At 41.5% G+C, this 144,179-nt stretch overlaps 1 protein-coding gene across 5 annotated transcripts; it reads left to right on the forward strand.

The window, feature by feature from the left end:
* The first annotated feature begins 44,287 nt into the window (after positions 1-44,287).
* On the forward strand, positions 44,288-105,780 carry AMOT (angiomotin). Of its 5 annotated transcripts, XM_065915887.1 has the most exons (15): positions 44,288-44,693; positions 45,286-45,353; positions 52,401-52,475; positions 59,637-59,785; positions 61,412-62,345; positions 69,029-69,524; positions 74,528-74,672; positions 75,584-75,676; positions 78,342-78,487; positions 92,040-92,189; positions 92,946-93,136; positions 100,606-100,728; positions 101,634-101,866; positions 102,991-103,692; positions 104,284-105,780. In XM_065915887.1, exons 5-15 carry the CDS (start codon positions 61,474-61,476, stop codon positions 104,379-104,381), a joined length of 3,249 nt encoding a protein of 1,082 aa, XP_065771959.1. In that variant the 5' UTR covers positions 44,288-44,693; positions 45,286-45,353; positions 52,401-52,475; positions 59,637-59,785; positions 61,412-61,473; the 3' UTR covers positions 104,382-105,780. The 5 variants fall into 5 exon arrangements, with proteins under 5 accessions (XP_065771959.1, XP_065771958.1, XP_065771962.1 ...); XM_065915886.1 differs by lacking the exon at positions 45,286-45,353; XM_065915890.1 differs by lacking the exons at positions 45,286-45,353; positions 104,284-105,780 and adding an exon at positions 104,110-104,182.
* Positions 105,781-144,179: the final 38,399 nt, after the last annotated feature.

Here is a 144,179-nt window from a genome sequence, read left to right on the forward strand (position 1 = left end):
TCATCTTTCAGGATTTGAAATAGCTCAACTGGAATGCCATCACCTCCACTAGCTTTGTTCGTAGTGATTCTTCTCAAGGCCCACTTGACTTCACATTCCAGGATGTCTGGCTCTAGGTGAGTGATCACACCATCGTGATTATCTGGTGTGTGAAGATCTTTTTTGTACAGTTCTTCTGTGTATTTTTGCCACCTCTTCTTAATATCTTCTGCTTCTGTTAGGTCCATACCATTTCTGTCCTTTATTGAGCCCATCTTTGCATGAAATGTTCCCTTGGTATCTCTAATTTTCTTGAAGAGATCTCTAGTGTTTCTCATTCTATTGTTTTCCTCTATTTCTTTGCACTGATCACTGAGAAAGCTTTCTTCTCTCTCCTTGCTATTCTTTGGAACTCTGCATTCAAATGGGTATATCTTTCCTTTTCTCCTTTGCTCTTCGTTTCTCTTTTCACAGCTATTTGTAAGGCCTCCTCTGACAGCCATTTTGCTTTTTTGCATTTCTTTTTCTTGGGGATGGTCTTGATCCCTGTCTCCTTTACAGTATCACGAACCTCTGTCCATAGTTCAGAAACCTCTTAGGAAGTATGAAAACATTCATACCCTTAGAAGTGTTGGTTATAGGAGGTGATAACAAATTTCCTAAGGTGTCCTCCAGAAAACTGGAAGGTTACAGGAAATCTACGCTATAGAGACCATTTTTATGTATTTACTTATGACTCACCTCCTTCTGCCAAGGATATGAAGTCATAAGCAAGTATACAAGAAGGAGAAAAAAACACAGAAAGTTTAAAGAAACAAGGAAAATTGAAGGGCCACCAGAAACATAGACCTATGGCCGTATGAAGTTACTGAAAATGAGTTTCAGGTTTAGTTTTAAGTTACCTACTGGCTAAAGTAAAGAAGGAAACTTGGTCAGTTATAAAACTCACAGGATATAACTATCAGATTGCAGTCTTTGCATCTATGTGACTGAAAGTTAAAATTGTATCTTTACACAAATAAAATGTGGTAGCATCCAAGCCTCAGAAATTCATACCCAAAGGGTTACAAAATAATGTCCATCCTAAATGTACTAAAAACAAAGGACAAGTATGTTAAAAAGTAACTTAAAATCCATGAAAAATAAGCTTGATAGCTGATGAATGAATATTCAAAAATCGAAACATCTTGCCTTAAAAAAACAAAAAAGCAAATACCTTGAAAATTTCAGCAGTCGAAGTTCAGATTTTAAACCACACACTGAAGTTTTAAAGATTACTACTGCTGCCAAAGAACAGAATGTAAGGGGAAAATCACAAGGAACTCCATGGAATATAATTAGCTTTTGTTATAAACTGACCAATACAAAAGCTACACACTAACCCAGAATGGAAAGAAGAACCAACTATTAAATTTGATCCACCTCCCTCTCTACCCGATCCTTCTGGGAGGGGGGATCGGGATGGGGAATACATTTTTTTAAAAAGTCAGTTAAATAAAATGAAGGCAGAAATTCATAATAAAAAAATAATAAAAATAAATAAATAAATAAATTTGATCCAGACCTAAATGGCAGAACTGACAAAAATCTCTCCAAAGGAAAGAGAAGCAAAAGGAAAGAGATCCTAAGGATGAAATATAAATGTTAAAAGTCACTGACCTCTCTAGAACACTTCCTGAAAATCCTCTGAAGTCAAAAAGAAAACAAAGTCATATTTCTCATATCACTATACAGCTGCAGAAGTAAAAGCACATAGAGATTCTAAGCAACTCTGTAACAAACATCTTCATCCATCCTATACTCCTCCTCACCCCGCCCACACACACTCTTGCTGCTTATAATAGTGTTGTTGGGGTGGAATGAGTGTTGGATATTTTAGAAGCCTAAGTATAATTTCTTTGTGTGCTAGAGGAGATGGGGACTAGGTGATTGAAATGTCCGTATCTGTAGTAGAGTTCAATTACTGAAATCAGCTCAGTTTCCTCCTATTATAAAAATCCCAAAACTCTAAGGAAAATAAACCAAATCAAGTTGAAATTTTTGGCTCAGATTCAATCCTGTTGCTCCCATGCAGACGTATAGTAAATCAGCCTCCTCTGAAAAACAAATGATGAGACAAAAAAGTGAAAGCACAAAAACAAAAAAAAACTTACCAAAAAAACTCTTTAACAAAGGCTGATTACATTTATCTCTGGACTACAGATGTGATAGTGACATTTGCAAGGTGTGTGACTATAAAACAGTAATTTACATATTTGAATTACTGTCATGAAAACACTAAACCATCTCTTTGCTAGATTTAAAATTGTCTTATTGTCTTAGCATTGAGAGAGTACATAAAATAAAATTAATTACCCTCTGCCAAGTGACTATTGATAATAATGGAATTTTTAGAACCTGACATGATGATATACCATTTTTTTAAAAAGTGCTACTTGGTTCTTAAAAGACTTATCTATATTTCCTCCAGCTTTAGCATTACTGACAAACTAAATTCTTAGAAGTATACAAAATTTTTTAGGAAATAATGTTGGAACCCAAGGAATACATGAGACCAAAGGCTAAGTCAAATGGCTTATTCCTCCACCCCATAGATGAGCGATGGAATGTTCTGTAGAGTTGTTCTCAATCTTTCTTGTTCAAATCCCTAGCCCCACCCATCTTCTGGCACCAAGGATACTTAAACCACCTAAAGTGATCTCTCTCATGTCCCCTCTTTTCTGTCTTTAAACTTCATCTTTGCCACACTTTCCTTTCCTAAATAATAATATTTGTATATGGCCACTCATCCTCTCTCCCTCCCACTCAGAGGATAAGGTGTCTCACTCTCTTCTTTCATCTTATTTCTCCATCCATCTTTGTTCCATCATTCACCCCTTCTCCTCAGGCTGATTCAATCTCTTTCTCATTTCTCTGCCTAAAAACATTCCCTGTTCCCCCATCACCTCCACATTAAAAAAAACACAACAAACCCTTTTGTTTACCCTGTGATTTCTTTCAGTGACCACCCTAATCTCCCACCTGTGTTTTAACCATTTTCTCAATCGGCGCCTCTTATTTCCTCATCATTCAATTTACTCTTTACCTTTTGCAATCTGATTTCTGTCATGAAAACTCCATGGCAATTCCTCTTTTGGATGTCCCTTTCACTCACTCATTTAACAAGCATACACTGACCACCTACCATGAGCCAGGCAGTTTGCTGGGGAAATGGATAAATATTGACAAAATTCAATCCTTGCTATCAAAAAGCAATCTAATGAAAGTGAATAGAAGTCTCGACATAATCATCCTTGATTTCTCTGCAAGGTATTTGAAACCCTTGACTATCCCTTCTAAATGGTATCTTATCCCTTGAGTTTTGTGGAGGTATTCTAGCTCTGCTTTTATTGGCTTTGCTGTCTCCTTCTCTGACTCCATAAATGTGAATTTTCTCCAAAGCTAGGCCTGAGGAGTTCCTTTTCTCTTTCTGCACTTTCTCCCAAGGTATTCTCTCTCCTCTTTTAGCTTCAGTTCTTACGTCCATACAGCTTTCTCCTTAGTCTGTTTCTCAACAATTCAATTACTATCCTAAGACACCACCGTCTGTCTAACAAATTGCTAGATGGCACTACGGAGTATTTTACCAGCACATTAAACTCAATCTGCCAAAAACAGACTCACATCTTTCCTGACAAATTGGCAGCTCTTCTTTGAGACATCCATCTATATGCTGACAAAAATCTTTAAAATAATAATAATGGAAAAACAATAACAGAAAACATGTATTGAGCATTTTCTGTGTGCCAAGAACTGTTATAAAATCTTTTTACATTTAACATCAGAATACCTCATAATAACCCTACAGAATAGATACTGTTATCAGAATTTTACAGAGAGGGAAACTAAGAGGTTATAAATTAAATGACTTGTACAAAGTTAATAGAAAGCAATAGGGGGAGGCTGACTACCAGCTCAAACACAGGCTAAACAATTAAGGACCAGTAATCCAAGCGGCAGGAATTTGGATTTTTTTTTTTTTAATTAATGCTCTGAAATGATTCATTTTTCAAACAGTCCATTTTACTGAATGCCAAGGACATCATGACCCAGTAGCTGGGGTTATAAGAAGTTGACTGGAGAAAGGAAGGTTATGATACTGTTTTCTTTCTTTAATGTGTACCGGTGAGACATTCAAACATCTCCTTTATTGTACAATATAATTGCCTCTGAGTTCATTTGTTCATTCATTTCTTTACTACACATTCATTAAGTAGCTCAGGTGAGCCTAAAATAAGCTAGAATTTAAAGTTAATTTGCAATTTGCTGTGAAAACTTGGAGAAACAAACAATTGAGGGGGTGGAAGACTTTTTTTATGAAGAGGGTGCTTTTGAATTTTCATGACCAATAAATACTTTGGCATGGTAACTCAGTGACTCTGCTTCTACCCTTTGATCAAAAGAGCATTAAAGACTCCCTTTTTATGTCAATACAAGTAGTGACATATGAGCCTAAGAAGAAATGTCTTCATTTTAGCCCTTTTCATACAGGGAGGAGAAGAAATACGTTGAGATTTATTTATCCCACACCCATTCTGTACTCACAAAAGCCCCAAGGGAATGGATCAGAAAGAACAAACATATCTTGACTCAACTAAGGTGCACAATGATGATAATAATTCATATTTACATTGACACGCCAAACTTCAAAGTATGATCACAAAAGGACATCATCTCATTTTATATAAAATAAAATACAAAGTTTGCCTTTAGCAAAATAACAAGCTCTACTCAGTCTATCTTTCAGGCATCTGTCCAGGCCTCCCAAGTTACACCCTCAAACTCTACCCCCATACCCTTCTGCCATGTTCTTCACATTCTACATATACTTTGGATTTGCTTTCTGTCCTGATGGAAATCATCTAATCCAGAAGAATAGGTTTTTAAGAGAGAGTATATTTCAATAATTCATTCCTTCAACAAACATTTATCAAATTCCTACTTTGTGCTGGGCACTATGCTAGACGTTAGAAATAAAAGTGTTTGCAGAAACATACAGTGCCTTCCTTACTTGGGGCTTGCTCTGCCACCAACACACAACACTATAAATTGGCAAGGCTCCACTTTATTGGTTCTTATCAGATTTGTCCCTTTCAACTCCAGGTCCTGTTTGCTTTTGTTCAGGCTTGGAAACCCAGTTTCTTGACATGGGTTATCAGAGTTTGGCTCATCAATAACTCTACTTTTACACTACAGCCAGTCTTTGGTATCCTGTTGATAATATTCATGGACTCTGCCAGTCTGGCTTTGCTCTTTCTACCTGGCAGTAACAGTTCAACTGGTCTGCAAGTCAATTATTGAAACTAAGATACAGTCCATCCCACCTTTCTTTGAATTCCTCCTCTTACATTTCTCTTTTGTTTCATTATCCTGTCACCCATACTGGTTTTGTTTTCCCCTTCCATCCCTCTTGCCTTACCTTCTTTGTCCTTTAAAACCCTGGTAATCTCTCAAGTCACTCTATGAAAAGGCCTGGAAACCCATAACACATTTCTTAATGGGCTGTGTATATTTTTCAGACCTCCTGGATCCCAAGGCTAAGATAACTCTGATGGAGTCCAGCTTGCCCGACCAAAGAAACCTCCTTTAGAAAAGTTGTCAGAGTCTCTCAAAGTCAAGTGATCTTCTCTGGAATGTGGGGATCGTCTTCTGTAACCAGATTTTCTACAAACATCATCATTTGGGTCATTTGCTCTTCATGGTCACCACTATCATTGGGCAAATATCCAAGCGTCCTGAATTGGTAGAAGTAAGGCTTTGGAATTTGCTCCTCTCCAAAAGGTTGTGAACAACTACCTCTCAAACTTCATGCCATAAGAAGATGCCTTTATTGCCTCCATGAACATTTAGGGTCTCTAATACTTAAACATCCCCTGGGAACAATGTAATGTAGTGAAATGAATGCAGATTGGATGGCAGGAAATCTGGGTTCTCCTCCCAGCTACACCACTGGTTTGCTTAGAGGCTTTGGACAAGTCCTTCGCTGCAGGCTTCTGGTAATACACACACAGAATGTAGAGGCCATTTGAGGTCATCATGTCCACAAATCTATTTCTGTAGTCTCTGTAAACAATAAGAAGAATTTCTATAGCCATTTTATTCTGTTTGAAAAGCCACATAATGGTTATGGGTTCCTAGACCACTGTGACTGTGCTGGGTAGAGATACATTAAAAACAAACAAATAAATAAAAACACAGGATAAAACACGGGCTGCAGGTGCTTCTGTTTTACATTCAGACACAACTTAATTCCAGAATAGCAGAGTTCACAATGGTCAGTGTCATGGAAACCTCCACTTAGGAGTGTCTAAAAAAGCACCAGTAAACTGAAAGCATCTTTGCTGGTTGACGAGCTAGAAGTGAAGAGGCCTCTGTGCAGATGACTTTCTTCTTTTAATTGACCCACCCCCACAGCTGTAGCAGGAACTAAAATGCAACTCCCTTAAACATTTAAATGAGGTTCATATTTTAGCCCTTGAACATCAGCTTTGTGAATACCTAAAATGGGGCTAAATGAAAATTGGATAACCATTTGCCTGACATTGTCCTTGGCCTTTCTCTAATGTCAAAGATGGATTTGCATAATTATGCTGAAAGCTAGGAAACTGCACACAGCAGGAGGCTTCCTGGCTGGTGTTAGGTTTTAGTCATGCTCCAGATGTGACTCTAAAGATGAAGAAAAGTCTCCTTTCAGAAATGAACAGACAGAGCGCACACTTTTAAGACAGTATAGTAACAGCTTAACGACAACTTAACTTGCATACTGATTTCTAAGGTATAGTTAAGATAGGCCTGATAAGCAACTGATCAACTGAACAAACTTTTCCTAATTAGCCTCCAATTAAAGTAAATAAATTTTAAAAAGGGAGGGGGGGCTTCAGAGAGGAGAGTCCACGCGATGTTACCTTGTAAACCTCGTCTTGATTGAAATTCTTTCAAGTTGGCCAGATGTCTGATAGAAGCAAACTTCTAAAGACTGCGCCATAGTAACAGGTGTGTGTAACTGTGCAATCCTGTCTTTCCAAGGTCACAGCAACCATAAAATGTCTCTTTTGAATATGTCTACAAGGGGAAAATACTGATGCTGAAATAGGTGAGGCTTCCCAAATTTCACCCCTTCCATGAGTGAAATTGCCTCAGGCTCTCTTTCCCCAAATGCTTTTTCATGATCCAACCTTGCTCTCATGAAAGGGTTTACAGCCCCCTAGACTAGAGGATCACTTCTCTTCACTTAAATTGTCAGGAGATCATCTTTTTTACTTTCAGTTGTAAATAACAGTTCCATTTTCTATAATATTGAATAAGACACAAGTATTTGGAATACATTAATAAGAAAAATTTATTGTGTGTGTGTGTACTCAGTCGCTCAGTTGTGTTCAAGTCTTTGAGACCCCCATTGACTATAGCCCACCAGGCTCTTCTGTCTATGGAATTTCCAGGCAAGAATACTGGAGTGGGTTGCCATTTCCTTCTTCAGGGGATCTTCCCGACCCAGAGATTGAAGAGTATTAATAAAATTCTTAAGATTCTAGAATGAAACTTCAACTAAAAGGGAACATCCAGACTTTCTGCCAACTAGGGGACAGAAACATTTCTGAGGGCAGCAGGCTCACTTGGCAACCTGGGAAATCATAACATCTGGCTAAACAATAAGATCAGCTTTCCAAAGGAATAGTTTCATGCAGACCTAACAATATGTTGCAAGTTGAGATTTCATGGGTTGCAGAGTCTTAAGTGCTTTTTGGGCTTCCTTTGTGGTTCAACTGGTAAAGAATATGCCTGCAATGCGGGAGTCCTGGGTTCAATCCCTGGGTTGGGAAGATCCCCTGGAGAAGGTTTATAACACAATCTATATTTGTCATTATCCCATTGACTAACAGGATTTCTGTGATGTGGTTTTCATTATGGAATTGATAAATATCTAGGATTATTTCATGAGGAAAAGCAAAGGTGACAAGTAACCCTTTTTCATTCACTGGCACTACTTACTAGGCTCAAAACATGATTTGCTTCTTTGGTTATTCTGCTTATGTGGCACATTGAGTAGATTCTACATATGAAGTTCTGGTCTAACCACATTATCCTATCTTGTACAGAAAGAAATTTTACCAGACTTCAAATGCCACAGAGCACACCTTCCAGCTTATTTCTGGTTTGAACTGGTGGTTGTAGTTTATGCAATTTGCTAAATGGCAATTCACCTTGGAACAACCTCATAAACACAGAGTAGGCAGATAGATTGCTTCAGAATTTCTGATTTTTTAAAGGGCAAGAGGGCAAATGTATAGCTTCTCTAAGGCAAAAAGGCCACAGCAGAAACAAAAGCCACAACCATTTTTTAATAGATTATTATTATTAAAACATTGCAGTTTTACAACACTGTACAATTTGCAAAGCTTTTCTATGACCATTATCTCATTTGATAGGCACACCAACCCTGTGGAACAGGTATTCGTTAATACTGGCATTTGACAGAGGAAGAAATTCAGGCACACAGAGGTTAAGCGACTTACCCAACTAAGGTTGCACTGTGAGTCGGTATGCATAAGAATCAGTTGCCTTTTGTGCCAGGTAAATGAGGAATGGAGGTATGTGAAGAACTCACAGTTCTACCCCCTATGAGCCTTGATTGTGAAGAAAATCTCACCGCAATGTGTGGCATGCTCATCTTTATTTCAACTAGGATTTTCAGTATGTTAAATGCTGTGCAGAAGCAGCAGACAGTCAGGTGGCTCAGTGAAATTGGCATGATGCAGGTGTGAGAGCTAATGCTCAGTAATGAGCTGGGGCTCCACATTACGTGCCAAATAATCAATGTGCAGTGTGACCTAAACAGCACAAAATACCCTGATTAAGGTGGGACTTTGTTTGGATTTCACGATTGTTTAGTTCCTGATACTTGGTAAAGTAAAATCTACCCCTCAAGCAAGTCAGGGAGTAATTTTCTTTATGGCTTTAGTTTTATAAATTATCAGCCAACCCACCTAACAAATGTCAAACATTAGCCTGTTGTTGAATATTCAATGTGAGAGACTCATGTCACAACAGAGGTAGTCTGTGAGCCCTTTGGCGATTAATGTCCAGCATCTAAAATAGTCACGTTCCCCAATCTCTCCGGAGTCTCACACCAAATGCCAATTAATGAAAATGTGAGGCTACTTCCTGCTCCTCATCCGGCTCAAGTTTTTTTCCAAAAAGAAAAAAAAAGAAAGGGAGATTCTAGCATATTCTATGAAGGCAGACTTACAAAAAAATGGGAAGTTTGCCGTATTTGTAGCAAACCACTTTCCTTAGAGATGTTTCTAAGGTAACTCGATATTCTGTATTTTAAAGGCTATTTCTACAAAAGACAATGAGGTTTATTTACCAAATTTTAGTTTTGAAAAATAACTACTAAACCTGCCAGCTGAAATGTGTTTATGTGAAAAGCTGCACTTGGAAGAAGGTAATTACTACTTTAATGTTTCCATTGCCACTGCTCAATTCTCATTTTCATAGATTAAAAAGAAAACAGGTTTAAATAATGCAATGCTTATTAGCGTATGAATATGGACCTAATTGTCCCTATTTGACTCTCAGAAGTAATTGGCAATGTCTTCTATATAAGTGGGTTAAGGAATGTGCTACATACGCAATTATAACTAAAAACTTTCATTTGGAAAATTGCAACCTTATCTTTATTGTCTTTTATTAATAGTAGCACAATAGCTGCCTGTCACTCTGCACTTTCCTTAGAAGATCTGTTATAAGAATATGTGCAGAACTGTAAAAATGAGTAGACCCAGTGTATTGAATTATAGCAGAATCAATCATTGCCTGTGGCATGCTGTAATACCTCACATACTCAGGTTGCATCAAACAAAGCCAAAAGGATAGTTGAAAAATAAAAGCAAAATGGTTATTTGGCATGAAGTAGACCCTGAGATAACCCCCAGTTTCGTTTTGTTTCATTTCTTTTGGATTCAGTTTCCTTTTCAACTGGACATACCGATTCAGGAAGTAGCATAGCCTGAATGTTCTAGAAGTTTCTCAGAAATCTTTTCAGTAACCTTTTCTGAGACTCAACGAAAAACATTTCCGCCTAACCCTGCAAGTTTCTTTCCTACCAGGTTAGAAAATGCCTGTCATATTTCAACACATGTGCTAGAGATTGAGGAGATTTCAGTTAAATTTGCTTGAGGATTATAAACACACATTTTAAAAACATTAAGCTCATTTTCTATATATGATTGCTCAACGTGTAAAAGTGGGAATGTCTCTCAACTATATTTTTTTTGGTTACATATTGCCAAATATTAGTTCAGCTAATTGTGTTTGGTTGGTTGGTTGGTTGGATTTTTATCCAGAATGACTAAACACAAGTGCAATTTTATAGACCCCATATACATGAATTTAAAAATATTTTTGCTATGCACACTTTATACTCCATGAACCACTTTTCAGTATATTTGTTTTATGTTATACTGACATCTATGGACTTCATAAAAGAAATTCAGCTTTTTAGAAAAATTCTGTTGGCTGCTTCCAAGCAACTTAAAATGTGACTCAATTATGTAGAATAAGTGTCTTCACATCCACTGATAGTAAGCCATGGGTTGATCATTGTAATTCATCATTTAGATCAAAATCATTACAAGTTTCTACCTTCCTACAGTCAAAACTTAAGGGAGAAGCACTGAGTCTCTATTGGTCAAGAATTAGCAACTCCTCTTTCATTAAGAGTGCTTCTTATTAGTGAAACAATAAGGAGGAATGCTGTCAGTACATATACACTTGTTTATTATACTCTTATATTCTTACAATATACCCATTATTGTAACTATTAACCCTGAACTAAATACCGGGGATACAATAATGAATAAATAGACACCAGCCCTGACCTCAAGGAACTTATAGTCTTAATGGAGGAGAGAGAGAAATAAAACAGTCAATTTATAATAGTATATGATAAGTACAATGATAGGATGAATTTGTCAGGATAGGCTAAAAACTGAAACAAGCCTCAAGATATAGATGGCTTAACTCAGTAAAGTTTTTTTTTTTTTTTTTCATTCAAGTCAAAATCCAATGTGACCAGGAGGAGGCAGATGAGCCTCTATTCTAACCAACCATTCCCGGACCCACACTCTTTCAATCTTACACCACCACCGTCTTTAACACATGGTCTCTAAGATCATCATGGAGAAGAAAGAAAGAGTGTGGAGAAAACACATCCACTAGCTATCTGCTTCTATTCAGAAGAAACACATCACTTCTGCTCACATTGCCTAGGGAAGAACCAGTCAGGTGGCTCCACTTATACAAAAGAAGACTGGAAAAGATAGTTCTTGTCCTAAGAAAAGTAAACAAGCTTGGTGAGTAAATATTGATAAGTAGATACAGTCAGTGACAACTTGGTAGAGATAGAGGTGACTCGAGATAATCTCTAGTCAACTAGAGGTGACTAGAGATAATTAGATGAAGCCAACAAACTAAGGAGAAAAACCCCCTCAAATCCAATTTCTTATTTCTTATTAGAATAAGTGAGAACTATTTAAAACTAGAAAAAAAGAGGAGAAAGTTAGCCAGTAACTAACTAGGTAACTAGAATAACTGGGAGTAATATAAGAGGCTCAGAATGATACTTTATTCTCTCAACTCTAAATTCTCATTCTTGCTGGAATAACTGTTGGTAACTAAATGTAACTAGTGTTCATTAGAAATAACTAGAGTAAACCAAGAAGCCAAAAAAACCTCATTCCTCTTCATTCTTTGTGTTTATTAGAACGAGTGAAAACTTTCAAAAACTAGAGACAGAAGCATTATATAATTAGTCAACGAGTAACAAGCTAACTAATAACTATATACTACAGAAAACTAGAATAACTAGAGTGAGCCAGAGGATCAGAAATACACATTTCACTCAATTCTAATGTCACAATTCTCATTTGAATAACTATGGGTTACTACGTACAACTAGAGTAAGTAGGTAAATGGTTAAAGCTATGATAACTAGAGGACATTAAAAAACCTGAAAATTATGTTTCTCTCAACATCAACTTCTTATCTTTGTGTTTTGAGTATTGCCCATCTCTGAATTTCCTCATTCTTGTAATATGTTCCCTATTAGGATGACCCATTGTTTCATCATAAACACTATTTGCTTCTATGTCACACTACCCTGATGTTAAAAAGCAATTTATTGACTAGATGGCTACTTCCAAAATGTCTGCTCAGTTACCAGTGGAGTCTAATACTGCTGGATTGGTACCCAGTGGCAGAGCCAGATACAGTTTGGAATCCTGTTTACACAAAAGGAGAAGGAGTTGCTGGAACACAGAATAAATCTGAAGTGTGGAGAGAGCCAGGCAATCAGATAGACAATGGAAGTTATGCGAAAGTACGTTTGCAAATGACATAACCCCAAATCAAAGTCACTTGAAGAGAAAAAGAAAATTATTGGCTCATATAACTGGGAAATCTTAGGTAGATCTAGAATATCTGGACCATACACTCAAATGACAAATCAGGGATATCTCTATCTTTTGCTTCTCTTTATTTGTTGGCCTCATTCTCTTCTAATGAGGGAGGTTTTTAACCTCATGACAAGGATGATAATGGCTTATAGCTTCCTTTCTTCTTCTAGATTTATGGCCTAAAAAGCAAACCCATTTTTTCTCTAGCTCAAAACTGAACACCTCAAGGAAAGACTTAAATTGGCTAAGCTTGGTCACATGCTCAACTCAAAACAGTTGGTGTGGTGAGAGGAATGGAGCTTTTTTGGAAGGGCCTGGATCAGAAGCCAACCTTGGGGCCAGTGAGATAGGGCACTAGCCTACCTAGCAACTCCTTCACAAGAAGCACATAATCACATAATTGAAGAGCAAGAGGAGCAATTTCTCAAAGGAAGTGTGAGTGCCAGATAGAAAAACCAAGATGTAACCATTACTGTGTCCAAGCACTTATAATCTAATTTTCTGAGTCCAAATTCAGACCTCTATTTACATGCTCTTCAGGAACTTGACACAAATTGGAACTGTTTATTCTAGAATGTTGCTTGCTGAAGAATATTTGTGTTGTTACAATATTTGTCTGGTAGTCATGTCTAATGAAGACAGCAGTGGGCATAGTTGGAATAGAAAGATACAAAGGTGAAAACCAATCTGGTGCAGAATGTAATATTCTTGATAGAGATGTAACTGCGAAATATATATATCTCATGAGAAGTCCAATGAAGGTAGTAAGGCAACCTTACTACCTAGTATATTTTGCTATAACAGGATTTGAAATGGAATCATTTCTCAAAGATCTGGTGATAATGAACAGAAGTGTGATGCCATGAGTAAAGTGTCAAAGATGAGCCCTCCAGATCAAGGAGATGAACTTGGGTTGCAACTGGAGATTTAATAGTCAAGGAAAGATAGGGAGTAGGAAATTTGCCTAAGGGTACATATATGTGTGTGTATTTTTGAGAGAATCCAGTGTCAAGACAATAAATGGCATCACAACTCCAAAGTTGTGATACATCCATGTTCACACCCAGAATTATGATGAATCATGAACAAAATGGCATTAGATATATTAATTTATATAATGCATATAAAATACTTAGTACAATAAGCCCATATTAAGTGTTCAGTTAATGGTTCTAGTATTATTATTATTACTATGCACATGGTATTATGCCAGGTATTTTTATATACATTATGTGACAATAACCCTATTGAGATAGGTATTGCTACTCTATTTACAATAATTGGCTAAGATATTAGAAGCATTCATTCTCAGAGTTGGAATTTAAATCTAGTTTATCCAGCTCCAAGGTTTGTGTTCTTACCATTATGCCACAGACTTCCCAAGGAATGCTGGTGATATTCCATGAAACCTGAAAAGAACAGGCAATTTGTGGTATATTTTTGATGCTTAGAGTATAATATAGACCTTGGTAATTAGTATCTTCATTCATTATAGGATGATAAACCTGATGTTAGAAGGCTGAATTGACATTTCCAGAGTTTTTTTTTTTTTTTTTTTTTTTTTTAAATAGAATTGATGCTGTCATTAAGTCTATCCAGAATGAGGTGTTCCAGTCACTCAAGCAAGAGTATTGGGGTACATCACATTTTTGCTAAAGTAGACTGATAATCCCACGCTATTCCAGTCTCTGATTAAATAAAATATTCACAGATCTCTGCGAGACCTCAGGCCTATTTCATGGAGAAAAGTGAAATTGTATTCACATTGACTGTATTCAGTTCAAAAGTGGTTTTCTCATCTTCCTTCAAAATTCATATCAATTTGTATGCTTTTCAAAGATCTAAGTAAAAGAAAATGTAGCCTAGGAAGTTGTGGTTTATTGAAGCTTCAACAATAGTCATGGAACTGGAGTGGGAAGTAGGAAGTGGTAAGCTGGCTCTGTGTAAGCAGTTTAAAGAACTTATGGATTTGCAATCAATGTGATACACCAGATTAACAAATTGAAAGATAAAAACCATATGATTAAAAAAAAACCATATGATTATCTCAATAGATGTAGAGAAAGCCTTTGACAAAATTCAACATCCATTTATGACAAAAGCCCTCCAGAAAGCAGGCATAGAAGGAACATACTTCAACATAATAAAAGCCATATATGATAAACCAACAGTATACAGTATCCTCAATGGTGAAAAATTGAAAGCATTTCCCCTAAAATCAGGAACAAGACAAGGGTGCCTACTCTCACCACTACTATTCAACATAGTTTTGGAAATTTTAACCACAGAAATCAGAAAAGAAAAAGAAATAAAAGCAATCCAGATTGAAAAAGAAGAAGTAAAACTCTCACTGCTTGCAGATGACATGATCCTCTACATAGAAAACCCTAAAGACTCCACCAGGAAAGTACTAGAGCTAATCAATGAATATAGCAAAGTTGCAGGATATAAAATTAACACACAGAAATCCCTTGCATTCCTATACACTAACAATGAGAAAACTGAAAGAGAAATTAAGGAAACAATTCCATTCATCATTGCAACAAAAAGAATAAAATACTTAGGAATAAATCTACCTAAAGAAACAAAAGATCTATACATAGAAAACTATAAAACACTGATGAAAGAAATCAAAGATGACACAAATAGATGGAGAAATACACCATGTTCATGGATTGGAAGAATCAATGTAGTGTAAAGGAGTATACTACCCAAAGCAATCTATAGATTCAATGCAATCCCTATCAAGCTATCAACAGTATTTTTCACAGAACTAGAACAAATAATTTCACAGCTTGTATGGAAATACAAAAAACCCTCAAATAGCCAAAGCAATTTTGAGAAAGAAGAATGGAACTGTAGGAATCAACCTGCCTGAATTCAGACTATACTACAAAGTTACAGTCATCAAGACAGTATGGTGTGGGCACAAAGACAGGAATATAGATCAGTGGAACAAAATAGAAGGACACAGAGACAAATCCATGCACCTATGGACACCTTATCTTTAACAAAGGAGGCAAGAATATATAGTGGAGAAAAGACAATCTCTTTAACAAGTGGTGCTGGGAAAACTGGTCAACCACTTCTTAAAGAATGAAACTAGAACACTTTCTAACACCATACACAAAAATAAACTGAAAATGGATTAAAGATCTAAATGCAAGACCAGAAACTATAAAAACTCCTAGAGGAGAACATAGGCAAAACACTCTCTGACATAAATCATAGCAGGATCCTCTATGACCCACCTCCCAGAATATTGGAAATAAAAGCAAAACTAAACAAATGGGACCTAATGAAACTTAAAAGCTTTTGCACAACAAAAGAAAATACAAGCAAGATGAAAAGAAAGCCTTCGGAATGGGAGAAAATAATAACAAATGAAGCAACTGACAAAGAATTAATCTGAAAAATATACAAGCACCTCATGCAGCTCAATACCAGAAAAATAAAAAACCCAATCAAAAAATGGGCCAAAGAACTTAACAGACACGTCTCCAAAAACATACAGATGGCTAACAAACACATGAAAAGATGCTCAACATCACTCATTATCAGAGAAATGCAAATCAAAACCACAATGAGGTACCATCTCATGCCATTCAGAATGACTGCTATCCAAAAGTCTACAAACAATAAATGCTGGAGAAGGTGTGGAGAAAGGGGAATCCTCTTACACTATTGGTAGGAATGCAAACTAGTACAGCCACTATGGAGAACAGTGTGGTGATTCCTTAAAAAACTGGAAATAGAACTGCCATACCATCTAGCAATCCCACTGCTCAGCATACATGCTGAGGAAATCAGAATTGAAAGAGATACGTGTACCCCACTGTTCATTGCAGCACTGTTTACAATAGCCGGGACCTGGAAGGAACCTAGATGTCCACTGGCAGATGAATGGATAAGAAAGTTGTGGTACATATACACTATGGAATATTACTCAGCGATTAAAAAGAAAGCATCTGAATCAGTTCTAATGAGGTGGATGAAACTGGAGCCTATTATACAGAGTGAAGTAAGTCAGAAAGAAAAACAACAATACAGTATATTGACACATATATATGGAATTTAGAAAGATGATAACGATGACCTATATGTGAGATGGCAAAAGAGATACAGATATAAAGAACAGACTTTTGGGCTCTGTGGGAGAAGGCGAGGGTAGGATGATTTGAGAGAATAGCATTGAAACATGTATATTACCATATGTGAAATAGATCACCAGTCCAAGTTTGATGCATGAAACAGGGCACTCAAGGCCGGTGCACTGGGGCAACCCTGAGGGATGGGATGGGGAGGGAGGTGGGAGGAGGGTTCAGGACAGGGAGACACATGTACACCCATGGCTGATTCATGTCAATGTATGGCAAAAACCACTACAATATTGTAATTAGCCTCCAATTAAAATAAATAAATTAATTTTTAAAAAAGAACTTATGGATTTGATATTTAGTTAAACCTTTTAGAAGAAGCCATCACTCCAGCATTTTGGAGATAGTCTAATCACACTTGAAGTTGAGGACATCTCCTTTACCTTTTGCTTATTGAGCCTAATTCAGAATCCTGTATATCTGAGTGCTGCCTCAGGCAGTCTTTGTCAATTCCTGGATGGTTGATATAGCCTGCCCAAGATGCTGCCTAATTACTGTGCTTCTGGGTTCCACAAAATACTAGTGTCACATCCACATATATATTCATGTTGTTAAAGAGAAAAGAAAACAAAGTATGGTGATCAAAATGTTTGGGAAATGGTAGTTTAAAAGTTTAACAGGTTTATTATTTATTACAGGACTTCCCAGAGGTCTTAATAAGCTGACATAACCTATGACTCTTTAGAAGAAGCAACTAGTGAACTGTTTTCCAAGTGTATTTGACTAGGGTTTTTTGTTTGTTTTGTTTTTGATAACTACATATTAACATCCCAGAGAAAACCAGTATGTTTCCATGAATTACAGTTAAGAATGCCAGTTTAGGCTAGTGTTAAGTAACAGGTATGACATATATTAATTGATGTCTATACTGGAGGACCAAGACACTGTCAGAAGTTTCTGGCAGCCAACATAAAAGTTCTTAAATCAACCCAGAGAAAGCTTGAATAAGAACATCAAACCCGGACTTCACTGGTGGTCCAGTAATAAAGACTGTGCTTATATAGTGGGGGGGCTCAGCTTCCATCCCTGGAAGTTCCACATTGCCTCACCACAGTACAAACAAATAAAAACAAACGAAAAACCATCAACCTCACCATGGATCATGTCTGACCTGATAAATCTTTAAAACTCAAGAATCAGTGTGTCTGAGAAGGATCCTGTGAACTCCAGGTCCACCTGGGCAAACAATTCTCCCCCTGCCTTGCTCTGCCATATTCAGTGTTGAAGGCCGGGCTTCCTTGGTTCCCAGAGTGTATTCCAGTGCTCTAACCAGCATAGAAGCTCTTCTCTTCTCTACATGCTAGTCCATATGGCACTCACCCTGACTGCTTGCCTAGTTCTTGTCAGAACCCTCTCCCTAGGGACTGAAGATGCTGAAATGATAAAGTATGATTAGTAAATGAAATCACATATGTTTTAAGAGGCAACTTACATTACACATGTAAATCATTCAACACAGTGTCATATGGCATACACTTAGCGAATGTTAGTTCTCAAATGGGCATTGAAAATCTCCTTAACAAAATCTACCAGCCATTTTGTCCTTTTACTTTGCATTTTGCAGATTTTTATATTATTTGGAATTTTTAAAAAACCACAGACAAGCATTTCCTTTACTTTAAAATGAAAATAACTAAATAAGCCAGTTACCAAAGGACCAGTATTCTATGATTCCACTTAGGTGAGGTCCCTAGAGTAGTCAAATTCATGGACAGAAAGTAGAATGATGATTGTCAGGGGATAGGGAAAGAAGGTGAATGATGAGTTGTTATTTAATGGGTAAGGAGTTTCAGTTTGGGAAGATAAAAATTTCTAGAAATCAATGGTGTTGACAGTTGCACGACCATGTAAATGTACTTAATGTCATTGAATTGTACACTTAAAAATGGTTAAGAGAGTCAATTTTGTATTAGATGTATTTTACCACAGTTCAAAAAAATTCTAATTAAAATGTGAAAGATTAGAAATAAGTAAATGAGGGACTTTCCTGTTGGTCTAGTGATGAAGACTCCATGCTTCCAATACAGGGGGAGTGGGTTCGATCCCTGGTTGGGGAACTAACATCCCACAAGCCCCAAGGAGCAGCCAAAAATTTTTAAAATAAAAAATAACTAAACTAAAATGTTTCCCCCCCTTCTTCTTGTCCTTCTTAAAAGGCCTCTGCCTCCCTTTATCTCCCATTCAATCTGTTTTTCACATTGTCACTCGAATGGTGCATCTGATCACAACACCCCCCATTAACCACTATAGGATAAAATGCAGTTTTCAGTCTGACATGCAAGTCTGACCTAAAGCTCTTGTCTAGTCCCATCTCCAAACACTGCCCTATGTTGTATCTCTGGCCAAATCATACCAAGTTGCTCTTGCTTTTTCAAACATGGGGTATTTCATGACTTGTCTCTGCCTAAAATGCCTTCTCAGAGTCTCTTATCTCCCTGACCAACACCTCATTCTTCAAGACTAGCCTCAGTGTCTGCCCTGTGGAGTCTTCTTTGACAACCTCTCCTGCCCTCAAACCAAGCAGAACACTGCCCCTTTTGTTCCACCACTTTACCTAGTCTAGCCCTCTATTGCTGCAGGTAGCACGCTGCATGGCAATAGTTTGTTTGTGTCTCTGTATTCCTCGTTAGACTGGGGTGGGGGCTCAAGGGCTCATTCATGTTTGTATCCTCAGGGTTTAGACTGAACTGGAATGCTACTTAGGAACTGATTAATGCATTGTTGAGTGAGTGAATGAATGTAGAGAAAGAGAAGCACAGATTTGTTCATTTGTATCCCTGTTGCCACTACTACTATCAGTAAAAGTCCTAAAAGAAAAAATTCTTAAAGAGACTGTGTTGTCAGGGCAGTAGGCAATCCAATACCTGATGATAGAGAAGAAAAGGGGCAGTAAGCCTCCATTGCCTGCTCATTCCTTCTTTCCTGCCCCTAAGGAAATCATATCAGTCTTGGAGTCAACTGCCCTGACTGATTAGGGATTCAGAATTGGGATGGGTGTAGCACTAGAGGGAGGGTCACTGAAGAAATGGGAAATATGTTCTGGTCTTCTCATGTTGGAACTGGACTTTTTTTCATTGACATGTGATACACATGCTACTTTACTGCAAGCACATTATGGGTTAAATAGCCTTGGGTAGACTAGTTTGGGAATATGCCCATAATTTATAACATTGTTTATATGGGAAAATTGTTTCTGAGTTTAAAAAAACAAACTTTTGGAACTTAACTTGGGGACTTCCTGAATTCTTTTTGGAAGTACAGTGAGTGTATCAATGGGAAACTAGAGATGTATGAAAATGAAGAGTTTTAATCAGGGAGAGGGGAGTGATCATGGCTATATTTAACTGTAACATTATAGGTATTATATTATACCAATCCTGTACTGTAGTTCTCAAATGACCCATTACTGCAACTAGTATTATATTCTATAACAAAGCAATTGAAATAAAGCTGAAAAATGCAAGTTCCCATTTTAACCTGGTCTCATAAATGTCCTCCATCCTATATAAACTATGTGTGTCATACACAATGCCTGAAACTTTGCTTCAGGACACAAGCAAGCCTATAAAAGTAACGTACCCTCTCTCAAGCACTTTTACAGCAAAATGTCAGACCATGAAAATGACTCACTGACTTACAGTTTGTCATCCGGGTAAAATATCCCCTGAAATAAAACAGTCTTCTGTAGGGACCCTCTGTGCATAAACAGATGCATTTGAAAGTCCATATGACCTAAATGGTTATTTCTGGCCATTCCCCTGCCCACATCCAAATGTTTGTGATATATTACCAAGCAGTTGAAGGCTGCAAGGCAATATGCATGCTTTGAGAGGAAACAGTTCATTTACTGACACTACACAGAAAAGTTGAAGAAAGAGGCTTTCTTCTTAAAAAAAAAAAAAAAAAAAAAAGAGAGAGAGAAGAAGAAGAAGGAATCTAAAACTGCTTTTAAAAATCACCATTTTCCTGTTAGAAAAAACAATCATGGATATCTGTCAAATATTAATGACAGTCTGTCAATCACACCCCAAGCCCACCCCTCCCTGTTTTCAAGAACTTGTCTTCTTATTGTAAAACTAGCTTTTAACTCTTTCCAAAGCAACAGAATTATATTGCTGTTATGTGTGACTGAAATGTGTGACAGGTTGTTTGGATTGCAATTCCAAGGCCCCAGTTATGACCCTACCAGTGAACACACTTTCCTCATTCAATAGAGCCTTGTGTCTACATAATGTCAAACAAATGGTAGGGCACTAAACAAATAATGAGCTGATTCAGTAACCTGGGGAGCGTCTCAGGTCGTGTCTACACTGTAGGCAACTTGAAATTATTCTGAGAGGCACAGTCAAGCCTGCCCCACGGCAACACTGTGAAGTAGAGGAATTGTCTGGGCCACCCTCCCACGTCTTGTCTTGATACACCATCCTGAACACGTAGAACACATTCATGCACTAAATACTTAACGAATGAACCTTAAGGAAAAATTCAGGTCGTTCTGAAATGGACTAAAGTTGCCCCTGCAGTATTTTAAGTATTTCCCCCAGGGACATCTTAAGCTAAGGCGAGTTAAGCAGACTGCTCTGGTTGTCTACTGACTCAGGATACAGTGGGATTGAGAGGAAGCGATATATTAAGGGTGGGGCCTATGGAGGATAGAAGATGTAGGCAATGGGCTGAAGTGTTCAGGTAAGGTGACAGAGAAGATATTGGGCCTTGGACCCTGCTTTTTAAGAGGTAAACTTCTCCTATCTACCTTTACTTTTATGAATTCATCTTTTCATCCTTCCTGCCAATCTCAAAAATCCCACTACTGAGCATATACTCCAAGAAAACAATGATTCAAAAAGACATACACACCCCAGTGTACACTGTAGCACTATTTACAATAGCCACCACATGGAAGTAACCTGCCAAAATGTCCATCCTCAGATGAATAGAAAAAGAAGATGTGGTACATACATACAATGGAATATTAGCCATAAAAAGGAACATAATTGGGTCATTTATGGAGATGCGGGTGGACCTAGAGTCTGTCACACAGAGTGAAGTAAGTCAGAAAGAGAAAAACAAATATTGTACATTAATGCATATATGTGGAATCTAGAAAAATGATATAGATGATCTTATTTGTTGGGCAGGAACAGAGATGCAGATGTAGAGAATGAATGTGTGGACATGAGGAGGGAAGAGGAGGGTGGGACGAATTGGGAGACTGAGATTGACATATACACTGCGTTTGTAAAATAGGTAGCTAGTGGGAAGACTGTATAGCACAGGGAGCTCAGTTCAGTGCTCTGTGATGAGTTAGATGGGTGGAATGGGGGGTAGGGTGGGAGGAAGGTCCAAGAGGGAGGGCATATATGTATACATATAGCTGATTCACTTCGTTGTACAACAGAAACAAACACATCATTGTAAAGCAAATATACGTCTCCCCCCAGAAAAAGATGTGCACCCAGTCATTGTTCAAGCTCCATCTTCCTGCCTTTCCTGTGATCATTTCAATCACATTTGGTAAAGGCAGCTCTACTGACTATACAACCAGTACTATGGCTTGTCTGTACAGTTAGATTATTATCTACCTGAAGACAGGGACCTTGACTTCTACTTCTCAGGATAGCTATAGAATGCTGGACATCTCTTCTCTCCCTACTCCAGTTAGATGTTTTAACTTGCTCTTCTCCATTTACTTACATGCACAGGACCTTCTAACTGGTAAAAGCAATAATAAAAACTTGATTCTGCCTTCCCTAAGCTTTTATAACCAAACTGTTTCTCTTCTTACTTGATTTTTTTCCCTAGGTGATATCATCTCTCAGGTTTTCAACTATCAGTTATGAAGCTGGCTTCTAAGTGGTGGTCTCCAGCTCTGATTTTGCCTCAGAATCCTAGTCCCACCTCTCAAAAGTGACTGATGACTCATTGCCATCTTATACTTGGCTAAGAAACAAAATCCCCTCCATCCTTCCAAACTGACTTTTTCCTCCCTGATTTCTGATAAGGGAGCACAACTCTCCAAATTCTTCTATTAAGTTCACTTTATTTCAACAAATATTATGGGATGGTGACCAGGAAGAAGACATTGAGCCAAGAAATCATGCTGGCATCTTTAAATCTTCTCTCTCATTCTGTCTTCAGTCTATCCCAAAGCCCAGTAAGTTCTTCCTTTGAAATGTCAGCCATATCCAAACCTCCCTCTCTAGTCTCTTTTTCAAGGATTCCAGCAGTCCCAGAACTCATGGTCTTAAGCTTGCAATTTGGGCTTCTTAAGAAACCTTTTGGTCTTCTCTTGTGGCTCAGCTGGTAAAGAATCCCTGGGTTGGGAAGATCCCCTGGAGAAGGGAATAGCTACCCACTCCAGTATTCTGGCCTGGAGAGTAGGACATGACCAAGCAACTTTCACATAATAGCCTTCTAACTGTTGTCCATGCCTGTATCTCTTCTTCCTCCATTACTGTGCTCTCAAACTTTGTTGCCTATTAGGAATACTTGGAGATCTTTTTAAAATCCTAAGGCCCAGGCTACATCCCACACCATTAAATCAGAATCTTGGGGTTAGCAACAAGGACATACTATATAGCACATGGAACTCTGCTCAATGTTATCAGGCAGCCTGGATGGGAGGGGGGTTTGGGGGAGATACATGTATATGTATGATTGAGTCCATTCGCTGTTCACCTGGAACTATCACAACATTGTTTGTTAACTGACTATACCCCTACACAAAATAGAAAGTTATAAAAAAAAAGGTTAGTTTTAAAAAAAAAAACACACAGAATCTTGGGGTTAGGATCAAGGCATCCAACACTGCGAACCAATGCTTATTCCATTCTACTCACTACTGCCAAGACTTCTACAAGGACTGCTCTCATTAAGTAACTTTCTGGTTCAAAACCTTTAATAAGCCTCCATTGAGCAACTTCAAGGCTCCTTAAAATCTGATTCAATTCTATCTCATGTAACCTAGGTCCTCTTACCCTCATGACTATATGCTGGAATGCCTTTCTTCTGTCTATCCAAATCTTTCTCATTCTTCAAAGTCCAGTTCATCTAAGAAGCATCTCCTAAGGAATTCAGACCATAGTGATTATTTACCTTCAGGGCACCTGTAGAACTTCTGGCCTATGTAGTCATAACCCAAGCATTGGCTTGTATTATAGTAATATTTTATGTTTCCATGTCTCATTTTCCTATTTAGTTTAAGCCCCGGGGACCTAGTCTATGTCTACCATACATACCCACTGTACTGAGTTCAGTGCTATAAATATTGTAGGCATTCAATAAATATGTTGATTGGTTTATGTCCCTCCCATCATCAAGTATCTTTGCCTGGAAAATCTCATAGACAGAGGAGCCTGATGGATTGCAGTCCATGGGGTCTCAGAGAGTCGGGAATGATTGAGCAACTAACACTTACTTACTTACTTACATCATCAAGGATGTTTCAATCAACCTGTAACTGACTTTGTATGTTTGTGCTGTGTGTAATATTGAAAATTAAGCAATATGTTTAATCTCTACTCTTGTCAGTAAACAGACTTACAGAAAACAGGACAGCATTACTTTCAGGTGGGAGTACTTGTCTTGACTACCTCCTGGGTATGCTAAGGCATGTAGATATTATATATATACATATACACATAGACACATACATACATACATACACATATACATATATATATATATATATATATATATATATATATATATATATAATAAACCCAAGGGAGGCTATTAACAATTCAACATTTCCTGTTCGTGTGGGAATGCTAATTCCATTTATCAAACCAGGACAGAAAAATTGTTCCTTTAGACTGATCCTCCCTTTTTGGCTCCTGGGGCTCAAGACTATAATCAATAGCAGTCAGAGAAGGGAGAAAACCCTCCCACTGACCTTCTGACCACTGGATCTGAAAGTCGGACTGATAACAGTTAAAGATGTCTATTCAGAAAAGTTGAAATGGGCCATATGTAATTGGAGGTAGCTGTAGCATAGTGTAAAAAGACAGTCTTGGGGTCAGAGAAGCCGAATTCACATCACAGCTCTGTCACACAATTGTCCTGAACTTTAAGCAAATCACCAGGCCTCTATTGATATTAGTTTCTTCATCCGTAAAATAGGATTAGAAATAAATAGCATAGTGTTTGGGGGAATCATTAAATAATTTTTGTAACTCTTTGTAGTACATAGTAGGCACTCAATAAATGCTAGCATCTTTGAATAATGTTAGTCAATCAGTCATGTCTGACTCTTTGCGAGGCTCCTTTGTCCATGGGATTCTCTAGGCAAGAATGTTGTAGTGAGTACCATTCCCTTCTCCAGGAGATCTTCCTGACCAAGGGATCAAACCTGTGTCTCCTGCATTGCAGGCAGATTCTCTACTGTTTAAGCCACCAGGGAATATGTTACTTGCTTATTTAGCATAAAATGCAAATATTTTAACAAAGGGGAGTCATCCAGTTCCCCTGCAAATGTTCTATACATTAAAAAAATGTATTTGGAGATAATTTCAAACTTAGAAAAGTTACCAGAATAAAATGGCACAGAGAATTCCCTAGTGGTCCAGTGGTTAGAACTCAGTACTTTCTCTGCCATGACCAAGGTCTGATCCTTGGCTAGGAAACTAGGATCCTACAAACTGTGCAGCGCAGCCAAGAAAAAAAAGAGAGAGAGAAAAGGCAAGACGAATACCCACATACCCTTTATCCAGATGCACTTTTTGTTAGCATTTTACCCCCATCTACTTATCTCTTTAATCTAAGTACATTCCTGAATCATTTGAGAGCAAGTTGCATGCGTCATGACCCTCTGCCCCCAAATGCTTTGGTGTATGTTTCTTAGGTATAAGAATATTTTCTTACACACCACAGTACAGGTAATAACTCCAGTGATATTAACATTGATACAACATTTTATCCAATCTACCATCTGTTTTCTAGTTTTGTCAAGTGGCTCAATAATGTCCTCTCTAGCATACTGTCCCAATCCCAAATACAGGACCTAGTCTAAGATGGGGTATTTAAACTAGAAGTAATTTTTTTTAGCCTTATTTAACCTGGAATATTTCCACAGTTGTTCTTTATCTTTTATGATGTTGGATGCTCCACTTAGAATAGCACTTAGTACATGGTAAGTGCTCAATAATGTTAGATATATCAGTATTTCTAAAATTCCAATGTCAAATCAAATGTACAAAATTTTACTGAGTACTTCTTACAAGCAAGGTATTTTACTAAGGCCAAGTAACATTTACCTTACCAGTTACAGAACCACAGAATGCTGGACTTCAAAAAGTTTTAAGCATCATTGGTTCTTAAGCTTTCTCTATATCACAAATATTTGAGAATCTGGTAAGCTAAAAAAAAAGAGAGAGAGAGGAAGAATCTGATAAACTCTTTGGAACTGTCCCAAGAAACAAAAAAAACACTTTAGTGGGTTGATGGCGGCTCCCTAAAAGATATGTTCATGTTCTAATCTCTAGAACCTGTGAATGTGACCTTATTTTGAAAAAGTGTCTTTGTAGATACAGTTAAGGATTTTGAGATGAAGAAATTGTCCTGGATTAAACACGTGAGCCCTAAACCCAGTGACAAGTGTTCTTATAAGAAAGGCACAGAGGGGACTGCCCTGGTTGTCCAGCGGTTAAGAATCTGCTTGTCAGTGAAGGGGACACGGGTTTGATATCTGGCCTGGGAAGATCCTATGTGCCACAGAGCAACTAAGACGATGAGCTACAGCTACCCAAGCCCATGCACTCAAGAGCCTGCACTCCTCAACAAGAGAAGCCACAGCAATGAGAAGCTCAAAACTAGAGAAACGAGAGAAAGCCCTCGTGCCGTAGTAAAGACCCAAAACAGACACAAACAAATAAATAAAATAATCTTTAAAAAACAGAAACCCACACAAGAGACAGAAGATGGGAAGTGATGTGAAGATGGAGGCAGAAATGTGGCCAAAAGTCAGGGAATGCTGGAAGTCAGCAGAAACTGAAAGAGGCAAGTCATGGAATCTCACCCAGAGCCTTTGGAGGAAGCAATGCAGGAGCATAAGAGATGCTGGTTCAATACCTGGGGAGGGGGGGAAGATCCCCTGATGGAGGGCATGGCAACCCACTCCAGCGTTCTTGCCTGGAAAATCCCATGGACAGAGAAGCCTGGAAGGTTATAGTCTCTAGGGTTGCAAAGAGTCAGACACGACTGAGCATGCACACGCACTTGCACGAATGCACACACGTGTGACTTTCCAGACACAGTTATTTTGGATTTCTGACCTCCAGAACTGCAAGAGAATGAATTTCTGTTGTTTTTAAGTAACCAAGTTTGTTGAAATTTGTTACATTAGCCACAGGAAACTAATAGAAACATACATCTTTGCTCACAATGTTGCAGATTTCAGTTAGTCTGTGAAACTTGAATTGTGAAACCCTGCTCTTATCCTGCTTTCTCATTTACTGATCAGGAATCAGGGACTCAGGCAGGCCCCAAAGCTAAATATTCAAGTAGGAGGAGGGAGGACTGATTACAGAAACCCAAAGGTCGTGATATAGGATACAGAATATGGGCTTCCCTGGTGGCTCAGTGGTAAAGAATTCGCCTGCCAATGCAGGAGATGCGGGTTCCATCCCTGCATCTGGATGATCCCCTGGAGGAGGGAATAGCAACCCCCTCCAGTATTCTTGCCTGGAGAATTCCATGAAGAGAGGAGCCTGGCGGGCTACAGTCCACAAAAGAGTCTGACACGACTTAGTGACTAAACAACATTCTTGCTTTAAGGCAAACTTGTTTTCTGTGATGGATAAGGACATTTCCAGGGCCCCACAGATGCCTTTCCCTACCCTGTGACCTGACAAACACATTTTTGGTCTTATTTGCTCATATACAGAGAGTATGTAGGTGCTCTAAAGATTAGATTTCTCCTGGCATTTCTGACTTTCCCTTTATCCAATGACGCATTCACATAGCTCTCCGTCCCTCTGAGGAGGCCATGGAAGGAGAGTGGGGAAGGGGAAAAGGGAAGGTTCCAGGACAACTTTACATTTGGTTTCCTGCCCATATCTTTCCCAGTGAATCCATATTCCCAATGATATATCTCCTACTCGAAAATGAGGAGTTCCTCACACATTTTATGAAACACTATGCAAGGACCACACCGTGGCACCGTTTCATTCCCCAAATTTAATAAAATACACAGTTCATTTCATGTCATACTATAAACCTTCACCCCATGTTTTATGGTGTGGTGGAGGGAAGGGTGCAAATATAAGGCCAACTGGATGTCACCCTCAGTAACAGAGCCCAGGCCAGACCCTGCTGCCACCATGGCAAGGCTTTGTCAAGTTGAAGTCGGCAGTGTTTGTGTTTATTTCAGTCCCATATTCAAAGACCCTCATTAAAAAATATTTATTTATTTATTCTTCATTGCTGTGCAGGCTCTTGTCTAGTTGTGATGAGCAGGGGTTACTCTTTAGTTGTGGTGCATGGGCTTCTCATTGTGGTGGCTTCTCTTGTTGTGGAGCACGGCCTCTAGAATGTTCAGACTTCACTAGTTGTGGCATGCAGGTTCAGTAATCTCATCTTGAGGGCTCTGGAGTGCAGGCTCAGTAGCTGAGGCTCACAGGCTTGATTGCCCCACGGCATGTGGAATCTTTCCGAACCAGGTGTCTTCTGCATTGGCAGGTGTGTTCTTTACCACTGAGCCATCAGGGAAGCCCCCCATTTTTTGTCATGTTCCACCCTCTCCCTTCTGCCTACCCCTAGGAAGGTGGCCTTACTTGTGTCCTTGTCACATTCTGGCTTATCACTGCTTTTTCTGGCTGTGGTAATTTTGCCCATGAAGGTACAACTGATAACAAGGTGTAAGGTTGAAGTATGATCCCTTCAGAGAAATATTTTATGTTTAAATAGGTCTGTCTTGGAGACCAAAGAGCACTCAGAACCAAAAAGAATAAAGCTCTAATGATGGACTGACATGTGGTGGATGAATCCGTTGGGGTAAGAGGTCTGTAACCTCTCATGTTCATGTATTCAGTTCCAGCTGGCATGTATCGAACACATGTTCTTTCTCTGATCAGACCAGGCATTTTATTTCACTCAGCTCATTGTCTTCTTCACAACAACCTTATGAAGTAGATATTTTGTTGTTGTTGTTTAGTCACAAAGTCATGTCCGACTCTTTTGTGACCCCATAGACTGTAGCCCACCAGGCTCCTCTATCCATGGGATTTCCCAGGCAAGAATACTGGAGTGAGTTGTCAGTAGATAACAACATCTCAATTTTAAAGAAAAAGAAACTGAGGGACAGAGGGTTGAAGTGACTTTCATGGTCAGATAGCAAGAATGTGTAAAAGTTAATACTTCCCAATGTCTGTCTGACTCCCAGTCCAATGCTCTTTCTTCTATACTCCCACTGTCTCATTAAACAAAATTTGAAAGAATACCTCCTTAGGTTCAAGACTGTCTTGAGCCTTATAGGATGACACAGAAATGAGCATGCCCATATCCTCTAAGAACTTAAAATCTATTTCCTTCAAAGCATGTTATGGAGTTAGTACCTCAAATACAGTCCCACGTCCCTTGAATATCTTTCCTGGATTGTCTTACACAGGTCTAAGGAACTCTCATTTCAGAGAGTCACTCAGGGATTGGGGGAAAGCGGGAGGTAGCTGGTGATGCATTCATTCAGATGCTTTCTTGTAACTAAAAATCTGAAAGTCTTCTTCTTTCTATAAGCACTGTCTATTTCTGCCTCAGTCAGTAGTAGTCTCCTGTTTATTTCCAGCATCCTGCTGACCTCCTACCTCCCAGGAAGTTAGCTGGCTCTGCTAACTAGGCTGCACTCTTTCTCTGTTGTCACAGAAATTCCTAGATTGCCAAGGCTTATCCTCTCAAATGATGGGCAGTTTCTATGGAACATTCAGTATGATTTTTTTCCTCTGCTCATAGCATCCCCTAATACTCCATATATCAACATTCCTCTTATATTTTCAATCATCATGATTTCCCTGCTCTGTACCTCTCAAACCTGTTCTCCAGAGGGATCAGGTATTGAACCTTTACATATCACCATGAATACATTCAAATTCATTTGTTCATCCATTCCAGTAACAAATACTTTGAAGGGTGTACTATTCAAAGACATTACCAATAGAAAAAAAATTTCATGGACACTTTCCTTCAAGAAACTCATTTTCTTGTGGGAAAGAGACTACTACAATAGAGTCAAATGTCATTATTTTATATTCAAAGTAAAACCATAGTACTGCAGAGGAACATCTAACCTACACTAAGAGAATTGAGGGAGGGCTTCTCAAGGAGGTAAGAATTTCTGGAGAGAGAGATTTCTGAGGTCTTTGGTGATTCTGGCTTGGGTAATTAGGCAATAAGGTAGATGGTGGTGTATTCGTGGAGATGGTAATATAGGAAGAGGCAAATGAGAATTATGGGTAAGGATGGAGGCAGATGATATGGTTTGGCTTTATACATGTTAACTTTGAGATACCTATGAAACATTCAGGGGATTCCAGCACACAGTTTGATACCTGGATCTTATAAGAAATATGACAGGTGTATTGATTTTGGAATCACTCATCATGTCCTCTTGTTGTTCTAAGAGATCATGAAGTCTTTGGCTTCTGACTCATCAATAGCAGGTGAAAGAGACATTGTTAAGGCGGGAGAAACTTCCAGGTATCTTTGAAATATCTTTGCCACTGGTTGGCCTTGTGTACTCCCCAACCCCCAACTCAATCTAGCTGCTCTTGACCCAGGATAGAAGGACAGGTTTGTGGACTTTAGCTGTGAAATGTGATTAGCACAGTAGTTAATGTACTCTGCAAGGGGTGGAAAATGACCCAAGAAAATCAAACATGGTATCTGCTGGTCTTGGTCCTTCACTAAATAGCATTTAAGCATCAAAGAGAATTGGACAGAATAAACAAGAGGTTGTATGCTCCTGATTTGGGGCTTTTTTGTTCTTAATGCTTTGTAAAGTCTTCTTCACCCCAGTTTATAGACCTTCTAAACCATTCTGTACCAGAACCAAGTTACTCTTCATAAAACACCACTTTCATCAGTCTCCCAAATCTCCGAAAGAGCAAGGCCCAGTTGTCATTCAAGTTCCTGAAAAATCTAATCCAATCTTACATATCTGAAGTTTTCTTAGCCTCTACCAAACTATCATTCACATGTACTGAAAACAAACCAGTTTTTCAGATTGTTAACTCTTGCTAATGCAAGAGTTGAAGAGTTGTTCCATGAGCTTGAAATGTCAGGTACTAACTCCTTTACCTACAGTCATTCAAGGAATCTTAATTGAACAGATACCTGAGCATGCACACACATTCAAGGAATCTTTATTGAACACATACTATGTACTTTCTTTGCCAATCAAAGTTCATACAGCCCTCACCTTTCTCTTCCATATTATATCGCAACCATGGTTACAGTAACCATATATTCAGGATTAAATGAGAATTTGATAAATATATATGTGTTATGGGACAATCAGGAGAGATTATTTTAAACTGAGGCTATTCATACTCATCTGGATTATATCAGAGAACTCCTTAAAGACTTATTTAGCATTTTGTCTTTATAGTTACACTGAAGATTTTAGAGGCTCAGTCCAAGGTTAGACTTCTTTGTAACCCACATGGCACCAACTACATGCTAGGTATCTAGTAGTTATTCAGTAAGAATTTGTGTTTAGACTAACTACTAATGTTCTTTGTTTGAGTCTGGCAACATCTTTAGGTGTGACCCACCCTCAGTAACTAGGAAGGTAGTGCACAAGGAAAACCAATGAGAAGAAGATTAAATTTGGCAAAAAACACAGTTTAACAGAGATTAGCCCTTCTGCTGAGTAAGCTGAGCCTTAGTAAACTGAGCCTGTCTTCTTCCTAAGAGCAATGGAAATAAATCACCTTGTGGGTGAAACAGAGTTAGTCTCCATTTGCAGGGAGATTTTAAGTGTCTCCATGGTTTAGTCCCCCTCAAAAATCTCCCCATATTTAACATCTGCTCTGTCTTCAAATTACCTTAGGCATTTTTCTGAGACCCTGTGAAAATGAGCAAGGAGCTCTCACTTTCCAAAATGCCCACCAAAGCCAAAGGAATATTAATTAGAGGTAGGAGGGGAGGGAAGAGGGAGTTAGTCTCACCAAAGGAAGTTCATTTATTCCCTGGGGAAAAAAATGAAATGTGAGTTCAGGAGGTAGAGGAGAAACCTTTTAAACTTTGCAGGACCAGACTAGAAATTGAATGACAGAGAGAGATGAGACGGTAAAATGTGGCAAAAAATAAGACAGAAATTTCCTGTAGCCTTGGAAGACAAGGTGATGGGGTCAAAACTGCTTCAAACTCTGTTTTTGGATATTGAGGAAAACTCTACCAGTCAGCAAGCTTTTTTGTAAAGAGTCAGCTAGTAAACATTTTAGGCTCTTCAATCTACAGAGCTCTAGTCTTGATTGTACATTCTTCTTTGTTTCTTTTAACAACTCTTTAAAGACCTTTTAAAAGAATTGTTAGTAGCAGTTTGTCTGCCCTTGCTCTGGAAGGTGGTGTGTGTGTGTGTAAATTTCATGTCCCTTTCAACTTGAAAAACACTTAATGATGAAGAGGATTTTCAAGGAGGAAAAGACTAAACTCCAGGCTAAATAACCAGTGATTCTCAGCCTGAAAACAGGACAACACTCCCAGCACCAAGAATTAACTGGAGAAGAGAGCCAGATTTGAGTGAATCTAACAGTCTGTGCAAAAGCTACTCAAAGTGGAAAAAATTTGTGAGTGTGATTTGAGCAGGGCACTGAGCATCTGGCCAAATTAAAGCTGGGGAACTCTCCCAGGAGCTTTCAGAGCAGACCCAAATGCAGTCTGGAAGCTGGGGTCAAGGAGAGGCAAACACTCAGGGTGTTTTTTTTTTTTTTTTTATCACAAAGGCAGGGGAAGTCCTGGGCTTTGTAATTACCAAGCAGCTGGGACTGCACTTTGGGAATAAGTAAAATCTCTGCAAAATGTAACTTACCTGCCTGGGATCAGTCTAAAATACCTTATAGGGTAGATCCTGATGAATGTAAAGAAATTAGGCCTGAGAAATTGGAGTCTGGGGACCCTGGGAGTTCAGGTGCAGGAGAGGGGGAGGTTAGAAATATTCCCTCCCCCTTCCCCTCCTGGAACCACTTTTCACTAGGGAGGACAAAGCGGGCCTGAAGGTAGAAAGTACCCAGTATCCAAAGAACACCTGACAAACAGCTTTTTAGAAACCAAGGGAGGGGCTCCCCCCCAGATGTTGACTGAAAAGACCTGAGGGCAACAAGTCTTAAGCTGAGATCAACTTGTCAAGAAGATAGGAAGAACAATGCTTCCCCCACCCAAATGTACCCTGGGGCCGGTGCATTTAAGACTAAATAAAAGCCTGGTGCCTAATTGGGAGGAGGAAGGGTTAGTGTGGGTTAGTGTGGGTGGTAACCACACTAACCACAGGTGTCCTGAAGATAACCATATATTTCAGCCTCCAAGGTGTTTTCACCACCCTTGTTTGATCTGAAGCTTACAACAAGCCAGTGTGGTCCTAAAACATGACAGAGATTATTCTCCCAATTTTTATAGATGAGGAAATTGAAGCTCAAAAAGGTTGAGCTACTTGCCCAAGTTCTCACAGCTTGTAAATAGCAGTTACACACTCAAATCTCTCAAAAGTTCATGCCTAATGCTACTTTTACACTACTGCTGGTGTTCTTAGTGACAAAACACCAAGGTGGGAAATGGCTGGCAAAGAAGTACAACCATGGGGAGGGGTGACCCACTGGGGAGCTGGAGAGGTGAAAACAAAAATGAAAAATGAGAAGTGAGGATGGTAAAGCTGTGGGGAAAAGTTCAGGCTTTCAGAAGGCTAGGAATCAAAAAGACTTTTACATTAAAATAGTTGGGAATCCAGAGTCTCTGTTCCAAGAAAACGGGGAGATGAGTTTTGAAGCATGAGTATTGAGAGCATCCTGGGAAAGCCACCAAGATGGGGTTGGAATGGCTTCGGGGTTTTTTTACCTGGGGCAGAGGGGTACACTGGAGCAAAGACTTTGCCGGCTGAGTTGTCACAGGTGCTGAGAAAAATAGTTTTTATTTTGGTTTTAAACACAAAGTAAGATGGGGAATTGTTATGAAATATGTTTCCTTCACCCAACAAATATTTTCTAGGTACCCACTATGGGCCAGATACAGCGTGTGCTAGGTTTGGGGGATATAGCACTGAATAAGGGACTGTCTGTGACGATGGGTGAACCTGAAGTCTAGCTGGGCATCCAGAGTATAAGTAGCTACAAGACAATGTGAAAAGTAATCTAATAAAGAGAGGAACTAGAAAGAGACCTGGAGAAGACAATGGCAACCCACTCTAGTACTCTTGCCTGGAAAATCCCATGGACGGAGGAGCCTGGTAGGCTGCAGTCCATGGGGTCGCTAAGAGTTGGACACAACTGAGCGACTTCACTTTCACTTTTCATTTTCATGCATTGGAGAATGAAATGGCAACCCACTCCAGTGTTCTTGCCTGGAGAATCCCAGGGACAGAGGAGCCTAGTGGACTGTCATCTGTGGGGTCGCACAGAGTCAGTCATGACTGAAGCGACTTAGCAGCAGCAGCAGGAAGAGACCTGGAGCCTAGAGAAAGAGGGAGGGATCTAGGGAGGAGGTGCTGCTCACCCACAGCATACCCTGACTGGATGCCTGCCCCACTCCCAAGGAGAGTGTTATTGAAATGCTGGAAATGGGATAATACATGAAACATGACACCCTGTGAAATGAACTACATATATTTTAAACATAAGTTGCAGTTCTGTTGCTCTGTAATGAGGCAAAAAATGCAATTTCTTCTTTTCAAGCTAGAAACCATGAACCATGAAAAACTATGAACAGCCTTCCCTTCTTTCCCCTCTCTGACACTATGCTTCTAGAAAGGGGGCTATGGGACTAGAGGGATGGGATATCGGACCTCTGCTAAAAAGTTCGGTTGGTTAATGTCACCTGAGGAGGAGCATGACCAGAGTGGTTGGAGGGGAATGTCATCATCCCAGATTTATGCTCTTTGATCTCCTGGAGATAATAAATGAGGAAAGTTTATCCAAATGGAGGTTAAACCTATGGCTTAGGGCCACCCTGGGTGAAATTTTGCCACAGAGGGAACTGCTACTGAATAGTTGTTCAGTCACTAAGTCGTGTCTGACTCTTTGCAACACCATGGACTGCAGCATGCCAGACTTACCGGTCTTTCACTATCTCCCAGAGTTTGCTCAAACTCATGTAGGAAACTCAAATAGGAAGAAAATATTGCCACTTAGCATAAACTCAGGCAATGGCACCCCACTCCAGTACTCTTGCCTGGAGAATCCCAGGGACGGCAGAGCCTGGTGGGCTGCCATCTATGAGGTCGCACAGAGATGGACACGACTGAAGCAACTTAGCAGCAGCAGCGGCAGCAGCAGCAGCATAAACTCATACAAGTCTCCTGTTACTAGAAACTGCATGGATCTTAAGCACTTTGTTCAAGCCATTTATAATCTCTTATGTAGAAATTACCTGACTTCACCTGAGTTTTCTTTCATTTTAACAACCCTTTGTACAGACATTTTAATTTGTATAGAAACTACTTGCCTTCACAGATGTTGATTGCTTTGCTAAAAATATAATAATAATAATAATATAATAACTACTACTTAGTATTGTTATTTACTGATACTATCATGTTTCAGGACTATGCGGACAACATCATGAATCTTCACAGATGTTTAAATATCTACTTACCATTCCCACATCCCTCCAAAATGTAAGCTCCGTAAGGGCAAGGATATTGCCTGTTTTTTTCACCAAATCATCCCAAGTGGTTAGAACAGTGCTGAACACATAGTCGATACTCAATACATATCTGTCCAACCAACAAATTATAATTCAGCCTTGTGAGGTTAAGTGATTTTTCCAAGGTCACATAACTACTTGAATGTGGGGATCTTAACCTAGTTGGGTCTGAATGAAAAACTGCTTTGTTTCTTCCACTATACTAGGCTGCCTTTGGGTGAAACTTTTCCTGGTTTGCAGTTCTCATGGGAATACAGGAAGCGACACCATTCATGAACCCATCAGGAACCATCTTCTTGCCATCAAAAGCCTTCAGCCAGTCAGTCATACTCTAATGAATCGACTTCCTAACTCTCATGCCTGTACTGTCTTCCCTCTGATCTCATAGCACTCATTTACTAGCCACCAAATAAATAAACCACCTTATGCTTAAACAGCTCACACCCACATTTCCTTGCCATACTTCAGAACTCCCCGTTATACACCAAGATCAAGAAATTGGGAGGCAGGAGGATATGGATGACACTTCTGACATGGCTTCCCATGCCAGCATTAGGTAAACTTGTCAGCATCTGACAACCATCAGCAGTCAAGAGTTGCAAGGAACCCTGAAGATCATCTAGTTCAATGCACCTGCCTAACACAGGAAGCACTCTAAAACAATGACTAACTCAGGTCAGTCCATGGGTATTCCTAAGGAAGTAAGCAAAAGGGTGTCAGACCATACACAAAGCTACCTGATAAGCCTGAAGCTTCTTCCTGAACCAATGATTTTCTAGACTGGAAGACAAAATTAAATAATTTACCTATGAAATAATTTAAATATTATTTGTATACTAAAACCACTTGTGATATAGTTTATCACATAGAATATGCAATTCTCATGAATGTTTCAAGAAAAACAGGAGACTAGGGTAGATGTGTTCTTGCCTGGAGAATCCCAGGGACGACGGAGCCTGGTAGGCTGCTGTCTATGGGGTGGCACAGAGTTGGATACGACTGATGTGACTTAGCAGCAGCAGCAGCAGCGGCAGGGTAGAGGTTACTGTTTAGGGAATTTTTCCATGAAGAAGAGACATTTAAGTTGAGGCCTGAGAAATAAGACTGAGTCCATGAGGTGAAGAGTGGAGCGAAGGGAGGTGTGTGTTTGTGTCCTTGGCAGAAAGAGTAGTATGGGCAAGAAATCTAAGGCAGGGACATATGGGATTCAAAGAGCTGGAGGCTTTAATGTCCTCAGCCCACACTCCACAACAAGAATAGTCTATTATCTCAGGATCTCCTGAAACACCTCCTAGGAATTCTTCCTCTTTTGCTCATACCCTGTGAAAATCCTGTGAAAATCTTTGTGGAGGTGTGGGGTTGGGGAGAAGTTCTAATTGCCTGGAACTGAGATATCTGCAGCTACTCCAAAAGCACCCCAAATTCCTTAGCCAAAACCCAGAAGCCAGGAACATATAACTGTCATTGCTTAAGGGTTTTCAACACTCTTGCTAAAACCATTCACTAGTTTAGATTAGAACTGCTTGGTATAAAAGTAAACTCTAGTCAGCCCATGGCACAGAATATTGCAAATAACCATCTCAGCTGTTAGTAATATCTGCATATGGCTGTCATTTCATCCTTATCATCCCTCCCCTCTCCCAATGAAATAAGTGCTATCATTATTATTATTAGTTATTATTATTAGTGAAGGACAGGGAAGCCTGGCCTGCTGCAGTTCATGATGTCACAAGGAGTCAGACATGACTTTAACAACTGAACAACAGCAATTGCTCTTTCTACAAATGAGGAAAACAAGCTCCAAATGGGCCCAAAATCACATAGCTAGTGAGTGACAGAACAAAGACTCTGATACTCAGTCTTTGGTGTTGAAGCCCATATGTACCACACTGGGCCACACTGCCCAGTGTGTATGTGTGTATGTACCACCCAGTAAGTGTGGTACTAAGTATGTGCCACACTTAGTACCACACTGCCTGGCTGAGCAGGGTTAGGAGGAAAGAGTGATAACTAGAGTCTTAATCCCTGCAGGCCCCTGAGCAAACCCATTGTCCTAACCTCTGGAATTCCCTAAGAACACTGAACAGAGGAGCATAAAGAAAGGAAACGGTGTTAAGTGACTACTAAAAGCCAGGCATGGTGACAAGGCCTCTCAATGAGTTATTTCATGGAATACCAACAGCAACCCCCTCATGGTGGAGAAATTATTACCGTCCCCCCGACTTTACAGATGAGGGAGCTGTGGCCCAGCATGGTTAAATAATTACCTCATTGGTAAGTATTTGAGCTGGGACCGAAATCCAGGCTTGAGTGACTCCAAAAGTCTACACCCTTTCCACCACAGTACACCAAAGATGGCTTAATGTTTAACCCTTCACAGGTTACATATTTGCGCTTTAACAAGGGTCTTTCCTGTGTGACTCTCACAGGACCATGGCGAACGTGCAGAGAAGGCTAATTGGGGGCTGCAAGGTGAGCGTGCCTTAAATCACACGGGAATGGCATTGACCTGCCCTCTCCCTGTAGTTCCTGAAGTGGGGCAGCGTGCCAACAAAGATAAATCTCTATTCCAGTCACAGCCTTCTCCAACTGGGATAACAACTCTCAGAAACTCTAGCAACTACAGGAACAGAGAAAGCTCCGAATCAATCAAGAGTTTATTTGCAAAGTGTAATGTCAGAGGATGAACTTCCTTTATATCCTGCTAACTTCATACAGTTCAACAGCTCACTGGCTCAGGAATGTGATTTCTCTCTGACTTGCTTTCAGCAATTTGTTCTTTATCATTGACTAAATCGTCTTCTTCCTGTCATCCCACCACCTTTCAGAAGTGCAGACTTTGATGTGTGCCTCTTGGTCTCTCTACATCCCTCTTGCACCACCTAACACAGGACTTTGCAAACAAACCCTACTGAGAAGTATGGACAGTCTGGGCCTTTCCAGAAACTCAAACTGCTGAGGGAGATATGATATTTAGTTAAGCTGAAGTGAAGCCCTGCATAAATCATAAAGAGGTGAACCCAGGTTACTCAAACAGGACCCTAGGAGGTGCTTGGGGAATAGACTTGCAGGCAGCTTTATTTTTCTACAGTTGTTTGACTTCCAAAATGCTGGGGCCCACAAGTACCCCAGGAGTAACTTGGCTCCCAAATGCTGGAGCAGGTCTTGGCCTTAGAGCACAGTTCTTGTGTTGTTTCCTGAATTCCCACATTGCTGACTTCCACGCATGGATCGGGCTTCAAACTTCCTGTGTCTGGACTGTGTGTGTGTGTGTGTGTGTGTGTGTGTGTGTGCGTGCGTGTGTGCGCATGTGCACACGCGTTTGTGTATGTGTGTGTGTGTGTTTATATACTTGGGAAGGGTGGATGGGGGGAAGGAGGGGACCTAAAAGGAAGAGAATTTAGCTCAATGCTTGTACTGCATATGTATTCCTTTGATCTTTCCTGTTCAGATAAAGCAGCTATTATCTATTCAGCTGGCTTCTGTATGTGCAAGGGATAGTATCCTTGGGAATAAATGAGAGACTGACTTTAAAAGGTGTCCTGGAGAAGGCTGCTTCTCAGTGTTTGTCAAATATATCTGTTGTTTTTTTTTTTTGTTGTTGTTGTTTTTTGTTTGTTTCTGGAGTTGGGGGAAGAGCGAGAGTCATGTGGAGTCATAAATCCTTAGGATTTATTTTCCCTGGTGTATGTGCTTGCCCCTACTTTTGTTTCTAAATACATTTAAATGATTGAGTTGTTCACCAGGCAATTAGAGGAAGACATGCTCATTTCACACTCCCAGTTGACTTGATGGGTGGGGAGAATGTCATTCAATACAAGGCACTATGGTTTTGTGGTCTTTCCTTCTAGAAGAACCTAGGCAGGGATCTAGGAATACACTATAAACCACATTCTCCTTCTGACTTTTCCCATACATTGGGGAAAATACTGTGTGCAAAGGCCAGACTTTTTTTTTTTCCCATTTATTTTTATTAGTTGGAGGCTAATTACTTTACAATATTCTAGTGGTTTTTGCCATACATTGACATGAATCAGCCATGGATTTACATGTATTCCCATCCCGATCCCCCCTCCCACCTCCCTCTATACCCAATCCCTCTGGGTCTTCCCATTTTTTTTTTTTAATTAAAATATTTGGTAGTTGCCAAAATTAAAAACCAGGAGGTTTTACACTGAAACTTTTGACTTCTGCTTTCTCTTGAAAAATTAGAAGTCCTGGCCAAATTGGGCCTGCTTTCCCCCTGGTGATGACCAAGCTGCCCCCTTTAGAGAGGTCCTACCTTCTCCTTGGCAACCTCCATCATTGACTTTGTCTCCTGACACTGAGCCTGAGCGTTGGTATCTTAATTGTTTTTATCTTGGTAAAATATATACAACATAAAATTTACCATATTAACTATTTTTTAAGTAAGTAGCACAAAATACACCCACAATGTTGTACAACCATCACCACTATCTTGTTCCAGAAATTTTTTTATCATTCCAAAGAGAAACTGTACTCATTAAGCAATAACTCTCCATTTCTCCCTCCCCTTGGTCCCTGATAGCCACTCTGCTATTTTCTGTGAACAGTGCCTTTCCCAGGTACCTCAGATGAGCAGAATCACACAATATTTGTCCTTTTGTATCTGGCTTCTTTGGCTTAGCATAATATTTTAAAGGGAGACCTTGATTTTTTAATTGCTTTCTTCTTGTACATGTGGCTGTTGCTCAGTTGCCAAGTCATGTCTCACTCTTTGCAACCCCATGGACTGCAGCATGCCAGGCTTCCCTGTCCTTCACTATCTCCCGGAGCTTGCTCAAAACTCATGTCCATTGAGTCAGTGATGCTATCTAACCATCTCATCCTCTGCCGCCCACTTCTCCTTTTGCCTTCAATCTTTCCCAGGATCAGGGTCTTTTCTAATGTGTTGTCTCTTCACATCAGGTGGCCAAAGTAGCACATTGACATTGATTTTTACTGTGTTTGGGGGGGGGGCGCTGCACCCCATGGCTTGCAGGATCTTAGTTCTGTGACCAGGGATTGAACCCAGGTCATGGCATCACTAGACCACCAGGAAACTCCTGATTTTTATTGCATTTTAAAGTAACAGTTGCATTTTATTGGGGAAAAAAAAAGTGTCAAATAGGACAGGTAGTTTGGATGGAGATTCTTGACTTCTAAGCTTAAAATGTTCGCTACATCTATTATCAATACGTGGAGATTGTTCATGTACTCAGGCAAGCCTGTGACTTTACACAGGTGTTCTACAGTTAGTGGTTAATTCTTGTGGTATCCCCCAGAGGCTTCTCTATATAGTCAGGATATGAAGACACAGAGATGCTCCAGGGATTAGTTAAATGTGTGTGGCAAACTTGGCTGTATAAACTCGCTCTCTAGAACTAGTTTTCACTCCCTGCTCTCAACTCTACAGCTTTTACTGTCAATCCCACTCATTTAGCACTTAGCATATGCTTGTTAGTTGTCTTTTTCTGTATATACCCTTGAAGACAAGAGCCAAGCCTCATCCCTCTTTGTTTTTTTAGTCTTGTCCATAATAGCGGCTCCATCAATGTTTGTTGATGTTTGCCCCCCTCCCCTCTTCCTTTTAAGTAGAGCAGGCAAAGCATAGCTTTACACTGAAACTCAGTTTAAACAAACTGAAGGGTTTTCAGGGTAAAAACAGAAGGAAGTCTTGCATGGCAGGACAGAAGGAACACCTAAGACGCTTAGAAGACTTGGGCGAAGACGAGGTAGTGAAAAACCTGTTATTAGCCACAGGCTAAGAAAGTGACTCACACAGGGCCTGATCCACCATGAGATTCAGAGCTGTGCTCTATTCTACCCCATCAAAATTCAAAATTGGAGAACAGTAATGCCCAAGGTAGGATTTGAGAGGGGGAGTGTTAAAGGAATTAAGTGTTTGAGGAGTTTCCACTGTACGAAGGCCCCAGTAGCTGTGAGGAAGGCAGGTTTGGAAAAGTCTTTGAAGGACCACTTTAAGCTTGGGGTCAGGCACTCTGCAGTTACCAAGTCTTTGCTACCAGGGTTTGTTTTCCAGTATTTTCCATAATGGCCTAAACCACCTCTCAAGAGGGGCATGAGTAAAAGAATTTTGGCACATCTATGCAATGGAACACTGAACAGTCATGAAAAAGAATGAGGTAAAGGAAGTTACCCTGATACGGAAGAATATTTAAAAGACGTTACTGAGTAAAGAAATGCAAAATGTGTGTGTGTGCAAATAACATATTTTGAAGATTATACCTAGGTACGGAGAGAAAGGGATTAAGGAGAACAGAGCTAGAGAGGAATCCTTTATGGTCCTGCTTTCAGCATCGCTTTCATTTTACCATGTGCATATTTTACTTTTCCCACTTTAACAGCATTGTTAATTTTAGCAAGTATCCCATTACCGTTATGATCAGTAGTCGTCTGCAGCATATACCCACCCTATCCAGCTCTGTTGTCCACCCCTCCAAACAAGGCTGGGATAATCTTCCTTTGCTTCACAAATCAGGTGTCTCCACGTCTTGAACACTCAAAATCTCACCTTTCCCAGGAAAAAATCAGCTAAATAACTTCACCACACACATAAACTGAATCATATCAAGAAACCATTGTTGCCCCTGTGCTTGTTTCTGAATCTTTCAGCAGCTCTAGCAGAGCCCTCTGCACATTGAGGGTACCCCACTACTTTTTCTGCACCTGGTTACAGCCTGGGACCCTGTTCATGGTGAGATGGTATTTCCTTGGAGCACACTTTCTCTTGCATGTTGGTCCATGGCACCTCAGAAGGTTCCCATTAGGCAGGCTTGAATTGGGTGTCATTTTCTCATTGGCATGAGTTCTTTGTAATAGTTCTGAATTGTCAAGGCCTTACATTTAGACTAACTTCCTCCTTGTAGTATTTTCTAGGAAATATGGATCTGTAGAGAATGGTGGTTTCCATGGTCAATGTTCCCTCACATTTGTTTTCTTAAGGTCTCTTCAGAGATACACAGTATGATTTCCTCTTTTGCCACCAGCATCACAATAGACTTTAGGTGGTGGCGCCACTGCAGAGCTGTTTAAAAAAGAAAGCTCACCTACCTTGGTTAGACTAAGTAGTGATTTATTATGCTAACTGCAGGGAGCCACTTTCATATCCACCCTGAAAACTGTAGGAAAAGAGCTGACTTTCAAAAAATAAAGCCACAGGGAGGTGATATATGTATACTTGTGGTTGATCTGCATTGTTGTATGGCAGAAACCAACAAAACATTGTAAAGCAATTTTCCCATTAAAAATAAATTTAAAAGAAGAAAAAAAATAAAGCCACAAAAACCTACACACCTTGGCTATAAATGCTTAGAACATATGAGCTGAATATTTGATTCCCAAACACATGTGGAGAATTTCCACGTGTGACAGAAACAAGTAGGAACATATACACGTGTGGAGTGCCTTGTGATTTACAGAGTTTTCACACACAATTCGTTTTATTTTTCATATACCAGTGCCATTAGGTTAACAGGACATGTCTCAAAGCCTTTGTTTAGATAGGAAAATAAAGGCTCAGAGAAATTAAGGAACTGAACCGAAGTCGTCGCACAACTAGCTAATGAGTGTTTGAGTCTGAAGGAGTTCTTCCTTTAGTTCTGAATTCCATCTTTCCTGCTATTTCTTTGTGCTTTCGTTTCCCGGCTGTAAAATGGTTGATTTTCAGTGTCCCATGAGGCTGTTCTCAACCAGGCTGTGTTTTTCAAGCAATACCAATTTTTTCGCAGCCGGAAAATGTGACCACCACATTGACACTTCTCATACTTTTCACCCCCCTCTGGGCCTAATGAATTAAGGGGAAAGAAAAGTTACCTATTCCCGGAGGGCCGGGAAGGTGTACCGGATCCAGCCGACACACTGTCGTACTCTCTTAGGAGACGGAAAAACCAAGCGTCTCATCTTTCTTTTCTCGGCAGTAGCTGCGAGAGAACCGAGAGCAAGACAATAGCCTCTTGTTTAGTTTTATTAATTTTGAGGGCGGGTGGGACCAAAGAATCCGAGCGACGACGCCAGTGACCAATCATAAGAGAACCTTGGGCCAGGATTCGCCAACCGGTAGCCGTCAAAGACTGGTGGGCGGGATTTACTCCTCTAGGCCGGCCCCGCCCAGACCGGCCCTTTCAGCCCGCCCAAGAGGCGGAGACTCGGCAGAGCCCCGCCCACGCAACCCCGGCTGCCAGCGCGGCCCGCCGCCGGGAGGGGGGCGGGAACGCAGGGTGGTGCGGGGGAGGAAAGGGGTGGCTAGGGGGAGTGGAGGAAGAAAGGAGGGTGTCTCGCGGAGTTGTGACCTGGGTGGGGGCCTCCTGGTCATAGGAAGCAAGAGGGGAAGGAAAATGAAGGATCGCTGCTTCTTCCTGAATTATTTTAAGCAAGCTTCTCGAGAAGCTGCTTTTCAGCATTTCTGTTATTTGTTTTTCTTCCTCCCGCTATGGGGCGGGGAGCGGCACTAGCTCTCCCACGCGACTCCGCTCCGCTGTTGCCGCACACTATTTTTGGAGTCTTTGCACAAGCCTTTCCTTTCTCCCAGCCAATCCTTGCGTAGACTCGGGGCTACTATAACCGAATCGTGCCACGTTCGTGGGCTACCAGAGTGAGCGTCCCCGCTTTCGTAGGAGCTATCGGACCCCGGCGTTCAATTGTTTGAACTTCCCCGCCCCCTAGCCCCGCCTCTCTTCCGCCCGGGGTCCAGGCCGACTCCCTCCCTTCTTTCCCCGCCCTCTTCTCCGCCCCACTGCCTAGTCCACCCCCCCGCCCCCCGGCTCCTGGGCGGTCCTAGCCGCTCACCGCAAGAAGAAAAGCCACCCGTTCGTCCCCCTCCCCTATCTCCAATCCTTTGCCCAGGAGCTGCCTTCATCGCAGTCACGCCCCTTCCTTCCGAGGAGCTTTTTAGCTGCCTAAGCTGGTAGACCCTCTGATTTATTCCTCCATCTCCGCTCCCTTTCGCCTCATCTTCTCTTAGTTCTCACCGCCCCCTCCACCCCCACCTCCAGTGTGTCTCGCCTCCGACCATCCGCTGCTCCACCCTCCGGCCCGGTATCCTGCCTGTCCACTGCCACCAAGGAGAGTCCGGACGGAGCGGTGAGGAGGGGAGCAGCCGGGAGCTGGGGCTTCCCTCCTGCCTACCCCTGGCCTCTGGCCCGGGACCGAAGCCACTTGCGCGAGCAGAGTCGTCACCTTGTCTTCGTTGCCTTCTGGGGTAGGATACGCGTGGTTACTTTTCGCGGGGAATTGGGGCAGGAATCCATGGTGGCATGAACTTGATCATAACCTCAGCGTGAGTGAGTCGATCTAGATTTGCGTGGGGATGCCTGTGTTCTACTTTCTTTGCAGCTGGCCACAAGTTTTCCGGGATGTGCAGTAAGTTAAATAGGTTAAAGAGTGTGCGCTCATTTCCCCGTCCTACGGAGATGCGAATGGGTACCACTGCTTGATGGTACTTTTACTTTCTTGCGTCCTGGGGTCCTTGTAGGTCTCTAGGTAATTAAGCACAAAAGGAACTAAAGAGCAGAGGGAACTTGAAGTCTACGTTTAGCTCATCTGGAATGTCTGGGTTTATCTCAGATTGTTAGATGCATTTTTCCTAAATGCTTGGGGTTGGGGTGGGAGCTCACACTCCTCTTCCCCGGGGCTGTGAATTCTTGAAATCTTAGCCTGGAGGAGTAATCTACAGTGCTATACTCTTTTAGGTATAAGTTCTTTTAGGTATAGGTGTGTGTGTGGTCATGAGGAAAGGGTTGCCCCGTATTTGCGTTATGGATGTTAGTAACTAGTTTTGCCTGATCATGCAGGTGTCTTGAGGGTCCCAAGGCTGGGTCGCTGTACGCAGATGCTTCAGCAGCAGGACGGCTTTATCAGGGTAAGCCAGTGAAGAGAAGAAAAGTGAGAGACAAAATGACAGTCTTTGTAGACTCAGCAATCCCTGGTTAATTGCTGCTAGTAATAATATAATAGTAATTTGCAGCAAAGGACTAAATACGATTAGATGAGAGAGGAAAGAACAGTTTGTGAGAAATGGCATTTCCAATCTCTAACATGTCAGGAAGTATCTGATTTAGTTTTCCTTCCTCCTCCCTGTCCTCCCCTTCCCCTGTGAAGAGTGGAAGTTGGAGGCAGTTTAAAGCTTTAAAAAATATAACCCTCTTCTCCCATTCAGAGGGGAAGATAATTAGTCACCATAATCTTCCATAATGTGGGGCTAAGGGTATTTAAGTCTCCTTGTACTAGGCTTTGTGAAAAGTCTTTTCTCAGGACAGCCTTTGTGAAGCTTTTTGAGTTAGACCTTTCGGCACCCTCATTTAGTAGCTAAGAATAGTTTGAAATACCATTTTGGATGCTAGATAAGCCTTCACCCATCTCCCACCTAACCTCCAATCTAGCAAGCCTGGCGAACTTACAAGAATGGTGGTGTTCAAAGACCAACTACCAAAATGTCTGCAACACATTGCTTATCGGGGAGCAAATTATTTACTTATATTTTTACCTGATTTCATTAGTTGATTTTAATGGGGGGAAGAAAGCAGGAAGGAGAGAAGGAATGCTACATGGTGACAATTTTAAAAGCTATCATATTTCAGATCAACTGGGAAGGAAAAGTTGGCCTGACGAAACTACATTTTATAACTGGCCTGGGACATTTTAATAGCCAGGTGGTTGTAGAGTAGTTGCATCTATTTACAGATGATAACTCAGGTTCCAGCTATTCTGTATGGGTTTATCCAGTGTCATTTACAGACAGTTTCTGGCACTACATCATACTTCATTTTAAGATACTACTTTCTTTGGAAAAGTCTGTGGCTCTGTAAAATTGAAAGCGCTTTTTCTTACTTCATAGTCTAGATAGGAAGTAAATCTCTAACCATGCTTATATGTAAAGTAACTTTTATGTGAAAGTTGCAGATCTGTTTACCTATGTAAAAGATTTTAGAAGGGAATTTTAAAATTCACATTCAATACTGTTTTGGATTTGGAAATTGAAATCTCATTTCTGGTTTATGAAGTAGGATTTATTAGACTAATGTATTACCAAGGCGTTTTGTGGAGTTGCTTTTTATGAAGTTTTGTAAAGACCAAATCAGTCTCTTTCTAGAATGCCTTAGGAACAGTCTATTCAGAAAGCAGAGGGATGGATGCTATGACCTTGAGGTTCCATTGAGTGCCAGAATTCTAAGTGGGTACATCTGATTCTGTGCTTCTCCTAAGAGCCCTCTCCCAGGGCCTGCGCCTTCTTTAAAAGGGTGTCTTTGTAATTAAGCAGTCCTTCTCCCCCATCCCCCTTTTCTTCCTTTGATCCAGCTTTTTTAAGGCCTTTTTTCCATTTTGAAGACAAGAGTTGTTTCTCACACTCTCCTACACCCCTCTTAAGGTTTCTTTTCCTTTCTCCCCACCAAAGTGCCCCAAAGTTCTCAGGATGGCTAGAAATTGTTTTGTTTTGTTGGGTTGGGGGTGTCACCAATAAGGAGGAGTTGACGATATAGTCCCTCTTGAGAAATGTTTGTGACCAGGTAGCCTCTTCCATGGAGACTGAGCATTTGGAATGCATGAGAACAGTTTATTCTTAGGGGCTGTCTGGAAGAAATTGTCCTTTGCACCCATTAAGCCCAGCTTAAACCCACTGAAAGGAGTGGAGAGAGGTGTGTGTGGTCGTAGCTGAGCCTTTTAGGATGGTAAATGGGTAAATGTTCCCAAATCTCCTATTACATCACCTCTTTCCCCCATGGATTCAGGGGGTTTGGAGATCTGCTTGACAAGTTAATTAGCTTGGGGCTAAACCAATTTGTTTAGAATTGTGCTCCATTGATTTCCTGTCCCCAGGAATTTTTGTTGCTGGTTTACGTGTTGTCTTTAGTCTTGCTTACTTCTTCGTTCTTTGCTTCCTTTTGTGGACTTTGGGCCAAAATCTAGGGTCCCACCCCTAAGTCAAAGGTTAGAATTTGGTCCCAGGAACTAAGGGGGGCATTAAACAAGCTACCCATATGGCATTACTCCTCTCCATGGTGGGCTTCTGACCCCTTTTAAAACAAAGAAAGGACGGTCATCTCCCCTTCCATACGCGAAGTCTGAACTAGGAAAGAAAAAAGGAAAAAGAAGGAAAATAGGAGGTCATTTGTTTTATAAAAGAATCTACTACAGTTTTCTTTGAAAGAACTAGCTTTCCTAGTTAGTGCCTTTGAACTATGACTTGATATATAAAAATTCACTCTAACCGAGACTGCTCAGAAGCATATTTACTGCATAAAGATTTTAGAATTTTGTTGTAATGATTATTGCTTGAATAAGCGAGGCCATTATTTGGTCTTGGAAATCTTTTTGTTACATGGCATGGAGTTACTTGTCTAAATTATTCTGGCGTGTAATAATGCTGGCCATGTTTAGCCTCAGCGTACATCCACTCATAGAAGAAAGCTAGTATGACTTTCTGAAACAATATCAGACTTTGTGGATTTTGAGAAGTCCAAGGATGGGCCTCTATCCCATGTAGGTAGAAGATTTAAATTCCAGTTGTTGTATTTTAATAACCCAAGGATTTGGAAAGTTTTTTTCTGGTAGTCTGTTCATGTATCTAGTAAGGCTGTCAAAAATAATAGCAACTGATGCCATTTTAAATTAAAAAAATGCACAATAAGCTTTCCTTGTGAGTCTGTTGGTGAGTGGGACTTGGTTCTGAGCACAACTGTATGTTTGCCACCCTTACTTAGCAAGTTTCCTCCTCTGTAAATTGTGGGGGATCAGACAGGGTGATTTTGAGAACCAGTTATCAAAAGTTTAGGGTTCTCTACTTAGGCCTCGATTTCTGATTTGAATGTGAATGATTCCTACTATATGAGGTGCAGCAGTTGTTAGAAATACAATCATGTAGTTACCTGGATATATTAAGAAAAACCCTCTAAGGATATATCAATAATCAATATATTGATATAAATGCATTGTGTTTTGTATTCTAGCAACATACCAAATTAAAAAGCTAAGACCCAGCCCAAAACTTCATCAAGAATCCCATCATCCTAACAGAACACCTGCTTTCATTTTTTGTAGTTCCTTTCAAGTCCTTGTTTCTGTACTAATACGAATTTTACAGAGTGAGAGTCCTAGAAATGTACACTGTTGCTTTTAAATTTTGAAAAAGAGCCCACCTAAGACTTAGCTTTGTAAACCCATGCGGAGGAATGAAGTCAGAATCTGAGTATATGTGAGGAATCACATATGTTTGTTCCTCCAATGCTAGGAGAAACTAACAGATTTAATAAGTAATCCCTAATCCATTTCTGTAATTTAGGGTGTTCATGTATCTAGAAAGGCTTTTAAGTGTACTCCCTTGACCTCCTATTACCCTTCTCCCATTCTTTTTAAGCAAAAGGAAAACTAGCGTTCACTGTTTACTTTGTCTAAATCATTAGCAATGATTCTTAAATCACTGTATCATGATATCCCTTCAGGAGAGTACAAATATGGGTACACTATGAAGTCTCCCAAGCAAGAAAGGAAAAGCAAGAGAAGACAAATTTTTTAATAGCTTTGAAAACAATATTAAACTAGGATAAATAACAGTAAGGAAGCTAAGGGCTTTAGATAATTAAATAAAAGATATAGGTAGTAAGCAGGATGACCCACACATAAGAGGTTCTTCATTTGAGGCTTTACCATACAGTGACAGTTCAGTTACAAGGTCCTTTAATTTTCCTTCAATAGGTTCTTCATAAATTAGATTAAATTTCATCTAACCAGAATAGGAAAGTGAAGTATGGGTTTTTAGTACTCAGAAATTACCAAGTCAAATATAGGAACTGTTTTAATGATATGTGTCCATGGGGAAAATGCAGATTGATATATCTGCTAACATCTCCTAAGGTGATTTTTGAAAATCTACTTAAACAAAAAACTCTGTAGGCTGCCCTTGACATTTGTTAAGTCATTTTCACTATTGCCCCAACTCATGAAATATCATTAGACGGCGTGACTTGAAGCCAGGCTCTGGGTTTCTCTGCCCAACCCTTTGACTTGCCATGTGACCAAGGGTAAATGAATTAGCTGCTCTGAGCTTCATTTACCCTTCTGGGAAGCAAGGATATTAATATTTCACAGAGGTGTTTAGGCATGCTTCATATTGGGCATTTGCTTTGAGGCCATTGGATGAAAGGTGTCTGCATGATGGCCGAGCAGGCTTATTATAGGGTCCTGAGCAGGTGTTCACTTTTAATGAGCTTTTCGTCTTTTATAACATCCAGAGCCCTTTGGTGCCTCAATTGCTGTACTGACTATAATTGATTGTCCCAACATTTGTATTATTGGTCCTCTTGACTTTTATAAAATTAAAACATTGTCTTTTATATGATAAGTTGAGGTTCTAATCAGAGGACTCCAGCATTTGCTGGGGTGATGAAAAATAGTTTCAAAAAGAGACATTAGTTGGAATGTGCTATGGAGATCATTGAGTTCTTCAAAGTTCTTACGAAAAGTTAAAAAGAGTAAAGAAAATTTCTGCATGTATCTCTGTCTGTGTATGGATGTGTGTGTGTGTTTTAAGGGAGAAAGTTTTGAGTAATATTTGCTTGTGACACATACTGATGATAGCCAGTAACTGAAACCGAGCCATTGTAGTGTTTTATACACAGCTGGTTTTTATTAATGATGGAATATTTATGCTTGCTGTACAATTCGTGGCTCATTTCCATGTGTATGTCAGAACTTAAATACCCCCCAAAGCAACATTAAGATAACATTAAATATAAATGTGGCCAAGCTAGAAAGGATGGATTGGGGGAGTCCTCTTTATCCTTAGTGATGTTGCTTCAGATCACAATAACTGCCTCCCAACTTTAGGCATTGATGCTGATCTTTATTTTTTCCCTTTATATATCCTGTAGCATGCTTCAAATTTTGATCCTTTTGATATGGACAAATGATTGCCCCCCCCCCCCCCCGCTTCATAATGCAGATGAAACTGATGTATGTGTTTTTTAAGAGCATATTTTCCCTGCACATGCTTCTCATTATCCTAGAGGCCTGGACTCAATCAGTAAAGGAGCAGAGAAACCACATAATTGAAAGGAGAATGACGGTGGTGCATACTTGGAATATTTGTGGGAAGGAGATTGCTGACATCAGAAAATGTAGTGGCCTGAGTGTTAACAGCATTGAAGAGAAATAAGCTTTCTGTGTTTCTGTGCATTGAGAATTTATTTTTAAGGGGATAAAAATATGGGCCAGGTTTGACATCCTTTTATGAAGTTGCCCTGGAAACTTTGATGAAGGTTGTTATAGAATGGTTCAATTAAAACCTTCCCCATTAGGAAGCTAATTAGTACATCACTTACTCATTTCGGTTGTTTTCAAGGGGCATGGATTTGCATTGAATTAATGACATTCTTTTCCATGTGATAGCAAAGTAAGATAAAAATCACAGATGGGGAAAATTATTTACATTGCCTATTTTGAAGAAATCTAATTTCCTCTTTATTACATTTAGGTTTTCAGTTCAGATTTTTCTTTCACTCTGTTTATATACAGTGATCACATTTTAGTTTAGTAGCCAGTTTTACTTTCTGGATCATGGGCTGTAAACCAAAGCTTATTAATTTGAGTTTCCCATATGAATTGGGGAAATACGACAAATGATATTGAACCATTTTATTAAGGTAACAATTGTGTTCTTTTCTTCTACAATTAGTTTCTCTTTGCTGTGTGTGTGTGTGTGTGTGTGTGTGTGTGTGTGTGTGTGTGTGTGTGTGTGTGTGTGTGGTGGAGGCAAATTGCTTTCTTAGAAAAAAAAAATTGGAGCTAAGAAAAATTTGATGACTGCCCCCCTTACTCCCTAGAATATTTTGTCTGCCTCAGGCTCTCAGCTTGGCTTCCATTAGGACACTGTGATGACTTTTCTGACCTGGTACTTTTTGTGAGTATGCTAAGTGGTTCTCCTATGGCAGCCTGAAGGAGAGCGGTTATGATGGGAATTGGAGTGCAGAATTTCTAGCATGTTCTTTCTACTGTACTCCATCTTATTTAGGGAAATGAATCCTTGCTTCTGAGGGTTGAAGGCCATTTGCAATAGAATAAGTGTCCTGTAGTTAAATAAATATATAATATGGGTCTGCTGTGGTCCTCCTTTCCCTCATAACTCGTAGGCGACAGTCATTCTGTACATATATTCCCTGATGCTATATGCCTGTGACCTGTGCCTGCACCAGTTTCGGAGAGTAAGTGGGGACATTGGCTGGGTTATCTGATTTGTAGTTTAATTGATTCCACCCTAACCGTTCCTGAGAAATCAGGGTCTAGATTTTGTTTTTCAGTAGCAACTCAGTGAAGACAGGTTCCTGGGCCTTGCAAGTCAGAGGGAGGAGAAGCGACTGCCTTTGGGGAGTGACTCAGGCCCTTTGGTATGAGTATACGAAATGCTGGCTTCTGTCCATGCACCTGCTGGATGCCACACCTGTAGTCAGCACCTGAGCCCCAGACAGAAAAACCAGACTGAAGGCAAATGGAGCTCCCTTCAAAAGGGGTTCAGCAAAACGGAGAGCTCCTGATTATGTTAGCAGAGCACCACTGTGAATGATTACATTGAGCAATTCCAGTGTTGGTATGGGGAAACGTCTTAGATATTTTCTTATAGGTGCAGTGCACTGGCTTGCTCAAGAGACTGTTGAAGTCCCAGAGGAATTTGCTTTCCTGATGAATTTCTCCTGGGAACTGTCATCTTAATAATCGGAAAGTCAGTTCTGTAGAAGTTTGTGTCTAGTCACACAGCACAGGGCAGGAAGTCACAAGACCTGGGTTCTGATCCTGGCCCCACGAGTAAGTCAGAATGAAACCTTGGGTCAAATTACTTATCAAAAACTATCTGTCCTGGACTTAAGCTTCTCCTGTTAATAAAATGGAATTAATTACATCAGGCTTTATTTTCTCACAGAGCTGCGGAGAAGGACAAATAAGATAACAGAAGTGAAAGCTTCTGTCTCCTTAGAAGAAAGGCTGAGAACTTAAGGTAAGAGTATTATTGTTATTGCTATTCTGTGTCTTTCATTCCTTTTCTTCTCTTTCTGTTGCCTCTTGCAGAGTCTTTGGAAAGTTATTTACTCAATAGGCAGTTACTAAGCACCTAATGTTTTAGGTGTTGGGAAGTATACAGAGGAAATCATGCACTCAACCCATGCCCTCTAAGATCACAATTTCCGTTTCTGGCTCAGCCTATTATCATGATTTCTACTGGGGCTTCCCTGATGGCTCAGGCGATAAAGAATCTGTCTGCGATGCAGGTGACCCGGGTTCCATCCCTGGGTTGGGAAGATCCTTGGAGAAGGGAATGGCTACTCACTCTAGTATTCTTGCCTGGAGAATTCCATGGACGGAGGAACCTGGTGGGATACAGTCCATGGGGTTACAAAGAGTCAGACATGACTAAGAGTAACATTTTCACTTCACTTCACCCTGGATACTTAGAAGCATAAAAGAATAAGAAGGAACTAACTTCTCTCTGCATCGCAAGTGGGGACTTCTGACCCTGGGGCAGTGTGTTACAAAGTCTCGATTAAAGGTATATGGGGGAAAAGCCATTCAGTAGATAAGGGAATTTCTCTCTCACTCCCACATTTGCAAAGCACCTGACTCTATAATGATCACTTTTTTGAGGAGTCTATCCTTAGCTTCATCCTTGTTCTGTTCTGTTCCTTTTCTATATGATCTAGCCCACTCTTTGACCTTAGCTTTTACCATATGCTAATAACTCTGGAAGATATATATCAACCTTTGACTCCTCCCTTTTCAATTTCCCCAACATTGGTTACCAGATTCCATGTCTCCTACTCAGCTCATGGGATTTTTCCCTGTAGGAAGTTTTGCTTAGGTGGCCCAGAGTTTTGTTTTGTTTTTTTGCAGCATCTTCTGCTTTCCTGAGCTATCTGCTCATACCTCTGGTTTCACATTAAATTGTACCCTCTCTGCTTGACTGGGAACTCCTTGAGGACTAGACTCTGTATTACTTTCATTTTTTTTTAAAATCCATTTTAAGGCCTATTCAGTGCAGTGAAAGAAAGTGAAAGTTGCTTAGTCATATCCGACTCTTTGCGACTCCATGGACTATACAGTCCATGGAATTCCCCAGGCCATAATACTGGAGTGGGTAACCCTTCCCTTCTCCAAGGGGTCTTTCCAACCCAGGGATCGAACCCAGGTCTCTTTACCAGCTGAGCCAGGAGGGAAGCTGGCTATAGTAAGTGCTCAATAAATGTTTGTGGAAAATACGGTGCGATAAGTGTTGTAATAGAGATGTGTCCAAAGTCCAGCGGGAAGACTGAGAAGAGAGAATTAATTTTCCACATTGAGCAGAGTTGGGGGCAAGGGGAAGATGGAGATGGATTGGGAAAATTCTTCAAGCAGAAGATGGAGAGAGGAACTGCCGTCTTCTGAAAGCTCTGACTGAGCACCCAGAAAGAAATGCTTGTTGTGTCTTCTTTTGCTAAGCCAGGGGCACCTCTGCCCTGTTACCTCCTCTGCCTTAAGACTGGATGACTTTTATGGTTGGATCTGCAAATAAACCTCCGTCTATAACACATTGACCATGTAAGACAGGTGCCACTTAGTCATATAGTATTAAACAAGACTGACCTTAAACGTGCCTCCTTAACTGTGGTTGAAAATAGAGGTACACACACAGGCTCATTGGTCATGTACGCTTATTTCTATATAGCAAAATAGCCTTTAAAATGCATTGAAGATTGGTTCTGAAAATTAACAGATTTATTTCCCAGAATGTACCATGTTGGGTCACTGAAACTGAATGTTTTTGAGCTGACTGTCAGATCTTTCCAAGGGCAAAAATGAAACATGATATAAGCCATTACAGGCCATGAACCTGTTCTCACCCACCTGATGCTTTTACTAATTAGCTTCTTGGCTGAGTGGCAGTTTGGGGCAAGTGCATGCAAGCTGGATTCACAGGGGAGCCCACATTCCACTCTGCCATTTCGCAAGCCACTAGGATACTACACTGGCTTCTTTCCCTCCCAGGAGTCCTGCTCTGCCCTGGTGGAAAAATGGGAGCAGAAGAACTTTTCATTAAATGAAGGCAAGATTTCATGGGGCTTTGGTGTTTTGTTAGTTTTATTTATTTTTTTAGTGAGTTGTCTGAAAACATTCATGTTCCTTGACCCATTAATTTCACTTCTGGGACTCTATTAGGAAACAACCCAAAATATTGAAAAAAGGCTAAATCACAAAGATGATTTTGTCGCATTATTTAGATTAGCAGAAAGTAAAAAAGCAATTTAAATCTCTTAATAATTGGAGAATGGATTAGGGAATCTTGATGCACTCATTTAATGGACATTGCATTGTTTGTTAAGAAGTCTATGCCACAGCATAGAGAAAGTGCTTATGATTAAGTGAAATGGAGGAGCCAAAATGATATGTATGTTAAAATTTCATTGCTTTGTGAAAAATACAAAAACACATAGAAGAAAAACTACAGATACTATTTTATAATGCTAACAATCCTTGGACTGAGGTGCTGGGATTATGAGTGGTTTTTTTTCTCTTTGTTATCAGTATTTGCATATTGTGCTTATATTATTATACTAGTAAAATAAAAGTGGGTAGTATGCCACTGAAAACAGGATATTGGTAAAGCTGGCAAGTTTCAGGTATATTCTTAAACTTTTCTCAGTTTATGCTCCATCTGATTCCATGGACTGCTTATACTTTTTCTGAGGCAAGAAGAAATGGGATGTGATGGTGTGATCTACTCCTCCCTTGGGATGGGTGTATGTGGAGGGGAGTGGAGGGTGGTAGCATCAGGATTCTCCTTGTTAGTGTTTCACTGCTCATGTACTCTTTAGGGTTAATCACCTTTGTTGACTATTACCTTGTTCAAGTTGATTGTTTTAGAATCCGGAAGGGTAAAACTGCTACCAAATTGACCATGCCTTGAGTTACCATTTAAGAAACAGATAACTGACACTGATCCTAAGATTTGGAAATGCCAAGGACTTACTGTGATTCTTAAAATAATTTTCCAGCCTAATCTAGATAGAAGTAGAGATAGGAGCAAAGAGGTGGGGGCCAACTCATAATCTGTTCTTAAACAAGTGCTAGACTTAAACCACAGTAAGTGCCAAGTTGGTACAATGTTGACAAGACCTGGAACAGAGGCCTGGAAATATTGATCAGTGGAGGTTCTATTACTCTCCAGCCTACCTGCATATCATGGCCTAAAGAGGAGAGATTTTGCAGGGTCCTTCTGCCATACCTCTGGCTAAAAACATATCCCTCTTATATCTTTGAATTTTCCCTCCTCCCATTAACATTTTACTTCCAGCAGACTTGGAAAATTGATGGTAGCATTAAGCCAGATTTATAATCTCTTAAAACCAGAGTCAATCCAATTTAATGAATATTTATTAAGCATCTTCAGTGTACAAGCTAATATACTACATAATATATTGTAGTGCAAATGTGCATGCTAAGTTGCTTCAGTCATGTCTAACTCTTTGCAACCCTGTGGACTGTAGCCTGCCAGGCTCCTCTGTCCATGGGATTCTCTGGGCAAGAATCCTGGAGTGAGTTGCCATGTCTTCTCCCTGGGATCTTCCTGACCCAGGGATCAAACCTCTCTTATGTCTCCTGCATTGGCAGGCGGGTTCTTTACCACTAGCGCCACCTGGGAAGCCCATATATTGTAGTGGAAGTGCTGTTACCCTAGGAATAATAAAACCTGCATTCTGGCCCTGGCTCTGATCACGTTTAAACTCTGACATCTTCATCTTTAGAAAGAGAGGGTTAGACTACCAGATGGTCTCCCAAGAGTCTTTCTAGTTCTGGCCTTCACTTATTTAAGGGTGTGGGCATGGAAGATTTGAGTTGCAGATAAAAGGTTTAAAAAAAAAAACTTACTTCATAAAATAACTGTACTCTTCTAGAAAAAGACCACTTTGAAATAGTAATAGTAATAGCTAACTTTTATTGAGCCTTTACTATGTACTGGCCTCCAAGTTTAGCACTTTACATAGACTACTTCCTTTGATCTTTATAACAACCATATGAGGTATGAGCACCGTTAGCCCTATTTTGCAGATGATGAAATTGAGACTTGGGGAGATTGAGAGACATGGGCGAGGTCAGATAGTAAACAATAGATCCAGGATTTGGATTTGGGCAGTGTGGTTCTGGACCCAGGCTCTTAATCATGATGTTTATACTGCCTGCCCATTACCCATGGAAAGTTTTAGGGATAACCTGCAAAGGGACCATCGTTTCTTACCTCCCAAAGGAAGCAAATTAGTAGCTTGCATTTCAAGACTCTTGGGAAAGGTGTTCTCTAGAACACTTCAGGCCACTTATGGACCAATGTGAGAGGACATGAGAGAATTCAGTGGCCTGTTTGGCATCTTTGTGTGGGAGGTTGTGTGTCTGTGTGTGTCTTATGCACAAATACATGCACACAGATATAGGGGAAACTTTGAACTGGCTTCTTTCCATTTAGCTGGAAGTAAAATGATATGAAACAAGTTGACCAAGATTTAGCAGAGAAACAGGTTCCCTAGACTCAGATTCTTCATCCTGGTTGGTAGAGTGAGGGGTGAGGGCAGAATCGGTGGAGGAGGTAGAAGGGATAGAAAGAAGATCTTATAGGCAGATTTCAAAATTTATGTGAAGGGTGGGAATTTGTTGTGTCCTGGCCATGTTGTAAGGCTGCTTTTCTGGGACTTAGCTTGGGAAACACCTTGGTTGTCACAGACGTGTTTCATTTCGACTCACCCTCTCAGGTACACTGGGAGTGGCCGATGACTGCAAATGCAGTGAGAACTTATCTTGGCCCTGCTGCCCTGTTATTGTTACAAGAGAGTTGAATATATAGATTCAAATTGCATTTTTAAAGAGAGAACCACGGAAATCCTTTCTTCTCCTATCAAATATCCTCAGGGAAAGTCTGTTTGTATAGGAGAAACAAGGTTATTTTATTGATTGAAGATGATGTCAGACCCCTGGCAGTGGCATGATTAAAGCTGTGGGCAGATGAAAGGTTACAGAGTTCATACTATTTTAGTTCTTGCGCATGAGACAAGGAATCTTCCTATCTTTTCTCTAATAAAAAAATGGAGTAGTGTTTCCTTCTTATGTGACTCTGAACATGTAGATGAACATAAGTTTTGTAGGGGAAAAAATCGGTAAACTGGAAAGGAATCAGCAAAGCTTTTCTCTTAGACTGATTTCTTTTCCTCTTTTAACAGAAACAAAAAGGCCAGGGGGCGGGGTGCTGGGAAGGGACAGTCTGTCTGGTTGACACAAACTGATTTGGGTTTTGAAAAGGATATGGAGGAGAGGGGACAAAATTGAAGGAAGAGAGCAAGATGTTGGATAAGTTTTCTTGGTGAGGAACTGGGTGTCAGGAGCAAGCCAGTCAAAATCAGTATGAAGAAGCTAAATAGTCCTGGAAAAGAGTCGTGGTGGTTTCTTACCAGGAGTTCAAGTTTAAAAGCCTGTTTTCTGTGTGTTTTGTTTGGGAAAAAAAAAAAAAAAGACAACTGTTTTGTTCAAAATTGGACAATAGAAACACAGCAGTTATTTACCATAGCTCTGTTAACAGCCCAGCTTTGATTCCAATTAGAAGTTGTTTCTCTGCTTTTGAAATTAGGGGAGACACCCTAAAACAATTACCTTGCATACTGGAGATGACTTTGCTTTTTGATTGTCATTATACAATATATATTGGACCGAGACAAGATGGAAAGACAAATATCCGTGTTTGTTCACTCTATATCTGTTCACTTTATTTTTGGCAACATTGCAAGGAAATAATGTTAAATTAATCATCGTGCGGTTTCGTAGATTTTTTTTTTTCAACTTGGATGTTTTGGATATGCTCCCAAAGCACGGGGACGCGGGTGTGCTTCCTTTGCATTGCTTTGCTCCTCAAATGGCGTCTCTGGTGCAGATTAAAGGCTTTCCTTTAAGTGATAGGAGTGAGTCATGGCTAGTCCAGGGCAGAAAATAGGAATGTAGATCATGTGCCTCTCACCTCAACCCCTCAGTTTCATAACCATTTTGGTTGGACCTGCAGGGCTTTTTGCTGAGGGTCAAAGGAGTCATTCGAAGTGAGGACTATCTCAAATCCATATCTGGTGGGCATTTGCATCTAGTCTCTATAATGTGAGTCTAGTAGTTTCCTTTCGTGGAGATACTGGGGCAGTGGAAGCACTGAGAAAGCAAGTGGAGCCATCTTCTCAGAGAAGAGTTGCTGCTGAAGAAGGGCCATCACTTTTGCTATGCCAGTAAGAATGGGTGGACCGTTGATCAGATTGTAAGCTCTGTGAGGGCAGGAACTATATATTGTGTGTCCTTTCTATCCCTCATTGTGTCTAGCGCGAGGCTGGCAAATATCTGGAATAGCCGGGATGCAACAAATACTTAATGGCTTGGTTGACAAGAAGTTGGGATTTTCTTCTGGCCCTCTGAGACTGTAGCCATTAATCGGGAGCTTCACCAGGTGTTCTTTCTTGACTAAAATCTACCTTTTGATGACTGCTTTCTCTTCTGGGATGTGGGCCAGTGAGCCCAACTCATCTCCCCTGCTATTGATAGCAGTTTAAAGGTCGCACTCTCAAGGTGATGATAGGTACAGCTTTTGTCATCACCTACCATTCCAACTCCATGGTAGCTCAATCGGTAAAGAATCTGCCTGCAGTGCAGGAGACCTGGCTTCGATCCCTGGGTTGGGAAGATCCCCTGGAGAAGGAAATGGCAACCCACTCTAGTATTCTTGCCTGGAGAATTCCATGGACAGAAGGGACTGGCAGGCTACAGTCCATGGTGTCACAAGAGTCAGACACGACTTAGTGACTAAACCACCATTCCAACTCAGAATGGAAGCAGCCGCTCCTGAGGGCTGTGAGGCTATGACAGAGCCATCTTGCACATTTCCATCTCCAGGAGACTGGCTGACCTCCTGAATACAGCCACCAGAGTGAGATTGCCTTTTGTCCTTGTGTAAATGGACTCTGCCACTCACATAAAAGGCAAAACAACAACAACAAAACAAAACGGGAGGAGAAGTCATCCCCTTGGAAGAACTGGTTTGGTTAACTGTTGGCCATTGGTGGCAAAATAGAAACGACATTTTTGTTTCTCCCCCTCCCCCTCCTGACCATTTCAGAGTGACCAGTGGTTGGACTCTTGGCGACGCTTATCCTGAACCTGAGTGTTAGGGCAGAGGGAATCTACTGTTGCGGTTTCTGGAGCTGCTCATAAGCAAGAATTCCCTATCCTGAGCAAGGCTTTAAGCCTAAAAGAAAGCAGAAATAGGTATGGACCATCAGTGTGTGTGGGTGCTGGTGTGTGTGTGTGAGCCTGTGTATGTGTGGGGTGGGGTGGGTGTGGGGTGGGAGGGGGTGGTGTGCTCTTTAGAGTCTGGGGCAGCTCACTGTCTGGATCTCCCTGCCTTGCAGGAGGGGTTTCTGAGTGGTGTTGTTTTAACCATACACACTCCCATTTCTATTTTTCTTTTGACAGAGGAGAAGTAATTTGGTAATCATCTTTCCAGTTTGAGGCACCAAGAGAGATTTGTGTTATACTTGTCAGCCTAATAGAAAATCTCAGTCTGACAGTTGAAACACAGGAGTCCCTGAGGGTCATTGGCAGGGAGGGAAAGGGGACTTAAGGGCAGGTTGCTCAGCCCCTTGGTATATGCTTCCCCCAAGAATCTGATGAATGGGATTTAAAGGGGGCCCCTGGAAGGTTAACTGTGGAGTCAAACTGCTCAATAGAACAATTAGAAACCAGGTAGCAGTAATCAGAAAAGTAGAAAAGGAAGGGGGATGACCTTTCTCCAGCTACCACACACATCTTCTGGGTCAGTCCCCGTTAGACTGAAGGCAAAGGGGATCATGTTTCCAGAGACACTGGAAACTATTTCATATCATAGAAATCAGGACCTGGAAGCCAGGAGTCCAAAGTTCTCCTCTAGGAACCTGAGGCTGATTAGGTTGACCTAATTGTGACTTGGTGTGACATCATGTCCATTCTCCAACACTACTTAAGATCCTTGGGGTGAAAGTTTTCACTACTGAAGCTTAGTATCAAATTGCAGGACTTAACATGACAGACAGATTCTGTCCAAAGATTTAATGAGCTTCTAATGAATTTGTGGATACTATACTACTATCAGAGGCACACTTCAATTGAAAGAGGGCTTCCCCTTTTAACTCCTGGTACACAACAACAACAACAACAACAACAAATGCTCAATGACTATTCCTGGATGGCTGAAAGAGAAACTTTGTCAATAACAATTATCCCAAGCTCTTCTCTTATTAAGCCAAGGAGCATCCAAAATGGACAATACAAAAAGGATTTTTTAAAAAAAGATAAGTTTCAGAGTTTTATGAGATCAGAGAAAAAGATTTGCATCAAGCAGAGATCATTTTTATCTGGTACAACCAAGCTCTCTCATCACTTTTTATTTATCTTAGTTATCATTTGACATTTTGTAGCTCCCTCCACATGCTCAACTGTTTTACAGATCCTGTCCATGGGGTAATTTCCTGCCCCCACTGCCACAACCTTAAGAGTTGAATTTTTCATTTCAATAGAATACAGAGAGATGAACTTGATAAGGGCCTAGGAAAATTGCACTCTCTGACCACCTCACTTGACTGCTTCAGGTTTCCCCAGTTCTTTTAGGAGTTAAGAGTGAGTACTTAACCCAGGCTAAAAGTAAAAGAGGAAACCGAGGACTCGTATGCCTCCAAGTTCCTCCTCATGTCAATGCTAGAGCCAGAAGTGGCCAACAATTAACTGATTAATTCTAGATTCAGTTCTCTACTTGATCTCTGCAGAAAAATCCTCACCCCCAAATACTCATTTTCTCCCCCTTTAGAGGACTGATTTATCCATCAACTGGGTGTTAAGCTTCCTGTTTCCCCTTCCCAGGTCAAGGGCAGCCCAGGTGCCCAATTTCTCTCTCTCTTCACAAGGCACCACCAGCAATAGAGATGAGAAATTCTGATGAACAGCCAAGTGGAGGAACCACGGTGTTGCAGCGTCTGCTACAAGAGCAGCTTCGCTATGGCAATCCCAGTGAGAATCGCAACCTGCTTGCCATACACCAGCAAGCCACAGGGAACGGCCCTCCTTTCCCCAGTGGCAGTGGGAACCCAGGCCCTCAAAATGATGTGTTGAGTCCCCAAGATCACCACCAACAGCTTGTGGCTCATGCTGCCCGTCAGGAACCTCAGGGGCAGGAAATCCAGTCAGAAAACATCATCATGGAGAAACAGCTGTCTCCTCGGATGCAGAATAATGAAGAACTCCCGACCTATGAGGAAGCCAAGGTCCAGTCCCAGTATTTTCGGGGCCAACAGCATGCCAGTGTCGGAGCTGCCTTCTATGTCACTGGAGTGACCAACCAGAAGATGAGGACTGAGGGACGCCCATCAGTTCAGCGGCTCAATCCTGGAAAGATGCACCAGGATGAAGGACTCAGAGATCTTAAGCAAGGACACGTTCGCTCCCTGAGTGAACGACTCATGCAGATGTCACTGGCTACCAGCGGAGTTAAGGCCCATCCACCTGTTACCAGCGCTCCCCTCTCCCCACCACAACCCAATGATATGTACAAGAATCCCACAAGTTCCAGTGATTTCTACAAGGCCCAAGGGCCACCTCCCAGCCAGCATAGCCTGAAGGGCATGGAACACCGAGGCCCCCCACCAGAGTATCCCTTCAAGGGCATGCCACCCCAATCTGTAGTGTGCAAGCCCCAAGAGCCAGGGCACTACTATAGTGAGCATCGTCTGAACCAGCCAGGGAGAACAGAGGGGCAACTGATGAGGTATCAGCATCCCCCTGAGTATGGAGCAGCCAGGTAAGACAGTTCCCTTTCTGTCATTCCCTGACCTCATCCCCAACCAGCTTCTGCTGTGTGTTGGGAACCTTAAGGGAAGTAATGGGCAGGCATTTGGTATAACAAACTCTGCAATGCATGGCTGGTCCTTGGCTTAGTAAATGTCCTGCCAACCTAAACATGTAGCCTTCTTCAGCCATCATTAGTCGTGTAATTAACATACCCTTGACTTTATAGATTGAGCATGGCCTCAACTGCCTAGTGGCTGAACGGGAGCATAAGTCCTGATTTCAGTAGCATTTCACTGTCCGGTCTCCTGGGAGATTGAAGGAAGAGTCAGTGTTCTTCTTGTGCGTTATTAAGCCCTCCTTTGAGGGGAGGTAAATTATCTTGCACTTGAGTCTGGAGTATCCTATCACTTTCATTTATTCTCTTCCACAATATTCTTTTCACTAATTTCTGCAAACAAATCTTTCTGCAGAATTACCATGATTTGCTCAGACACTATAAACAAACATCTGGATATTATTGTTGGGAAAACTGTATATGTGCAGGTTCAGCATGTGACTAGCCATGTACTTCCTTGCAGTTCCTGAAGTCTGGACTGCTTAATCTTTCTTCTGTAGTGAGTTTAGTAGTTGCCGGTGACGTTTTTAAACATCTAAGTTAAATTCACCTCATGTTGTATAGAAGTTTTGGTCAAATGCTAAAATGCAGAAGAAAAAAATATTCCCATGGCTTCTGTACAACTTGCCATTAGTTTAGGAGGACTGTTTTGAATAGCCTTTAATCCCTAAATATAGCTCTGAATTATTCAGGGGCCTGTTGACTTATTGCTGTATCAAGTAGACCTTATGATTCCTTGATTCTGTTCATTGTTCCTATTGGGGCCATGTCTCCAGTCAGGAGTATTTCAGCATATGGGACAGAGGGAAGGTTTCAGTGTTGGACAAAAATGATGACAGTTATATGTGGTATTCCTGCCTGATTACCATGGGTAATTATGGGTGGCTTTTTTCTATAGGCAGCCCCCAGACGAGGCCTGTGATCTCTTTGATGTCTAACTTTTTGTCTCCTGTCCCCTCTTACTCATTTGGGAAAGAGTCTCTTGGCTTGAAGTATAGTGGGTGACTCAGGAGAGAAAGAAGGCAGTCAAGGGGTGGAGTAGGGTGTAGGTAAGAGAATGCACCTGGCATTTCCTGGTATTTTACTTTTTTCACCTTCAGGTCCTGTTTTTTAGCCAGAGGCAATTCACTTTGGGCTCCACCCGTAACTTTGCTAGTTTAGGATTTTTTTTTCCTTAACTCAGGTTGATTTCCTAACCCTTTTCAACCTCTGCTGTGCAGCTTTCAAAGGGCAGGAGCCTAACTTCTGATAAGTGGCTTGGAACAGGAAATGGGGTAAGGGACAGGGCCCTTCCGGTTTAAATGAGCAAGAATCTGATTCCCATCTGCCCAGTGAAAGACCCAGGGAGGGGTTGGTCCATTGGACTGCTTAGCTTAGTGGAGACCCATGCAAGCCAGCAACATGTCAGTGAAGCTGGAGGGTTTTGTTTTCCTCTTCTCATCAGCATGGAAGAGTCTGGGGGGACTCCCTCCTGTATGTGGATGGGATGTGTGTGTATTGCCTTGTGGGAGGGGAACGTGTTGGCTGGGGTGTGGAGCAGAATCCAAGCCCCGCTCAGCACATGGCCTGCCTTCCCAGGAAAGCTATTTTCAGAACTCATTCAGGAGTATTGTTTGCGATCTGAAATGACTCCCACAGTGTTTGAAGCTAGATGGAAAAGCCCTTTGATCTGCCTAAATAAATACTAAGGAGCCCAAAGAGGGTTGTTTTTTTTTTTTTTCCTTTCCATACTGATTAAACCACCAGAGAAACTTAGCTGCATATATTTAACTGGAAGAGATTTGTATTTTCTCCTCCCTCCTATGTTATCTATGGATCTCTTGCTCTGCTCCCCAAAGCAGTAGAGCCCACGCTGATTATCTTCTCTTGAGCAGTATTTTAACACACAGGTTTGCGGAAATAGTTTGTGTTTGTTTTTTTTTTTTTCTCTATGGGAGAGAAATGGTGTTTTTTTTTTTCCCCTCTATGGGAGAGAAATAGGGTGCTTGATATGCTCAATGAATGTACCTGCATGCTCAGTTGTGTCTCTTTGCAATCCCATGGACTGTAGCCTGCCAGGCTCCTCTGTCCATGGAATTCTCCAGGCAAGAATACTGGGGGGTTGCCATTCCCTTCTCCAGAGGATCTCCCTCACCCAGGGATCAAACCTGTACCTCCTGCATTGCAGGCAGATTCCTTACCACTGAGCTACCTGGAAAGCCCATGCTCAATGAAAAGTCAAGCCTAAAACAATCATAATCAGAAGATGCTCTTTGTGAGTTCTGGGTCTGCAGCAGACAAACTGGCAATAAAATTTTTTTGCAGAGCCTGGGGTGAGGGTGTGGCATGTGTTGACGAATGCCTGCCAAGGGGAGGACCTTGAATGGCTTTCCATAAGTGTACCATTTTAGGTGGAGGCACGTTTTTCCTTCTTTATTTCCTTTAAACCAACTAGATAGACAGTTTGTGAGTACCTTTCCAAGTAACTGCTGCTAGTACCAAACAATTAGAAGACAAAATACTTAGTTCTTAATCCACAAATTACAGATCAAGATTCAGAGCAAACTCTGAGCAAATTGTCATCCAAAAAAACCTTTGTTGACCTTCAGAAGTGAAGTGAAGACGCTCAGTTGTGTCCAACTCTTTGCGACCCCATGGACTGTAGCCCACCAGGCTCCTCCATCCATGGGATTTTCCAGGCAAGAGTACTGGAGTGGGTTGCCGTTTTCTTCTTCAGAGGTGCTGTGAAATACTAGAGATTTGCTGTTAAGATGAACACAATGTTATAAACAGTCTTTTTTATTACTTCATTTTCCCTATGCCCTCCTCCCCACTTAAAAAATAAATATCCTGAATGCCCTGAACTCCAGATGGGAAACAAGGCCAAGCCATCTGAAGAATTAAAACTTTGTTGAATCTTTGTCTAAGTGCTGAGCCTTTTCTGCAGCCGGGGTTTATACATTTATCAACTGCTTTTAAAAATCAAATCCTTTCTGTTTGTAAAGCAGCCACCTCCTTTCAGTTGTTGACATCGTGCCCAGATCTGAGGTTTCTTGAAATCCTTGTTTAGTGGAATCTAAGGGTGACCTAACTCTGTAGCTCAGAGCAGAGTTGGTTGTGCAAGAGAAACAATCAGGAATTTGCAGCTCTCTCCAGGCTTCAGAGAGTGACCATCATAGAGCCTGGGAAAGGCAGTTTCTGTGGAGAGAATAAATTGGGTTCCAGGCTGTTGGCACCTGATCTGGTGAGAGGGTGTATAGGGGAGCTTGCATACGTGTAGGTCAGGACTGTCTTGCGTGCATTGGGGGTTGAGGTGACATGTGTCTGGGAAGAGTGGGGGCTCTGGTCAGCGAGGGGGCAGGATAGAAGTTGCAGTGTCAGCTCGATTGCTTTCCATTTGTGTCCTCACAAGCTGTCTCTGGGTGGGGATCTTCCCCAGCTTTGGGGAGACGCTGATTTTGGTCCCTGGCCTCTGTCCCGCGTGTCTGTCAGGTCTCCTATTCCACAGAACACTGGAGGCCCAGGTTGTCTTAGGAAGGAGAAGGACAAAGGGAGGGAAGGGGCAGGGAGGCAGGTCAGGGCTTCCATGGGATCATGTGGTTCTGTTGTCTGCACGCGCCTTGTTCCTGGTTAATATGTCAGTGGAAGGAGCTGGGGATAGTGTCTCTCACCCAGCTGACACCCTTATTACTATTATTACAATTATTCTGTCTTGAGTGTAGGTTTGCTTCCTCTGACATTCCCCCAGCTCTATCCTATACCCGTCGTTCTTCAGTCCCCTTCTCTCAGGGGGAAATTCACACAAGCATTAATACTGTCCTGCTTTTTCATGGTGGGCGGATGCTGAGATCCAGATGGAGTTCGTTGGCTGGAGGGCTTTCTCTTCTTTTACGACTGCCCAAGCCTTGCTTTGTGTTTGCAAACCTGCCAGGGTCGGACTGCCTTGGTTTTACCAACATCACGGTGCACGGAAATCTACTTCCTTTTCCAGCCTGGGGAATGTGAAGGGCAGCTGCCTCTTCTCCATTTATCTCTAGGCGGAGCCCACAGTCGTGGCCATGGCCACTGCCATCCTGGGCTTATCCAACTCTGGAGCCTCCTTCCAGGCACCTCGTGGTCACCCCTTCTGCGAGGCCCCTGGGAGGCCATGTTCTGTCCAGGGCATGGGGAGGCCTTTCAGTCTACAGGTGGAAGAGAGGTCAGTGGCTGGTTTGTTTGAGAGAGAGGTCTAGGTTGCCGGTGGGACCCAGGGGAGCTGGGGGGAGGAAGCCCAGTTCACAGCTGGGCATTCAGTCTTTAAAAGAGAGCACCTCCCAGGACTTGGGTTTACACATCCTGGCAATGAGGTTGAATGTTAATATGGTCATTTTCCCCTTAAAATTTGAGGACTGGATTAGACAACATGAAATTTCAGCTCCTCTTTTCTGCCTGAGACATCAGCCCTAACAGATCCCAGGATGCCATATTTTAACTCCTAATGATATATATATATATATATATATATATATATATATATAAGGTTGGCCAAAAAGTTCGTTCAGGCTTTTCTGTAAGATGTTTTGAAAAACTCAAATGAATTTATTGGCCAACCCAATTTATAATAGCTCTTATTCAAAGTGGAAGGAGAGTACATAGTCCATTTAACCTCTGAGGAAATTAAAGATCCACAGTATGAAAAATGGAGAAAGACTCCCCCCTCATAAGTTTATAAACAGCTCCCATGCTTCGGATTGCATGAGTGCCTTGAACTCTCAGACATAAGGGTTATGTAGGGTAGCAACTTTCCAGTTGTCATCATGAAAACCATGTAAATTCTTCTGTCCACAAGTAGTTTGCCCACTTCAGTATTTAGCAATTATTTATAGTGACAGATATGTGAAATTGGAAGAATGTGGGTACACCAGAGGCACTGATGGGATTGAGTGACAACCTTCGACTTGAATAGGTTTGAGGGCTCTGCTGAACATCTGGGTTATTGGGTATGTGTGAGCAAGTGTTTGGAATGGTTTTGTACCTGTAAAAATCTGTCATAGTGAGGATCTCTTGTAGCGATAGACAAATGAACAGTAATGATAACTGGAGTATGTGTGGGAGGGAATGTGCTTTAGCATCAGGAATGCCAGTTAAAAGTTAATTGCTCCTGGTGATTTGTCCCAGTTTCACCACAACTTTTATGCAATTTAGTGCAAAGATTAAGTGGATATCCCATAAGTAAAATCACTAACAGGGTCAACCATTATCATTGGGAGGTAGATATGAGACTGTTTGTAATTCCTATGGAGCTCAACACTGAGAAGAGCCCAGTATTTTAGTAATTCATTTGTGACCTCGGGAACAAAATAGTCTCATGCAGATGAAGTAACTTGAGCAAGGTTACACAGCTAGTAAGCAGTAGGAAAAGTCTCCAAACTCTGTTGGGATCCAAATCCTGTGCTCTTAGCCATCTGTCTTCCCTGGATTGAGAAATACCAACTGTAGGACAGGCATCCACTGGATGTGGGAGTATATTAGGTTAACTGGGCAGGGGCAGGGAGGTGAACAATTTTTTGTGTGTGTTCGGTTTATACTGACAGATATTCTTCCTAGTTGTGGCAATGGTGGAAATGATCCGTTTGCATACGCTGTTTCCATTAATGGCTCATAGTCCAGTATTAGGTACCAAAATGGAAAAGTCATATTAAACCATGTGCTAAAGTTATCTTTCTGGAACTTTCTATAAGTAATAGGTTGGGAATCTGAACATCACTACAAATCAGTGCATTATATTTAATAGTAGTGGAAAGAACCTGAAAATGGCACTTAGGTTCTACCCTGGCACTGTTTTTAACTCACTCTGTAATATTTGGCAGAATATTTCTCCTCTCTGGACCTCAGTTTCCCCCTCTGTTCACTGACAGAGTTGGACTAAATAATTTATTTAAGGTCTTTCCAGTCCTTACATTTTGTGATTCAGTACATCACAAATTGTGTGATAGTGTTACTTGTAATCCCTTCCAACTCTTGGAATTATTGCTGCTAAAAAGCATCATTCAGTTATTAACAACTGTCATCAACAAAAATTATTTGGTATCTGTAATGTAGTATGTACCTGTATATCCTCAGGTAGCTTTTTCTGACTATATGAATTATCCAAGAGAGTTGCAGATAACAAGATGAGGGGTGAATTTGATGACAGTTTGCTCTTTCCTTCTGGGCAAGTGGAACGAACTTTCTGTGACTATTTCTGTGTGCTGGGCTACATACAGTATGCCAGAAAAAGCTTAGTTTAAAATCATGAGGTGACAATTACATTGTCAAAGTTGCATTTGAAATGCTTAGACTTGAGAAACAAGTGTATAAAGATGCATTACTTTGATTTTCACAAAGCAACCTTTGAGATCATCTGATCTGTCCTCCATAGGATCACACCTCTGTGGGTCAGGTACTGAGAGGAGGCCAGGCGTGGAAGGGACTGGAGAGGTCTAAGCAGAGACCTTGTAGTCCAACCCTGCCTGCTTCTCATTTTGCACCTGTTCTAGGGAGCCTGGGAGCCTCCACATATCCCTTTCTTGTGCCTTTAAGTGGGAGCTTAACCTGAGTACACCCTCCATGTTTTCCAGGCCAACACAGGACATCTCATTGCCTTTGTCAGCCCGGAACTCTCAGCCTCACAGCCCTACTTCTTCCCTCACGTCTGGGGGTTCCTTGCCCTTGCTGCAGTCTCCACCATCCACTAGATTGTCTCCTGCCCAACACCCCTTGGTCCCCAACCAAGGAGACCACTCGGCCCACCTGCCTAGGGCACAGCAGCATTTCCTTCCTAACCAGGCTCACCAGGGGGATCATTACCGTCTCCCCCAGCCTGGCCTGAGTCCACAGCAGCCTCAGCAGCCACAGCCACACCATCACCACCATCACCAGCAGCAGCAGCCAGGAGAAGGCTATTCCGCTATGCCACGAGCTCAGCAGTCGTCTGCTTCATATCAGCCAATGCCAGCCGACCCTTTTGCCATTGTTTCCAGAGCCCAGCAGATGGTTGAGATTCTCTCAGATGAGAACCGGAACTTGCGACAGGAGTTGGAAGGATGCTATGAGAAGGTGGCGAGACTACAGAAGGTGAGACCTCTGTATGGGGCTATTTGAGTCTTTTTGAAATCTTATTTGTTTAATATTGATATAAAAGTGTCCACTTGTGGATCCCTGTATGACTTATGGGTGGGTCTTCAGGATTCTTTTTTTTTTTTTTCAGGATTCTTATATCTGAAGGTTAGATGGAGCAAACTTTAGAAAAACTTTCTTCCTCTCTTTCTATAAGTAACATTTCACAGAAACCATAGCCCCCAAGAAAGCTTAACTGAGTGTTTGAGAATTATGAAAGGCAGGGAAACTGCTTCAGAAGGTCAAGAATACTGGAGAGGTCTGTATAGAAGTACCTGCCAGCATAAAGACTTTTCCTTTTGATTATATTTTCCCAAATACAAAATACTGAATTTGAATCTTAACTATAAATCCATAGTTCCCAGAAAAATCTCATCATTGAAGTTAGATCCTGCCCTGCCTTGTTCTGGAAAGGGCCTAGAGTACATTTCCAAGTGGTAGTTCTCAATGTAACTCATTTTAAATGCCCTTTCCTTTCCCTGCTTCTTGCTTTGGTCCTTCCCTGCAGCTCAAATGAAACATCTGCTCTCCTTTGGTGTGTGTGGGGGGGCAGGAGGGGTTTAGCACACCACAGATGGGTGACAGGTGACAGCCCGAGGCTAAGGAAGTAGCAAACGGAGTGTATGTCCCAAATTCACTTTCTTCCCTGGGCCCCTCCTGAGTCTCTTGCAGCTGGGACTTTAGGTCTTGAGTTCCCTAAGCTAGGAACCTTAGCTCTTGGCTTCCTGTGGCTGGTGGTGAATAGGGTTCTGCCTTTGACAGCCTCTTTGCAACTTCTGTCATTGTGGAGCTCCTTTGGTTTGATCTCCCAGACAATTACCAAAGGAGCTCCACAATGACAGGAGAAGGCAATGGCAACCCACTCCAGTACTCTTGCCTGGGAAATCCCATGGACAGAGGAGCCTGGTGGGCTGCAGTCCATGGTGTTGCGAAGAGTCGGACACGACTGAGCGACTTCACTTTCACTTTTCACTTTCATGCACTAGAGAAGGAAATGGCAACCCACTCCAGTATTCTTGCCTGGAGAATACCAGGGATGGGAGCCTGGTGGGCTGCCGTCTATGGGGTCGCACAGAGTCGGACACAAGTGACGTGACTTAGTAGCAGCAGCAGGGATGTGAGGATGAAGGTGGAGGAGGGAAGGGAGGTTGCCTGGTATTGTTGAGTAACTCTGTCCTCAGGAGACACCCAGCAGTGGAAATTTCAGGGGCCTGAATGAAGTTAACACTATGTAAACACCAGATCTGAGTCCTAAAGGAGAGGACGGCTTATTATCAGCTAAGTATTTTTACGGAACAAAAAAATGCCTTTACCGCACCTAATGTTCCCAAGTCTGGATGGATGGGGGCTGTTGAGTGAGAAATGTTTCTTCCTGACTTTGCCCCCAGTTTGAAATTTTCCCTCTTCTCTCATACCTGCCCCTGTCCACTCACATTGGTACTCACACACTATAACCAGACTGGTCCAGTTTGGCTGATTAGGTTTAACAGTTGACACTGCTCCCTAAACTCTCTATTCATGGTGGCCCTGGCCTCATCTTTGATGTAGTAAATGAAGGGTGAACCCAGATCTTCTACAGACTCTCTTTTCTAGAGGATAGTGATTTTTTTTTTTTTTTCAGGGGGAAGATGGGTGGCAGGGAAGTGGAGCAGAACAGAGTCTGGGTTGTTGTTTTGTTTTCCGATATGGGGAAAGATGCCTCAACCAAGTGCAACTGGGACAGCTTGAGTGCTGGGAGAAGTGAAAGTTGACTCAGTGCTGCAGTGGGTTAGAGGCACAGGTGTGTTAAGAAGAGGACAAATGAGGGGAATAAGGTAGATGTCAGCTGGTGCTGGAAAAAATAAGAAGGCCTGAGGCTCATGAGGGGAATAAGTAGATAGAATCAACCTGGAAACCCACACCATCCTCTCTCTCCCCTCACCTCCCACCACAGACCAAACCAACGGATATGCCCTTCTGTGACTTCTTTTCCTGTTGACAGATATACAGCTTGCACTTTTGGTGGGGGCAGTATCTACAAACGGTGTAGGGAAAGGATTGGTACAATGTCTTGAAATAGTACTCTGAACAACTTGAGTAAAGGGACTGCCTTCCATGAGGGTGCGGAATAAAAGGAACCCTATACACTGCCAGTAGGAAGGTAAATTGATGTAGCCACTATGGAAAACAGTATGGAGGTTTCCCAAAAAACTAAAAATAGAACTATCATATGACTCAGCAGTTCCACTCCTGGGCATATATCTGAAAAAAAAAAAAACAAACACTAATTCAAGAAGATGCATGCACCCCAGTGTTCATAGCAGCATTGTGTATTATAGCCAAGATATGGAAGCAATCTAAGTGTTCATCAACAGATGAATGAAGAAGGTGTGGTGTGTATACACACACAACGGAATACTGCTCAGGCAGAAAAAGAATGAAATTCTGCCATTTGCAACAACATGGATGGACCTGGAGGGTATTATGATAAGTGAAATAAGTCAGAAAAAAAAATACTGTATGATATCACTTATATGAGAAATCTAAAAAATACATCAAACTAGTGAATATAACAAAAAAGAAGCAGACTCAGAGATACAGAGAACAAACTAGTGATAACCAGTGGGGAGAGGGAAAGAGGGAGGAGCAACAAAGGGGGAAGGGAGCAAGAGGCACAAACTATTGGGTATAAAATAAGCTACAAGGATATATTACACAACACCAATTTCCCTGGTAGCTCAGCTGGTAAAGAATCCACCTGCAATGCAGGAGACCCTGTTCGATTCCTGGGTTGGGAAGATCCACTGGAGAAGGGTTAGACTACCCACTCTAGTATTCTTGGGCTTCCCTGATGGTTCAGATGGTTAATAATCCGCCTGCAATGTGGGAGATCTGGGTTTGATCCCTGGGTTGGGAAGATTCCCTGGAGGAGGCAACTGCTACCCACTCCAGTATTCTGGCCTAAGAATTCCATGGACTGTATAGTCTAGGAGGGTCACAAAGAATCAGACACAACTGAGTGACTTTCACTTCATGAGGAATATAGCCCATATTTTATATAACTATAAATGGAGTATAACCTTTAAAAATAGGGAATCACTATATTGTACACCTATAACTTGTACAATATTGTATGTCAAATATACTTCCATAAAAACATAAACAAAGGGGACTGCCTTCCAGGTGTGGCATTCTGTGGGGCACTAGAAAACCTTGTACTCTGAAGACGGCCCAAAGCAGACCAGCACCAAGCCTGCTCTTTCAAATAGAAATGTTTATTTTCTCTTCCAAGCACTTGAATTTCATGCAGAAGCTTTATTGGGCTCAGGCCTTGCAGATCTTGTCTCTAAATGCCATTCACCAGTTTTCACCTTCTGTGCTGCTATCTTGGTACCATCTGCAAGGGAAAAAACACTCTCAAGTTTGCTCTTTTCTGTGGCGTAAACTTCATTTGTTTGCAGGCAGTCATGCCTCAGGCATCACGCTGGAGCTAGGGCAGGTGCAGTCAGAGTTGTTTGGTAACCCCACCTTTCCCTGAGTCTCCCACGGGGCGGGGGAGGGGTCTCTGACATTTCTCCCCCTAAAGTAGCCTAAGCTTTGTTAAGGAGGATAGTGGAAAGCTGAGAAGGAATGCAGAATGGTTGCAGGAGTCAGATTTTACTTGAAAATTACTCAATAGGCAATGGGGTTTACTTGTCTTATGCAAATCATATGCAAATATCTCTGTGGTTGTGATATGTACAATGAAGTTCTACTGGTTCCAGAGAGATTCTGGAGTCAGATTTCTTATTTTCTTCCCAATTCAGGTTGATTCAGGGTGGGATCCTTTCTTTTTGAGGTTGTGTGTGTATGTATACATTGTGTGTATATGTGTGTGTGTTTACCTTTTACAAGATTTGCTGGAGTGTCATAAAACACAACTCTAATCATGAATTTCTGTTAAAAAATCTGTTATGGTGTCCCACTGACTACGGGATAAAGTCCACATGCCTGGCATTAAAGCCCTTTTATGATCTTACTCCAATCTATCTTTGCAGCCAGATCTTACCAGCTTCTCCCTGTGTACCCCACAGTGTCCAGCCAAATGAGACTACTGGTCATTCTGGGAATGCATTCGCTCACTTAGAATAGAATACCCTTCCCCTCACCTCTGCTCATTGAAATTTAACCCAGCTTTTAGGATCTGACTGTAAATGCCACCTCCTCCCTGAAATTCTTCTCCTCTCCCTTCACCCCCAAACAGGAAAAACCTCTTTCTCCCCTACAATTTATAACACTACTCCAACTTTTCTTAATAACATATCTTTCCCAGTATTCTTTTACTTGATTAGATTGAAAGCTTCTTTAGGGCAATTGTAATGTCCTTATTCATATTTACACACCCCACAGTGTTTTAAAGAGTGCTTGTACTATTTGGCCCCTGGTAAATGTTTGTTAAATTGAACTGAACTAGCTAATGAGGATGAGGCTTAGGGTTTTTAGGTTTCATCTTTGCCTCTGCCTTCTAGTAAAAGGCCATCTCAGTCTTCTCTTTCCTAAAATGGGGGAGAGGTACTCTTGTGTAGGCCAATATCAGCCCGGTTCAAAATAAACATATAAAAACCCTTTGAATGCTTTGTAGTAACTATATACATTATTATTATTTTCTAAATTAAGAAAATTCTTACTCAGAAAGGAAAATCATTTGTAACTATATTTATGAAATTTATCCTCTCCTACAACCTTCTCTGAAGACAGATAAATATATTTGTTTTTAACCTAAGGAAATCTTGGGGACTGGTGAGTTAATTACTGAGCTTGAGGTTGAACTTAGAAATTTTTCCAGGAAACTTTTCTTATCTGACTGTGTTATGCTTGTCTCCTGTCCATCCATAAATCCCTGGGAAAAGTTGTCATTAAGGATTTGCATATATGTTTTCAGATCTTCTTCCCCCATCCACTTCTTACCATCATCACTGTCTTTCATTTTTGTTGCTGTTCAGGTGGAGACAGAAATCCAGCGAGTCTCAGAGGCATATGAGAACCTTGTTAAGTCATCCTCCAAAAGAGAGGCCCTGGAGAAAGCTATGAGAAACAAGCTTGAGGGCGAGATTCGGAGAATGCATGACTTCAACAGGGATCTGAGAGGTGAGAGAATCACTGAGGGTATCAGTCAAGACGTTGAAGGGAACAACAAGGTCCTACTACAAACAACAAGGTCCTACTGTATAGCACAGAGAACTATATTCAATATCCTATGATAGAAAGGGAGGTCAGAGCCCACCAGTACCTCTAGCAGTCAATTAAAAAAAATTCCCTTTGATAAACTTCAGTGAAAAGAATATAAAAAAGAATGTGTATATAGATATAGATCAGAATCACTATACTGTATAGCAGAAATTAACACAACATTGTAAATCAACTATACTTCAATTTTTAAAAAGGGTGGTGAAGGGAAGGGCTAAGCTAAGGAACACATGGTGAGGCTTCTAGGTCTTGTCCAGCCCACTGGGATGGTCAGCAAATTGCAGAGCATAGACAGGCTAGGTTTTTGTGATTACAGTCGTGTCTGGTCCTAAGCTTTCTTAATCAAAGTGGGATGAACTGATGTGTAAATCAGATGGTACTCCTGTCAGGTCTCCTGGACCCAGTTGGCCTGCCCCCATAGTCTATGCTACTTGTCTTCCTTTCCTTTCTGGCTTTAAAGATTTTATAAAGATTTAAATTTAAACATTTTATAATAACTCTGGTGCTCTTTTTTTCCCAGTGAATGAAAAATATCATATATTCAGGGACAGATTCCTTGGATGGAATCTAGAAATTTGCACTTAGGTTTTGTCAGTGAGGAGTGAAAGTGTTAAAGTACTTGCCTCCTACTTTCCTGTCATGGTCTAGTGTCATTTTGGGATCCACGTTTGCAAACCTTTGTCTGTGTCACCCCTTCTTGTGTAATAAGAAGAGACAGGCTTGTTTTGCTCAAGATCAGTATTTAGAGGGCAAATAGCTTGTGCTTGGAAGTTTGTCCTCAGGGCCCTGTTGATTGTCTCCAAATTCCACAGAGCGTCTGGAGACGGCCAACAAGCAGCTTGCAGAGAAGGAATATGAGGGGTCAGAAGATACAAGAAAAACCATCTCTCAGCTCTTTGCAAAAAGTAAGTCTGAAAGCTTCAGCAGCAGGTATTCATGTATGAGTGGGAATGAGGTGTATGAAAAGGTTATGCAGTTCTATATAGCCTCCTAAAACAGCCAGGAAAGAGTGAATGTCATCTAAGGATTCTTTTTCCTGTTCAAGCACCAAGTTGGGAGATTGTGTTCTTTTCCTTCTGGCCACGAAGGCTGCTTGCCACAACACCGAGTCACATCAACATAACTCCTTCTGTATTAAAACAGAGACGCCCCTTGGAATTCCGGCTTTTTGTCACAGCTAGCTGAAAAGGACCTTGGTAAACTTGGGGTCCCTTAATATTGAAGGGACTTATCATTGAAGGCTGCATCTGCTGGTTCTGGAAGAGATGAGATTACCACGTAGGACTGAGACTAGTGCTTAGAATACCTAACCTGTACCTGGGGCTCTCGTCAACACCCTTTTTATATCATATGATTCCATATTGGAGGATTGCAAGGAGAACTAGAGAGAGACCACAGCTAAGGCCTCAGCTAGTGACTCTAGTGTGGAGTTGGAGGTTGTGCGGGAGGGCAGAGGTATGTCTTCCTCCTAATAGTGTTTCCTTTGTCTGGAAATACTCCTAGGACTTGGACAATGAATTAATCTTTTTCTTTATCGGGTCCCTAGTGGACTCCACCCAGCTAGACAATGCTTCATTCTTTCCAACTGCCACAGTAAAAGCAGCAGTAAAAAACTACACAGTCCATAGGGAGAGACAGGTCCGGAGGAAATAGATGATCTCCTCTGACTTCTGCAGATGCCCAAGGCTTGGTGGCCGCTACCCTCGGCCTCCACCAGTGTGGTTCTCAGCTGTAGAAGTGCTTCGTGGGGATCTGTCGGGCTGCATCTTTGCTGGGCCTCCACATGACCCTTTCAAGTCATTCCATGAGAATTCCAGTCAGCTTTTACAAGTTTGTTTGATCTTCACTTACAATATCCCCCTCCCTTCCTGGGTTGCTCTCTTGTGCTTTGGCTTCAGAACTGGGGCTTTTTTTTTTCCCTTCCTCATTTCCCTGAGCTTCCTGTTCTTTTGTCAGTTTGCCTTAGAGGAAGGAATGTCGCATTTCTGGTGTCATCAGTGCTTAGTGTCAGTTGTTGTGAAGTGTAGTGTCAGTGGTGTGTAGTGTCAGTGGTGTTCCTTGGAAGCTACTTTGCTGGTGGAGATGGTGGTGGCCTCCCAGTTTAAAACAAACCAGAGAATGTATGGGTTCTTAGCCCTGGATCTGCGACTTCACACTTCTCCCTGTGTGGAGATGGTATTTCAGGTGTCCTGAGAGTTTTGCTGCTGGTTTCTCAAATGTGGTCATTTAGTAGATCAAACTTTATTAGCAGCAGCGTCTAAGACTGTTAAACGGTTCTAGAAGGAGCCTAGTAGGTAGGGAAGAGGGCATGACTTGTGTGGCTCTGTCATTTCTTTTGCCTTTGGGCATCCACAGGGTGCTACATGGTTGGAAGTGTGGCAGGAGCCAAGAAAACACTCTTGAAAAGGCCCCCTAGACAGGCCAGACCAACCTAACCCCAGGAGAAGGCAGTCTGGTACAGTATAAAGAGCTCAGAACAACCTGGCCTTAAGGGTGTGGGACATGGTACAGGTTACTCAAGCTCTCAGAGGCTCTGTTTTCTCATATGCACAATGGAGAAGAGACTAATACAACATCTGCCATGTATGGTTGTTCTGAGGATTAAGTTAGTACAATACTTTGTATGCAATAAGTATTCAACAAATATTTATTTCTTCCCAAGGTACATCTGAATAGGTATGTAAAGTCAAGATGGGAAGGAAGGTAGGCTGCCCTATTAAAGTCTCTCCTACAGGAACTTTCCTGGCAGTCTGGTGGTTAAGACTCTAAGCTTCCAAGGCAGGAGGCACAGGTTTGATCCCTGGTCAGGGAACTAAGAGCCCACATGCCATGCCTTGTGGTGTAGCCAAATAAAGTCTCTCCTAAAGACTTAAGTATCCATGTCTTGAGAGGAAGGGCACTCCTCCTGCACTGAGAATCAAAACTGCTCATTTGAGTTTTTATGTGAGGTCTGTCAGAGTTAAAAGTGGAGGGACCTAGAAAGGCATGGGGCATAACTACATGTGTCATGGTCATCTGTACCTACAGTGTGATCTCAGATTGACCTTAGTTTGAAAATTATGTTAGTGAATAAAGGGTGACATTGCCAGTTTTATGCATTTTTATGCAGTACCATTTTTTTCTGATCAGTTTAATATCGATTTTTTTTATTGATTTAATAGACTGTCTATTGAGGAAATGATGGGGAAAATTTGTGGAGGCTCAATGGCTCATTGGCCAATACAAGACTGTTTGAAGAAATAAAATGGAGGAGACAAGCCTACCTGTTCTTCTGACATATGTGTGTCTGTATGTGTTTTTGTGTTCACCTTTGTAATATTTTTCACAATACTTTTGACATCTGTTTTCTCATTGCTTCTGCACAAACCACCATTTTTAAGTGATTTCTAAATTGACACAGCAATTTAGTGGTAGAACCAGTGGTAAGAGTCCCGATCCTGGCGTCCTGCTTCTTGTCGCTGGGTGTTAGAACACTAAAATGTCCAGGAATGGGTATGACTATCAGTTTTGCTCAGGTAAGGTTTTGAGCCAACTCTGGAATTGCAGTATTGATATTTCATGTCCTGATAGATAAGGAGAGCCAGCGTGAGAAGGAGAAACTGGAAGTGGAGCTGGCCACTGCCCGTTCTACCAATGAGGACCAAAGGCGACACATCGAAATCCGAGACCAGGCCCTGAGCAATGCCCAGGCCAAGGTGGTAAAGCTGGAAGAAGAGGTATGTGTAGTTTCCTCAGGTGGTGTGTGAACTTGAGGGTAGAAGAGCTAGAAACTGATGGCACTGGGTTGGTGGGGGGGTCCCATTTTGGCAAACTGGCAGCTGCATCATCCCCTGACAGGAAGTGCCATCTGCTACTTCTAGTTATAACTGTACTGATGTGACTGGAGTTGAATTTTTTGTCTCTTCTCTTCAAGTTCCTTCCTTTTGCTCCAGAATCGAAAGTTACCAAGGTCAAGGAGTGATTTTCATTTGCTCATTTATATAATAAGCCAACTACCCTCCCTCTCCAAATTCTATGTATTGATAGCTAACCTTGCCTTAAATTAAGCTAATGACAGATTTTGTGTATATATCTGTATCTATAGGTGTAGATAGATAGATATACATATGTGTCTATATCTATATGTGTGTATATATGTGTTTACATATTTGTATTTTGTGTATATATACACACATCTACACATACGTGTGTATACACATATCTCACTGATTGTCTATTCTGAAATTGGAATTAGTAGGGAAAAAATAGCCTCCGTTATAAGAAGTTTGAATCTTTACAAACTTGAGATTAAAAAAGAAAGTGTTCAGTTACAAAGCCTTACACATTATGGCTATTATAGGTGAGGTGCCTCTCCTACTTTCATTCATTGCCTGCTTCCTCTCCCTCAGTAAGAATGTTCTAGTTCTTAAAGATCTTCTGACTTACAAATACCCTTTGAATTCTTTTGTGGGTGTTAACATGCTTGTTGGAGCTGCATGTGGGCTCATACTTTTCTAATAGATGGTGCCATCTAACCTATGATGTCCTTTAACCTGAATTGTTTAATCATTAAACTTCAGGTTGCATCAAGTCAGGCTAACGTTCTGCTTCATCAGTTGTCTAGATCAGAAATACTGCCAAGTTTCTTTATTGAAAATGAAGGATACTTGTACATGCCCTGTGTCCAGGTCTTAGGATCTTAGCACTCCCTCTAGCTAGCCCTTCACCATACCTCATATATTCCCTTCCTTTCCCTTTTTGCAAGGAGATCACAGAATAAATTACAGGACAGGGTTAAGACTGTGTTCTTTTAGAGAAGGGAAAACTGAGAGACCCACTGAGAAGTAGCTTGCTGGTAGTCACATGGCAACTCTTGACAGAGCCAGGAATAAAACTGGGATCTCATGACTCTTCATTCCCTAGACCCTGCTGCCTGTCTCCCCATCTGAATCATCCCTTGGTTCCACTCCCAAAAAGAAAATGTGGGCGCTTGTTCAGATTTAGTAAACCTCTGCATCTTTTAATTAAAAAAAAAAAATTGCTTTACTCATTGGGCCACTCTTTTTCAACAGACTATGGGAAGCTTGTCCAGACTGCATTGAGATTGGGGTATATATACAGCCCACTGCTTCTCCAGGAAGGATGCCCATCCAGTTAGAGATAAACTGGGGATAAACACTCTGCAGCCATCTTGGTTTGCAGTGTCTGAGGGTTCAGTGGCTGTTAATCATGGAAATAACATACATGTATGGAGACAATGTTACTCTGTAGTTCTCACTAGGCAGCCCTCACTGAAACAGTTGCCTGAAATATATTTCTGGCTTCAGACTTCTGAGGCTTTTCTGGGCATTTGTTCCAGAGATTTTTTGTCATTTTCCAGGGCCCCGCTCCAAAACATGTAGATTTACAATTTAAAGAAGCAGCTCTGAATATTGGGCTAGCATTGAGTGATGGCATCTAGTGGTCAGAGATATCTCACATGAGCTCATCAATTATAGTTAAGTTTTTAGTCTTCATCCAACTGGTTGTCTCACAGAGTCTAGTTATTGGGAAATTCTGAGTTGCTGTGGCTAAAGGAGGCAGGACATGTGACAGCGAGCGTAACCTGGGAGCCTTGTACCTGGAGGAATTGCAGAGGTAGAGACCATGTAATGTCTTCCAGAATCTCAGGCTAGATCACCTCTAGCACATGTCAGGGCTTAAAACCACATCTCAGGGGAAAAAATCCATGGATTCCTGTTTACCTTTTCATTTAAGTAGCCCATAAGGGCTAAGTTTGCTCCTGGGTGATGTTTGACGTATCTCCTCCACTGCATTCAAAGGAAAACATTCCTTTTCCTTATCTTCAAAGACAGGAATTGATAACTGAAGTTTTGCTTGTTTTTGCTGTGACTCAGCCCCCACGAGGTCTCATTTTTCCTGGGGTAAAAATTTTAAGTAGAACATTAGGGAGGTATTTAAGATGTAGGTAGCCTTGAAACTAAGGATTAACTAAGGATTAACTTGGAACTAGTAAGGATTCTTCATTGTGATTTCTTCACAAAAATGGTGGACATTTCTAAATGAAGTATTCCCAAACAGAAAATATATATCTATCTGTTTGAGGTGGCTGAAGTCAGGTCATGTTGGAAGGCAGAGGGATATGGCAGATGCCTATCTATGGCTCATAGAAACAGATAATTTAGTCATGGCTTACAAATGGCACCATGAATTTTCCTTAGAAGTTCTTCCAGAGAAAACCTCTCTGGTCTACTTTAATGAGAATTAGGGAAATTTTCCCAAATTAAGCTTTCTTTCCCCCCCCAGGGAATATTTTCTTAGCCTACTAAGTGCAAGGTCACTCAAGTTTACATATTTAGCATTGCATCAAGATGGTCAGGTTGACACATATTATATATTGAATCATAATGTTGTATACCTGAAATGCATGTAATGTTACAAATCAATTATATCTCAGTGATATCACCTGCTTTACAGATGCAAAAATTGAAGTGTAGATAAATGAAGTGACAGGAGATCCTGTGAGCCTACTGACAGGCAGCTCAGTGGTAAAGAACCCGCCTGCTACTGCAGGAGACATGGGTTTGATCCATGATCCAGGAAGATCCCCTGGAGAAGGAAATGGTAACCCACTCCAGTATTCTTGCCTGGAGAAGCCCATGGAGAGAGGAGCCTGGCGGGGTCGCAAAGAAACGGACATGACTTATCACCTCAACAACAACAAATAATAAAGATGGTTAGGGAACGATGATGACTACTTTGATGGTCTGAAGACCCTTGCATCTATTTACATCTTTCTCTTTTACAACATCCTCATTTAGGTATTTTCCTTGAAATCCATTCATCTTTCTAATCCTATTAAGTCTCTTGCCCACGACACTCAGCGTTCACTGTGCTCTAAGCTTTATACAGAAAGGGTGCTTTGGCCTTACAGAGAACTTTCTCCTGCAATCACAACCTCCTTCCTCTTCCAAGTTCAGCACAGATTTTCTCACGGACCCTGCTCTGCTGACATCGAGGGATATGGTATCTTGCTAGGAAGGGGGCATCATTCTAAAGAGCAGACCTATTTTTTAGTGGTTGACTATAATCCTGCTTGCTTATGCAGCATGCAGCTGGCAGAGGTAAATGGGGTCTTTCCATCCCTGCCCTTATCTTTCAGGACACATAGGTCCTGTTGAAGTGGAGCCTTATTAAGCTCCAAGTCAAGATAACTCTGTGTCCTACAGCAGCCATGGTATTCTCGCATTCAAAGAGACTTCCCTCTGCCCCCCACTAATTTGACCTCACTGGAGAGTTTCGACAGATGCCTGGCATATCCACTCACAAGGCTCAGGGCAGTCCAGGCTTCTGGCTGGCTGCTGTCTTATGATGATCCAGAGTGGAGCCATTGCTTGGGTAATTGTTTCAGGGATGGTGGGAAAAAGGCCCTGGCAAGATGAAAGAGGGAAGATGCTGCGGGTGGGCTGCTTACTGAGCAGAATGCACAGGAAGGGATAGAGTGGAATGTGGGAGGGCTGGCAGAAAGAGCCAGTGAGACTTGTTCTTTGACTTTAGACTAGATTGACAGCCACAGAGATTCAGGGGCAAAAAGGGCCCAAGTGTTAACCTTTTCTCAGCTGCAATGTCTGGTACAGATATTTAGACAGTGCAGTGAAAACCCTTAGCGGTGGTGTGTTTTCCAGAGTCCTTTTGCCACTCCTCTCAGTTCTCCAAAACTAAACCCATATTGTTTCATTTCATTTTCACCACCATTCTTCATGGCTCATATTTTCTCATTTCTTGATTCCCTGCCACTTACTTAACTTGTCTTTGGCTTTAAAGAGACATAATTTTCTCTTATCACACACATCCACAGGGCACCCAATATTAGAGGAAGATGTCCTAGGGTTAGACATTTATATGTCTCATCCAAAATAATCCTCAAACAATAGGATTTTGCTGTGATAGGTAAAATTTATACAGTGGTTATAATGGATTATAAATCTGAGGGTATGAATTATGTGTGCATTGAAAGTATAGATAGAAATTCAGATAAAATATGTATATAGCAAGAAATCTTCTTGAGTGCTCTGCTGATGAATTGTTGACTCATTTGAAGGGTGTTTCATTTAAAAAGGACTTTTTTCCATATTTACGGGCAACATATTTTCTTTAAAGTATGTATAGCTCCACTCAATATGAGAAATTATGTCCCCACTCCCAACATAGGTCAAGTTACTTCTCATAGTTTGATATTCTGTTTTTCTCCTGATTTTGGCATTTGAAATTCCCAAACTAAAAGCCTTGTGTATTTTTCTTTAGTCTCCTTAACAGAGTGAACTCCATTCCCTTGGTAGCAAGTTTCTAGACGTGGTTTTATTTTTTACTCTGCAGTTCTTTTAATATCTACCAGTGGACCACAGCTTCTTGGCAGTGGACACAGGCAACTTGCTAATACCAGGGTAATGTTACCAAATTGCTTCAGAGGAAACTCTTACTTGGAGCCATGTGCTCCTGGGTAAGACTAAATCAGATCAAATGGAAATCACTGGAGGCTCATGGAGCAACATGCAACATATAACTTAGTTGTATGAAGGAGAGGAGCAAAGAAAGTACATTTCAGTTGTGACATTTGTGATACTGTGAGTGTTTGGAGTTCTGGGAGATAGAAGGGAAGATGAAAATCAGACATAATAAAGGATGACCTCTGTGACACTGGACTTAATGCTGTATTATTAGTCTGAATGTTCTTTAGTCATTGGGTGTGTGTATATGTTGGTGTTCATCTAGCTCATAATAATCTACCCCCTCTACCTATCCATATTATATATTTTTTATTATTTATTAAGACTTTACTTTTTTTAGGGCAGTTTTATGTTCATAGCAAAATTGAAGGACAGGTAAAGAGATTTCATCATATACTCACGGTTCACCCACAGGCACAGCCGGTTGCCAACGCCCCCACCCCCCCTCCCCCCCGCCATTATCAACATTTCCCACCAGAGTGGTACATTTGTCACAGCTGATGAATCTACATTGACACATCATAATCACCCAAAGTCCATAGTTTACATTAGGGTTCACTCTTGGTAGTGTATATTCTGTGGGTTTGGTAAACATATGTAATTACACATATCCATCATTATGGTATCATATAGAATATTTTCACTGCCTTAAAAATCCCATGTTCTGCCTGTTCACCCCCACCCCCATGTATTTTTTTAACCCTTTGAAAATATTTCCAAATACTTAATATATCCCCACCGTGAACCTTGAAAATTTCCATAGATTAGGAAATTAAAGTGCGGACAGATTATATAGTTGGTAATACATCTAGAAGAAAACCTAGATCTCTTAACTCCAAAATATCCCATGTTATGCCTTGTCTACCAGTGAATAAATGGAGAAGGCTGATGATGAAATCACTTTCTTACAAATGACTGAGACAAATGGGTAGCTTTCAGGGCCCTAGAAGTAATTTTGTAATTAGCCATCCTTGAGAAAATAAATTTGAAAGACATCTGCAGTTGTTGGAAGGAGGGAAGAGATGCCATCACGTGGTATTCATTTGCAGGGATCAGATTTTCCTGAGTCAGAAGGGGGTTAAGAGACCTGCCAAATGCTTGGGAATGGGTTCAAATTGTTGTAGAAGTGCGATGAAAAAACATGATTGATTGAGCTTAAGAGTATTTGCCCTATTCTTCAATAGGTTGCCTTCCTGCAATTCTTACCCCCAATTATGATTCTCCTCTAAAAACTTAACTCTTAATAGAAATGATTTGAAGCCCTTATCTTGACTTTCCAAGCAAAGTAAACACATTTATGAATGTGTTTATTGTTTTTATATTTTAGCATTATAGCTAAGCTATGCTATGTTCATTTTTGTTCCTGTATTTGACAGTTATTTAATATTAACTGGTCACCAAGAGTATAGTGAAGAATGAACTAGAATTAGAACCTAAGAGAGATATGAAGGAAATCTCCAGTAGTGCTGAAGTGGAGAGCAAGGTTTCTCAACTTCAGCATTATTGACATTTGGGGCCAGATCATTCTTTGGTGATTGTGATGGAGGAGGCTATCCTGTGCACTGTGGGGTATTGAACAGTATCCCTGGATTCCACTCACAAATTGCCAATAGCAACCTACCTCCAGATCTAACAATCAAAGATGTCTCCACACTTAATGTTCCCTGGGGACAAAATCATCCCCAGTTAAGAATCATTAGTATAGAGGTAAAAGAGTAAACTACCATAGATTGGACCTTTGAGGTAAAGCAGGAGGTGACAAATTGGAAGAGAAGGTGGGTCTAAAAGATCAAGGCAGAAAGTAAGAATGATTTAAGGAACCACATGAGGAGATCATAGGATTAGGGAAAGAAAGGGAAGGGGGGACTTTAACAGGTTTTTGAAAATTGGTGTTGGATAAGAAAACTTGATTGAATGCAGTGAGTTCCCCCATTCACCGAATATCCAGAGGGAATTTGGTTTATGGTTTAAATGATGGATTTACCTGGCTTCTTCTAGGGGTCTTTGGGTACTCGTCTCTAGACCTGAGCCACTTCCTTGGCTTTAGAAACTTTTCACATGAACTTTCACTTCCTCGAACACTGAAGACATAGGAAAATAAGTCATCTAGGATCCTGTGGAGCATACACACCTTATATGTTCTGTCTCTTACATGTATTATATACATATAAAATAAGGCGGGACCTTTATTTTATTTTTACTCCAAGAATATGCCTATACAGAATTCTAGGATACCATTTTGTCTAGTCCTCTTAGTTACCAGTCAGTAATGAAGGTGAAAAAGGGAAGCTTAGATTCATAAAAGGTTTGTGAGTTGAAAGAGTTTGAGAGATCATTCATCTATCCTAGTGTTGCTTTTCTTTTTTTTTTCCTTAACTTGTTAAAACCTAGTGGGCAAGGTGTTCCTAAGGGAGAGAATTCCACATCCAAAGGCAGTGAGGGCTGAAGTACCAGGGGCTCCTCAGGAACTTGAAGTTATTATATTTAACCATGTTAAAGTGTCAAGTGTGACTAGATGATGAAGTGACATAAGATGAGAAGCCCATTCTTTAGGGCAAACAAAGCACAAGAATATATATATACAGTGGACCTTTGCACAACACTGATTTGAACTGTGTAGATCCATTTATATGCAGACTTTTTCAGTAGTGAATACTGTAGTAGTATATGATCCTCCAGTTGGTTGAATCCATGGATATGGAATTTTGGATATAGGGGAACCACATATATGGAAGGCTGACTATAAAGTTATACATAGATTTTTGACTGCAGGGAGAGTCAGCACCCCTAACCCCTGTGCTGTTCAGGGGTCAACTGGATATTATATATATCTTCAAAGATGTAACAGTCTCTCTTTTGAAATGAAGTTTTATATAGAACTGTCATTATAAAACACATAAAAGAGGGGACTTCCCTGGTGGTCCAGTGGTTTACAATCCACCTGCCTATGCAGGGGACACGGGTTGGACCCCTGGTCCAGGAAGATTCCACATCCCGCTGAACAACTGAGCCCATGCTCCACAACTACTGAAGCCCATGCTCTAGAGCCTGTGAGCTACAACTACTGAGCCCATGCCCTGCAATGACTAAAGCCCTTTTGCCCTAGAGTTCAAACATTGCAACTACTGAGCCCTTATGCTACAACTACTGAAGCCTGCATGCCTAGAGACTGTACTCCACAACAAGAGAAGCCACCACAATGAAAAACCCATTCAACACAACTAGCGAGTAGCCCCCCCTCCCCCGCCTTGCCACAACTAGAGAAAGCCCATGCATAGCAACAAAAACCCAGGACAGCCAAAAATAAATAAAAGAGGAGTCACTTGCTACAACTCACTAATCGCAGGTGGCTTCTAAAGCACTCCTTAGAATGCTAGGACTCTGGAACAGTTTGAAAATCACTCTGAGGGCAGGTACCTTATCTGTAAAGGACCAGAAAGTATATATTTTCAGTTTTGTGGACCGTATAGTTTCTTTTGCAATTGCAGCTGCTCAACTGTGCCATTACAGCAGGAAGACAGCCCTAGCCAATATGTAAATAACTGAGCATGGCTGAATTTGGCCCACTGCTGACCATTTTGGTTAGCTGGCCCCCAAAACCTCTGGAGAAATATCAATAACCTCAGATATGCAGATGACACCACTCTTATGGCAGAAAGTGAAGAAGAACTAAAGAGCCTCTTGATGAAAGTGAAAGAGGAGGGTGAAAAAGTAGGCTTAAAGCTCAACATTCAGAAAACTAAGATCATGGCATCAGGTCCAATCACTTCATGGCAAATAGATGGGGAAACAGTGGAAACAGTGGCTGACTTTATTTTTGGGGGGCTCCAAATTCACTGCAGATGGTTACTGCAGCCATGAAATTAAAAGACGCTTACTCCTTGGAAGGAAAGTTATGACCAACCTAGATAGCATATTAAAAATCAGAGACATCTCCTCTGTGATGGGAAAGAAAAGGAAAAAAAAAAGGGAAAAAAAGGAAAAAAAATAAAATAAAAATCAGAGACATTACTTTGCCAACAAAGGTCTGTCTAGTCAAGGCTATGGTTTTTCCAGTAGTCATATATGGATGTGAGAGTTGGACTATAAAGATAGCTGAGCACCAAAGAATTGAGGCTTTTGAAGTGTGGTGTTGGAAAAGACTCTTGAGAGTCCCTTGGACAGCAAGGAGATCCAACCAGTCCATCCTAAAAGAGACCAGTCCTGGGTGTTCACTGGAAGGACTGATGTTGAAGCTGAAACTCTAGTACTTTGCCACCTAATGCGAAGAGCTGACTCATTTGAAAGGACCCTGATGCTGGGAAAGATTGAAGGCGGGAGGAGAAGGGGACGACAGAGGATGAGATGGTTGGATGGCATCGCTGACTCAGTGGACATGAGTTTGGGTAAACTCCGAGAGTTGGTGATGGACGGGGAGGCCTGGCATGCTGCAGTCCATTGGGTCGCAAAGAGTCGGAAATGACTGAGCGACTGAACTGAACTGATAACCTCTCTCATTTTTTACAAATGGGAGAACAGGGAAGGAAATTACCATTAAGAGCAGAGGTGGGACTAGAACCCAAGTCTCCTGATTGCCACCTTGCTCCTTTACCTTTACTGTCAAATGGAAATTTCTGATGTGTGTGTACAAATGTGTGCGGTGGGGCAGGAAATGACGTCTGCCTAAGTGTCTTTATTTAAACAGTACCTTTGACTCTAGGTAAACTATTTCTCGGACTTTCCTGGTGGCACAGTGGTAAAGAATTCGCCTGCCAATGTAGGAAACTCAGGTTCAATCCCTGGGTTGGGAAGATCCCCTGGAGAAGGAAATGGCAACCCATTCCAGTATTCTTGTCTGGAGAATCCCATGGACAGAGGAGCCTGGTGGGCTATAGTCCATAGGGTCACAAAGAGTCAGACTTAGTGACTAAGCAACAACAAAAACATTTCTCATAAAGCAGAAGTGCCCTCCAAATTGTATCATTTTGAGAGAATATGGTGTCCTTACAGCTTCTAATTGTATCTCCAATGAAAGGCCTTACCCTCTGAAGATACGTGAAGCTCTGTTCCACAAGGGGTTTGAGGTCTCCTTGTTATATGCCTTCCTGGGGCAAAATGGCTATGTTTTTAATGCCTTATTGATGTGATAATTAGAGTTATTGAGATAATGAGAACCATGTCAAGGCTATCTGGAGTGAATGTTCCAAGTTGAGAGGACAAGAGCATGTGCGACTTGGCATTAACTTTTTCTTTAAAACAGAAAAACAACTCTGACTACTTTTTGTACCAGACATTCTACTAAGCACTTCATTTTTATCTGATTTGTTCCTTCTAGAGGTATATTGAATTATCATCATCTTTATGCTACTGATGAATGAGTAAATGGAAGTTCAGGGACATTAAGTAGCTTTCTTCAGATTTCATAAAATTATTAAGTGGGAGAGCCAAGATTTGGACTTGGGTAGCCTGAGGCCAGAGCCCATGACCTTAACCACTTTCCTGTATGGCCTCTCTATTTACCTGGAAGGAACCACTGACATTTCTGATGGCATTGAAATGTGAAGTTGGGGACTTAGGATGTCCTAATTACTGAGCTAACATTTGAGGAGCTTAGCATATGAGATAGATTTACAGAAGAGAGGCAGAAAATAAAAGGGGATTTACCATGATGAAGGAAAAAATAAAGCATATAAAGTCTAGGATAATAGAGGAGTTAATAAGCTTAATAGACCTGTGTTATTTTCTGTATATAGATCAGACCTAGAAAACATAGAATATGCAACCTTGAAGATTGCTGACTTCATTGAGTGCATCTTTATAGGGTCTTACACTGGTAGTATCCACTGGTAGTATCTAACAGTTGTCCTTTTGTATCCTAAATTATCTAGGGGTTAAGCATTTACTAGGTGATCTTGGTGTTTATAGGGCTTCCCTGATGGCTCAGATGGCTGAAATGTGGGCGACATGGGTCCAATTCCTGGGTCAGGAAGATCCCCTGGAGAAGGGAATGGCAACCCACTCCAGTGTTCTTGCCTGGAGAATTCCATGGACAGAGGAGCCTGGCGGGCTCCAGTCCATAGGGTTGCAAAGAGTGGGACAGGACTGAGCAACTAACACTGACTTTCTTGGTGTTTATGTTTGAGCTGCACTGTTTCTTCTTTTAAAGAAAGTAGAAGAGTTATGCCAACAATAGAGGTCCTGGTACCTTGTGGAAAACCATCCCAGTGACAAAACATAATGGGATTTTTCTTAGCCTGCTTGTGGAAGTTGTCTGACTTGTATAACTGTCTTCAGCCAACTCAGAAAACTCTAGGCCTTTATTGCTTTTCCCTTCCAGATGGGTTGGCTCAGTGACTTCTGCTGGGGATTCCTTAGCTAAGACATTGAGGGTACCTTTCTGAAGAAAGACAAGGCATGGAGAAAGACACCTAGCCCTGGACTGCTTATTTTTCAGTTCTCTGAGCTTACATTGCAGTACTTTACCATCAAGGCAAGAACTGCATGCTATCTAACTTTAATTGCCTTTAAGTATAACTGCTGTAAGCCTCAGTAATTATAGTTAACATTCTCTGCGTTAACATTGCACGGCTCCCCTAGGGTTTTCAGAGTGATTCACAAATAAATGCATTCAGCTTTAAATAGCTCATCAGAACTATGGAACCCAAAAGGTGAAGGATAGAGGATATTTTCTGCTCTCCAATTACTCAAAGCTTAGCAAAAAGGCAGGGGTGTCCATGGCCTAAAGGTCTCGATTGCCCTAGTCCTTGCTATTACAAATAGTCACATATCCTAGGAAGGAAAGGCTTAAGCTTATTAAGAGAAAGAGAATGGCAATTTTTGTTTCTTTTATATCCTAGGCAAAGGTCTAATGCATTTAGACTTAAAACTCGCCTCAAATGGTTTACAAGGCTAGATTGAACTAGACCTTGGAATGAAAGGAAATGTCAAGAAGTGTAGTGCAAATTTTTTAGGTTTTCCCAGTCACCTAGGCAAAGCATAACACAAGTCTGGTAGGAAAATAGAAGTTTTCTTCTACCTAGAGAAAGTTCAGTGATTCTAATTTGGAGAGAGAGCAGGTATAAGACAAGAAGAGGTTCCCAATTGGCATGTGCCATCATTGTCTAACTGGACATTCTAGAGAGCAGTGATTTGGACACATTGCCTTGAAACTGTTGCCTGGTTTCTGCAATGAGGGAGTCAGGTTGGTTCTTCTGGCTTGGCTCCAGCTAACTGGATGGGGGCAATGCTGGTAAAGTGGGTAACCTTTTAACATTGAAACTGTAGGTATCTCAAGGTCTTGGGAATTTGTTGGAAAGTTAGAGTTGAGCTGAATTCTTGAATTTCCTTTGAACCATGCTATCAGTAATATCTTCACATTTAAATCTTTGTAGTGAGATTTCAGGAAAATAATAATAACAGATGTGAACAGCTGGGAAGAATTTCTGCTATAGAGTCCATGAGTTGATTTTATTAGCAAGAGAGGCACTCCCACTAGCATTTTAAGTATTAAGGAGCATCATCTGCTCATTCCTAACAATTTGGGAAGGTTGTACTTTCCCCTATCTTCTTAGATGTTGAGAGTTTGTATGTTGGTGGTGGTGGTAGTGTAGTTGCTAAGTCATGCCTGACTCTTCTGTAACCCCGTGGACTGTAGCCCACCAGGCTCCTCTGTCTAGGGGATTTCCCAGGCAAGAATACTGGAGTGGGTAGCCATTCCCTTCTCCAGGGGATCTCCCTGACCCAGGGATCAAACCCGCATCTCCTGCATTGGCAGGCACATTCTTTACCACTGAGCCCCCAGGGTCTATATGCCTTCTTTTAAAAGCTCTGAAATTCTCTTCATTCCTTCCTTCCAATGGAATCAGGGATTTTCCATGATGGAATTTGCCTTGGAAGTTACAAGGGTACAAAGAATTCAAACTCTTAGTCCCAGCTCGCTTCAGCTTTTGTTTTTGGTTATGGTTCATAGACTTACAAAGAGGAAGAATTATATGTGATCTCATTTAGTCTTAGCTTTGATTCATTATTTGGCATCTTTAGATATCTTTAAAGGTCCCAGAGTGAAAGTTAAAAGATTACAGTCCAATGTTATCAACTCAGGCTCATGAGTGAGGCAGAAATCGCAAATGACCTGTGTTCTTTTAATATAGAACTGGTGGTACAGTGCTGATCAATGAAGAGACTAAAGACTTTTGAACCATTGCGTGGCACCTTAACTTTTGAGGGGCAGAAATGTTCCAGGAGCACAGTAGTGATGACACTGAGTAATTACTAGGACTGTAGAGTTCAGAAAGACAATTCTGGCCTCCTTGTTGACCACCCTTTTGACCACCCACTTGAAGGGGAGACTGCTATATAAAGGGGCTTCCTTTCCATTCCAAATTAAACTCTTATCCCTGGGGAGCCCCCTTTCATTCTTCAGCATTCCCCCAATATAATGACCAAAATAAGATATTCCTCCCTCAGAATATTACAGTTTCAAGAAGGGAAGAGGTGAGGACATCTACAGATGGGAATCTTAGGAGCTTGCTAGCAAAGATTCTCTTGATAGAAATAGACTTGGGGAAAACATAGATAGAGGGAGAGATGAAAAAGGAGCTCCTAATTCCTATCTGCTGAGACATTCTCTGTATGGTCAACACAAGGCAGCCTTCTACTCACGAAGTATCTTCTTGCCATTCATTCTTTCCTGGAGCTGGACAGGAAGAGATGTAAACATAGGGCTGGATTTGGGGGGCTCTGTATAACTGACCCTGTTGTTCTTTTCCTTCCATCTTGCATTTCTCCCAATCTGGATTTTCAGCTAAAGAAGAAGCAAGTGTATGTAGATAAGGTGGAAAAGATGCAGCAGGCTCTTGTACAGCTCCAGGCAGCATGTGAAAAGCGAGAGCAGCTGGAGCACCGTCTCCGGACACGACTGGAAAGAGAACTGGAATCCCTCCGAATCCAGCAGGTATGGACAATTTCCAGAAAGTGAGATGGCTCCTGATTGCCCATTTGTCAGATAGTGTCTGACATGAGAACCAAAAATACACTCTTACCCCACCTGGTCTTACCCCAGAGTGGCTCCCAATTGTAAAGACATAGTCGGCTTCCTTAGCTTCCTAGCGCAGCATAATCCTTAATGCCTTATAAGAGGTAAAGATGCTATACAAACAGATTTTGGAACATTTTAGGATTGGAAATGGTCTTTAGAGTCATTTAGCCATACATCTTCTCACTTTTTTTTTTTTTTTTGGCCCCATGGTTGGCATCTTAGAACTTAGTTCCCTGACCAGGGATTGAACCCATACCTCCTGTAGTGGAAAGCGTGGAGTCTTAACCACTGGACTGCCAGAGAAGCCCCCTATCTCCTCAATTTCAGATGAGAGAAAATCAAGACCCAGGAAAGGTGGCATGATTCACTTAAGATCACACAAGTTTAGGGGAAAGGTAGAGATCAAATCCCAGATTTTTAATTTCTGTTTCTATGATCCACTTTCTTGAGCAGCATGACAATTTGATACAGCAGGCTCCTTTTATGATCCAGATTCACATACTCAAGCCTAAGGTAGAAAGTCCTAGGAATTTCCCTAGCTTCTGAATTGAAGTCCAAACTGCAGTGGCTTGGGCAGTAATCATGTCCAAAAATAAGGGCTCTTCAAATGGGACCCGTCCCACCACGGTCCTAACTCAGTAATGTCAGAGGTCTCGGCATCTCCCCCAACAGCGCCAGGGCAGCTCTCAGCCCACCAACGTTTCAGAATACAATGCCGCTGCACTGATGGAACTCCTTCGTGAGAAGGAAGAGAGGATCCTGGCCCTGGAAGCTGACATGACTAAGTGGGAGCAGAAGTACTTGGAGGAGAATGTGATGAGACATTTTGCTCTGGATGCTGCGGCCACTGTAGCTGCTCAGAGGTAAGTAGTTGGCTGGTAAAATCTTGGCATGAAGGGCAGGAGTGGTGGGGACAACAGAAAAGTAACCGAGCGATAGTTTTTCCAGTGTTTATTCCCCCCCCCCCATCATGTTGTGTTCTTTTTTCTTGGTTTCTGCCTAAGTGTGTTTTTTTTAGTTTTTTTTTTTTTTTTTAATCTGGTTCTACAGAGACTGGGCCTTCCCTGGTAGCTCAGCTGGTAAAGAATCTACCTACAATGCAGGAGACCCTGGTTTGATTCCTGGGTTGGGAAGATCCCCTGGAGAAGTGATAGGCTACCCACTCCAGTATTCTGGGTCTTCCCTGGTGGCTCAGATGGTGAATCCACCTGCAATGCGGGAGACCTGGGTTCGATCCCTGGGTTAGGAAGATCCCCTGGAGGAGGGCATGACAACCCACTCCAGTATTCTTGCCTGGAGAAACCCCATGGACAGAGGAGTCTAGTGGGCTACAGTTCATGGGGTCGCAAAGAGTTGGACACGACTGGGCGACTAGCACCGCACAGCATATGCAGAGACTGAATGACTGTAGGGGCTGCGGGTACGGGATTTGAAAATTCAAGTTACTGATGAACTTTCTAGACTCATAGTTCAGCTTTTCTCAGGAGCCCAAACAATTGCAGACAGGATCAAGTTGTGTACATCTCTTTCCCCAGGGCCTCAGGTTTTTTGAGCCACATGTGTAGGTTTCTTTGTTTAGCCCCAGAACTGGAATGAAAGCTTCTCAAGAGAAATGCCACTCCAAAACTAAATGTCACTCAGGAGTGGCTACTGCCATTTGATAGCTCTGGCTCCTCCAAGGTATGCCGAAGGTTGTACTGAACCCGAATCTGTCTGTGCCCTTTGAGAAGGTCTATATTTGAAGCCCACATTCTCAGTGTCCCTGAGTTCATCACATGTAAGCAGTCACATTCCATTTGGTAAGGGAGAGAAAGTGGCAGGAGGCTTTTTCTTTTTTTCTTTTTTTTTGCCTTTTATGTGTTTCCCCTCTTCTCGTTATAAATGTTTATTATTGGTCTTTGGAGGACACTGTGCTCTTATCCAGTTTGTCTGTCTTGCTGCTGTTTGTAATCATCTGTTGGGAAAGAAACAAAAACTAAATTTGAATCAGGAGATGGTGTGTGTTGGAGATACAGGCAGAGGCATGGTCTGGAGTTGGGTAGCTAAGGCAGGCTGTAGCATATTGCACCCAGATAGGTCTCTACACAGAAAGTTATTAAAAATCTTGGTGTTGTTTTAGCATTCTCCTAAATGCGGTAAGCCAGCAGAGCCTGGCAGCGCTTGCCAGACTTGGGCTGGAATATGTGTAGAGGGGGCGGTGGATACATTTATTTTTGAGTCCTTCTCTTGCCAAATCAGAGGGAGGTCAATGCTTAAAAGCTGGACTGGTGGTTTGTAAATCTATTCCCAGTGCTTCAGGAAGATGGCTTACATTTCGCTAATGTGATCTGTCTGTTTTCACATACTCCCCTATAAACCTTAAACAAATTGCCTGTGTCTTGATTTTGAGGTCTTCATGGGCTTAAGCTTACCTGTCTTTTTTCTTTGTTCTTCTGAGAACAGTATGCTCAGTATATGCCAGTGTAGTAATAGAGTACATAGAAGCCGCAGCTATGCTGGAGGATGGTTAAGAAGTTTGTAGGCAGCTTAGAAGCAGAATGAAGCATAATTTTAGCTGCTGGTTCCCAAGAAAACACCTGTGCCCACTATTTGTTCAGAGGTTGTTCAGGAAACCCTAACGATGAAAGGGAGATGAGGGCATTTTTGTCATCTTTGGGCAGAAACTTAGAAAGCTAGAGCTCATGAAGGTGTGCTGTGTGAGAAAATGTTGGTGCTGGGACGTTTGCTATTGAAACTGACTTCCGAATAAACTCCAGGTCAAAATTCAGAAAACGTAGGAGGTTGTCATTTGGAGGCCTTATATAAAGAAACTACCCCATTCCTGCCTGCTTGGAAAGTTTAGAATATGGGGAGAATCCCCTTTCAGATGAATTTCTTTCCAGAGTCTGTTGGCTCCCGTAAAAGAGATTTAATTTAAATTGAATTCCTTTAAATCACCAGGTAGAAAGTTTCCATGTAATCACTATTTTCAGTAAAATGTGCATGCTTATCATTTAATGATAAAAAGCAGCCAGTTCCCACCTAGTAGGAACACTTTGTAATAGTTCCCTGGACAAACATTCCATATCTGGACTGTGTACCTTTTGCATGCCTATTAATACAACCCACAGGAGAGATTGAGAGATTGTATTTGAATTCCTGTAAAATGAATTGGACTAGGTGATTCCTCCAGACCCTTCTATTGCTAAGATTATACTATTTTCCAAATATTTGCATCTTATGCTCTGCCATGGAGATTGGTCTCCTTTTCCTCCTTTCTTTCTTTATGAGAGTTCAGATTTGGAAACTGGCATTCAGAAAACTTTATTTCAGAACCTGTGTGCTTTTCTGCCTTCCCTTCCAACTTCTCTTGCCATTTATTTCCTCTCCAATGATTTCACTTTCCCTCCTCCCAATCCTTAATGTATTGACCAAGGTTCTGCTCTTTGCCCCTTTCTGTAGTAAAGCCTTTATATCTTGTTTTCTTTCAGAATAATTTTTAAGTGCCTAGGCTATTGGCTGCAGATGGAAAGTGCTCAACATATTTTTGAGAAATAAAGGAAGGAAAGAAAGGACAAAAAATGAAAGAAGGAGAAAAGAAATGAAAGAAGGACAGAAATGATTTCTCAGTCTACAACTTAAATCCTTAAGTCTAGTGTCACATTGTAATGGCCTGCTTGGTTTCTTCTGTGTATTCTGCTAGTATCCCAAACTTAATATATTCCTAATATAATAGCTCATAGGTAAATAACAGGTTTCATGATTAGGAAATATTGCTTTGGTGGTGTCAATGGTAGTTTCAGAATTTTTTTCAATTGAAGTATTAGCTACATACTTAAAAACTACTCATTTTAAGTGTCTGGTTTGGTGAATGTTGGTAATGATATACAATAATGTAAGATCTTATTGTATATGTATCCACCATCAAAATAGAGGACACATTCTAAAGTGTCCTTATGCCCCTTTAACTGGATCCCTTCCTCCCATGCCTGACCCCAGACAACATCTGTTCTTTGTCATTGTAAGTTTGCCTTTTCCATTGGACAAACTTGCAACATTGCCCAACATTGGGTTGACCAAAAAGTTTGTTTGTTTTTGCAGAAAATCCTGAATGTCATATTTTAAAAAAGGCCATATAGTATGTACTCTTTTTTAAATTTCTTTCACTCAGCACGATTACTCTGAGCTTCCTCTAAGTTAATGTGTATATTAATAGTCTGTTGCTTTTTTATTGCTGAGTAGTGTTCCATCACATGATGTACCACACTTTATGCATTCATTTGATGATAGATTTTGAGACTGTTTCCAGTGTTTGGCCACAGTGAATAATAAAATACAGATTTTTAATACAAAAATAGACATCTGTCTTTCCTCAGGTGAGAAGACATTAGGTTTTCTGTTTATACCCATTCTGGCACTTTGATTCTATGAAACATCTCTTGTCAAAGGGAAAGCTGTCAATGCAAGAAATCACATGCAGTGTTTAACTATAAGATATTCTTTAAGTGCTTTACAATTATTGCTTATCTTAATGATAATTCTTTGAACGAAGTACTAGTTTTCATTCTGTAGACAAGGAAACTGAAGCACAGACAGATGAAAGACTACCCCCAAGATCATACAGCTACTAAAAAGCAGAAGAACCAGGACTTAAATCTACATTTTTGACATCTTAACTGCTATACTCTGCTGTGCCCCATACAGGATGATTTCAAAGGTGGTGAAATAGGGATTATCCCCTTTCGAGAGTTACTATTTGAGGTTTATTTAGTTTCTTAGACTATTATAAATAATCTCAATAACATAGCCTACATTATAACTTCATATTATTGTGTTCCTAAAGATTCCTCTCTAGATGCCTAATGTAGATGAGGGAAATTACTAGCAAGTAGGAGTTCATCTAAGAAGAACCAATTTGGCAGTGCAGATTTTTAGTTTCAGCTCACAAATGGTGATCTATTTCTGAATAGCAGCAAAAAGATAAAAAGATAAAACACACCTGATCAACCATGTAACTTATTTCTTTGCACTTACTAAATTAGGTTGTTATTGTTCTCCAAATGTGCAGTGTTTCACTTTTATTTGGGACTAAGTACATCTGGGAAAGAGGGAAGTAAAGAAATGGATAGCAGAGGGTAGAAGCTGGTCACACTCGTTATGCATGTCTACCTAATCTTGCATTGTGGAGATCTTTCTCCAGTTCCTTTCTCGGTTTTTCCTCTCATTCTACCTTCTGTCTTTGTTATCTTGCTCTCTACTCTAGCTTCAAATAGTAACTCTGACATCTCTAAGATTAAAGTTAGAATTTTCAACAACTTGTATATTGTCATGGCTATTCAATAAGATACTTTAACTCCACTGTAACTAAAATCAAAACTCAAAATGTTTTCCAAAAAAGAGAGAGAGAGAAAAGTTCTTCTTGGTTTCCTATCACAGAAATAGAGCAGTATGCCATCCTTTCTAGTCATTTGAATTAGAAACAACAAAGTCCTCATTCATTCTTCCGTCTCCCTAACACCCACATTTAAATAGTCTCCAAGTTCTAGCAATTCTGCCTCCTGTAGCCTGTTTCCATTTCCTGTGCACTTCACTGGGTCCCATTTTCAAAATCTGTTGCTGGGATTATAACCTTTCTGACTGGCCTGCCTGATTCTGGTGTTATGGTTCCTTTCATCTCTTCATCACATTTCAGCAGAGATAAAGCTATCTTCCTAAAATACAGCCTGGATTATTTCATTCCCTTTGAAAAGCTCTAATAATCTTCGGTGCCTATTGGAATAAAGTCCAAACTCATTTCTGTAGTAATTAATTCTTTACTTTTTTCCCCCCTCCTTGCAAGTTCCCTGCACTCAGATACTAGTCTTATCCATGTCCATTCACTCTCCAGCCTCCCAGGAACTTCAAACACAGTGCTCTACTCATGGCTGAGTTCCCATGTTAAATAAACAAAAGGCTACTACCGATAGGAAAAGATGGCCTTGAAGTTTAAAAGGCCACTAGATGTTTTAATTAGGAGGTCATGGGTGACATTCTAGAAAGCAATGTAAGTAATGTGACAGGGATAACTTTGTCAGACAGAGGAAGGAGAGAGATGATTGAAAGGATAGATGCCAGAAACAGTTTACTTAAGAATTTGAGACAGGATAGTAAATTCACATATCTGGGTTTGGGGTCCGTAGGTTGTCATTTCAAGTCCAGTATCTCTCTACTGGGTACGGTCAGAGTATTGTAAGTTAGCAGGTCAAGTTGCTCCCTCCAGTGCAGTGCCTGCTTGCTTTGGCTTAAGCCATTGGCCTGGTAGCCCTGGTCTAGAAGGAAGATTGATGTTGAAGGCCATCCTGGCAGCTCTGTAGGAATTCACTAAGTGCCCCACATTTTCAGGCTCCATTCCTGAGGAGTTCACAGTGTCCATATCAATTAGCTGGCAGAGCTCTGTGTCCCCAAAATGGTCTTTTATGCAATGAAAGTGGCAGGAAGCCAGCACTGGCTCCCCCAGTGACAGACCGCAAACTCAAGTCCCCAGTGTCAGAGCCAGGCCATCACATGGGAACTCTGCATTGCGGGGAACTCCTCCAGGGTCATACCTAGAGCAGGAATTCATTCACTCATACTCTCTTGTAGGCAATTCTCTTTCTACCTATACTTTTCTCTCTTAATAATGGATAGTTTTGTTGAGGGATTTTCCTGTGCCTGGCACTGCATGTCTTATATGTATACTTTCATTTTATCCCTCCCCTCCCCCATCCCATGAGATATGGGTATAATTATTATCTCAGTTTTGCATACAAGGAGACTGAAGCTTAGGGCATTTAACCAGTTCCTGAGCTCTTAGAGTTTGTTAGTGGCAGAGGACTTGGGAAAGTGGAACTTGACCCTGACGGGGTCTACAGTCAGGGTCTGTGCTCTCAACACTACACAACGCTGCTTTCTCTTGCGTACTTCGGGACACAGGGGCCATTCCCAGTAGGATTACAAGCAAGTGAACTGCACTAGGGCAAATGTAGAATTCTAAGATGCTAAAATATTTTGAATTTAGCAAATGATGAAAGCCAATGTGGTCCTTTCCCTTCTTGTTCTCTAATTACTTCACAATTCAGGTACATTGTTTCCACCTCACGCATAAGGGGCAAGCATTTGGGGGAACTGTAATTTTGCAGAAGCTCTCCAAAGTATCCCAACTTTAATACCAACTTTCTGCCTCTTCATTCCCCTGCCCCTTCACTGCCATCTGCACTGGTCAGTCTCTAAGCTCTCAGGACATAACTAGCTGCCAGCACAAAAGATGCCTGGAGTTCTCATGCAGATCCTCATTCTCAGAGGAAGTATGACACAGCAGAGCCGGTCATTGTTTTCTCAGCCCATTGTCTGGTTTTCTTTAAAACCAATGTGATTACATCAACATTCTTTCTAATCCCTTTTTCTTTCCCTCCAAGTTACTCAAGTAAGATCCAGTTTTCCTCCTCCTCTTCTCTATCACTAGTTCTAAATGAACTAAAGAAAGATGCATAATATCACTCATCAGGAGGATATAGGATTCCCATGTGCCTTTGACTTGCACTGTTTATACATCAGCCTTATCTATGGGTTACATCCTTTCCCTTCCTCTCCGTGTCTCCCCCCCACCCCTTACCTCTCTCACATACACATACACACACATACTTTTCTCCTTGTTAGTTACTCTTTGAGTTAATGGCCTGAGACACTTTCAGATGGAACATGATGGTCCCTCAGGCAGTTGGGACTCTGGCAGGAGACTAGTCAGTTGAGGGGGACTCACTGATTTGGCACTAGAATGTTTCAGATGTAGCTTCGATAGGAATCAAGTGGCACTGACTCAAAGGCCCTGCGTCTCACTCAGTTCCCATGCCCTACCTGAACTGGTCTGTTGACATGTCTAGAGTTCGTTTTTAGCAAACACTCAGGTAGAGTTACTGCTGTTGAATGTAGCAACAGCAATTTGGTACATTCTCTGACTTCCTTCAGAGTTTTCAGAAAAAAAGTCTAGTTTTTTCCCCTCCATGAGTGTCATGAGAATAAAGTGGGCATTTCTCATATGTAATATAAATACTATAAAGTCAAAATATAAATGTCTTCCTACTGCCCGGCCATGATCTAAAAACTTGAAGGGACTTTCTGCCAGAGGTTTTGGGAGAGTGTCTGTAGTTCTGAAGGCAAGCCTGTGCACCTCTCATAGAATCCATCACTGATTCCGTAAGTCACCCAGAAAGCCACCATTCATGATAAATTTGATTTCAGTTTAGGACTTTCTGACAATACGTTTGACTTAGGAGGGAGATAGGATTCATCGATTTTGTTGCCCTCCCATCATCATCACTGCCATTTTCCTTCCCAGGGACACAACAGTCATCAGCCACTCTCCTAATACCAGCTATGACACGGCTCTAGAAGCTCGCATCCAGAAGGAGGAAGAAGAAATCTTGATGGCTAACAAGCGTTGCCTTGACATGGAGGGCAGGTAAAATGCTGATCTGGACTCTGGTGGATCTGCAAGTTGATGCAGAGATACCAGATAGGTCAGTAGGGAAGAGCAAGCATCTTCATTCACTGCAGGGACACCTGATTAGGCAACCTCCTCCACCCCTTCCCCGCTCCCAGCCTGTTATTTAGGATTTGAGATGGAATGACCTTTACCTCGATTATTCTAACTCTGGAATTCCAAGTAATATTGCTTTCCTCATTGTCCTTGGTAATTGCTTTCCATAGGCCCTCTGCCAGAATTTAATTGTTAGTATTTGCACTCTGGGGTATTCTTTCTAGGACTGCACCTTAACTCTGTGGTGCAGTAAAGTGCCTGGCAAAAGAGCATCCACTCAGACTGGGAGATAGGGTATCTGATGTCTCTCATAAGCTCATGGTCACTTACTTGTTAGTCCAAGTTGTAGCCCATTCTTAGAAGTTCTCATCGACTGACTCATCATTTCCATTGACTCAGATTCTTATCTCTGGTACCCACTGCATCAGTTTACTCTCTCATATACAGCCTTTCTTTTCACAGATGCTTTTTCTTTGGCTTCCTAAGGTTTAAGCAATAACTCCTGGATGTTCTGCTGTGCCCATTTGGGTGTGCATTAAAAATTGTTGCAAGACACTGTCTTGTCTTACAACTCAAAAATAAGTAGACCACCCCTTAGTTGAAAAGATAATGGGGAACCTCCCTGGCGGTCCAGTGGTTAAAACTGCACTTCCACTGCAGGGGCCACAGATTCAATCCCTGGTTGAAGATCCCCATACCATGACAGCATGGCCAGCCAAAAAGATTTTTTAGAAAAAGAAAACAGAAGCTCAAGTCCATGCAGGTAGTGAGATCAGAACCTAGAGGTGGCAACAATGTTTTATACGTTTTTTGTCTTTGTCTCTTAGGATTAAGACCCTCCATGCCCAGATTATTGAGAAGGATGCCATGATCAAAGTACTCCAGCAGCGTTCCCGGAAGGAGCCAAGTAAGACAGAGCAGCTGTCATCCATGCGGCCAGCAAAGTCTCTGATGTCCATTTCCAATGCTGGATCAGGCTTGCTCTCCCATTCTTCAACCCTGACTGGCACCCCCATCATGGAAGAGAAGCGGGATGACAAGAGCTGGAAGGGGAGCCTAGGTAACAACAGTAAACACAGCAGATTAAAGTGACATGTTTAGAGAGAACCCTGACTTGGATACATGCCCACATGGCAATGAGAAGGAGTGATGGTCTTGATTCTAGAGAGGAAGATACACCAGGTTCAGTTTTGTCATCCCGAGAGGCTGACTGCATCTTTAGTAGACAGTGTGAAGTGTCACTGAGAGAACACTGACTAAAGCCACAGGCTGATAAGAATCCCAAGTTCTCTTTGGGAAGGAAGATAACGTCAATTTCCTCTTAAAAATTCTCAGCTTTGGCTTTTGCCACGTGGAACCTTTGGCTTTGTGCAAAGCCCATGTGGCTTTTGTGTCATTTAACATTTCAGAATTCCAGCTTTTTCTGTGTTCTTTCCTCCCATATAATAGGAGGACGCAGAGTTCTAGTTAACCTAAGTGGAGCTGGGTGGCAGGTTTTTGTTACCAGAATGTTCTGAGAACAGAATGTACTTTTTAATTCCATTCCTGTCCATTCCTTCCTCTCTATTCAAAACCCCAGAACTTTTGTGGATACCACGAGGCACATTTTTTAGAGCCTGAGGAAACAAGCTCTTTATATTTTTTTATTTTATCTCTTTTTGTTGCTTCCAATACCTCTCTTGGTCCTCTGACACTTGCAGTGTCCTTTGGTTAGAGTAGGTATCTGGGGGACCATGGTCAGGATGAGAGCCTTAGATCATGCAATTGCTATCACACCCATCTGCGACCACAGAATCCTTGTCTCAGTCCTTTTCAGCTGTCTGCTAATGGCTAGTGTCAGTTACAAGTGGAACCAAGCAGAAGCATTCTGACAACTTGTTGGAAATCAATCACCATTGGAAAAATAAATCAAAACAGATATCCAGGACACATAAAGGTTTAATTTGTTGTGCTGGGAGTTAGAGAACGAAAACCAGAAGGGATCTGCCCAGTCTGAAAGAAACTTTGAGCCAGCCCTGGTGGGAGGTGCCTGACAAACTGATTCCTGGGTTCACTGGAGGCCCAAGGAAAGAATTTGGAGCTGTTCCTATTTCCTCCTGAACCTCCTGCAAGGAAGAAGAGGTTATCAGGTGTCTATTGGAAGAGCCTATAGTTTTCTAAGTTCTCTCCTCCTTTCCTTGGTAGGTATCCTCCTGGGTGGAGACTACCGTGTGGAGTCAGTTCCTTCCACCCCTTCGCCTGTGCCGCCCTCGACTCCCCTGCTGTCGGCTCACTCGAAGACAGGCAGTCGGGACTGCAGCACCCAAACGGAACGGGGAGTAGAATCCAACAAAACCAACGCTGTAGCTCCCATCTCTGTTCCTGCTCCAGTTGCTGCTGCCGCAGCCGCTGCCACCACTGCCACCAACACCACCACCATGGTAGCTGCTGCTCCAGTGGCTGTCGCTCCTGCCGCTGCTCCAGCCACTGCTGCCGCCACCACCCCGTCTCCAGCAACTGCTGCTGCTACTCTGGCTGCTGCCGTTTCTCCAGCTGCCGCCGCAGCTCCAATTCCAGCTACTGCCTCTGCTGTCACGGCTACTGTTGCTCCTGCTGCCGCCGCCGCCACCGCCACCACCGCCACCACCACCACCATTCAGGTTGCTCCAGCTGCTCCGGCTCCGGTTCCAGCTCCAGCTCCGACTCCGGTTCCAGCTCCGGCAGCGGCTCAGGCTTCTGCTCCGGCTCAGACTCAGGCACCAACTCCAGCTCCGACTGCGGCTGCTCCTCCAGCTCCAGCTCCAGCTCCAGCTTTGACTCAGGCTGAGGCTCCTGCAAGTCCAGCTACTGGTTCTGGACCACGCCGTTTGTCTACACCAAGCCTGAGCTGCAATCCGGATAAGCCAGGTAAGGATTCTCTGGGTCAGGTAGCTCGGGGTTTTGCCCTCAGTTATGGATTGGTGGGTTGGCCTGATGTGTAGGCACAGTTGGTCATGTGGGCTAGCCTTTTCAAGTGCTAAAGCAGATTCATCAGAAGAGATGAGGGCAGAGAGCCTGTCAAGGACTTCTCCAGGACAGGAATGGGGATGAGGCAAAGTCATTCTCCAAGTAACAGTAAATGCTCAGATGAACAAGATGCTGAGGGTAGTGGGCCAATCTTACTTTGCCGTAGACTTTAATATGGGCTCTAAAGCCATTTCTCAAATTCTGAGTGTTTCTGAGCTGCCAATGCAGGGGGTGTGAGTTTGATCCCTGGTAGAGGAATTAAGATCCCACATACTACACAGTGTGGCTAAAACTTTTTTTTTTTTTTTTTTTTTTAAGAAATGAGGATGTATACCTATGGCTGATGCATGTTGATGGATGGCCAAAACCAATACAATATTGTGAAGCAATTACCCTTCAATTAAAAATAAATAAAATAATTTTTTAAATGAGGATAAAATGTGAGTTTTCACCTTGTTCCTAAGTGTTTTCTAAACCTTTATTTCCATTTAGATGGCTCTGTTTTTCACTCCAATACTCTGGAAAGAAAAACTCCTGTTCAGATCCTGGGACAAGAGCCTGATACAGAGATGGTGGAATATCTCATCTAAACAGTCGAATCAAGAGCTGCAGTGTATCAGCAAGAATTCTTTTAATCATTCTTCCCTTTTGTTTGTTCTTATTTTGAGGGTGAGGACAAGGGTTGGGGGAGGGGATTTTTTTAAAGGAACTTTTTATTGAATCAACATAGTACTTAGGTGATACCATACGAACTCCAGTCTGTTCTGGTACCCTTAGGGAGTACCTCTAAAGCCAGATCCATTCGAATGTGCTCTAAAGTTTATTGTTTGGGTTTATACAACTACTAGGACTGTTAATAGCTGGATATACATCAATGTTCTCAACGTGCTGAAATTTGTTTCACATTTCCATATTCCAGATCATTCTTTTAGAGAAGAGCACAGTATGTTTGGAAGACAGTGTGTAACATGTAGTTCAGAAGTGGGAAGCCAGAGAGGATTGAGGTGTGTGCTGTTTTATATGGTTACCACCTAGGCAGCATCCAGAGAGAGCTCTTGCTTTGGGCTCATGAAAGGGAATAGTTTTAGAAGCTGTGTAAACTGGAGAAAAGTTAGGGAGTATTGGGCTGTGGAAGGGTGCTGGAGTTAATTTCCCCCTCCCAATTTCCCAGCTACCCTGGGCCAGGAGATTGTGTTTATCTTTTATTTCAGTGGTGCTTTGGAAGTGGGTTCTTTTGGTTCCCCTCGTGGAGGTTCAAACATTCATATATATACTCTGGAGTAATTTATGCATTTGGATAATTAATATATTGCTTTCAGATGCTAGGAGAGTAAATTAGCTGAGTGATGCACAACTTCTGTCTTAGGGAGTTAGACCATCTGAGGCCTTGACGGACAGTTGCATGAGGTGCTGTATGCAGACTTGTGTAGTCTGTGTGGAGCCAGGAACACAGCTTGCTTGCCTTTCCTGAGACCAAGCTGCTTAGTGTTTATTTCTTCTCCAGCACAAATTCACTGGCTGTGTCACCAGTCTCAAATTGCTAATCATTGGCAAAATGAGGAAGCATTTTTGTTGACAGGTTGAAGGCTTTGAAGTTCTGGTGACTTCGTTGAAATAACTCGTGTTGTTTTCCCAAATTCTTCCCATACGTCTTAAAAGACAAATTTGGCTCTCACCTCCAGTGGAATAGCATCAGAAGCCCAAAGTACTGTGCTGCAGTCGGGGGAGAGGGGGCTGCAGCACTATTCTCAGCTACCTCTTCTCACTGCCAGTGACTCCATCTTGGAACACCTTTGGAGAGCAGCAGGAAACACACATGTGGGCAGGGACCAACGAGGCCATAGCCCAAGCTTTGCCTTTGGGTGGCCTCTAGGGACACAGAAGGGCTGTCTGTTGCCACAGGTCTCTGCTCTGTGTCACTTCTCTGCCCTTCATTAAGGTGACAGATCCACAGACAATGTCATTAAGATCAGTTTTCAGGGGTATTGGGTGGGGGGTGAGGGAAGGAAGGGAGGTGTTAGATAAGGGTGGGGGGGATAGGGGTTTGGGGATGTGTTAGCTAGAAATCAGATTAATAGAAGAGTAGGCCTGATATATTACATTGTGAGGCATAGTGGCTGGAAGGAACTTTAGCGATATAGCCCTACCCCCCTCATTTTAGTAATGAGGAATCTGAGACCTGGAGAAGTTAAGTGACTTTTTCAAGACCACACACTATAGCTTTCCACTCTGCCAGTTACCATCCTTATTTTGGGAAACATTTTTTCTATACAAAATGCCCCAGTTTAAGAAGAAACACCAACATGGTCCAGGGCACATGCGTTTTGGACAATGTCCCTGGCTCGAGTAATTTGTCCAACGTTTTGAATTCCTTGCTTCTCCTGCAGTGCCTTTTGCAAGGTTTTTGCTTTCCTGATCCTTATTTCAACAGAGTCACGTGAAACATCCCCCTAAGAAATCAACCTCACTTCTCTTGCTATGGGTTTGGGTATCAGATCATTTTACAGGGTTCCTCTGTGAATGTAGGAATGGCATATTTAACAACATTTTTGTATTGTTCCTCAAAGGAATTATTTTGTCTGTAGTGAGGGAGAGACAGGAGGGAAGGTGATGTGACTTTTCAGCCAGTCTTGACTGAAATTTTCAAAAATGAAGTGATCATCCTACACAAGTCCTCAGTCATCAACTGAACCCCAAATAGAAATTAAAAGTGCAGTTGTGTTAATACTCACTCATACTACCATTTAGTCATGGGGGGAAACCCTCACGTAATAGAAGCAACAAGTAGCAAACCTCAGGACTGCTACTTTCTATTCAAGTAAATAGAAAAGAAAAAGAAGAAACCAACATTTCATCTACTCCTTTCATGATTATGACACATTGCCAAGCTTTTGCTAGCTCTGGGAGCCATCGTTTTAATCACATTTTGTAAGGTGACAAATGTCATACATTCCACACTGTGTGGCAGCCATCTCTTTAGACTCCTATATTTTGAGGAAAAGAGGAAGTTCTTGGCCAACTACTATTTTGAACTTTTCACAACTTCTCTGCCCCCTCACACCAGAGGGAGTCCCTTTTGGTTCAGTTTTTAATCCCAGGTAATTTGCTAAAGTAATACGGAACATCTAAGAGATGGAAGAAGTCCATGTCAGTGTTTTCTGTTTACTGGGAGGATAGATCCAGCCTTTTCAGAAAATCTCTAATAGGTGTAATTTTAAAAATTCAGGTTTATGGGAGAAATCTCAAGTTAGTCACCTTTTCATGATTGTGTGGAAGTAATAACATTTGGGGGATTCTTCTGGACTCCCACTTATCTATGCATTTTACTGGCACCTCAGGATAGGAGGGTGACCTTGTTGTCTTAACTTGTACTGCCTGGTGGTCTCTGGGGACCTTCTGAGTCAGTTGTATACCAATGTCCCATGTACAGAAAAACTTCATTAGAATAAACATTACTTGATATAAAATTCCTATTAACAATTTTTTATTAAATAAAACTAGCTTGAGCTGTCTTTTAAGACCATGCATCTGATTATTGTTTTAATGAAGGATTTATTCTCAATGCTGCTTTTGAGCTTCAGGACGACAGGATAGTGGGAATCTAAAATATCTGATGTCATCTGCCATAGGAAACACACCAAGAGCCCAGTCGTGCATTCTTTTTCTTTTTACAGAGTGGGTGGGGATACCAGTTGGGAAACGAACAAACTGACTGTGCAGACTACTTTTTTATCAAGAGCCTAACCACTCATAATTCGGCAGCTTCAAGTGTATACATATGCACTAACTTTTATAAATGATATTCTCTTGTCTGTTAGCCATGCAATCTCATTATCTCAATTGCTCATTCACATTTGGAATGTGTTACTTAAAATGTGTGCAGTCTTGCTGAACATGTTTTCAAAGGAAGGCATCAGCTGTGGGCTAATTGCCACCAATTTCGGCCTGCCATGATCCTTGGAAATATATCTTCCAAGTACCATCCATCATCAGTTAGACAAGTGCTGGGAGTTTGTTTATTTTTCTCTGGTAGCAACAATGAGTTACGTGGAGCCATCAAACCTCCTTCTGGACTCCCTTGTGATTGATGGCATGTGTTTGCAGAATGGATAGCTGAGGTTGGCAGATGGCTGGACAGGAATCACCTTTGATTTAAAATGTATGTGGCCCCATAATGATGGAGACCCTGTTCTGTAATCAACTGAGCTAGTTCCAATAAAGTTAAGCAGGTTTGAATCCACTTTGTGCCTATCTTTTCACTGATAATAAAGTTAGCTATTTTAAAATGCAACACTGTGTGGAAAATGCTTTGGTGTTTACCCAGAAGGGGCTTTATTTATTCTGTATCTGTGATTACTTTCAATTCAGTGTCCAGTGAAATTACCTTTGAAGGGCAGCATGTGGCAGACTTTGCATTTGTTTAAAGTATGGAATATGATTATAAAGTATTAAAACAACATCACCATGGGCCACATGGTCTAACCAGTTCCTTTATATATTCAGGCAGCATATATTAAAAGCTTTGCATCTTTTTATCTCCTGGTTCCAAGGGATAAAATGATGGCCACCCAAAGCAGAGAATTCATCCTTGGGTTAGCATTTTGGAAGGCCCCTTGATGTTCCTTTTGTACCCTTGTTCTTACGCCAATTCATCAGTTTTGGTTGAGGGAGCTTGTTATTAAAAGCAAATCAAACCCACAAACAAGTTGGCTCTTTTCACTGAAAATGTTAAAGCTGCCTTTACACTGCCCTGTCTGTGCCTCCTGTTTACCGTCGAGTCCCAGCCTGACCTGGGAGGATAAGATCCCCACAGGCTTTGAAATGGCAGTTTTCACAGTGACATTGGGCATGTTGAGTGGTGCAGAATGGATAGGGAGAAGATATAGAGTTCATTCCATTCTAAATTTTATTTTTTTATTAAATTGGGCTGAATTCCCTCTATGATGAGTGGCTTTAAAAACTGTATGTGTGAAAGCCCACTCCTCTTTTTCAGGACAAAGAAGATTAAAGTTAACCACACCTTCTTCAAAGTTTTGTGAAGCATTCCTTTCAGAAATATGTCTAGTTCTTAATGAGCATTCATTTGTGGACAGAAAAAGAAGGCGTTCCTTCAAAAGTGACTAAGATCACATTGTAGGAGCATGTATGCATATTATTAGTATTTTTTTAATTGGAGAATAATTGCTTTACAATGTTGTGTTAGTTTCTGCTGTACAAAAATGTGAAGCAGCTATAAGTATACATATATCCCCTCCCTCTTGAGCCTCCCTCCTGACCCTCGCATCCCACCCATCTAGGTCATCACAGAGCACCGAGCTGAGTTACCTGGGCTATACAGCAGCTTTAATATCCAGTATTATAAACAGTCTTCTTATCTGTGTGGTACTGCACCTTCCATCCTGTGGGCCTCCTCCACCATGATAAGCAATCTGCTGTATCTATATGAATTACACACTGCAGGAAGTTACTGTAACTGTATGAGTTACACACCTCCTGCTTCTCACCTTCACTACCTCCATCTGATCCTACAGGTCAGCTTTTATTGGGAAAAAAAAAAAGTGTAAGTGACTGGATCTTGGGATAGTTTCTACATGGATTGGCAATCACTCTGGTATTTAAATGAAGATCCCTGAATAACAGGACTTGGTTTCTAAAGAAAAAAAGGCTCCCCACAGCACCACCATTTCATACCACATCCAAGTACTCACCCCTCAGATGCACAAACTGGCCAAGCCCAGGGTATTTATTTTGGCTCCCATATATCGTTCATGTGTCTATTGCTTCTACCATTGGTTTTAGCCATGTGGGAGTTGCTGAATAACTACATATTCAGTTCAGTTCAGTCACTCAGTTATGTCTGACTCTTTGTGACCCCATGGACCGCAGCACGCCAGGCCTCCCTGTCCATCACCAAGTCCCGGAGTCTACCCAAACCCACATCCATTGAGTTGGTGATGCCATCCAACCATCTCATCATCTGTCATCCCCTCCTCCTCCTGCCTTCAATCTTTCCCAGCATCAGGGTCTTTTCGAATGAGTCTTTTAGAATGAGCTCTTCGCATCAGGTGGCCAAAGTATTGGAATTTCAGCTTTAACATCAGTCCTTCCAATGAACACTCAGGACTGATCTTCGGGATGAATTGGTTGGATCTTCTTGCAGTCCAAGGGACTCTCAAGAGTCTTCTCCAACCCCACAGTTCAAAAGCATCAATTCTTCAGCGCTCAGCTTTCTTTATAGTCCAACTCTCATACCCATACATGACTACTGGAAAAACCATAGCCTTGACCAGACAGACCATTGTTGGCAAAGTAATGTCTCTACTTTTTAGTACACTGTCTAGTTTGGTCATAACTTTCCTTCCAAGGAGTAAGCCTCTTTTAATTTCATGGCTGCAGTCATCATCTGCAGTGATTTTGATCCCCCCAAAATTAAGTTTCTCACTGTTTCCAATGTTTCCCCATCTATTTGCCATGAAGTGATGGGACTGGATGCCATGATCTTAGTTTTCTGAATGTTGAGCTTTAAGACAACTTTTTCATTCTACTCTTTCATGTTCATCAAGAGGCTCTTTAGTTCTTCACTTTCTGCCATAAGGGTGGTGTCATCTACATATCTGAGGTTATTGATATTTCTCCTGGCAATCTTGATTCCAGCTTGTGCTTCTTCCAGCCCAGCATTTCTCATGTGTACTCTACATATAAGTTAAATAAGCAGGGTGACAATATACAGCCTTGATGTACTCCTTTTCCTATTTGGAACCAGTCTGTTGTTCATGTCCCATTCTACTGTTGCTTCCTGACCTGCATACAGATTTCTTAAGTGGTAGGTCAGGTGGTCTGGTATTCCCATCTCTTTCAGAATTTTCCAATTTATTGTGATCCACACAGTCAAAGGCTTTGGCATAGTGAATAAAGCAAAAGTAGATGTTTTTCTGGAACTCTTGCTTTTTCAATGATCCAGCAGATATTGACAATTTGATCTCTGGTTCCTCTGCCTTTTCTAAAACCAGCTTGAAGATCTGGAAGTTCATGGTTCACATATTCCTGAAGCCTGGCTTGGAGAATTTTGAGCATTACTTTACTAGCATGTGAGATGAGTTAGATGTTGTCATTATGTACAAGGCCCCAAAGTTTCATAAAACACAGTCCGTGATTCTAGTTTATTAGAGAAAACCACACACACACACACACACACACACACACATATTTACAATTCATTGTGATATATGAAATACAAAAACTGAATAAGATACAAAATTGGTGCAAAGGAGGGAATGATTGTTGGAATGGAGCAAAGAGTATATGTGTGGGGGAAGAAGTTGAGCTTTGAAGGATGTGCAGGTGTCAACCTGGTGAGCTAGAGGGTGGGAACAAACATTAAGCGCAAAAGAAATAGCATGTACAAAGGCAATCTCACTTTGTCAGACCTGCAACCAAGTGAAGACTATGTTTCCAAGATCCAAGTCCCTAGAGAACTCCTCTGAATTTTAACAATCTCTTAATGGAAATTTAAAAACTCACTTAATTAGGTGGTAGAACATACTAGTTCAGAAGTCAAAAGAACATGGAGTTCTAGTCCTAAATCTGCTGCTAAACAGATGTTTACCTTTGGATAAATCCCTTAACAGGATCAGAGAAGTTAAATGCAATAGTTTATCAGTAAAATGCAGATGAATACTTGTCCCTGTGGGTCTCGTAGAGAGGGGATAAAACCTTCACAAAGTGAGACAAGGCAAAAGGATAGGCTGAATCTATAAAGATGAGGCAGCGTATTTAACTTTTATCAAAGAAAAATTCAAACTCACACAAAAACAGAATAGTGGAAGTCACTTCCACATCACCATTACTGGGTTTCAGCAATTATCAACATGTGGCACATCTTACTTCATTTTTAACTCCCACCCATCCACCCTACAGACTTCCCTGGTGGCTCAGACGGTAAAACGTATGCCTACAATACGGGAGACCCAGGTTCGATCCCTGGGTGGGGAAGATCCTTTGGAGAAGGAAATGGCAACCCACTCCAGTACTCTTGCCTGGAAAATGCCATGGGAGGAGCCTGGTAGGCTACAGTTCGTGGGGTCACAAAGAGTCGGACACGACTGAGAGACTTCACTTAATCCACCCTATATAATTTTGAAGAACATCCCAGACATCATAGCATTTCATCCAAAAATATTTTCATATACATAAGATGAAAATTTTAATAATGAAAAATTTAAAGTGATACTCCTGGAACCAAAGTGTATAACCCACCAAACAAACAAAATGATACCACATTTGTGCTTCTTTGCTTTACAAACCTTGTTTGTTTGATCCCATAACTCCTGCTTCAAACTGACACTTAAAAGTCTCAAAAGTAGAGGGGTTCATTCTCCCACAATTCACATATCAAACGGGAGAGGGTTTTTTGCTGTTGTTGTTGTTTTTAAACTTTTTATTTTGTATTGGAGTATAGCTGATTAACAATGTTGTGATAGTTTCAAGTGCACAGGGAAGATAATTTCTTAAAGGCTGCCCAATGCAGGGTCTAAGCTATTAGTCTTCCTTCACTCATATAAAAATCTCCAGCTCCTTTAAAGTCCTTGTCATCCAGCTATTCCTCGTTTACTCTCATTTACCAATTTGGTCACTATCCTAAGTGTGATGATGACTTTGGTCCCTGGATCACAGTTGTCCTCTCCAGCTCCACATCCATTCCACTCGAGTCTGCTGTGCCTACCGCTAACCCAGACCTTGTCATGCTGCAGAACTCCTCCACTGTGGAAATCACATACACCAGGACCCCACTCTCTGGCCACAGTCTCCCGTCCTCCCAGTTCCCCTACTCCCACTCTATCTGCCCTTTGACTTCCAAGAGACCATAAAGTCCTTTGATGTCCCCATTTCCTCCTAGGCTTTCAGCCTTGACCTACTTTGACCTATCTGAACCTCATGCTCAATCACCTGAATCCTCAAATCATTCATAACCCCTTAAAATATCGATCATTCATCACAAGCCTGGAACTCACAAGTCATCCTTGAGCCTCTCTTTCCCTCATAGTGCTAAGTCACTTCAGTCGTGTCCAACTCTGCGACCCCATGGACCGTAGCCCTCCAGGCTCCTCTGTACATGGGATTCTCCAGGGAAGAATACTGGAGTGGGTTGCCATGCCCTCCTCCAAGGGATCTTCCTGACCCAGGGATCGAACCCATTTCTTTTAACTCTCCTATATTGGCAGGTGGGTTCTTTACCACTAGTGCCACGTGAGAAGCCCCTCTCCGTCACAGCTGATATCCAGTTCATCACTGATCCTCACAAATAACAAAACTCATTCACTATGCTCCAACTCTATTGTCAGCAACCTATTTCAAGCTATCATTATCCTTCATTATCATGCTATTTCAATAGCATAATTTATATATTTATTTTTTTAATTATGAAAGTATGATAACACATTTACAGGAGACTTGGAAAATACAGAACAGTCACATATAGTTCCTCTATATATTATGACTTTTTTAAAGTAAAGTAAGATTTTTAGTTGGGGTTTCAATATCAAACTCTCAAAAATTAATAGAATGAATGGACAGAAAAGTAGGATATAGTAGACCTAAAAAGCACTATGACTCAATTCAACATAATTAAGATTTACACAATTTTCACACAACAGCAGGATACAAATTCTACTAAAGTTCCCATAGACTATAACCAGGAGACACTGGAATATATCAAAGAATGTAAAACAAGGTACAAACAGTTTCATGGTCTAAAAGCATAATTTTTGTATGTGTTTTTAAAAAGTTTATTTTTCATGCTTATTTTAGGGAATTATTTAAATTTCTTAATACAATCTGTTGTTATTTTTATAGAGTGCAAATATCTCCTTAAAGTATATACTTCATTTTATTTTTTTATTAATTTTTGTTGGAGTATATTTGCTTTATAATGTTAACTGATCTGTCATGCTCATTCTTGTTTTACCCCTTTATTATATCTATTTAGCATGCATATTTATATTTATTCAGCAACAACTATAACTTATGTCACATCATTCCCCTACTAAAAATCTTTCAAAAACTTCCCTTTGCAAAGTGAATAAAATGAGATGGTGAGAATTAAACTAACCCCAAATTTTATTGTTGATGAATGTGAAACTAAAACTCAGATATCTTGGACATTTATTCCAGTAGAATTATTATCATGCCTTATTCTGAGTGTTTTCTTTTTCTTATAGGACACTACTGCTATCACATCATTATTTACTTTGATATTAATCTAGAAGAGTACTTCTTGAAATCCTATCCAAACCATCTGTATCAGAATCAGCTCAGGCAGGCATTTATTCAATACACTCTCCCTGGCTTTGCCCCAGAGAACTTCTCTTGTAGTTCTAGGATAAGACCCAGGAATTTGCAATTTAACAAGCTTCCCAGGAGACTTTGATGTAGTTTGTTCTGAGACTACATACTTTGAGAAACATTGGCTGAGGATTTCCTGGCATTTATCTTACTTCCCTTCCCCTCTTCAGTTCCTCTGCTACATAATAGACTCTCAACTGCACACAGTTAAATAAGTCCAATTTGAACATGAGCTATCACACACACTCCTACTTCAGTAGGCAGTCATTTTCTTTTCTTAAACTTTTTATATTGTATTGGAGTATAGCCAATTCACAATGTTGTGATATTTTCAGGTGAACAGCGAAGGGACTCAGCCATACATATATACATGTAGCCATTCTCCCTCAAAACTCTCCTCCTAGCCAAGCAGCCACATAACATTGAGCAGAGTTCCATGTGCTATTCAGTAGGTCCTTGTTGGTTATCCATTTTAAATACAGTAGATTGTACATGTCCATCCCAAACTCCCTAAATATTCCTTCCCCTCATCCTCCCCCCTTGACAACCATAAATTCCTTCTCTAAGTCTGTGAGTCTGTTTCTGTTTTGTAAGTAAGTTCATTTGTATCATTTCTTATTTTCTGCATGTAAGGGATGTCATGCGATTTTCTCCTTCTCTGACTTACTTCACTCAGCATGGCAATCTCTAGGTCCATCCATGTTGCTGATAATAGCATTTTGTTCTTTTAAAGGCATTTTATTTTCTTAATTCACGTTTAGCACCTATGGTGAAATAGCTGCCCATTCTCCCCAGATAAAACTCTTAAGTGGTTGGAGTCATTGCTCTGATCAAACGAGACATGTTGGTTACTTTTGTTATTGGTTTACATGGTTTATGATCCTTGAGGCCACCACCACCATATTTATGACCTTGGTCAGTTCTTTTAGCCTCAATGACTTCTATAATATGAAGTCACTGAATTTTGATCTCTGATGTGCCTTTTGATTCTTCTATTCCTTGATTCTATGAGACTAAATACTATCTTCCAGGTCATAAATTCTTTCACATGGATCCAAAATTGGCTATGTGGCATAGATAAAAGACTTTAAATTCTAAATATATTGAAAATATACTACAGGCCTAAGAATCTATTCATCAAACTTCAATAATTCCCACCTTGTTCTGCCTACACTTGACATTTTATTCCCCCATTTTACCTATACCTACTTCATTCTCTTACTACACATACCATTTTCCAAAGAAGACATATTCACAAAAATAAATTTCCCAGAAAAACCTGAGATCAAAACAGAGGGAAGGTAGGATTGTTTACATTACTTTCAAGCTATGCATCTAGGTAATTTGCATTTATCCAGTTGTGGGGGCAAAGTCACACAAACAAGGGAGAGTAAAAAAGGAAGTAATCAAGGCATATGTCATGTTGCAGAAGACGACCAAGAGAAGGATGGTATTAGCTAAGCCACCATGATACACCCATGGGACAAACTAGAGCTAGGAAAAGAGGAAAGGGAAATAAATTTCTTGTAACTTGTTGTTGTTTAGTTGCTAAGTTGTGTCTGACTCTTTGTGACCACAAGGACTGTAGATCTCTAGGCTCCTCTGTCTATGGGATTCTCCAGGCAAGAATACTGGAGTGTGTTGCCATTTCCTTCTCCAGGGGATCTTCCTGAACCAGGGATAAAACTTGTGTCTCCTGCCTGGCAGGCAGGTTCTTTACTGCTGAGTCACCAGGGCTTGGTGTTAAAAACTAGTTGTGTGACAAACACATAACATATGTATTCTTCCCAACAACCAAAGCTAAAAGATTCAAAAAACAAAAAGTAATGTATCTTTTAGGACTTCTCTGGTGGTCCAGTGGTTTAGAGTCTGCCTGCCAATGCAGGAAACATGGGTTCGATCCCTGGTCAGGAAAGATTCCACATGCTGCGGAGAAACTATGCCTGTGTGCCACAACTACTGGGCCCTGTGCACTCTAGAGTCTGTGCTCTTCAATAAGAGAAGCCTTTGCAACAAAACCCCCCCACACCACAACTAGAGAAAGTCCACGGGCAGCGCAGTCAATAGATAAATAAATTATATATAAAAAGAAGTTTAAATGTTTTAAAAAAAGAATGTATCTTTTAGAACTCTTCTTTCACACCCAGAGGCAAATCCACATCATGTGCATTTTGAAACTTAAGACAATTAGGAAGGCCCTCTTGATTTTTTTTTTTTAATTGGAGGATAATTACAATATTGTGATGGGTTTTGCTATATATCAATATGAATCCGCCATAGGCATACATGTGTCCCCTCCATCCTGAACCCCCCTCCCACCTCCCTCCTCACCCCATCCCTGCAGGTTGTCACAGAGCACCGGCTTTGGGTGCATGCCTGCATCATACATCAAACTCCCACTGGCTATTTATTTTATATATGGTAATGTATATGTTTCAATGCTATTCTTCATTGGCAGATGAATGGATAAGGAAGTTGTGCTACATATACACAATGGAACGTTATTCAGCTATAAAAGGGAACTCATTTGAATCAGTTCTAATGAGGTGGATGAACCGAGAGCCTATTATACAGAGTGAAGTCAGAAAGAGAAAGGCCCTCTTTATGAAAGAGATTTTTTTTTAGTTATAAATGTACAGCAGATATTAATATACTTATTTAGAATGAGAAATCACAACTAACTATTAAGTTTTACAAGCTGACAAATACCATATACATAACAATAGAAAAGAAAAACAATACAGTATATTATTTGTATGAATTAACTGTCTGACACGTCTATAATATTTTTTTCCCTACACTCTTGGCTTCATATTTTTGTTGGCTTCTTCATATGACAGTGGTTTTGTAATAACATTTCTTATCTAGAGAATAGGAAGATAATCTACTCTTTCTACTAGCATGGTTGATCAATATGTATCATTATGATTGATAGTTGGAATGCTAAAGCACACAACTTCACACACTTGAAGCAGAACTGATGCTTGTAGAACTGATTCAGGTTTGTGTGCTATACACATAAGAATTCTGATAATTGGATTTTATGCAAATCCCATCACAGAATAAATAAAAGTAGTGTGCATACTTGTATACACTGTATTACTGAGTATATTTTTAACAGAACAAAACTTCCTCTGTTCTCAGGCATTAGTGAGAACTGAATGCCCTGCTTACCATTTTGCACATCAGGGGACTGAAGAAAATTTCCTCAGATTAGCTTGTGAATCCATAAATTGCAAACCTTCAGTACCCACACACTTTCAGTGCCAAGTATCATAAGACACATTCATACAATAAGACCTCTGGCTTTGCCCCTTTGTATTACCATGCTGGATAGCTCTGCAGAATGAGTAGTGTAGGTATTTCTGGAAGTCATTCCTTTACCAGAATGGTTTAGCAATGATTTATCTGTACACAGGACTGACTGCAAACCACATAAATATGTCACTGAACACAAACTAAGTATATCTGCCACCGAACTTCCCTTTGCTGGATCTCAAACATGAGAGAAAGTGTAAGGGAGAGAAATGAGAGTGGAATCAAGTTAGCAGTTATACGAGTCTGGGTTCTCCAGAAAAGCAAAATATAAGAGAGGGAGGAGATGGAGGGAAGGAGACCGAGAGAGAAAGATAGATACTGAGAAGTTATCAATTTTGAAATATTCAGACAGAACTGCTTTTTACTCTGCAAAACCTCAGTCTTTTCTCTTAAGGCCTTCAACTGATTGATAAGAACTACCCATATTATGAAGGGTAATCTGTTTGAAACAAAGTCTACTTATTTCAGTGTTAATCACATCCAAAAATATCTTCACAGCAACTTCTAGATTGGTGTTTGACCAAACAACTGGCCACATTAGCCAAGTTGGCACATAAAGTTAATAATCATAGCAGTTTTTAACCAATGTTAACCAATAGGTTAAGCTCTCCTATTATATGTTTGTTTCCTATTTGTCTCCTGCAAATATAGAAACACACTACCATATGAACCCATTGCTAGAAACTCTCTGAGGTCATTAGAATGGGCTCATGCAATTCATATTCCCCATCTAACCCATCAATGAATCCTATCAGTTCCATCTTCAAAATATATCCATAATCTGATTACTTCTCCTGAGTTCTGCTAGTTTCACTTTCTTGTTATATCACTATCTCTTCTGGAATTTGTTCATCTCTGCTTTGTATTCTTCATTCAGAGAGTTGATTACCTCATTATTTTTTAAGTAGTTGGAGGAATTTTTGGCAAAAATTTTCATCTACTAAGTGGTAAAACTGTTTATGGCATTTTGTTTTTGTTGCGCATTTCCACCTTTTAAAAGATAGTATACTTTTATCAATACTGTGTCAGTTCCTTTTTTTATTAGCCATCCTTGAATGATTTGGATTATTCAGTCTCAGTTATTTGCAGATTACAGTGTTGGAAAATGGGCCAGGGTAGCCCTCTACATCTCACTCTCCCAGAGCTCTATCCTTTGCAGGTAAACAGATGGGTATCTTACAGCAGGTTCCTGGCCATGGACTGGTACTGATCCGTGACCTGTTAGGAACTAGGCTGAATAGCAAGAGGTGAACAGTGGGCAAGTGAGCAAAGCTTCATCTGTGTATACAGCCACTCCCCATTGCTCTCTGTCATCCCTAGATGGGACTGTCTGTTACAGGAAACAAGCTCAGGGCTCCCACAGATTCTGCATTATGGTACCAAGTTGTTTCAGTCACGTCCAACTCTTTGTGACCCCATGGACAGTAGCCCGCCAAGTTCCTCTGTTCATGGGATTATCCAGCCAAGAAATACTGGAGTGGGTTGCCATGCCCTCCTCTAGGGGATCTTCCCAACCCAGAGATGGAATCCAAATCTCTTACGTTTCCTGCATTGGCAGGCGGGTTCTTTACCACTAGTGCCACTGGGACTGTATTATGGTGAGTTGTATAATTATTTCATTATATATCACAGCATAATAATATTAGAAATAAAGTACACAACAAATGTAATGCGCTTGAATCATCCTGAAACAATCCCTTCCCACCCCCTCCCTGGTCTGTGGAAATTGTCTTCCAGGAAACTGGTCCCTGGTGCTAAAAAGTTTGGGGACCACTGTCTTACACAAATATAACTCCTCTGTGAGGTTCTTTGTCCAGTCCCATTTTGTTTGCTTCTCTGAATCAAACCTAGTCTACGTGGGTATCTGCCCCTGCTCTACTCATCTCAGTTATTGGGTCTGTTGCTGCAAACCAGGGAATTAGCTTTCATACTTCAGAATGTACCGGTCAACTTCAGGAAGTATATTTCTTCTTAAGCTTCCTAAGATCTATGTGTTCTTTCTACACTCTCAATGCTTCTTCATTTCCCATGCCTTCTTTCCATTCGGCCCCTATCTCAAATACTTTTAGCAGCTGCAATTTGGAATCTGGAGATTATATCTGTCTTAGTAGATAAGTGAAGTTTGGAGGGCATTTTCCCATTCTCCTCATTGTTCTTGCATAATTTCTAGCAAGTGAAAGGGAATATGCCGACATATTGATCTTATTTTTGTTCATTATTGTATCCTCAGAGCCTAGAATAGTACCTGACATAAAGCAGGTACTTACTAAATATTTTTTTGATAAATGAATGAATACAGCTGCATTTTCCATTCATGTGTCTGAGCTGTTGTGACTGCTGAAGAAAGATAAGAAAATTGGTGCCACTATACACCTAGAAGCTCGAATTCCAGCAGAGAACTTCTGTTTTTGCCCTCAGCAAGTATTCCGCCCATGGCTGTCTTCTCCCATAGCCTACAATTACCTGCCTCCCTCCCTCACAGCCTTAATTCCTACTTCAGTGTGAAATCTGAGTTTTCAACTTGGGAACCCAAGGATATTATTAAAAATACATAACAATATGTATAGGGATGTGTCCTGCAACATGATAAAGATAATGTTGTATCTATATGAAACAATGAATCTTAACTAAACCTATTGTAGTAATCATTTCATGATGTGTTTAAGTCAAATCATCATGGTGTACACCTTAAACTTATACAGTGCTTTATGTCAATTATATCTTAGCAAAACTGGAAGAAAATATATAACAATAGGTAGAGCACTACCCTTTCTCACTCAAAAAGTACTTCAGCTTTAACAAGGAATATCGTCATGTTGGCACTGTGTGTGTGCGTGTGTGTGTAGTCACTAAGTTGTGTCTGACTCTTTGAGACTGCATGGACTGTAGTCCGCCAGGCTACCCTGTTCATGAGACTGTCCCAGCAAATATACTGGAGTGGGTTGCCATTTCCTTCTCCAGGGGATCTTTCTGACCTAGGGATGGAACCCTCATCTCCTGCATCACAGATGATTCTTTACCACTGAGGCACCTAGGAAGCCCTCATGTTGGTGTCAACCAGCTCAAAATCAGCCTCAGGAACAATTTCAACTTTCAGCCCTCTCCAACAGCAAGTTTACCAACAGCTCGGTTCAACTCACTAGTTTCCTTAAGTCTTTGAAGATAGGGCATCCTTCTTTCAGATTAAGATCTATCCCATCATCTCCTTGGACTTCCCAGGTGGAGCTAGTGGTAAAGAACATGCCTGGCAATGCAGGAGACCTGGGTTCGATCCCTGAGTCAGGAAGATCTGCTGGAGAAGAAATGGCAACTCACTCCAATATTCTTGCCTGGAGAATCCCATGAACAGAGGAGCCTGGAGGGCTACAGTCCACGGGGTTGCAAAGAGTCAGACACAACTGAGCACGCATGCACACATCATCTCCACCTTTGTTCTGGACTTCACCCTTATCTCCTTGAGCACTTTGTTCCACCCATGAAATCCCCTATTTTATCTGCAACCTTTCCTCTACTCCTTAGTTCCTCCTCTCCTCTAATTAACTTGCTGGAGTTTCAGGTTTATCTCTTGCTTTACAAACAAGGGTACAGGTGGGGAAGAGGCTGGGGTTCAGAAACTAACAAAACAAGGAGCGTGCCCTAATGCAGAGTCTCAAGGATTGGAATGTGGAATGGAGGAGGCTCAGGCTGGCCACCTGAGTGCTTCTGACCTCAAGCCTCCCTTGCTCTGGACACGAGGGAAGGGCTGAGTCCTTTGGGGTAAATTGTGGGCCCAATTCTGGGGAAGCCAGGGTAGGGAGAGCCAGAGACAGGGAAGCTTAGGAGAGGGTGACTGATAATAACAGTTGCCTTCAAATATTTGAAGGGATGTCAGGTGAAAAGAAATTTTATATTATGTAGCCCCAGGACTACGTCTAAGAGCAAGGAGTGGAAGTAAAGAAAATACAAGGTGAAGAAGAGTTCTCTATCAGAACTATCTGGAAAACAGAATGAGATAAGTTGCTTTGGGGGAGAATGGATACATGTATAGGTATGGCTGAGACCCTTTGCTTTTCACCTGAGATTATCTCTGCATTGTTATAAACTTCATCATTTATTTATTCACAAGACACCTTCAGGGTGGGGACACACACAATTTACTTTTTGTATTCTCAGCATTTTAGGCTCAATGTCTGGTTCAATGCCTGTTACATAGTAGGTATTCAATTAGTGTTAGTTATTCATGATAAAATAATGATAAGTTCTCAGTGAATATTTCCCAAAACAAAAGCATTAAAATAAGCATCATGAGAATGAGAAGACAAAATGACCTTTCCTGAAATGATATTCTGGTAGTTGTCATAAAGATGAAATAAAATAATCTATGCAAGAGCCCTTGGCAAACTCAAGTGCTATACCAACATTTAAGTATTTTCAGTGAGTTCACGCTCTTGGCCTAGTCCTAGGCAAAGCCTTACAGACAATTCAATAATATACAAACCTAGGTCTCTGATTTTGTGAAATTAATAATTCAAGAAGACCAAATGAATGAAATATGAAACAATAGGAAAGAAATTGAGTGCTAAATTCTGTGGTGTTGTCTATATAACAGCACTTCTGGTGCCCAGGGGGCTAGTGTGGCCCTGTTAATTTATCAATGACTGCTTACATTCTTTTAGCCTACAGTATTGATTTCAACAGTAATGGTTTGTGACCTTGGCACTGTCATAGCTCATTTGTATTTGTTTCCTCATCTGTCAAATAGGAATAACAACTCCTGACTTATTTTGATCCAATGAGGTAACGTACTGGAATGTGCTTAGTCCAAACGCAATTATGATTATCATTTTGCAAGCATTTCATGTCTCTACTCTTGTGATACCTAATCAATATTTCTTTTTCTTATCATGCTGATAAGTGGTACCAAATTTATCCAATTTCTTCTCCTTAGAGCAGGGGTCCCCAACCTCTGGGATCTAATGCCTGATGGTCTGAGGTGGAGCTGATGTAATAATAATAGAAATAAACTGCACAATAAATGTAATACGCTTGAATCACCCTGAAACCATCCCACCCCTCTCCTGGTCCATGGAAAAACTGTCTTCCATGAAACCAGTCCCTGGTGTCAAAAAAGGTTGGGGACTGCTGCTTAGAGGGAAGAAAACTGAGCCTTAGAGGTATAGATGGCGTACCTGTTGAAAACTGAGTTAAAGCAGATACTCCTTCACAGAGTGTATATAGCTGGTTATTAGAGATGACAACAGGGCTGTGTTAGGGGTGGAGGGTGGAATTTGGGGAATGAAGACTGACTCAGTGGCAGTTGAGTATGGGCTCTTTCCCTCATCTGATATGTGCTTTTCTTTCCTGGTAGACCTTTCCAGAAGCTGCTTGCAGGGAGGTCGAAGTGTCTGTTTTCAGTTTTCTTACACTGCCTTCTTGCTATGGGCTGAATCGTGTCCCCCATTCCATCCCCACATTTCTGTGTTAAAAGTCTAACCCCCAATATTTGGTGATATTTAGGAAATAATTCTAGTTGAATGAGGTCATAAGTATGGGATCCTAATCTGATAAAGTGTGTGGCTTTATAAAAAGAGGAAAAAAAGCAGAAATATCTTCTACCCATGGGCGAGCACTGAGGAAAATGCCATGTGAGCACCCAGTGAGAAGAGGGCTGTTTGCAGGCCAGGAAGACAGCTCTCACCAGAAACAACCTTGCTGAACCTTAATCTTGAACTTCCCAGCCTCCAGAACTGTTGGAAAATAAACGTCTGTTGCTGCGGCCATGCAGTCTATGGTATTTGTTATGGCAGCCCATGCAGACTAAGACACTTGCCAACACACTACAGGCACATGCAGATGTGCACATGGTGGCTGTGAAGGAAAGGACTACGAATCAAGAGGAAACCCCACCCTGATCCGAGGCCCTGAAACTTAGGGAGCAGTAGTGCACGGTGTGTGAATGAGTGGTGCCTGCCTTCCCAGACAAGGAACTCTACAACTGTTTTCCAGCAGGGGGTCGTTTGTGTTTTAAACTAGAGCCACATTTCTGAGCAAATCCCTGCATCCTTCTGTGGTACCACTGGCTCGACTGAACCATGAGAGGCTGAGTTGTTGAAGCCAGCCACGGTCTGTTTCTTTTTTTAGTGGTCAAGTTCTGTAGAGGCCTTCTGTAGCAGATGGGGTTGTTTCTGCACCTTCTTTTGCTGCACTTCCCCACCCCTTCCACCCAGTTTCTTCAGAACTAGAAAAATAAAAAATCGAAGTGGGTTTAGAAATTACAAGTTTTCTTTTTTCTTCCATTTGGAAAGAAAATGAAGTTGCTGCTTCTGCTTTTGTGCTCCATTTCAGGGATCTATTTTTTCCCAGGCATTCAAAGGAACAGTGGCTCCTTCAGACTATATCACTTTAGCCATCAGTGCGTCAAGATGGAATGAAAAACCACAGGCTTGGAGACTGCTTCCTGTTCAGGTTTCACCAGGCTTGCTTCACCAAGCTGACCCGGAAAACATTTGGTTTCCAGATGCTGTATATGACAGGGCCCTTGTTCTCTCTTATGGTCCATGTCATCTCAGCTATGGATGGTTTTGCGGTATGGTCTGAGCTACTCACTATAGACAGTTTTCCAATTAAGTTTATAAAGGTTAAGACAACAGGACAGGTGAGTGACAGAGCTTAGGAAGGATTCAGTGACATCTACTGGCCAAACTTGACCATCTTTAAAGCACTACTTAATTTGTACAAATTTTTTAAAGTGCAAGCCCTGGACATCTGTTCCCAGAGGATATGATTAAGTAGTTCTTTTAGGGTACCTGGGCAGCTACATATTTAATCAATTCTGAAGTTACCCTGATGCACAGTCAGGATTGAAAATCCTTGCCTTAGAGGGCCTTCAAAATTAAGAGGTGGACATAACCACAAAAGGGAACTCAGCTTTCCTCAGCTAGATCAGTTTGCAGACCCTCAGGCTGCCATGATTTGAAAAAAGGCAGCTGATTTTTTTTACATGCTACATGCAATATTACATGCTGATGCTGGCTGAGTAAAGCGAAATGAATGATATGTCGTGTTTGCTTTCAGATGAAGGACTATGAAGTAGTACACTGAGTTAAATGAAATGGAATATGTCATTTGCATATTGCTATTTAAGTGCCATTTATTAAATATTTAATAAGTTCCCAGAGTGGGCAGGAAGGAATTTTCCATTCTACTGTTTGGTCAGAAAAATTGGTCATACCTGCTGATATTATATCAGCCCCAGAACTTCAACCCTATTTTTCGTTCTTCTGTTTACTTATTCATGCTTTGATTCAGACCCATTCATTCATTCATTCATCAGACCATGCTCCAGAAACTATGCTGGTTTCAGGGATATATTGAAGAAGTTAAGCCTCTTCCTTTAAGGACACTAATGATTTAAAAAAAAAAAAAGCAGTAGCCGTCTGGCACAGATGTTACCAAATCAAAGTTGCATATTTGGTGGTCCATATACATGGGAAAAAGAGGCAAGGGCCTCAAGGAAACATATTTGTTATCATAACCCAACAGTCAGGTAGGCTATGTTCTAAAAGCTTTACATCTATTAACTCATTTCATCCTCAAAATAATCTTAAGAAGTAGAGACTATTATTACCCCATCTAATAGATGAAAAAACTGAGACACAAAAAGATTTTGTAACTTGCCTAAGATCACTCAGTTCTCAAGAGGGAGAGCTAGACTTCAAAGGTTTTTTCTTAACTACTTTTCTATATACTCTTCCCTTTGCTATCTGAAATCTCCACCACTGGAGTCATTGTTTTTATTCACTAGAACAATCAACAATGGTAGTATTTATTAAAGACTTAATATGGATGAAGTTCTGTATTACTATACACTAGCACCTATTACTTACCTCATTTAATTTTTACAAGAATTATTCTTATTTTACAAACAGGAAGCTGAGAATCAGAGAGGTTAATTCACTTGTTCACGGTCAAATAGCTAGTAAGTGGCTCTGACTGAAGAGCCCACGCAGCCTTCCCCAAAGCTGTGACATAATTAAGGCGATGATAACAAGAGAGCTGTGGTTAAGAGTACACACTCTGGAGCCAGAAGACCTGGGTTTGTATCTCTACCACCTATGACCTGTTGTAACTGTTGATTTAGACTCATCTAGAAAATGACATTGACAGTAGTACCTATCTCATAGAGCCATCACGAAGATTATCTGTGCTAATACAAGAAAACCCTTTGAAAAATGCCTGTCACATGGTAAGCACAAATATTATTTTTTGACAAGAAGTCACCACCAGCCATCTCAGTATGAACGTCTATCAGATGTTAACTAGCTTGTCACCTAGCAAAGCTCTGACAAACTGTGCTGTAGGATTTGTTGAGGTGGGGAGTATGGAGTAGGGCATTCTAGGCAAAGGCATGAAGGTCAGAAATATTGGGTTGGCCAAAAAAAGTTCATCTGAGATTTTCTGTAAGTTTGTTCAGGCTTTTCCATACCATCTTACAGAAAAACCTGAATGAACTTTTTGGCCAATCCAATAGCATGATGTATTTGGAATTGAGGAATGAAAGGTGCTCAAAACCACTAAGGCAGGACACAATGTTTTTTAACTTTTTATTTATTTAGTTAGTTAAGGCGGCACTGAGTCTTTGTTGCTGCGCATGGGCTTTCTCCAGTTGAGGCAAGTGGGGACTACTCTCTAGTTGTGGTGCATGGGCTTCTCATTGGGGTGGCTTCTCTTGTTGTGGAGCGTGGGCTCTAGGCATGTGAGCTTCAGTAGTTGCAGTGCGTGGGCTCAGTATGGCACAGGGGATTAGTTGCTCTGCAGCATGTGGAATCCTCCAGACCACAGGCTGAACTCATATTCCCTGCACTGGCACGTGGATTCTTAACCACTGGACCACCAGGGAAGTCCCAGGGCAGGGCATATTTGAAGAACAGTGTCCAAAGCAGAGAGCTTCACAGGTGGCTCAGTGGTAAAGAATCCACCTCCAATGCAGTAGGTGCAGGAGATGCTGGTTCGATCCCTGGGTTGGGAAGATCCCCTGGAGTAGGAAATGGCAACCCAATCCACTACTCTTGCCTGGGAAATCCCATGGACAGAAGAGCCTGGTGGACTACAGTACATGAGGTTGCAAAGAGTCAGACACAACTGAGCACACACACAGGTCCAAAGCAAAAGTCACTTATAGAGTGTCTTACATGCCACACACAGGGATTTAGACTTGACTTTCTGCAGAGTTAGAGGTTTTAAAGCAGGAAAGGGACAGGACCTGCTCTGCAATTTAGAAAAATAGCTGTGGCAGCAGCCTGGTGGATGGATTGAAAGGGTTAGACTTGAAGCAGATTGTTCCCATAGTTAATTTTTTTCTTTTTTGATGAGTAATAAGTGCCAGAACTAGGGCAAATACTAGAAATATGAATGGAGAGGAGGGGTGGGTTTCAGAGATAATTAGGAGGTGACGTTCATAGGACATGAGGGAGTGATTGACTATGTGGGAGAGGTATAGAGGGAGGAATCTGAGATGAGTCCCAGGATTTTGGTCTGAGTGTCTTGGGGAACAGGGGTGCCATGCAGTAAGGCACCCCTATTCTTCTACCTTCTTTTCAATAGAAAGAGAAGAAGGTTTGAAGGGAAGGAGCAGAGACAATAGGTCTAACTTGGGACATGTTGATTTGAGGTACCTTTGGGGTATCCTTGCTAAGGTGATGATGAATATGAGTCTGAAGATGAATATATGAGTCTGAGGCTCAGGAGAGAAATCTAGACTAAAGATAAAGATTTTTGGATTCATCAGCCTGGATGCTGTATTTTAAGGCCACAGGAGTGGTTGAGATTATGTAGGAAGAGTGCACAGAGTATGAACGGAAAAGGAGCAAGAAAGAATTTGAGGTCACAGCATATTTGAAGAACAGTGTCCAAAGCAGAGAGCTTCACAGGTGGCTCAGTGGTAAAGAATCCACCTCCAATGCAGTAGGTGCAGGAGATGCAGCATGTCAAGGGTGGGCATAAGAAAAAGGGTTCATCATGGAACCTGGGATAGAACAGACTAAGAGAAAGAAAGAGAATGAAGAGAGAAGGTTTCTGCTAGGAATTGGGGTGAAATTTTGTTCATATTTAAATGGCACATGTCTATAGTACCTGCAAATGTTGAAATTTCTTTATTGCCAATTAGCCTTTATCCTCATGAGATTTCCCAGGGAAAGATCTGCAAGAACAGTAGCTAAATGGGGAACAAAACATCACTTTAATAAAAAGGCTTAAAATTCACTGCTTGGTTCTCTAGGAAAGTTAGGTTGAATGACATAGCTTAGGTCAGAGGTTTAACTAGGGCTTCCAACTCCTTCTGGGATCCCCAGGTGGCTTAGTGGTCAAGAATTCGCCTGCCAGTGTAGAAGACATAAGAGATGCAGGTTCAATCCCTGAGTCAGGAAGATCCCCTGGAGGAGGAAATGACAACCCACTCCAGTGTTCTTGCCTGAAGAATCCCATGGACAGAGGAGCCTGGTGGGCTACCATCCATGGGGTCGCAAATAGTTGGACATGACTAAGCATGCACGCAAATGCCAAAAAAAAAAAAAGAAGAAAGAAAGAAATTCAACCCCTTTTAGAACCTATCCCTCTCTTGGTAGAACCTGAAGGATGCTGCAAGAACAGAGCCAAGGGCAGATTCTGTGACCCAGACGCCTAAAAGAGTGGTGATAGGAGAGAGAGGACCCCGGTTTAATGGGAGAGAGAAAATGGATGAGAGAAGAGGAGCCAGAGAAAGAAACAGTAAAACAGGCCAGTGATGGAGGAGGAAGTGTGGAGAGTTCCAAGAAGAGAATGGTCGCCAATGTTTAAGGCCACCAGAGAAGTCACATAAATAAGGCAGTAGAGGGACGTGCTGGACTTCTCTCCTTGTTTTCATTTCTAGTCTTAACCCTCAAGTCCTGCAGCATGTGCAATGGGGCAGGCTATCACCATGAGCTTACTTGTCCTTTGCCTGCATCCTTGGTTAGCAAGGATGGTGGAAATGTGGGGCTCTGACTTTTACAACCTGAACTTGCAAGTTAGAAGTCCTAGAAGGAGTCGTAAACTGGTAGCTGGCAGATAGGATATATTTGACCTGAGCAGTGTTTGTCAACATAAACCAGGAGAGTTCACATAAAAATCTGGATTTCCTGTCTTCTCTTGAAAACTTAAAAACTTTGGCAAAGCTGAGTCTGCACCATAAATGATCGCAAACCTGGTTGTCACCTTGACATAGACACTGTGCTCTCAACCTTCTCTATTGCTTGATGTCCAGGCAAGTTCAATGTTTTATCTCAATAGCCTGGCACTTGCCAGGTATAGAATTTGGGGATAACACTAACAATTAATAGATGGGAATGCACTATAGCAAGGGGTGGCAAATGTTTCTCTACAGGGACAGATAGTAAATATTTTAGGCTTTGCAAGCCATGCAGTCTCTGTATCAATTACCCAACTGCCACCATGTGCTCTGCACCATGAGTGCAAAAGCATTCATGTAAACTAATGGGTATGGTTGTGTTCCAATAAAATTTTATATATGGACTCTAAAATTGGAATGTCATATAATTTTATGGTTATGAAATATTATTCTTTTTATTTTTTAAACATTAGGAAATATTTTTAAAAATTCGTAGTTCACCAGCCACACAAAAACAGGCTGCTTTAGCAGATTAGACTTAAATATTGTAGTCTGCCAGCCCTTGGCCCAAGGAACCAATGTTTAACATGATAGGTAGCATGTGGATCAGAGGCCCCCTTCCCCCAGTCAGAACATGTAATCATGCAAATCAGCTGGGAAAATATGGTTATGGCTATAAGAAAGACAAGACTGGCTTGGGGACATAATTTTGGATGGATAGAGGTGGGATATTACTTGGACCTGGCTTTATAAATAGCCTCCACTCTATGAAGTCCCCAAAGTAAGGCAAGCATAAAGAACCCAGAAAGAGATATCCATCTGAAACCACTCAGGAAGAAGAAAGCTGGTGGCAGACAACGACTCAAATTGGGCAGATTCTCTTGTTAACTTCTTTGGTTTTCCTCCTCCTGATCAATGGCATGACTCTTCTCCAAGTCTTGTGTGCATACGTGCTAAGTCGCTTCAGTCACATCCAACTTTTTTTGCAATGCCATGGACTGTAGCCCACCAGGTTCCTCTGTCCAAGGAATTCTCCAGGCAAGAATACTGGAGTGGGTTGCCATGCCCTCCTCCAGGGGATCTTCACAACCAAGGGATTGAACTTGCATCTCTTATGTCTCCTGCATTGCAGGCAGGTTCTTTATCACTCATGCCACCTGGGAAGCCCTTCCCTAGGTCTTAGGGGACTTCAAGTGGACAAGCATCTGAGAGAGAGAGATGCCACCCAACCCTTATGAAAAATATACAAAGAATGAAAAAGCTGTTAAAATGATTAAGTAGTCAACCTGACTAATCTAAACTAGAATGAGTCTGAAGGGTAGGTATGTGTGGAGCCAGGGATGGGAAGGAAAAGGCTTTCTGAGGAAGGCATGATTCAACCAGGGCTGGAGCTTATAAAATAGTTACATGACAGAGCATGCTATATGGCTAGCAATGCATCCTGGGGACCTTGAGAGAATGCTCTAGGATATCAAGTGGAGGAAAGTATGAGCAAGTACCAAGAAATGTCCCTATACATCCATGTGGAGATGAAAATGACAATGCTTCCCAATTTAGAGTAAATGTGTGCATCCCTTCAAAATTCATATGTTGGGACTTCCCTAGTGATCCAGCAGCTAAAACTCGGTTCACTTAATGCAGGGACCCCAGGTTCAATCCCTGTTCAAGGAACTAGATCCCAGATGCCACAACTAAAGAACCCCAGTGCCACAACTAATACCTGATATAGCCAAATAAATAGATTTTTTAAAAAAATTCATATGTTGAAATCCTACCCCCACCCCACGTGATGGTATTAGGAACTGAAGCCCTTGGGAAGTGATAAAGTCATGAGGGTGGAGCACTCGTGAATAGGATTAATGCCTTATAAAAGAGACCTCAGAGAGAGCCCTGGTCCCTTCCACCATGTGGTGGAAGACACAGAGAGAAGGCACTGTCTTTTGAACTAGAAAGTAGGCCCTCACCAGACACTGAATCTGCCAGCACCTTAATCTTGGACTTCTCAGCCTCCAGAACTGTGAGAAATAAATTTCTGTTGTTTACAAGCTACCCAGTCCATGGTATGTTGTTATAACAGCCCAGATAGATGAAGATATTTTCCTTCTATCTGGTTTTAGGGCAAAAGTCTTGGTCTTAATTATCAAAATAATATAAACTCCCTATAGAAATGTAATAAGCATAATATAGAAAAGTGTTTCAAAGCAGATAAAAAACATTTCTGATTATTCCTCCACCTAGATGTAGACATTGTTCATGCTTTAGTTCAGTGCCTTTAAAACACCTCTAGATAACTGGGAATTGTATATGTAACTTTTACCTTGCTTTTTTCTCCACTTGATCTTAAAATTTTCTCTAAATCATTTTGCAAACTTCAGCAGGATTCAGTGTTTAGACATTCTTAAAGGTTTCCTATTATGACTACTGTTCCAACTGATATTTTTATTCATAAAAATCTAGATTTAAAATACTTTCCTTAGGGGGAAAAAAAAACAGCTAAGAGGTGGCAGTATAGGGTTGAATGGTATGCTATTTTCAAGTTCTTGCTACATATTTTTGTCTGATTTTTAAGATCTATGTGAGGATCTTCATGACCATGGTCATTATCTCATCTTTTTCATTATCTCTATTATTTAAAGAATATTTACTAGCACTATATGTCAGAGCTCTGAGGTGGATAACAAAGAACTTAAAGAAACAAACTCTGTTCTTTGGAGCTTGCAATTTATCCAAAAACCCAATATCCAAACACATAAAGGTATACTGAATTCTATTGGTAAGAATCTCCCCTACAGATAGACTGCAAAAAGTTCATTAAAAAATATGAAGAAGGATATTCCCTGCAACTTTGTAATTCCAATAAACGCCCCCCAAACACCAACACAAAATCAATCAAAATCAAAATCCCAAAGCAGAATATTACCAAGATGTCCACCAGCAGGGGACTTGATAAGTAAATATTTGTGCAATCATACCTTGGAATATTGGGGGATAACAAAAAGAATAAGTTAGATCTGTATCAGCTGAAATTTAAAATCCCCTAATATAAGTTATTCAGGAGAAAAGGAGGCAAGGGCAGAATAGTATGTATATAGTACCCTGTGTGTGTGTGTGTGTGTGTTATGAGAGATAGGGAGAGACAAAGAATGAATATGAATATAAAGACAATCCCCAAGTCTTCCCTGGTGGCCCAGTGGCTAAGACTGTGTGCTCCCAATGCAGGGCACTGGGTTCAATCCCTGGTCAGGAAACTAGACCCCACATGCTGCAACTAAGATCCTGTCTGCCACAAGTAAAACTCAGAAAAGAAAGTGAAAGTGAAAGTCGCTCAGTCATGTTCAACTCTTTGCAACCCCATGGACTATACAGTCCATGGAATTCTCTAGGCCAGAATACTGGAGTGGGTAGCCTTTCCCTTCTTCAGGGGATCTTCCCAACCCAGGTATCGAACCCAGGTGTCCCACATTGCAGGCAGATTCTTTACCAGCTGAGCCACAAGGGAAGCCCAAGAATACTGGAGTGGGTAGCCTATCACTTCTCCAGAGGATCTTCCCGACCCAGGAATCGAACTGGGGTTCCTGCATTGCAGGCGGATTCTTTACCAACTGAGCTATGAGGGAAGCCCTAGACTATGAGGGAAGATCCAGTGCCACCAAATTAAAAAAAAAAAGACAATCCTTTATCTGCTTTTCCTTGAGCCTAAAGCCTCTGAAAACAGAACATTCCCCATCATACCCCAAAACTTGGCACAAATTCGTTTGGTATAGAACCTGATATTAACTGACGTGGCTATTTGTGATCTTCGTTTATCTCAAAATAGTGCGACAAGGCTTCAATGTGTTTAATATTGAACATGTCTAATCTAGGTCTTTGATCTCCCCAACCCCACTGTGGGAGTGACGTGCTAAATGTCACAAGCACAATCTTACTATGTGAAAAATCTTAAAAATTTTGAATTCCAACATACTTCTGGCCTCCAGGGTTTAGGATAAAGGATTCTGCTCTGTAATATAGATATACATATGTATGCTGCATGGGAAGCCTAGTGTACTGCAGTTCATGGGGTTGCAAAGAGTCAGACATGACTTAGCAACTGAACAAAACAAATGGTATATGTTGCTTTCCTTTTCTTATGAATGATATCATTTGGAATATTTTATAGTGATCTTGGGGAAAGACACCAGGGCAGCTTGGGAGAGAATTTTGCTTTTCATTTGGTAAAAACCTTTCCATAGTTTGAATTTTCTAACCTTTATATGGGTACTACTTTTACCAAAAAAAAATTTAACAGATTATGGTTCATTCCTGTTTTCTTCTTTGCATCTCTCCATATTTAAAATCAACATGAAAGTAATGAAATTTTAAAAGAGAGCATATTTAAAATGCTAAAAGTAAGGGTGGCTAAAATGAAAGAGAAGTCTATGATAAGAATTAAGAGGTGATATCTCAGGAGCTTAAGACTTTGTGTTTATGTAGGATTTGGTTGGGCTTCCCTGGTTGCCCAGACGGTAAAGAATCTCCCTAAAATATGGGAGACCTGGGTTCAATTCCTGAGTTGGGAAGATCCCCTGAAGAAGGGAATGGTTACCCACTCCAGTAATCTGGGGAATCCCCATGGACAGAATAGGCTGGCAGGCTATAGTCCACAGGTTTGCAAAAAGTCAGATACGACTGAGTGACTAACATACACACCGGATTTGGTTGGCAGAGATGCTAGGGAACTCAGGTGGGGAAAGTAAACTACATAAAGGCAAGAAAGTTTGTGAGATCTAGAAAGTTTATGAGACTGAGTTCGTGCAATCTAGAAATTTGGGAGATTGAGTTAAGTGATAGATACCACATACCCAGAAGGTACAAAGGACAGAGGAGTGAAGGGTTGGCTCCATTTCCCACTTGTATTTGACTCTGAGTGTTCTTCCACCAAACTGGAGGGTGAAAAGTTATAATCTGTCTCCTACTCTCAGTTGTCCCCAACCCATCACTTACTTCCCTTTTCCCACTCCTTTCACAGACCTTTCATTAAATAACCTCTTTTTAAAATCTCAGGATGCCAGCTGATGCTCTAGAAACAGTTACCACTGACATTTCTGTGCATACTAAGAGATATGCACAGAATCATTTGGGGGGAGAGAAAAACCTTTGGATATCAGCTAGCCCACTCCCCCACCTTGTATACTAGGAAGGGACAATGAGGGGGTCATGGAAGCTGAAACATCTTGCTAAGTTACATAGCCCACTAATGCAGAGTTTCACATAAGGTCTTCCACCTTATAGACCAATTTTAGCTTACTTTTCTTCACTTTGTGTTTGCTGGTGGTACATATGTTTCCCAGACTAGCCTGTGAACTGCTAAGACTCCAACATGTTATTTATATCCAGAGAAGGTGAAACCAAAATAAAAGCTAGGGAACTGGTGGTCACTAGAGAAGCATCATGCTTGTGTAGATGGAAGCCTGAGTACCAGCAAGTTACCATAGTAACATCTGGGCATGTATTTCAGGCTCAAGGGAGAAGATAGAATTCTCACACACTGCCTGTCCTCATCAAGATGAGATCCAACACTCTAAGAAAATGGGCCTCCAACTGTCAAGTGTTGGGGGTGGGGGAGGGCAGGGTTGGGGGGCAATAAGAAGGTGGACACTCTCTTTTCTTCCAGTTTGCAATGTCCTCTGTTTTAAAGGTGAAGGAAGGGAAGGAAGGGAGGGAGGGAGGGGAGAAGCTTCTCTTTTCATTGGCATTTTGCTTGCAATATAAAACATTGTGCTGCCACTAACCCTTCCTGGACTGGAAAAAGTTATTCTGGCTGTATCTCCTTCCTTAGAAATCCAGCTCTCCTTCCTGTCTCCTGATTCTACCAACAGTCTGACATGACTGATTCACAAGGTTTTGTAACAAAAACAACTATTATTTTTCTTAAAGATTCTCCCTACCATGGTCAGCAGTGAAGCAAGAAATTTAAATGATGGCAGGAATAGGGGTGGGGTAATATTCTGGCATGGATTTGAATTGCTTTGGGATCCTAAGGTAGGGAGTAGATCCACTTTAGCTCTGACTTCCCAAGGCTGAATCCCCTGACCTGGCCTACACATCTTGCTAAATCTCAGTGGAGCTGCTGAGAAGGAGAGATTTTGGCCTTGGACACTCATGTGGCCATGGATCCCATGGCAGGGAAAGCCCAGAGGGATGACTTAGAAAGCCTGATCATCTAAAGTGGATAGATGAGGGCAGAAAAGCAAAAGATTGCTGCTTCTGGATTCTGGTGGCTGTTTCAGGACCAAGGTTCAGGTACTCAATCTGTGAGGTGGAAAGGCTAGTGCTATCGGCCTGAGTTCCTGTCTTTGTCCATCACTGGCTTCTGGACCAGTCAGGACAGTCTTTTCCCTTTATACACGCCAGGGTCATGTCCACCTTCCATTTCATTGATCTCCTCTACTTGGATTTCTCCCTCCTCTTCCCCTTTGCTTATCTGAATGATCTAGGGATCTGTGATCCAAAATCAGAGTTCTGTCTCCTCCATAGAGCATTCCTTTGTTGCCCCAGCCTGTGACAATCACCCCTTGCACAAATCTCACTTATATTTTATATTACATAGTTATTTCATCTCTCTGTGTTTGGATGGGGTAGGTGAGGACAACAACAGCATCCAGATAATGTTATGCAAAGTGTTTAAGGCAGGGCCTGACATGTAGTACGTGCTCAGTAAGTCACATCTGCTTCTATTAATGTGGCGGGGCAATGCACAGACCCAAGTTAAGGATCACACATTGCACTATATCAGTGGTTCCCAACCTATTTGACACTGGTTTTGGGATTGGTTTTGTGGAAGACACTTTTTCCATGGATGGGGGAGGGAGGATGGTTTCGGGATGATTCTCATAAGGAGCACTCAACCTAGATCCTTTGCATGTGCAGTTCATAATAGGGTTCACACTCCTATGAGAATCTAATGCTGCCACTGATCCTGACAGGAAGCCAAGCTCAGGTGGTAATGCGAGTGATGGAGAATAGCTGTAAATACAGTTGAAGCTTCACTTGTTCTCTTGCTGCTCACCTCCTGCTGTGTGACCTGAGTGGGAATGGGGGTTGTTGGGGACCCCTGCTCTATATGATGCACAGCAATGGCCTTGAAAGCAGCAAGGGAGGTATCTATTTGTGCTATGGATACACAAGAGGATTATTTGCCTCCCAGAATAGGTAGAGAATAATAGCTAACATTTTGATGAGTGCTAACTATGAGCCAGGTGATGTTCTAAATGCTTTACTTGCGCTAACTCATTGAATCCTTTTAACACCAAGAGTTCAGGGCGATAGTTACTATCTCCATAGTAACTCTACTATACTTTCTACTGAGGAGGAAAAAGGCCCAGAGACGTTGGGTAACTGGCATCAGGCCACACTATTCAGTTAGCAAGCAGTAGTAGAGCTGGATATGAAGCTAGACAGCATGGCTCCAGAGCCTGAGTTCTTTACCATCGTATTCTCCCCTTCCAAACTGGAAGCTGAAACCCTAGGGAAGGCTATGGGGGGCAAGAAGGTCATTTAGAAGAATAAAGGCGATTTAGCCAGACACATCCAGACTTAAAGAGAACACAGGCTTTGTGGGTGGCCCCTCTATGTGGAGAACGAGCAAACTTTGTATGTGAAATGGGTGTGCTGATGCTCTCCTTGCTGCCTGCTCCAGAGTACTTTCAGTTGCCCTCAGAAAGCCCAGCCTGAGAGCTTGGGGCCTTCATGACTCACCATGAGGAAGGGGACAGGAGGTAGGGAAAGGGAGAGTGACGTTCCAAGGTTGTGGGCACCAGAAGAGCCCTGGAAGACCCTAGGATGGTGGCAGTGAAGCTGGAAGACAGAAGTCTGCCGGCTGCCACCAGGTCACTGTGGGGTATGAGTAGCCTTCAGAAACTCAACTTCATCAGTCAAACCTCACGGTCTTATCTCACCTCTTTTCGGGCTCCTTGCTGGCCACTATCCTGTTGTTTATCTGGAAGGAATTTCAAGTGTTGCACAAAGTTGAGAGGAAACATCAATACCTGGTTTCGATGAAACAGTGCTCACAGGGGGATTGGAAATCTCCTCAGAGCCAGGGCTGGGTGGAGGATTTTGGAGAGAGGGAAGCTGTCACAGCTCCCAGACTTTGAACCACAGGAGCTGGCTGGTTAGAAATCTTGGTCTCCCTCAAAATTCACAACTCTGTGGTGAGCTTTCATTCCTAGCTTTGTTTCAGGCTATTTTCAAATCTTTGGTGACTTCACAAGTACTTGAAATATGAGGTTACACCTGAGGAACTGCTACAGTCCTACAGGTCTTGCATAGGACACATGATTTTCAGTCCCTAAATTCCTGGCTGCCTCCATGTCCGTCATCTTACTGTTGGTATTTAACGTTTTTGAGTCTTAAAGTTTTTTCCCATCTTCAGGAACACTCATCTAAAAACTAGAAGGGCATCTGAAGTTCATCTGATCAAAGCCAGCTAACCTCTATTTTTTTTTCCATTTCCTAAGTGCTTAGTTCTTCATCTTGAAGAAAGTAACTTCAAGCCTCAATGTCTTACATTCTTAATTATTTGTTTGGCCAATGTGAATTTATTGTTTTTTTATTTGTATTTTATTTTATTTAAGTGTGACGACTCTTCGAAGCAGGTAGCACATAAATTAACCTGAGGTTTATGACTTCTCTGAATTCCCTGAAACTGTAGACAAAGCTGCCTGTGCATGTGTGCATATTTTTCCTTTTCCCCTTGCATAGGTCTTATCAGGTCTAAGTGTCAGTTGTGCTGATGCTTGGGTCAGTGTGGCACAGTGGAAGACATGGGCTTGAGAGTCAGCAAGACCTGGCTTTGGGAGAAGGAAATGGCAACCCACTCCAGTATTCTTGCCTGAAAAAGTCCATGGACAGAGGAGCCTGGCGGGCTGCAGTCCATGGGGTTACATGACTGAGCATGTGTGCACGAGGGTGGAGGGAGATGGGTTGGTAGCAATAAACTGGTAGACCTGAAAAAGAAAAAAAAAGACCTGGCTTTGAATCCTGGCTCTACCACTTACTAGCTGGAAGATCTTGAACAATGGACACACCCACTCTGAGTATCACCTATCTATAAAATAGGGAAAACACTAGTGCCTAACTTGAGTTGCCAAAATAGGTGCTCAATAAATAGTCAATCATTCAACGAATATTTATTGAATGTTTACTCTGTGCCAGTTGCTCTTGTGTGTTGCAGATCTACAGCAGTGAACAAAACTCCCTATTCTCATGGTTGTTGTTGTTATTATTGTTTAGTTGCTAAGTCATGTCCGACTATTTTGTGACCCCATAGACTATAAGCCTGCCAAGGTTCCTCTGTTCATGGGATTTCCCAGGCAAGAATATTGGAGTGGGTTGCCACTTCCTTCTCCAGGCGATCTTCCCGACCCAGAGATTGAACCCACATCTCCTGCATTGGCAGGCAGATTCCTTACCAATGAGCCACCAGGGAAGCTATTATCATGGTGCTTATGTTAAAACATCAAAGGAGTGTAATAGGGAAAACTATGATAAGGGCCGTGCAGGAAGCAAGCAATAGGGACTGAGAGGGAGAAAAATGGGCATGCAGAGAAGTGATTCATTTTTAGTAGGATGGTCGTGCTTTGAATATGCTGACATTTAAACTGAGATCCAAAAGATGGGAAAGAGACAAGCATGAAAAAGGAACGATGATGTATTAGTCTTCTATCACTGTTGTAACACATCACCACAAACTTAGCGAATGAAAATAACCCTGATTTATTGTCTCACAATTTCCAGAGGTCAGTGGCTCAGGCAGAGTGTGGCTCAGCTAGGTTCTCTGCCCAGGGTGTCCAAGGCCAAAATCAAGGTGTAGGCTGAACTGCATTCCTTAGTGGAGACTCTGGAGAAGAATCCACTTCCATGCTCATTTCCCTTTCATGTTTCCCACATGGCCCCCCACCATCTTCAAGTCAGTAAATGTGGCTTGAGTCATTTTCATGCATTCAACTCTCTGACTTTCTTTTCTGCATCTGTCTGCTTTTAGGGTTCAAGTGATCACATTAGACCTACTTGGATAATTAATCCAGGATAATCTTTCCATCTTAAGGTCAACTTATTAGTAACCATAATTATATTTGAACAATTCCTCTTGTTATGTAACATTACATAACCACAGGTGTGACACCAGGGGCTGAAGGGTCTAGGGGCCCAAATTCTACCTACCACAGATAGAAAGGGTATTATAGGCAGAGGGAACAGCATGCATAAGTTCAATGAGCTTGGCAATGAGTGTGGCATATTTGAGGAGCTAAAAATCATATATAGCTGGAATAATGTGAGCAAAGAGGACAGTGGGACAAGATAATAGTGGACAGGTGGGCAGGGGCCAGCTCACAGTGGGGCTGTGGTCAGGAGGCTGTATTTTAGTCTAAGGGCAATGAGAAGCCATTAAAAAAGTTAAAGCTGGGAAATAACATGATCTGGTTGACATGTTAGGAACATCATTCTCACTACTTCATGAAGAATGAATTGGAAGGGAGCAAACATGAAAGGAAAAACGTCATCATGCAAAATGAAGACAAGGATCTTAACCTTTAATTTTAGAGCCTCTAAACCTGCTTTAGTGACAGCACTGAAAATTATAGAGCTCTTTGTGGAAAATCCAAAATACTTGTATCTAAATCATAAAATATCTACCAATATAATCCCATGCTACCGCTTATGTTGTAGTACAGGCAACAAGGATGTCAACAAAATTTATGGGAACATATTCTATCCATCAACTTATTGCTCTTTCTTAAAAAATTTGGGGGAAAGATTATCATTTTGTTTCATCTTCAGTGACACAATACTCTGGTTTTGTCCATAGATAGATTGAAAAACACTGTTAAGAGAAGAGCAGTTTATTGGGGCCTAGATAGACACTGATGCAGGTTAGACTCAAAACCAGGGCTGTTCCTGTGTCCTTTGAGTCTTCTGGGGTTCTCATCGCCAGGACTTTTAGCTAGCTCTTTGAAATGCATTATTACAGTGGGAAGAAATGCAAATGTTACACATAGCAAAAGCCTAGGTTCACAGTCCAGCTTAACTCATTAGTGGGAAGCCAGATCCTTTCAGCCTGATTCCTAGGTGAGTGCTAGGTCCCAGGTTGAAACTGTTCAGAATCTACCTGACAGCCTGATCATTTCCATGGCCTCCTGTCCTGAAGCTCTTTGAGCACACAAAGCCTCCAGCTTTAAGCAGTTCCCCACCCAGGCTCCTCCCCTGCTCTCTGGCTTTCAAGAATTCTCTGAACTATGCTCCCTACAGGCACTCAAACTTCTTTCCCGACTTTCTCATGCTGTCTGTCCATTGACACACCTCTCACTGGGTCCTTCAAATGTCCCATTTTTTCTAAAAGCCCTTATGTTTCCTTTCATCATTTCTTGGTCCCCTCCTCCCGTCACACATCTGGGGCTCTGAGACTTGTCCATCCTGACTTTGTTCATCTCATCCCTGCTAGGAACATACATTTGCATGTCTAAAAGTCCCATTAACATTATGATTATGCCTTCCTCATTCATCCTGCAGTTCTCTCAGCATCACATACATTGAGAAGAGGGAAGGAGTTTCTATAGGAGCCAGGATGCAGGTGTCAGAATTGTGAGTGAGGCCTTAAAGGTGGCACTGTTGGATTCCTGAGAGCCGGGGCTCAAGTAGCTAGGAGTGGGCTGAAGAGGCGCTGGAATGTCCACTTCAGGATTTCTGGGAGATTCTAGGGTCTGAGAAACAAAAGCAACATTGTCATCCTTTTTGGACAAGTCTCTCCAGCTTCAAATGAGACAAGGCCTGTGCACTGTCACATCTTTATATCTCTTTGGAGCACTGGGGACTTCTTTGGTGATGGTGGGGGAGGGGGTGAGCATCAGAGAGCGTGAGAGAGCCTGAGAGGGCACTAGGGCACGCGAGAGAGGAATTGATAAAAGAAAAACCTTTTTAGTATTTTGAGAAAGCATTTGAAAAAGCATGGAGGTTATGGGCTAGTCCAGTTCTGGCAACCACTCTGCATGAGACAAGACATGTCTGCGAAATATATGGTCCAGGTGGCAGCTCTTTTTTGTTCCGAATTATGAGAGTCATGCTGAACATTTATGGAGTGCCTGCGACTATGTGCCAGGCCCCGCGCCAGGCCTCTGATGTGTTCTTATCCATTTAATCCTCACAATAACATGAGGAGATGGCAGTGATTATTATGTTTACATGACATGGGAGAAAACTGAGGCACAGAGAGGAAGCAGAGTTCAAGGACACGTATCTGGTAAGTGGCAGAAACAAACTTCCAGCCCAGCTTTGGTCAACTTCGGCGTCAATACTTTTCACAACTACACTATACTGGCTTTGTTGTCCAGTCAGGGAACCACTGCAGAGGCCAGGAAGTCCCTTCTTATCCAGCTCACTTCAGTTTTGAATCTTTCTCCCTTCCTCTGCCCCCAGCCCCAGGATTTTCAGTACCTTCTAAGACCACCCCCCCCCCCCACACACACACAAAAAGCCCCACTGGGAATGGGAAAACCTTGGAGCAGGAGTCGAGTCAGTTCATGGCAGACAAACATCCTTTGGTTTCTGTACTCAGGCAAACACTGATGACAAAAGAAATCACAAGCTACCTTCCTGGGAACCAAAGGCCTATTTTGTATTCTTCACAGAGGAAATTAAAAATTTGTACACCCTTCCACGTCTGCTCCAGGTCAAGCATCTGCAGGATGTGTTAAAGCCCAAGACTCCATCTGGATTTCTTCAACTCCTTGTCCTTCACCTTGCCTTCTGCCTCTCTGTTCCTTTATCTGTTTCTGTCTCCCACTTCTCTCACTCCCTTTTCATATTTACTTGCTAAGCCTGTAGCCAGAAGAGAGAGTTGTATTTTTACTCTCCAGGGTGATTTCCTGGCTGGTCACATTCTCCTCTACTGAGGCTCTGATCATCATATTCTCTCAGCAACCACCCAGACATATGTTTAAAATTTAGGAAGTGAAGGGGGCCCATTTCTGATCAGTTGAAAATTAATCCCTTCATTGAAAAATGGTGTGAAGTGCCAATTAAAAATAATGGTGTCACTTTGGTAAAATACTGCTTTCAATTTCTCACAATCTTTCCTCAGTATTTAATATCACAAGGCAGAGTTAAGGCTGTGGCCTACAGCACCAACTCTAGAACTTTCTGTTTGTAACACTCTCTCTCTTTCAGGTTATGACTCTGTGAGTGACAAGTATGATTAACCCCATATACCTCCAGGCAGGGGACGTGCCTACAGTCATACTGCTAGAGAAAGGCAAAGATAGGACTCAGAGATCTCATCCTCAACTTTAGAGATCTTTCCACTCTTTCAAACCCAGTGGGCATATTCCTTCTCCCATGCATTCTGGATTTTGGGAGGTTGTAGTTGGAAGCAACCCGTAGATGGTACTCTTGAGTGCCAGGAGAAAATAATAAAAGCACTAACATTGTCTAGAAGTTTCCTGAACTTTACATGCACTTTGTCCATTTAATTCCTCCCAAACCAGATGTAATAGGTACTACTATTGTTTTATTTTATAGTAGAGAAAACTGGACTATAGAGAGGTTGAGAACAGGGGTACTTAGCAAAAGTACTCCTTGACTAGCTAATACTCCGGAGACCAGAATGCGTTATGGGAGGTGTCAATTCCCACTTTACAGACAGAAGTACCCCAGCCCCTCACCTCTCAAAAATCAAATAAGAAAATTTTACTCAGATTGCACATTTCCTCCAGACAAATTGCAGAAACCATGAAGTGTACAGTTTAATAACAATACCAACAGTCTTACCTTACATAATGTAGGAGCTAAAAGCTCTGTGAGTTCAAATCCCTCCACTTATTGGCTGTTTGACCTTAGCAAGTCAATTTGTTTATTATCTAGTTTCCCCATCTATAAAATGAAACGAAAACAATAATGATGATAATCACTTTGAGTTTTGCAGGGATTAATGAGAAAACGTGGGTAAAGCTTCTGGAAAAATGTTAAGGCTAGTGTTATGATATCTCTCAGTATATTTTCTCCTGTTACTTCTCTTAAAAGTTTCACTGTCCATTTTGTGAAGCAGAAGCTGGGACACAGAGTGAAATGACTTACTCAGGGCCACTCGTGCATGCATGCTAAGTCGCTTCAATTGTGTCCAACTCTTTGTAACTTTAAGGACTGTGGCCTGCCAGGCTCCTCAGTCCATGGGGTTCTCCAGGCAAGAGTACTGGAGTGGGCTGCCATTTCGTTCTCCAGGGGATCTTCCTGACCCAGGCATAGAACCTGCCTCTATTTTGCCTCCTGCATTGGCAGGCAAGTTCTTTACAACTCAGAGTCCTGTATATCCTTCTGACTGACTGGCATTGGCTCTGGGGGCAACAAGAGCTCCACCTCAGGGCTTGGGCTCTCAGCTGCCTGTATATGTTTTAAAGGGCTCCATTGAAAACATATGTACTATGTTCCCCAACCCCCATTCCTTTTTCCTTTCCTTTCCTTTTCTTTTATTCCTTCAGGGAGGAGAAATGAAACCAGATGCTATAAGACCAGGGGAAAAATCCCAGGAAAGTCTTGTTTGCAGTTAATTTTGTATATTTTATTGGCACAGTTTCTGTCTCTCTTCTTCCCCCTTTGCATCTCCATTGCCTTCAAGCGCACTTAAATGGCCCAGACTAACAGTGCAGTCAAAAGGCAGTGGGGGTGGGGAGGCCTCCTCTGGGATTCCAGGTCAGGACTGGGATAGATTCTGTGTCCGTGGAGAGCTGCTTTATTTTCTGCGAGGCTTGAAAATCTCTCAGTCTCTTGGGCTTCACAGAGTCTCAGGTTCCTTCCCTCAGATGCTCTGGGACTCCTCTGGGGGCAAAGAACCTGGCCAGCCCCCCTGCCCTGGTCCCCTCTTCCCCTCCCCCAAACACCCACTTCCTTTATAGCAGCTGCAGCTGCGCGGGGTCAGCCTGGGCGCTCCAACCCCTCCCCCACACCCCTTTCCCCCAGGTAAAAATAAATAAAATGTCAGTGAACTGATGGCTTTTTGGATTGCACCTCACCTCTTTCTTCCTGTTTTGAGTTTTCTGGTTTCTTAGTGGGAACTACAAACCTTGCCTGGACTCTGGTGTGGGTGTGATTTCCTCCTTCCAGGCTCTGGTCCCACTCTTCCCCCGACTCCCTCCTTTCCTGGCTTGACTCTCTTATCTTTATAATTGGGGTTTCTCACCAGCAAAGGTTTCCATCTTCTCCAAAATTAATAAGTGTCTGGAAGGGATGGCGGAACTAAGTTTTCTGTAACCCAGCAATTGGAGCTGAGAAGTGGAAACTTCTAATTTATCTTTTACCCAAGACTCACTAGTGACGATGAGCTGTTCTCAGTGACAGTGCCATTTGGCTTGTGGAAGGGGATATTAACCACCCTCGTTACCCCAAATCAGTTTACAGAAAGTGTGCTTGCTTGTTTGACAAATACACCTTCAAGGCAAATCTCTTAATCTTCACCAGCCCCAGCAAGCCCCTTCACAGAACAATGAACAGAACAGTGTGTACACACACACACACACACACACATACACACACACCCACAGGATAATTCCCAGGTGTCTCAGTGGTAAAAAAATTTGCC

Source organism: Muntiacus reevesi, chromosome X (genome assembly GCF_963930625.1).
Source record: "Muntiacus reevesi chromosome X, mMunRee1.1, whole genome shotgun sequence".
In the NCBI taxonomy this organism is placed as follows: Eukaryota; Metazoa; Chordata; class Mammalia; order Artiodactyla; family Cervidae; genus Muntiacus; species Muntiacus reevesi.

Bases quoted from the DNA above. Each gene is read 5' to 3' on its own strand.
- AMOT (XM_065915887.1), top strand. From the start codon at position 61,474: ATGAGAAATTCTGATGAACAGCCAAGTGGAGGAACCACGGTGTTGCAG. The intron at 62,346-69,028 runs GTAAGACAGTTC...CATGTTTTCCAG, and splicing joins CCTGAGTATGGAGCAGCCAG to GCCAACACAGGACATCTCAT. The intron at 78,488-92,039 runs GTATGTGTAGTT...CTGGATTTTCAG, and splicing joins TGGTAAAGCTGGAAGAAGAG to CTAAAGAAGAAGCAAGTGTA.